The 133,202-nt window shown below is 42.7% G+C and overlaps 4 protein-coding genes and 2 pseudogenes across 11 annotated transcripts; all 6 read right to left on the bottom strand.

Moving 5' to 3' along the window:
• Positions 1 to 3,807: 3,807 nt before the first annotated feature.
• Positions 3,808 to 18,628, bottom strand: LOC139162900 (zinc finger protein 253-like). Of its 3 annotated transcripts, none has more exons than XM_070743803.1 (6): positions 18,531 to 18,628; positions 14,982 to 15,570; positions 12,165 to 12,279; positions 11,974 to 12,041; positions 9,595 to 9,724; positions 3,808 to 6,428 (listed from the first exon to the last, which is right to left on the bottom strand). In XM_070743803.1, the coding sequence occupies exons 2-6, from the start codon at positions 15,531 to 15,533 to the stop codon at positions 5,077 to 5,079; spliced, it is 2,217 nt and encodes a 738-aa protein (XP_070599904.1). In that variant the 5' UTR covers positions 15,534 to 15,570; positions 18,531 to 18,628; the 3' UTR covers positions 3,808 to 5,076. The 3 variants fall into 3 exon arrangements, with proteins under 3 accessions (XP_070599904.1, XP_070599905.1, XP_070599906.1); XM_070743804.1 differs by lacking the exon at positions 18,531 to 18,628 and adding an exon at positions 18,411 to 18,434; XM_070743805.1 differs by lacking the exon at positions 18,531 to 18,628 and adding an exon at positions 17,524 to 17,548.
• Positions 18,629 to 22,325: 3,697 nt separating this feature from the next.
• Positions 22,326 to 51,001, bottom strand: LOC139158672 (zinc finger protein 420-like; annotated as a pseudogene).
• A 4,053-nt stretch (positions 51,002 to 55,054) lies between these two features.
• On the bottom strand, positions 55,055 to 82,161 carry LOC139162999 (zinc finger protein 420-like; annotated as a pseudogene).
• LOC139163184 (zinc finger protein 202-like) lies at positions 60,628 to 67,703 on the bottom strand. Its single transcript, XM_070744145.1, has 5 exons — positions 67,626 to 67,703; positions 64,712 to 65,264; positions 61,900 to 62,014; positions 61,681 to 61,763; positions 60,628 to 60,837 (listed from the first exon to the last, which is right to left on the bottom strand). Exons 2-5 carry the CDS (start codon positions 65,162 to 65,164, stop codon positions 60,628 to 60,630), a joined length of 861 nt encoding a protein of 286 aa, XP_070600246.1. The 5' UTR covers positions 65,165 to 65,264; positions 67,626 to 67,703.
• Positions 82,162 to 87,229: 5,068 nt separating the features above from the next.
• On the bottom strand, positions 87,230 to 96,752 carry LOC139162882 (zinc finger protein 420-like). 2 transcript variants are annotated; one of them, XM_070743775.1, is made up of 6 exons: positions 96,498 to 96,752; positions 93,925 to 94,512; positions 93,574 to 93,685; positions 92,871 to 92,938; positions 91,697 to 91,826; positions 87,230 to 91,329 (listed from the first exon to the last, which is right to left on the bottom strand). In XM_070743775.1, the coding sequence occupies exons 2-6, from the start codon at positions 94,339 to 94,341 to the stop codon at positions 89,207 to 89,209; spliced, it is 2,850 nt and encodes a 949-aa protein (XP_070599876.1). In that variant the 5' UTR covers positions 94,342 to 94,512; positions 96,498 to 96,752; the 3' UTR covers positions 87,230 to 89,206. The 2 variants fall into 2 exon arrangements, with proteins under 2 accessions (XP_070599876.1, XP_070599877.1); XM_070743776.1 differs by having other exon boundaries at positions 93,925 to 94,353.
• A 2,077-nt stretch (positions 96,753 to 98,829) lies between these two features.
• LOC139162868 (zinc finger protein 721-like) lies at positions 98,830 to 132,682 on the bottom strand. 5 transcript variants are annotated; one of them, XM_070743731.1, is made up of 7 exons: positions 132,637 to 132,682; positions 125,162 to 125,229; positions 124,216 to 124,821; positions 121,831 to 121,927; positions 119,529 to 119,593; positions 118,205 to 118,334; positions 98,830 to 104,995 (listed from the first exon to the last, which is right to left on the bottom strand). In XM_070743731.1, exons 3-7 carry the CDS (start codon positions 124,621 to 124,623, stop codon positions 101,940 to 101,942), a joined length of 3,756 nt encoding a protein of 1,251 aa, XP_070599832.1. In that variant the 5' UTR covers positions 124,624 to 124,821; positions 125,162 to 125,229; positions 132,637 to 132,682; the 3' UTR covers positions 98,830 to 101,939. The 5 variants fall into 5 exon arrangements, with proteins under 5 accessions (XP_070599832.1, XP_070599830.1, XP_070599829.1 ...); XM_070743729.1 differs by having other exon boundaries at positions 121,828 to 121,927; positions 132,535 to 132,677; XM_070743728.1 differs by having other exon boundaries at positions 121,828 to 121,927; positions 132,637 to 132,677.
• Between the last annotated feature and the right edge of the window lie 520 nt (positions 132,683 to 133,202).

Here is a 133,202-nt window from a genome sequence, read left to right as displayed (position 1 = left end):
CATGGCACCGGGCCAGATTATCTCAGAGACTGCCTTCTGCCGCACGAATCCCAGCGACCAGTTAGGTCCCACAGAGTGGGTCTTCTCCGGGTCCCGTCAACTAAACAATGTCGCTTGGCGGGACCCAGGGGAAGAGCCTTCTCTGTGGCGGCCCTGGCCCTCTGGAACCAACTCCCCCCAGAGATTAGAATTGCCCCCACCCTCCTTGCCTTTCGTAAGCTACTTAAAACCCACCTCTGCCGTCAGGCATGGGGGAATTGAGATACCCTTTCCCCCTAGGCCTTTACAATTCTATGCATGGTATGTTTGTGTGTATGTTTGGTTTTTTATATTAATGGGTTTTTAAATCGTTTTTAGTATTGGATTATTATTGTATACTGTTTTATTATTGCTGTTAGCCCCCCCGAGTCTTCGGAGAGGGGCGGCATACAAATCCAATAAAATAATAAATAATAATAATAATAATAATAATAATAATGTCTATTCTGTCAAAAAGAAGGATTGTGGGGACATGATAACTGCCTTCCAGTATTTGATGGGTTGTCACAGAGAAGAAGGGGCTGACCTATTCACCATTGCACCTGCAGGCAAGACAAGAAATAATGGGTGGAAGCTCATTAAAGACAATCCAACCTAGTAAGTAGAAATTTCCTGACAGAGAGAATACTTAGTGAAACAACTTCCCTATTTCTGCAAGTCATACTGGTTGACTCAGGTCTAAGTTCTACACAGTGGATGCGAGTTGGATTATTTTTTTGTATCTTCACATAGAAACATAGAAGACTGACGGCAGAAAAAGACCTCATGGTCCATCTAGTCTGCCCTTATACTATTTCCTGTATTTTATCTTAGGATGGATCTATGTTTATCCCAGGCATGTTTAAATTCAGTTACTGCGGATTTATCTACCACATCCCACAAGTTCTTATTCTCATTGTGGGTTTGATGAGGAAGAACTGAAGTAGTTTTCTGAAGTAGCGTTCCTTAATTTTGTATTGTTTTATTTTGGTTCCCACTGATTTCCAAATTTCTTCCTTGATCATTTGCAGTGTCAGCACACTGGAGTGGTTTTCATTCTCATTTTCCTGAATATTCCTATCAGACAAAAAGGAAGGGAGGAAAGAAGGAAGGAATTCAAAGCACATAACCCCTTAACTCTTAATTAATTCAATATCAGTTTATTTATTTATTTGATTTATATGCCGCCCCTCTCTGAGGATTCGGGGTGGCTTACAACATATAAAGGAACAATATCACATCCTAAATCCAATTAGTTTAATCTAATTAATCTAAAAACCTAAAACCATTTTAAAAAACTCATTCCCATTCAATCAACTAACTTGCAGTACATTCATCAGCAAGGGGACTAGAGTCTAGTGGTCCCAAGCCTGGATTCAGACTCTTGCGGAACATGAGAAGGGTCGGGGCAGTACGAATCTCTGGGGGGAGCTGATTCCAGAAGACCAGGGCCCCCACAGAGAAGGCTCTTCCCCTGGGTCCGCCAAGCAACATTGTCTAGTTCAGTGTTTCCCAACCTTGGCAACTTGAAGAGATCTGGACTTCAACTCCCAGAATTCCCCAGCCAGCGAATGCTGGCTGGGGAATTCTAGGAGTTGAAGTCCAGATCTCTTCAAGTTGCCAAGGTTGGGAAACACTGGTCTAGTTGATGGGACCTGGAGAAGGCCAACTCTGTGGGACCTAACTGGTCGCTGGGACTCATGCAGCAGAAGGCGGTCCCGAAAGTTCTAGTCCGATGCCATGCAAGGCTTTATAGGTCATATCCAACACTTTAAATTGCGTCCGGAAACCAATTGGCAGCCAATGCAGTCCGCGGAGTGCTAGTGTAACATGGGCATTCCTAGGCAGGCCCATGCTTAGATGTAATTTGAATTCCCTTTGGATTACAGTGTTCCCTCGATTTTCACGGGTTCGAACTTTGCGGAACGTCTATACCACGGTTTTTCAAAAATATTAAGTAAAAAATACTATACGTTTTTCCCCCCCTATACCACGGTTTTTCCCGCCCGAGGATGTCATATGTCATTGCCAAACTTTCATCTGCCTTTAAAAAACTTTTTTTTTAATAAACTTTAATAAATAAACATGGTGAGTAATCATCTAAATGGTTGCTAAGGGAATGGGAAATTGTAAATTTAGGAGTTTAAAGTATTAAGGGAAGGCTTAGGATACTGTTCATAGCCAAAAATAGTGTATTTACTTCCGCATCTCTACTTCGCGGAAATTCGACTTTCGCGGGCGGTCTCGGAACACATCCTCCGCGAAAAGCGAGGGAACACTGTATAATATTGTTTCAGATCCTAGTATTATCAAATCAAATTTTGTGCATGCCTCCCCCCCCCCAAAAAAAAAAAATTGGGCCATTTTTCACCTTCAGGCTTCCCTGAAGTTTTTCCAAACTTCCGGTTTGCCCATTGAGCCGTTTCTCACATTCCGGAGGCTTCCGGGAAGCTTCCTGAAACCTAGGGAGGATGAAAATGGCCTTCCCCAAGGCCAAAAATCAGCTGGCCAGTGCACAGATACGCATCGGAGCTGACATAGGGCAAAACCTCATGTGCCCTCAGATAAGGCTCCGCGTGCCAGCCAGTTTCTGTATAGGGCTGAAGATATTTGGCTAAAAATTTGGCGAGATTTTTCAGAGGTGAGCCTATGGAGCTGACTATTGGCCTGAGAGGTATTCCTTCTTTGTGTATTTTTGGAAGGCCATAGAGTTTTGGACATATGGAAGATTTTTCTCTGGGGATGATTCTTTGTTGGATTTCTTCACTAGGTTCACCATCACAGATATAGGGTCTCCTGTTTGACCAAGGGGTTGGACTAAAAGACCTTCAGAGTTCCTTCCTATGCTAATACACCCTTCAAATACCTAAAGGGTCAATTTAGGAACAGTTCCACCTGAAGAAAATCTGTCTCTGTAGTTATAAACAATTTTTACAGACATACCTCATAATCAATAGACCTTCAAAAAAATTGGATAATAGGCTAGCATTGTCCTTTTAAAGCTTTTCTCGTTGTTTTAGGAATACTTTTCCATATATCTTCTACGTGTCTTATTATATTATTATTATTATTATTATTATTATTATTATTATTATTTATTAGATTTGTATGCCGCCCCTCTCCGTAGCTCACAACAATAATATTATCACATCTGTGTTTCCGACTCATCAAACTGATGCTTGGTGAGATATCCGTCTTCCCCTATAAGAACTTTCTCTTAATGAAACTGCTGTCAATGCCCCAAATAGCATCTGGGAAATAAATCAGATTCCAATCCAATTCTCTCCTCCAAGGTTTGATTTGGCATCCCAATACCAACTTACTTCCAGTACCCCACCCAGGTTAAGGTTCATACCCCATCCCCACACCCACAAGTTTATCACAAGGACCAGTCCGAGTGCAGGGATTTTACCGACCTCCTCCTTACATCCGTTGATGCAGAAGAAAAGATGACCTTGGACTCCAAGAAGGGAATTTGTTGTGACTAGTACCTTTCCCTCTCATGCAATTACCCCTCCCAGTTCCCATAATACTATTCTACTGTGGCAGACCAAAGTTTCTAACTCCACATGATGGCTTCAGCCTGACAACTGCTTGCTTTAACCATTCCATGTGTACTGGACACAGCTAACAACAGACTCAAAGGGATGGATATTTCCACAACACTAGGAACTATTACTAAGCTGCCTTAAGGAAGTGATTTCAACCTGGACTCCCAAACCCTCTCCAAAAGTAACCCCACAATTGTTGTTTTTAATTGAGTCCAAGGTCAATAAAATACAATACAAATGAAATCATAATGTTTTTCATTTAATCTAAGGTTACAGGTAAATGTTTTGTGGGTGTTATATTATTTTCATGTCTTTTAAATAGTTTTAAAATGTTAGACTTCTAAGCTTCTCAGGGTCATTAGGTTAAGTTAGGCAGCCATACAAATTAAAGAAAGAAAGAAAGAGAAAGAGAGAGAAAGAAAGGAAAGAAAGAAGGAAGGAAGAAAAGGAAAGAAAGAGAGAGAGAAGGAAAGAAGGAAAGAAAGAAAAGGAAATAAAGAAACAAAGAGAAAGAGAGAGAGAGAGAAGGAAGGAAAGAAAGAAAGACAATACATATTAGCTTTGGTCGCATCCTTGACATTTCACAGCAAAGCAGGCTTTGGATCGTTCACAGGGGAAAAGGTTATTCATATTCATAGGTCTTCCCACCTCCTTTAATGAGAAATGTGATCTGTATCTTCATTGATCCTCATTTCGCCCTTGGGATTTGCTACTTCTCAAAAATCACAATCAGCAATTGGGATTCCTTCTCTTCTTTCGACCAGAAAGGCAAAATGCACATGTACATGGAAGCAGAGGTATCACAGTACAGTAGTACCTCTAGATACGAGCTGCTCCACATGCGAGTATTCCAAGTTGCGAGCCACGACGGGAGGGAAATTTCTGTTCCAGACCCGAGCTCAAATTCGGGATGCGAGCCGAGCTTCCACTAGGTGGCGCAAGAATCCTTGCTTCTGGTTATCTCCGCGGGGGGGGGGGGAGAAACAAAGTCTAAAGCCATTTGTTCCAGATACGAGTTGATTCGACATACGAGCTCCGTTCTGGAACGAATTAAACTCGTATCTAGAGGTACTACTGTAGTAGGTTCTAAAAACCATTGCTACCAGCTCAGAGAACCAGGCCGGAGCAACCCACCTCTGATGTATATTTTATATGGATTATTGCCAAAGTAGATCCTTGCAAGTGACTTTAGATGACTCTTCCAATTCGGGCTCTTCTCGCATTCCCTGAATTAATATGGCTTCCCCTGTGTGGTTCGTTTTACGGCAGGCAAGATGGCTGGTCTTAGTAAAGCTTTTTGCACGTCGCATGAAATTCTTTGATTTCTGCCCGTCTAGATCTCCTATTGGGAACTCAGATATCTGCTCCGAGCAAAGATCTTTTCAAACGCCATGCATTAATAAGGCTTCTCCCCTTGCAAGCATAGATAGATCACTAACCTATCTATTACCCCCTTCACATTCCAGGCAATTATGAAAAGGGGGGGGGTGTTTTCCCCATGTGGATGTTATGTGAAGTAAGGATACTCCACTGAGCAAAGCTCATTCCATACTACGTGCATGTATGTGGCTTTTCCCATGTGGATCCTGTTATGGGCCGTAAACTCACTGTACCACCTAAAGTCCTTGCCACATTCCATGCATTTATATGGCCTTTCCCCTGTGTGGATCCTGTTATGGGAATTCAGGGTGCTGACCCGAGTGAAGGTCTTCCCACACTTGGTGCACTTGTAGGGCTTCTCCCCCGTGTGTCTCCTCTTGTGAAAAATCAGGTAACGTTTCTCCAGGAAGGACTTCCCACACTCGGAGCATTTAAAGGGCTTCTCCCCTGTGTGAATCTTCCTATGGGAAATGTAAGAACTGCGTTCGCTAAAACACTTTCCGCACTCGATACATTTATACGGCTTCTCCCCTGTGTGTTTCCTTTTATGAGAAAGAAGGTAACGGCTCTGAACAAAGGTCATTCCACACTCCGTGCATTTGTAGGGCTTCTCCCCACTGTGGATCCGTGTATGGGAAATCAGATAGCTGATCGTGCTGAAACTCTTGCCGCACACCACACAGGTATGTGCCTTGTCTCGCACGTGGGTCTTGGTATGGGAAGCCAGGGAACCGCTCTGTGCAAAGGACTTTCCACACTGTCTGCAGTTGTACGGCTTCTCCCCCGTGTGTACTCTTTTGTGGCGCGTCAGAGAGCTGCTGGTCGTGAAGCCGTTTCCGCACACCACGCACTTGTAGGGTTTTTCCCCCGTGTGGATCCGTTTGTGGCTTGTAAGGTGGCTGCTCTGAGCAAAGACCTCTCCACACTCCGTGCATTTATACGGCTTCTCCCCCGTGTGGATCCTTTTATGGGAAATAAGCTCGCGCTTTCCCCTAAAGTCCTTCCCGCATTCCATGCATTTATACGGCTTCACCCCCGTGTGGATCTTCCGGTGGCAATTCAGAAGGCCGCGTCTTCTGAAGCTCTTCCCACAGATCAAGCATTTATACGGCTTCTCTTCTGCGTGGTTCCATTTTTGCGACAGGAGGGACATGTTTTCATCAGAAAGGGTGAAAGTCAACGTTTCTCCGTTATCTCCGAACATATCGTCTTCTTCTTTGATCGGAAATTCTTCATTGACACCTAATACATCTTCGCTTAACTTCGCAGATTTCTTAATATCTTCTTTATCTATTTTCTCTTCTTGGACAAGAACGGTTTCCATCTGAGCATCGATGGAAGACGAGCTTTCCGGATTCCAATTTTCTGGCTGGTTTCTCTCATTGTCTTCTGGTTGAATTGCAGGCTCTTTAATTTCCTTTCCAGCATTGATCACTTTGAACAGTTCACAGAAATCTTGATTCTCCTGCCCGTTATTATCTTCAAAGGAAAAGAAAAAAATAAAAAAGACAGCAAGGTTAGACAAAAGTTCCAACTGGAAGATGTTGTATGAATTTCCTTCCCGCCAAATAACAATATACAGGTAGTCGGCCACTTATAACACTTCATATAACACTAAACAATGTCGTTTGGCGGGACCCAGGGGAAGAGCCTTCTCTGTGGCGGCCCCGACCCTTTGGAACCAACTCCCCCCAGATATCAGAGTTGCCCCCACCCTCCTTGCCTTTCGTAAGCTCCTTAAAACCCATCTCTGTCGTCAGGCATGGGGGAATTGAGACTTTCCCTCCCCCTAGGCTTATAAAATTTAGGCATGGTATGTTAGTATGTATGATTGGTTTCTAAATTGGGGTTTTAAATTAACTTAAACTTAAATATTAGATTTGTTTACATTGTATTATTATTGCTGTGAGCCACCCCAAGTCTGCGGAGAGGGGCGGCATTCAAATCTGATTAATAAATAATAAATAAATAAATAAATCTCCCCCAGGCTTTTTTTATATTTTATGTTTGGTATGTATGTGTTGTATGGTTTTTAAATTGTTGGGGGCTTTTAATGTAATTTTATTATTAGATTTGTTCCATTGTTATACTGTTTTTATTATTGTTGTGAGCCGCCCCGAGTCTTCGGAGAGGGGCGGCATACAAATCTAATAAATTGAATTGAATTTAAGTGAATGTTCAAAGTTACAATGGTGCTGATAAAATGGGCGTGTGACTGTTTTTTACACTTATAACCACTGCAGCATCTTCATGGTCACATGATCAATAATTCAGATGGTTCACATTTATTCATTCATTCATTCATTCATTCATTCATTCATTTATTGGATTTGTATGCCGCCCCTCTCCGCGGACTCGGGGCGGCTAACAACAGTGATAAAAACAGAATGTAAAAATCCAATACTAAAACAGCTAAAAACCCTTGTTATAAAACCAATCATACATACAAACATACCATGCATAAATTGTAGAAGCCTTGGGGGAAAGATTATCTCAGTTCCCCCATGCCTGACGGCAGAGGTGGGTTTTGAGGAGCTTATGAAAGGCAAGGAGGGTGGGGGCTATTCTAATCTCTGGGGGGAGTTGGTTCCAGAGGCCCGGGGCCACCACAGAGAAGGCTCTTCCCCTGGGTCCCGCCAAATGGCATTGTTTAGTTGACGGGACCTGGAGAAGGCCCACTCTGTGGGACCTAACTGGTTGCTGGCATTCGTGCAGCAGAAGGCGGTCCCTGAGATAGTCTGGTCCGGTGCCATGAAGGACTTTATAGGTCATAACCAACACTTTGAATTGTGACTAGAAACTGATCGGCAACCAATTTATGACCAGTTGTAGTGCCCTGGGGTCATGGGAGCATTTTTTGCAAATTTTTAACAAGCAGAGTCAAGGAAGAACCCAGATTCACTTAAAATCTATGCGACTTACTTAACAAATGCAATGACCCACTTAACAGCTGTGTCAAGAAAAGCTGTAAAATGGGGCAAACTCACTTAACAAATCTTTCACTTAGCAACATAAACCTTGGGTTCAATTGTGGTCAGAATGATTTACAGTTAAATTTAGTTAACATTCAAAACAGTTAATTTTTACATGATTATTCTCTGGTCATCATCCCCATGATCATGTGGTCAAAATTCAGATGCTTGGCAACTGGTTCTTATTGACGACCGTTGCTGTGTCCCAAGGTCATGCAATTATCTTTTGCAATCTTCTCACAAGCATTGTGAGAAGCCAGGTTCACTTAGCAACAGAGTTATCAATTTATCAGCTGCGGGGATTCACTTAACAACTGTAGCAAGGCAGGTTGTAAAATGGGGCAAAACTCACTTAACAGCAGAAAGTTTGGGCTCAACTGCGGTCATAAGTAATGTTGGGCGAACCCAACGAAGTTTGGGTTCGGCGAACTTACCCGAACATGTCGGCGGAGTTCTGGTAAGTTCGATGAACCCGAACCCGAACAGCAGCAGCACCGCTGCGGCGTCCTTTTCCGGAAAAATAAACACAGAGGTAGGGAATTCCTCACCTCCTTTTGCTTCCTTTTATTTTTACGGAAAAGGACGCCACAGCGGCGCTGCAAGCAAAAGGAGGTGGGGAATCCCACGATGGGATTCCGGGGGCGGGGCTTTGACGTCACAGAGATTCCTTCCTCCCCGTTTCAGCCAGCCAGGAAGGAGTCTCCGTGACGTCAAAGCCCCGCCCCCGGAATCCCATCGTGGGATTCCCCACCTCCTTTTGCTTGCAGTGCCGCTGCGGTGTCGTTTTCCGTCAAAATAAAAGGAAGCAAAAGGAGGTGAGGAATCCCATAATGGGATTCCCTACTCTCCTCCCGGGCGGTGGCGCTTCGCGGTGTTCAAGCGAACGCCAAACCCTGCAAAGTTCGGCACAAACCCGAACTGTGCAAGTTCGGTTCACCCAACACTAGTCATAAGTTGAGGACTACCTGTATCAATGTTTACAGTGGCAGAGTATCGAAATGATAGTTTCTATAGTCATAAGCCATAACATATTTGAAAATACCTAAACCACATTTTCTTGACAATTATCCAGATATATTCAAATGTCACCCAGAGTAAACTTTAGGAAGAATCAGAGGAAACATCCACTGAAGTATTTGGAGAAAAATTAACATCAAGCAACAAATTAATGAACACCTAGAGGCCAACAAAGTAATAAAGATAATGAGCCAGGGTGGCGCAGCAGGTAGAGTGCTGTACTGCAGGCCACTGAAGCTGATTTGTAGATCTGAAGGGCAGCGGTTCAAATCTCACCACCGGCTCAAGGTTGACTCAGCCTTCCATCCTTCCGAGGTGGGTAAAATGAGGACCCGGATTGTGGAGGCAATGGGCTGGCTCTGTTTAAAAAGTGCTATTGCTAACATATTGTAAGCCGCCCTGAGTCTAAGGAGAAGGGCGGCATAAAAAACAAACAAACAAATAAACAAACAAATAAACAAATAAATAAATAACCGAAAGTCAACATGGGTTTGTCAAAAATAGATCATGCCAGACAAATCTTACTGCATTCTTTGACAAAGTGACAAAATCAATGGAACAGGGAAATGCTGGGGGCAGCTGATTCCAGAGGACCAGAGCTGCCATAGAGAAGTCCACATCTGGTAACAAATTCTTGGGAAGTAGCAAATTCTTACCCAGAGAGGCCACATTCCTATAATTTTCCAGCATGACCTCCCAATGCAGCGCTCTTTGATCAGGATCCAGCTGAGACCACTCTTCCTTGGAGAAATACACAGCTACCTCCTTGAAGGACAGAAGACCTTCCTGCATATGGGGGAAAAGAAAGGATTTGAAAGATCTGTTCCATTGTTCACAAATGCACTAAGTTAAATGGCCATGCTTGGTCAGATTCCAAGGTTTAATAATAATAATAATAATAATAATAATAATAATAATAATAATAATAATAATAATAATAAGTCATCTATGGGATAGACCCCGAGTCTACGGAGAGGGGCAGCATACATATCTAATAAATAAATAAATAAATTTAAAAAAATAAAAATAAAATTTAATAATAATAATAATAATAATAATAATAATAATAATAATAATAGATTTGTATGCCTCCCCTCTCCGAAGACTTGGAGCAGCATACAGAGTTTAGTTGAGAATGTCTTTAACTGAAGGCATTCCTCCTTTTTTAAATTTTTATTTTAATAATAAACAAACAAAACAAAACATACAGGCACTTTTAGATATATATATTAAAAAAAACACACAAAATGAATTTGCTTAATACTTTACAATTCTGTTTCCATTGATTCCATCTTTTTCTTAAACGTTAGTTCAATTATTTTTTTTCTTTTCTATCCAGCTACCGTATATAGTTTCCCCAAAACTGTATAGTAGTCTTTATTTTGGTTATTTATTTATTTATTTCTTGGATTTGTATGCCGCCCCTCTCCAGAGACTCGGGGCGGCTAACAGCGACAATAAAACAGTGTTTTATTCTGTAATTCATTTACTAATTTTGCACAATCTAGCATTTTTCTAATCACCCTTTCTTCATTTGGTATATTTTCCTTTTTCCAAGTTTGTGCAAACCCCAACCTTGCTGATGTTAATATATGTGTTATCAAGTAGTAGTCTTCCTTACTATGCTGTCCTCTACTTATTCCCAAAAGATACATTTCCGGTTTCATTTCCAATGGATAATTTAACATTTCTTTCAACCAGTTTTGAATCCTAGATCTGCTTCCGGACATAACCACCAAATATGATGATATGTACCAATGGTAAATTTGCATTTCCAGCACCTATTATTTATGTTTGGACGAATTTTGGCTAAACGCGCTGGAGCATAATGCCACCGATAAAACATTCCTCCTTGATTCTGCAGGGGAAAGAAACCCCATTTCTGAGTGGTTACATGGATGCGGCCACGAGAGCCATCGTGGGGCTTCTTAGATTCGCCCACGTTTCTGCAACACTCCGTGGCCTGCATTGGCTGCCGTATCAGTTTCCGGTCACAATTCAAAGTGTTGATAATGACCTTTAAAGCCCTGCATGGCATTGGACCAGAATACCTCCGGAACCGCCTGCTACTGCACGAATGCCAGCGACTGATAAGGTCCCACAGAGTTGGCCTTCTCCGGGTCCTGTCGACCAAACAATGTCGTTTGGCGGGACCCAGGGGAAGAGCCTTCTCTGTGGTGGCCCCGGCCCTCTGGAATCAACTCCCCCCGGAGAAGGCGGGACAGGAGATAATCTGGCCCAGTGCCATGAAGGGCTTTATAGGTCATAACCAACACTTTGAATTGTGACCGGAAACTGATCGGCAACCAATGCAGACTGCGGAGTGTTGGTGTAACATGGGCATATTTGGGGAAGCCCATGATTGCTCTCGCAGCTGCATTCTGCACGACCTGAAGTTTCCGAACACTTTTCAAAGGTAGCCCCATGTAGAGAGCATTACAGTAGTCGAGCCTCGAGGTGATGAGGGCATGAGTGACTGTGAGCAGTGATTCCTGGTCCAGATAGGGCCGCAACTGGTGCACCAGGCGAACCTGGTATGTTTGTGTGCATGTTATGGCTTAAAAAAACATTGCTTAAACATGGTATGTTTGTGTGTATGTTTGGTTTTATAATAAGGGTTTTTAGTTGTTTTAGTATTGGATTGTTACATGCTGTTTTTATCACTGTTGTTAGCCGCCCCGAGTCTGCGGATGGGGGGGGGCATACAAATCCAATTAATAATAATAATAATAATAATAATAATAATAATAATAATAATAATTTTTTAAAAAAACAGAATCTGAAGGTGGAAATGACTAATCACTGTGTCCCAACAACAGTTTTTAGATGAAGCTAGCCTGGCTGAGAGAAACTTGAACCTCTTATTTCTCTTTCCAAATTGCTCAAAAAATTGAATGAATGAATGAATAAATAAAAACATGAAAATAACCCAAACAAGAGTGAGAAATGGAAGGAGAAAGTGCTCTACAAGTCAACTTCACTTCCTGAAGGAAAGAGAGTATACAAATGGGAATAAATGTATTTCTCTTTCTTACTTGATTTGGAGGTCCAACCACAGTTTCAGCTCCATCATAAAGGTCAGAAAAATCCATTCTATCTTTCTCTATGAGGAAAAGAAGAATATTATAATGCATAATGAACATGATCAGAGGAGACATTCTAATGAAGACTTGGAGGAGGTAAGTGATCTGGGATCTCTGCGGAAAATAGGAGGACCTTTGATTACCTTCTGAGAGGTCCTGACTTGGATCTTCCTGAGAGGTCCTCCTGAAAAACAGCTCCTGTGGGGGATTTGATGGGTTTCTTTCTCCATCAGGATCTCCGATCTCCGTTGTGAAGGACTGTGTTGCCGTAGGAGAAAAGAAACAGAATTAATGGACATCACACACAACACAAAGTGGATTGTTCTTCCCAGAATACAGCTTCGAAGGTCCCACTATCCATCAATGAAGTGAATGAGAAATGAATGGAACAATGTCCTACAAGAATTAGTGAGCGTCCATCAGTGAGGCTGGAAAGAAGAAAGTGTTCGGAAACTTCAGATTGTGCAGAATGCAGCTGCGAGAGCAATCATGGGCTTCCCTAAATATGCCCATGTTACACCAACACTCCGCAGTCTGCATTGTTTGCTGATCAGTTTCCGGTCACAATTCAAAGTGTTGGTTATGACCTATAAAGCCCTTCATGGCACCAAACCAGATTATCTCCAGGACCGCCTTCTGCCGCACGAATCCCAGCGACCGATTAGGTCCCACAGAGTGGGCCTTCTCCGGGTTCCGTCAACTAAACAATGCCGCTTGGTGGGACCCAGGGGAAGAGCCTTCTCTGTGGCGACCCCAGCCCTCCGGAACCAACTCCCCCCAGAGATTAGAATTGCCCCCACCCTCCTTGCCTTTCGTAAGCTACTTAAAACCCACCTCTGCCACCAGGCATGGGGGAACTGAGATGCTCTTTCCCCCTGGGCCTTTACAATTTTATGCATGGTATGTCTGTATGTCTGTTTGGTTTTTATTATAATGGGTTTTTAATTGTTTTTAGTATTGGATTATTATTATATGCTGTCTTATTATTGCTGTTAGCCACCCTGAGTCTCCGGAGAGGGGCGGCATACAAATCCAATAAATAATAATAAATAATAATAATAATAATAATAATAATAGCTGCCTCAAATCCAGAAGGCATAACGGAACTGTTGCAGGAGCTGGGCCTGGCTAGTCTCATGAAGAGAAGGACCAGGGGAGACGAGAGCAGCGCTCCAATATTTGATAGGTTGCCACAGAGAGGAGGGGGTTCAACCTGTTTTCCAAAGCATCTGAAGGCCAGACAAGAAATAATAAATGGAAATTGACTAAGGAGAGATTCAAACCTAGAAATAAGGAGAAATTTTCTGATAGTGAGAACAACAATTTTCTGATAGTGAGTTGCCTTCAGAAGTTGTGGGTGTTTCATCAGTGGAAGATTTCAAGAAGAGACTGGTGTCAGGAATGCTATACGGTTTCCTGCCTGGGGTGGTGGGTTGGATTAGATACCAGCAAGGTCTCTTCCAACTCTGTTATCCTATGCTCTATGTTTTAGTATGACAGCTCCATATAATAATGATGATGATAATAATAATAATAATAATAATAATAATAATAATAATAATAATAATAAATTTATTGTCATTGTCAAAACAACGAATTGTCATTGGTAACGAAAGTCGTGTGGCACCCAGAGACCAGTCCCACCATACATGAAATCAGAATAGGTAAATTTAAAAATAGAATTAAAAATAGAATTTAAAAAAATAGAATAAAATGTCCCACCCACTACAAATTCCCCACCTGGAACCACTCAACCATCTACCTGACAAACCGAGTAATATTGTCCAACAGTTCACTGACGGTGACCCTTCAGTTCGTTGTTAATTGCAAGTATAGCTCTGGGATAAAATCTATTCAGGAAACATGTGGTCTGAGTTCTAGTTGTTCTGTATCTTCTGCCAGAAGGCAACAATTCAAAAAGATTGTAAGCAGGGTGAGAAGAGTCTTTGAGAATGGTATGCACCTTCCTAAAACAGCGAGATGTGAAGATGTCATCCAGGTCGGGTAGCTGGAGCCCAATGATGTTCTGGGCAGTTTTAATAATTCTCTGTAGAGCTTTTTTGTTCGCTACAGAGCTGCTCCCATACCAAGCTAGAATGCCGTATGTCAAGACACTCTCAATGGTGCTGCAATCGTAGGGCAACAGTAGATGCTGAGATAAATTTATCTTCCTGAGCATTCTCAGGAAGTACAGCCTTTTTTGTGCCTTCTCCACAAGTATATTAACATTCATAGTCCATGAGAGGTCCTCCAAGATATAAGTGCCCAGAAATTTGAAACTACCAACCCTCTCCACCTCCTCGCCATTTATGTGCAATGGTGAATATACATCTTTCTTCCTCCTAAAGTCAATGATCAGTTCTTTAGTTTTTTGGTGTTAAGTATAATATTGTTTCCTCTGCACCATAATGTCAGCCCTTGTACTTCATTTCTATAAGCAGACTCATTGTTCTTATTAATGAGCCCCACCACTGTCGTATCGTCTGCAAATTTAATAATTGCATTGGTGTTATACAGTGGGGTGCAGTCATGTGTGTACAAAGAATAAAGGAAAGGGCTTAGCACACAACCCTGGGGGGGCTCCTGAGCTTAGTATCTGAATGGAAGAATAATGAGATCCCATCCTTACTGACTGTGGCTTATCTGTCAAAAAAAATCCTTTACCCACAAACAAATCCTCTGGTTTATACCCAAATTAGACATTTTAAAAAACATCCTGTTGGGTAGAATAGTGTTAAAAGCAGAGCTATAATCCACAAATAACAGCCTTACATAAGTTCCCTGTCGTTCCAAATGATTAAATACAGTATGGACCACAATAGACACCACATCATCAGTTGATCTATTACTCCTATATGCAAATTGGTATTACGAATGCCAGAGAAAGCTGGGAAGCAGAGTTAAGGAACCCAGACACATTCTTTATTCCCTTTTGGACAGCTTCAATGAAAGTCTCTCACCTGCAACTCGACCTGCTCCTTCTTCTCCTCCGCCTGGCTCAGGAGGAAGCCTTCCACCAGAGCCACCGCCTGGGAGCTGGTCTCTGCTCCATACTCCCGTACCCAACTCTCCATCTCTGGGGGAAGAAGTGCTAAGAACTGTTCCAGGACAACCAAGTCCAACATCTGAGCTTTGGTGTGATTTTCTCTTTTCAGCCATTGCCTAGAAAATTCCTGGAGTTGACTAAAAAGTCCTCGGGGATCCTCAGCCTCCTGGACACTCTCGAAGTCGCAGGGTTGAACTTCTGGATGGATGGGGGTTTCCTCCAACATGATCTCCTGCTCGGTGCTTTCCCAGCTGTCCCCAATAGCAGGAGGGCCTTTTCCAGTTCCCTCACTTGCTGAGAGTTGTGTTTCCATTCTCTCTCCGTCCCGTATGGCAACTCCAAATGGGTCCAAGCAATCTTGTGGATCTCCAAATCCCTTTTCATTCATAGGATCACCTCTATTCTCAAAGGAGCAGCCACAGCAATCCACTGAGTCCTCTTTGTCCAAACCATGATTTTTGTCCATTCCCGTAAATTATACCAACAGCTTCCAGTTGCTGTATCTGAGATAGAAAACAAACAAACAAACATAGAAACATAGAAGACTGACGGCAGAAAAAGACCTCATGGACCATCTAGTCTGCCCTTATACTATTTTCTGTATTTTATCTTACAATGGATATATGTTTATCCCAGGCATGTTTAAATTCAGTTACTGTGGCTTTATCTACCATGTCTGCTGGAAGTTTCTTCCAAGGATCTACTACTCTTTCAGTGAAATATTTTTCTCATGTTGCTTTTGATCTTTCCCCCAACTAACTACAGATTGTGTCCCCTTATTCTTGTGTTCACTTTCCTATTAAAAACACTTCCCTCCTGAACCTTATTTAACCCTTTAACATATTTAAATGTTTTTATCATGTCCCCCCTTTTCCTTCTGTCCTCCAGACTATACAGATTGAGTTCATGAAGTCTTTCCTGATACGTTTTAGGCTTAAGACCTTCCACCATTCTTGTAGCCCGTCTTTGGACCCGTTCAATTTTGTCAATATTTTTTTGTAGGTGAGGTCTCCAGAACTGAACACAGTACTCCAAATGTTGTCTCACCAGCGCTCTATATAGCGGGATCATAATCTCCCTCTTCCTGCTTGTTATACCTCTAGCTATGCAGCCAAGCATCCTACTTGCTTTCCCAACTGCCCGACCACACTGTTCACCCATTTTGAGACTGTCAGAAATCACGACCCCTAAATCCTTCTCTTCTGAGGTTTTTGCTAACACAGAATTGCCAATACAATACTCAGATTGAGGATTCCTTTTCCCCAAGTGCATTATTTTACATTTGGAAACAATGTAATCTTAGAATAGATCTATGTTTATCCCAGGCATGTTTAAATTCAGTTACTGTCTAATCCCGTCTAATGAATCTGTCTAATCCTGCCTTGAAGCTATCAAGGCTGACAGCTGTCAGGACCTCTTCTGGAAAGGAATTCCATAAACCATAAAAAAGAGTGCTGTACTGCAGGCCACTGAAGCTGACTGTAGATCTGAAGGTCAGCGGTTCAAATCTCATCACCGGCTCAAGGTTGACTCAGCCTTCCATCCTTCCGAGATGGGTAAAATGAGGACCCGGATTGTGGGGGCAATAGGCTGGCTCTGTTAAAAAGTGCTCTTGCTAACATGTTGTAAGCCGCCCTGAGTCTAAGGAGAAGTGTGGCATAAAAATCGAATAAATAAAATAAAATAAATAAAATAAACCAAGGACTCTCTGGGTGAAGAAATATTTCCCTTGATTTGTCCTCACTTGTTTACCTATGAGCTTTAGGGAGGGCCCCCTTGTCCTACTATTGTGTGATAGAGAAAAGAATTTTTCTCTATCCACCTTTTCTATCCCATGCATTATTTTATACACTTCGATCCAAGTCACCCCTTAAACGCCGTCTTTCAAGGCTGAAGAGACCAAGGCATTGCAACCTGGTTTCATAAGGGAGATACTCCATTCCCTTGATCACTTTTGTGGCCCTTTTTTGCACCTTTTCCAGTTCCAATTGAAAGGGACCCCTTGAAGGTGTCTAGTCCAACCCCTGCTTAGGCAGGAAATCCTACACTATAAACAAGAGGTCTTCAAAATTGGCGACTTTAAGAATTGTGGACTTCAACTCCCAGAATTCTCCAGACAGCATAGCATAGCATAACTGGCTGGAGGATTCTGGGAGTTGTAGTCCATAACTCTTAAAGTCACCAAGTTTGAGTAGCCCTGCTAGAAACGGTTAAGTAAACATAGTGAGGTTTACACCAGTGTTTCCCAACCTTGGCCACTTGAAGACATTTGGACTTCAACTCCCAGAATTCTCCAGATAGCATAGCATAGCAGGCTGGAGAATTCTGGGAGAATCCTCCTTATCTCCATGTTGAATCTCTCCTTGGTCAGCTTCCAGCCGTTGTTCCTTGTCTGGCCCTCCGGTGCCCTGAAGAATAAAGTGACCCCCTCCTCTCTGTGACATCCCCTCGTATACCTGTAGACTACTATCATGTCTGCTCTGGCCCTCCTTTTCTCTAGGTTATCCATGCCCAGTTCCCTCAGTCTCTCTTCGTAAGTCTTGGTTTCCAATCCTTTAATCATCTTGGTTGCTCTTTTTTGCACCTTCTCCAGAGTTTCAATGTCTCTTTTGAAGTATGGTGACCAAAACTGAATACAGTACTCCAGATGTGGTCAGACCAGGGCGTAGTAGAGTGGTATTAAGACTTCCCTGGTCTTGAAGTTGAAGTCCATAACTCTTAAAGTCACCAAGTTTGAGGAGCTCTGTTATAAATGGTTAAGTAAACCTAGTGAGGTTTACACCAGTGTTTCCCAACCTTGGCCATTTGAAGATATTTGGACTTCAACTCCCAGAATTCCCCAGCGGGAATTCTGGGAGTTGACGTCCAAATATCTTCAAGTGGCCAAGGTTGGGAAACACTGGCTCACACAACCGGCCTAACCCAAAACAAGTGAACAAACCATTGGGAGACCAGTTCGCATCCAAAGAAACGCCAGGAAATTATCCTGGCTGAGGATGCCCCCATTGTCTTTTTCACGGTGTCCTTTGGACTCTCTCGCGTGACATCCAAGCAGGTTCACACAACCAAACGGGTCAGCCAAGGGGGCTGTAAAGTTCCTGCCAATCGGGGCTAGGAAGGGGAAAGCTGGGGAGGCTGCCCAGTTTCTCTTCCCCCCCCCCCCAAAGATGCGGTCCCTGGTGCGAATCCTGCACCTCCACGCCCGGCTTCTCCCTCTCCCTGCTGCGTGTCTGCAAGGCCTCCCCATTCGGGCTCTTTCCCGGACACTGGGGCGGAAAGCGACCGCCGCCTCCTTCGTTCTTTTTCCTCCTACAACACAGCTCCGCTTCCCTCTCTTCCCCACCTCCCGGCTGTGGAACATGGGACCCGGGGTTGAACCCGGAGGAGGGGCCAGGCGCGGGTCTCTCCCTCCTCCGCCTCCCTTTTGCACGGGAAGAGCTCCCTCCCCCCACTCAACCCTCACCCGGGCCGCGTCTGGATCTCCAACCGCCAGCTTCTCCCGCAGCCTCCTGGATTAAGGCGAGCGAGCGCAGCGTCCTAGAGAGGACTCAGTCATGTCACTTCCTGCCCCAGCCGCCTCTGCAAAGGCACCTTCACCGTCCCTTCCGCCGCTGCTTCCCCCTTTCCCCCGCCCACGTGGCCAAATGGAGAAGTTTGCTGTATGCCTTGGTGCAACGCAGAAGGTTTAGATTTATTCTTTTTAAGAGTTGGAACTTGGAGAGGATCTTGTTGGTCATCTAGTCCAGTGTTTCCCAACCTTGGCAACCTTGAAGATATTTGGATTTCAGCTCCCAGAATTCCCCAGCCAGCAAATGCCTGGGGAATTCTGGGAGTTGAAGTCCAGATCTCTTCAAGTGGCCAAGGTTGGGAAACACTGATCTAGTCCAACACATACATACACATCCCAAGCAGGAACTGCTACACCATTTGAGACATTTCCTACAGGAGTTCCTACACCATTTGTGCAGAGAAGAGCAACAAAGATTGATTGGTTGGTTGGTTGGTTGATTGAGTTAGTTAGTTAGTTAGTTAGTTAGTTAGTTAGTTAGTTAGTTAGTTAGTTATAGAGGAGATACTCATAGTAAAATATATCTTAGAAAGAATAGAAGATATAGGAATAGAACATCAATGAAAGGATAGAAGAGATATAGCAATAGAAGAAAGGTATAGAAAATATAGGAGAGACAATAGGACAAGGGACGGAAGGCACTCTAGTGCACTTGTACTCGCCCCTTACTGACCTCTTAGGAATCTGTATAGGTCAACCGTAGATAATCTAAGGGTAAAGTGTTGTGGGTTTGGGGATGACACTATGGAGTCTGGTAATGAGTTTCACGCTTCGACAACTTGGTTACTGAAGTCATATTTTTTACAGTCAAGTTTGGAGCGGTTGATATTAAGTTTAAATCTGTTGTGTGCTCTTGTGTTGTCGTGGTTGATGACTGGGACCGAAGGCTAAAACATGAAGAAGGGTTGCAGGAACTGGGCGTGGATAGTTTAATGAAAAGAAGGACCAGGGGAGACATGATAGCAGTCTTTCAGTATCTCCGGGGTTGCCACAAAGAAGGAGTCAAACTGTTCTATTCCTATAACTTCTTTCTTAGATATATTTTACTATGAGTATCTCCTCTATAACCTTCATCATGTATTTTACTGTGTACCCACTAAAACCCTCATTGTGTATTGGACAAAATCAATTGATAAATAAAAATAAATAAATTCTCCAAAGCACCTGAGGGTATAGAACAAGAAGCAATGGGTGGAAACTAAACACGGAGAGAAGTAACTTAGAACTAAGGAGAAATTTCCTGACAGTCAGAACGGTTGATCAGTGGAACAGCATGCCTCCAGAAATTGTGAATGCCTCAATACTGGACGTTTTTAAGCAGATGTTGGATAATCATGTCTGAAGTAGTGTAGGGCTTCCTGCCTAAGCAGGGGGTTGGACTAGAAGACCTCCAAGTTTGTTGTTGTTATTGCCAGTCCAATCTCCCCTTGAAAATCTCATGTGTTGGAGCTCTCACAACTTCCGCTGGCAAGCTATTCCACTGGTTGACGCTCTCACCGTCAGAAAGTTCCTCCTTATTTCCAGGTTGAATCTCTCCTTGGTCAGATTCCATCCGTTATTTCTTGTCTGGCCTTCTGGTGTCTTGGAAAACAGCCCCTCAAGTATTGGAACATTGGCAGCCTAGATGGACCACGAGGTCTTTTTCTGCCGTCAATCTTCTATGTTTCAATCATGTCTCCCCTGGGCCTTCTCTTCGCTAGACTGCAACCTTTCTTTGTATGTTATAGTCTCCAGTCTCTCTAATCATCCTAACTGCTGCCGTTTGCACTTTCTCTAGAGCAGTGATTCTCAAACTTTCCAATGCTGTGACCCCTTAATACAGTTACTCGTGTTGTGGTGAACCCCAACCATAAGTCTAGCACCAATTCTCACAACAGAGCTTTAAGATGATTGGCAGGAAGGTCAGAAGGTCACTGTAAACGCCTGATTGGTCAGATTGTAAAAATATGTTCCAAGGCGCCAGAATAGAAGCTTTAGTTCCTAACACCCTGGAAAACTAGTCCTGTGGATCCCTCCCCTGTAACACCTCCCACCCCACCCCCAATTCTTCCAACCCTATTAATTCTGTTAACTAGTAGCTGACTAAAATAGAAACATAGAAGATTGACTGCAGAAAAAGAACTCATGGTCCATCTAGTCTGCCCTTATACTATTTCCTTTGTATTTTATCTTAGGATGGATCTATGTTTATCCCAAGCATGTTTAAATTCAGTTTACTGTGGATTTACCAACCACGTCTGCTGGAAGTTTGTTCCAAGCATCTACTACTTTCAGTAAAATATTTTCTCATGTTGCTTCTGATCTTTCTCCCAACTAACCTCAGATTGTGCCCCCTACTGTTCTTGTGTTCACTTTCCTATTAAAAACACTTCCCTCCTGAACCTTATTTAACCCTTTATTTAAATGTTTTGATCATGTCCCCCCTTTCCCTTCTGTCCTCCCCACTGGCTGGGGAATTCTGGGAGTTGAAGTCCAAATATCTTCAAGTGGCCAAGTTTGGGAAACACTGCTCCAGACTATACAGATTGAGTTCATGAAGTCTTTCCGGATACGTTTTATGCTTAAGACCTTCCACCATTCTTGTAGCCCGTCTTTGGACCCGTTCAATCAAAAATTAATTCCTTTATTTATTAATAAGCTAATTAGCCACCAGACTCTGAAACTAGTGAGGGGGTTGCAATCGTTCTAAGAATGCAGTAGGCAAATTTCCACTTTTCTTAGACCTGTATGCCAAAAGGGATCTCTAATGCTTAAAGAGGTGAGAGGGAAGATAATAGAATGACCAGCAGCAAAAATCGATGGACCAAGTTAACTTCATGACAGCTGCATCTTATTGTTGAATGATTAGGTTAGTAACAGATCCGCCTGGAGAAAACTTGTCTCTTTAGTTGCAGAGCATTGATACACTCTAGATTAGGGGTTGGCAACCCATGGCTCTGGAGCCACATGTGGCTCTTTCATCCCTCTGCTGCGGCTCCCTTGCCCCTCCCAGTCACTCCTCACCTGACCTGAGACGGTAAGGGTGACAGTGGGGGATGAAAACTCGCTCCAAGATTATGCAACAACATACCCAAGAAGGCTTCAAGAGTTGTAAACCTAATCCTACGTAGTTCCTGCTCTGGCAATCTCACACTTCTTACCAGAGCTTACAAAACTTTCGCCAGACCCATCCTCGAATACAGCTCATCTTCGTGACGCCAAAGCTCCGCCCATGGAATTCCCTATTGGGATTCCCCACCTCCTTTCTAGCCTCCAGATCGGCCGAAAACGCCATCACCGATCGCAAAAACGGCACTCCGCCAAGCAGCGCCGCCCAGCTGTAACCTTCTGAAACAGCCGGGCGCTTCTCGGCGGCCTCCCGAACCCGAACCCAAATTTCCAGGTTCGGCGTTCGAGAGAATGCCGAGAAGCCCTCCGGCTGTTTCAGAAGGTGACAGCTGGGCGGCGGCGCTTCTCGGCGGCCTCCCGAACCCAAACCCGAAAAGTTCGGGTTCGGGTGAACGCCGAGAACCCCCCCGGCTGTTTTAAAAGGTGACAGCCGGGCGGCGGCGCCCAGCGGAGCGCCATTTTGCGATCTGCGGTGGGTTCGTAAGCTGAAAAAAGTTCGTAAGAGACAAAAATATTCTGAACCCCAGGTTCATATCACGAGGGGTTCGTATCACGAGGGGTTTATATCATGAGGTACCACTGTATATGTATGTGCCTTTATATATATATATACACACATTCATATTCTAGAGTCAGCTCCTGGTTTTTGTGTGTGCTTGGTCAAAAGCAACTGTGCTAATTTTCTGAAGTACATATTTTGCTCAATTTACAACCATTTATTTAACATCTGTTCAAATTAAAGGCACTCCCCCCCCCCCACAAAAAAAATAGAATTTCCACTGCATCTCAAAATTATGACTAAAATGATGTGATCCAACATTCGGTTCCTTTGGAATGTCTAGAACGTCTTCTGTAAAGTAAGATCACCATTAGCAGCAAAGCTTTTTCAACGTGCCATGCATTTATATGGTTTCTCACCGTGTGGATTCTGTTACGGCGATGAAGTTGATGGTTTTAAAGTAAAACTCTTTTCAGACTCCATGCATTGAAATGATGTCTCCCGAGCAGAAATTCTGCTGTGGAACAAAATTCTTTCCATCCTTCATGCATATACAGTAGTACCTCTAGATACGAGCTGCTCCACATGCGAGTATTCCAAGTTACGAGCCACGACGGGAGCGAAATCTCTGTTCAACACCCGAGCTCAAATTCGGGATACGAGCCGAGCTTCCACTAGGTGGCGCAAGAATCCTTGCTTCTGGTTATCTCGGCGGGGAAAAACAACGTCTAAAGGCATTTGTTCGAGATGCGAGTTGATCGACTTGCGAGCTCGGTTCTGGAACGAATTAAACTCGTATCTAGAGGTACTACTGTAAATGGCTTCTCTCGTGTGGATTCTGCTTTGGCAACTAAGTAGATGGTTCTCAGCCAAGCTCTTTTCACCCTCCATGCATTTATACGACTTTCCCCGTGTGGGTCTGTTGTAATCATAGGTTTATAGGCACTGAACTTTAGGAATGGAATATTGCTGAAGAGTGATGTTTTAGGCTAATGGGTGCTGAATAAAACTTTATTCTTCCTCTATGAAGAGGCAGCAAGAGTCCAGGCTGAGTAAGCAAGCTGCAGAATCCAGGACCACGTGGAAAATAATTAACTTGATATATAGCATGAAGAAAACCTATAGCTAACTTCCATATAAGGAAATATATGCCTTACTCTCATTCCTTTGCTAATCACCAGTAAACACACAATCCAGGAAAAGGCAAAGAATGGGGCTTCCGTTAATTATCTATAGGGAAGTCACGAGGAGGTTGCCTTATACAGCGCATGACTGAATGGTAGTTGGGGGATGGCTTAATGTATGTGGCGTTCGCGAATTGGTTATTCTGTACCACATGTCGGGAAAAGTGAAATACAATAAAAGGAGAGATCTCAAAAACAATAGAGGTCGTCTCATTGAGAGAAAATTCTCTTCGTTGCTTCATTCTGGTGTGGCAATCATGGCATCCTGTGCCTCCCTAGAGCTCGACCCACTGGGGGAGGGCTATTTGCCTTCATGGGTCCTTTTATGTTTTATAAGCAGTGCGTTTTCACAGAAATCTATTGTCCCGTCTGTGCAATTTATATGGTTCATCTTACGGGAAGTAAGTTGACTGTTCCGAGCAAAAGTCTTCCCACACTCCTTGCATGTATATGATTTCTCTTGTGTGGATCCTTTTGTGTAAAGTAAGAGAACTATTCCGAGCAAAGTTCTTTCCACACTCCGTGCATGTATATGGCTTCTGCCCTGTGTGGATCCTGTTATGTAAAGTACGTTGGTGATTTGACCTAAAGCTCTTTCCGCACTCCACGCACGGATAGGGTTTCTCCCCTGTATGGATTAATTTATGGCAAGTAAGATAACTAATTGCCTTGAAGGTCTTGCCACACTCTCTGCATTTATACGGCTTCTCGTTCTTGTGAACGATTTCATGTGTAGTAAGTTTACTGGGATAAGCAAAGGTTTTCCCACATTCTTTGCACTTATACGGCTTCTGCCCTGTGTGGGTCCAGTTGTGTAAAGTAAGCTGTTGCCTCAACCGAAAGGCCTTTCCACACTCTATGCATTGGTAAGGTTTCTCCCCTGTGTGGATTCTTCGATGGGAAGCGAAACACCTGCTTGTCTTGAAGCTTTTGCCACAATCTCTGCATCCAAAGGGCTTCTCCTTTTTGTGAACTATTTGGTGCGTAATAAGTTTACTGGGATAAGCAAAGGTCTTCCCACACTCCATGCATTTATGGGGAGTCTGCCCTGTATGGATCCTTTTATGAGAAGATAGATTGCTGTATCTCCTGAAGCACTTGCCACACACTCTGCATTTATGTGGCTTCTCATCTGTGTGGCTCCAGTTACGGGAACTAACTTGATTGCCTTTTCTAAATGTCTGTCCTTTTCCCCAATCTTTAGATTGCTTCTCTTCCGTATGGGCCCTTTTTTCAGATGAAAGGGAACCATTTCCGTGAGAAAGAATGAATGTCCAATTGTAATCATTTCCATCGTCTCCGAATAGATCACCTTCTCCGTTAGTCTGGCCTGGATAATATTCATTTGCATCTAATTTGCCTTTGAATTGCTTCACGCTTTTGCCAATATATTCCTTTATTTCCTCTTGCTGGATCACAAAGTCTTGCACTGGGGTATCGATGGAAGATGAGCTTTCCTGATTCCAATGGTCAGACTGGTTTGTCTCATATCTTTCTACTTCCATTCCAACTGCAGGTGTCTCCATTCCCTCCCCAGCAGCTATCCTTTGTAGTAGTTCATAAGAATATTTATTCTCTTGCTCATCATCACCTTTAAAAAGATGGAAAAAGGAAAATGACATCAAGGTTAGAGAAAAGATCAAACTATAGGAAGTATCATGAATTTCCCTCTGAATTGTGGTCAAATTCCAATATATTACATGTTTGCACACTTAAGAACATAAGAAGAGTTGGTTATGACCTATAAAGCCCTTCATGGCACCGGACTAGATTATCTCCGGGACCGCCTTCTGCTGCACGAATCCCAGCGACCAGTTAGGTCCCACAGAGCGTGCCTTCTCCGGGTCCCGTCAACTAAACAATGTCATTTGGCAGGACCCAGGGGAAGAGCCTTCTCTGTGGCGGCCCCGGCCCTCTGGAACCAACTCCCCCCGGAGATTAGAACTGCCCCCACCCTCCCTGTCTTTCGTAAACTACTCAAGACTCACTTATACCGCCAGGCCTGGAGGAGTTGAGATATTCCTTCCCCCTAGGCCATTACAAGTTATGCATGGCATGTTTGTGTGTATGTTTGGTTTTATAATAAGGGTTTTTAGTTGTTTTTTATTATTGGATTGTTCATGTTGTTTTATCATTGTTGTTAGCCGCCCCGAGTCTACGGAGAGGGGCAGCATACAAATCCAATAAATTATTATTAAATTATTATTATTCCATGAAGTGTCCGGAGGGCGAAAGGGCCTTTCCCAAGGCTGAAAATCGGCTGGCCGGCACGCTTGCCGTAGGTTCGCCATCATGGTCCTAAGCAACCTGACTGCAGGGTAGCAAATTCTTACCCAGAGAGGCCACGTTCCTATGATTCTCCAGCATGACTTCCCAATACAGCGCTTTTTGGTCAGGGTCCAGCTGAGACCATTCCTCCTCAGAGAAATACACAGACACCTCCTTGAAGGACACAGGACATTCCTGAACATGGGGGAATAAAAGAATAAGACCAGAACAATTTTCAAGATCTCCTCCACAAATTTCCTAACCAAAGATATGTGAAAGATATTTCTTTGCCGGAAGAAATATTTTAGCCAGGTTGGTCAACTTCATTTATTCCTCAAGACTTTCAATGCCGGTTTTTATTTTAGTGTTACCAAATTCGTTAGTTGTTAGGTAACAATAGAATTTTTTGATTAGTTGCTCCTGTGGTCCTAGACATATTTTATCTAATAAGGTATATTTTGCTATTCCTAACGTATTTTTGTCTTTATTAAATTTCGATTGGATTTGTAAATACTCCCACCGTTCTGTTTTTTGACTTAAAGTTTCTAGTTCTGCTCTTGATTTAATTTCTCCGTTAGTATTTATTATATCTTTATATCTTATTGTATTTTATTTTTATGGAAGTTAGGGTATACATAGGCTTCTAAAGGTACATACCATAATGGGATCCCTTTATATAGCTGATTCCTAATTTTTTTCCAAGTGTGTAACAAGGATTTTCTAACAAGGTGGTTAGTGAAATATTTGTGGGATTTTAATTTTTTCCCCCCATAGATAAGAATGCCATCCTGAATGAAGGTCGTGCCCTTCTAGACTTAACAATCTGGTGTTGGTTAGAAGTATCCTCGGAATGTTGGATGGAAGGCTGAGTCAACCTTGAGCTGGTGATGAGATTTGAACTGCTGACCTACAGTCTACCTGCTGTGCCACCCTGACTCGGGGTGCCTAGGGTCCTGCAGAATGGAAACGCCATTACCTGTGTATTAGATCCATGCCCTATTGGCTGGTAACAGGTCCCACAGGAGGTGGTATATGAGTCGGTCCAACCGCTGATGGATGGGGATTTCCAACTCCCTTTAAAGAGGCCCTGCTATGCCCTCTAGTCAAGGGGTCATCTCTGGACCTTACAATGGTGGACAATTCTCATCCAATTTTCTACCTTCTCTTTATAGGAAAGGTTGTTGGGAAAGTGGTGGCATTGCAATTCCAGAGGACCTTGAAGAATGGATCATCTAAACATTATCAGTCTGGTATCTGCCTTGATTGCACTCATATATGATCTCTGGTAAGAGCAGGTTTAGTTTAGTCTCCAACTCCAGGTACAAATCAGAGGATTAGAAATTACTTTGCAGGCCAAAATGCCTCAATTTTATGCCCTTTCAGAACCATTTTAAGAACAAATTTATTCTATATTGCTCCCATCCTTGGATTTTAATTATCTGCCTTTCTTTTAATGCAATGGTTTTCTTATCAGTAATTGTACACAAGGCTTTATAACAGCAGTAAAATCCCACTGTGATTATTTCATTATTTTTTATTAACCTTTTACAATTCACACTCAAAAATTACAAAAATAACTGGTCTATGTTTAGTATTTGCTGCCGCTGTTTATTCACATTTATTGAAGGAGTTTTTCAATAATGAGTTATTATAAACTCATGGTAGTTAATAGTATTCATCAGAATGAATTATCGTCCTTTAAAAAAAACATTTCTTAAATAGAATCTCACAATGGAAATAACAATCCACTGTGCCTCAACAAGTCTTCAGAGGAAGCTAAGCTAGCGGAGAGCAATTTGATCATATTATTACCATTTCGACATTGTTTTATTGTACACAAAAATAACCCAGCCCAAATCGAAAATGGAAGTACAGAGAAGTCTCCCTGAAGGAAAAAAACAAACCTAATAAACTAATTTCCCCCCACTTACTTGATTTGGGGGTCCAACCACTCGTTCATCTCCACTACAAAGACCTGATGGGGATATAGAAGTTTAAAACGCATAATTAGCAAATTAGGAGGAAGTATTCTACAGAAGACATGGAGAATATGAGATAGCTGAGATTTCTCTGGGGAATGTGAGGAACTTTGATTACCTCCTGAGGTGTCTTGACTTGGATCTTCCTGAGAGAACCTCTGGAAAAACAGGTCTGGAAGGGAATTTCTTGGATTCCTGCATTCTTCAAGATCCCAGATCTCAACAAGAGACTAAAATATGATAGGATTTTTTTTAAAAACCAATTAATGGGTATCGTACAACATCAACTAAACTATTGTATTCTGAACACACTATTAAAACCCCAAACATCCACCAGTAACAATGGGTAAGAAAGGAGAGGTTGTTTCAAATCTACAATGAATAATGGTACAATGACATAGGGCAGCGGTCCCCAAACTACGGCCCGCGGGCCGGATGCGGCCCGCTGAGGTCATTTACCCGGCCCGCGGCAGCGTAGGAGATTTTACCATCTATAATATACGAAGTTCCCGAATCTCATCTCCACTCTGCTGCCGAGCGTCTGGCGGCGGCAAGGAAGAGGAAAGCCACGGGGGCGGGGAGGAAAGCACCCTATGGCAGAGCAGCAACAGTTCCTCTGAGAAAGAAATTGGCCAATTGCTTTCCTCTCCGCCCCCTGGCTTTCCGCCTCCTCCTCCTCCAGACGCTCAGCTGCAGATCGTCTTTGTCCCTCCAGTGCCGCTTTTTTTTTTTTTTTTTCACCGGTGAGGTTTGCGTGCGCTTGGGCATTTTTGGCGTGTGGGGGGTCTGCTGCGGAGAGGGAGAGAGAGAGAGAGAGAGAGAGAAAGAGGAAGACATAGAAAGGGAGTGTGAGAGAGAAATAACGCAAGAAAGAGAGGGAGAGAGAGAGCGGGAGAGTGCTGCTTTTTTGCTTCTTCGCTGCCCGTGGGTGACAGTCTCAAAATGGGTGAACAGTGCAGTCAGGCGGTAGGGAAAGCAAGTAGGATGCTTGGCTGCATAGCTAGAGGTATAACAAACAGGAAGAGGGAGATTATGATCCCACTATATAGAATGCTGGTGAGACCACATTTGGAATACTGTGTTCAGTTCTGGAGACCTCACCTACAAAAAGATATTGACAAAATTGAACGGGTCCAAAGACGGGCTACAAGAATGGTGGAAGGTCTTAAGCATAAAACGTAACAGGAAATACTTAATGAACTCAATCTGTATAGTCTGGAGGACAGAAGGAAAAGGGGGGACATGATCGAAACATTTAAATATATGAAAGGGTTAAATAAGGTCCAGGAGGGAAGTGTTTTTAATAGGAAAGTGAACACAAGAACAAGGGGACACAATCTGAAGTTAGTTGGGGGAAAGATCAAAAGCAACATGAGAAAATATTATTTTACTGAAAGAGTAGTAGATCCTTGGAACAAACTTCCAGCAGATGTGGTAGATAAATCCACAGTAACTGAATTTAAACATGCCTGGGATAAACATATATCCATCCTAAGATAAAATACAGAAAATAGTATAAGGGCAGACTAGATGGACCATGAGGTCTTTTTCCGCCGTCAGACTTCTATGTTTCTATGTTTCTATGAGCCTGGAAGCCCTGCAAGAGCATCTGGAGGGGGCAATAAACAAGACCGGCTCTTGGTCCCTTGAAGCTGCCGCCGCCGCCGCCCACCAAGGAGATCCCTTCGCCCGAACGGAGGAGGCGGCGGCGAGCTCAAGGAACCAAGAGCCGGTCTTTCTCGGCGCTGAATTGTTGCAGCTTCTGAGGCCGCCTCCGCCTCCGGGCGAAGGGATCTTCTCTATGGGCGGCCTCGGTTCGAAAACGACTGGCTCCTTTTCGGACCGAGGCCGCCCTCCGAGGAGATCCCTTCGCCCGGAGGCGGAGGCGTCCTCAGAAGCTGCAACAATTCAGCCCCGAGAAAGACCGGCTCTTGGTTCCTTGAGCTCGCCGCCGCCGCCTCCGTTCAGGCGAAGGAATCTCCTTGGTGGGCGGCGGCGGCGGCAGCTTCAAGGGACCAACACCCGGTCCTCGTTGAGCTGAGCTTCCTTTGGCTTCCTTCGAGGCGGCAGGTGAGCTTTGCAGCTTTTCATCGAAGAAAGCCAAAGGAAGCTTAGCTTGGGGGCGGGCCTGAAGCAGCCACCGCCGCCTACTCCACCCTGAGCTTCGGCTGCACTGGGCAGCTCTGGCGGGCGTGGGGCAGCAGGGCAAGCCGCGAAGGTGGCGCTGCCAAATGTGGGTCGAGCGGGAGGGCACTGAGCAGTAGCCGTAAGGCGGCAGTGGGGCAGTTGGCTGCAAGGCACCAGCGGCGGCGGCTTGATGTGTTGCAGGACGCCGTACATTGCTGGCGCTGCGCATGGGGCTGGCACCTCCGTCCCAGCCCAGCCAGCGGGCCAGTGCCAGCCCTGTACCCAAGCGTAGCGCCAGCAATGTACTGCGACCCGACGTCGGTGCCACTGTCTTGGAGCTTCTGCTTGCAGCCGACTGGCTCGCGGCGCATTGCAGGGCAGAAAAAAAAAGAAGAGAGGAAGGAAGAGAGGAGAAAAGGAGAGAGAGAGAAGGAAAGCATGAGAGAGAGGGAGAGAAAACAAGTGAGAGGGGGAGGGAATGTGAGAGAGAAAAAGAGAAAAATGAGAAAATGATGGAGGGAAAGAACGAGGGAGAGGGAAACAAAACAAATGAGAAAGAAGGGAAAAAAGGGAGAGGGAAGAGAAAAGTGGAAAGGAGGGAGGGAGGGAGGGAAAGAAGAAGAAATGGAGGGAACAAGGAAGGAAGGAAGGAAGAATGAAATGAATTGAGGGGTGGAGGAAGGAAGGACTTTTTGGGGGGGGGGCGGTGTAAATTTTAAAAAAAAATTCTCTCAACATACATTCAAACAATACAATGTACCATCTAATTTTCCCTGAATAAAATGCAGTATTTTGTCAGTAACTAAGATCAATCATCAAAAAAGTTGCAAAAGTTTTTTTTTCTAATGTTGTGATCCAGGTACATACTTTTCTTTTAATTAAATTCCCTCCTTAATGTTCCTTCAAAAAGTACACCAATTATATTTCTAACTTAACCATTATGCCAAAGTGCTTTCTTCTTTCTTTATATATTTTTCTATAAATATTTTTATATATTTTTCTATAAACCAAGAAAACCTTGTATAACCAATCAGATGTTAACAAAAGAAAATTAAAAACAAAACATAAACATATATGAATTTCAGACTTCTCCCCCCCCCCCCCTCTAAATAGTACGTTCCCATTTTGGTTTTTTACGTTAAAATAAGGTATGTGCAGTGTGCATAGGGATTTGTTCATAGTTTTTTTTATAGTCCGGCCCTCCAACAGTCCGAGGGACAGTGAACTGGCCCCCTGTGTAAAAAGTTTGGGGACCCCTGACATAGGGTAAGGTTTGGTAGGGAAGGTTTGCCTATTTGCCGATGACTCTAAAGTATGCAATAGGGTTGATATTCCTGGAGGCGTCTGTAAATGATTTAGCTTTACTAGATAAATGGTCAAAGCAATGGAAACTGCAGTTTAATGTTTCCAAATGTAAAATAATGCACTTGGGGAAAAGGAATCCTCAATCTGAGCATTATATTGGCAGTTCTGTGTTAGCAAAAACTTCAGAAGAAAAGGATTTAGGGGTAGTGATTTCTGACAGTCTCAAAATGGGTGAACAGTGCAGTCAGGTGGTAGGGAAAGCAAGTAGGATGCTTGGCTGCATAGCTAGAGGTACAACAATCAGGAAGAGGAAGATTATGATCCCGCTATATAGAGTGCTGGTGAGACCACATTTGGAATACTGTGTTCTGTTCTGGAGACCTCACCTACAAAAAAATATTGACAAAATTGAACGGGTCCAAAGACGGGCTACAAGAATGGTGGAAGGTCTTAAGCATAAAAAGTATCAGGAAAGACTTCATGAACTCAATCTGTATAGTCTGGAGGACAGAAGGAAAAGGGGGGACATGATCGAAACATTTAAATATGTTAAAGGGTTAGTGTTTTTAATAGGAAAGTGAACACAAGAACAAGGGGACACAATCTGAAGTTAGTTGGGGGAAAGATCAAAAGCAACCTGAGAAAATATTATTTTATTGAAAGAGTAGTAGATCCTTGGAACAAACTTCCAGCAGACATGGTAGATAAATCCACAGTAACTTAATTTAAACATGCCTAGGATAAACATATATCCATCCTAAGATAAAATACAGAAAATAGTATAAGGGCAGACTAGATGGACCATGAGGTCTTTTTCTGCCGTCAGACTTCTATGTTTCTATGTTTCTCCTGGCTCAGGGGGAAGCCTCAAATCTACAATGCATAAGGGATATAGTCTGGCATTGCCACATATTATGAGTGCCAAAATCTGAGAAGGAGGGGTAAAGAATTCAAACACATTTCTTATTCCTTTATGAGCTCCCTAGATGAAAGTGTCTCACCTGCAACTCGACCTGGTCTTTCTGCTCCTCCACCTGGCCCAAGAGGCCTTCCACCAGGGCCACCGCCTGGGAACTGGTCTCTGCTCCACACTCCCGTACCCAGCTCTCCATCTCTGGGGGCAGAAGGGCTAAGAACTGCTCCAGAACAATCAAGTCCAACATCTGTGTTTTGGTGTGATTTTCCCTTTTCAGCCATTGCCTAGAAAATTCATGGAGTTGACTAAAAAGTCCTCGAGGACCCTCAGCCTCCTGGATGCTCCTGAGATTGAAGGGCTGAACTTCTGAATGGATGGTGGTTTCCTCCTCCAAGATCTCCTGCCCGGTGCTTGCAGAGATCTCCCCACAGCTTCCATCCTGAACAGCAGGAGGGTCTTTTTCACTTGTCTCACTTGCTAATCTCCATCCTGTCACTGTCTCCATCCTGTCACTGTCTATAATGTGGTATTATAGATACAGTAGTGCATATAATGTAGTATTACAGTGTTCCCTCAATTTTCGCGGGGGATGCGTTCCGAGACTGCCCTCGAAAATCGAATTTCCGCGAAGTAGAGATGCGGAAGTAAATACACTATTTTTGGCTTTGAACAGTATCACAAGCCTTCCCTTAACACCTTAAACCCCTAAATTACAATTTCCCATTCCCTTAGCAACCATTTAGATTATTACTCACCATGTTTATTTATTAAAATTTATTTAAAAATATTTATTAAAGGTGGATGAAAGTTTGGCGATGACATATGATGTCATCGGGCGGGAAAAACAGTGGTATAGGAGAAAAAAACATGAAGTATTTTTTAATTAATATTTTTGAAAAAGCGTGGTACAGACTTTTCATGAAGTTTGAACCCGCGAAAATCGAGGGAACATTGTAATTGGATTTATATTATTGTTCTGTTTTTGTATATGTTGTGAGCCGCCCCGAGTCCTCAGAGAGGGGCGGCATACAAATCCAATTAAATAAATAAATAAATAGAGACTAACTCCAAGGAATGTTTTAGATCTCGAAATGCCTTTTCATTCGGAGGATGGTTTCTGTTACCACAGGACTGACTTCAACAAGCCATCTTTGGCTGTACGTGAAGACGTACAAATTGCATCCACTTTCTTTATCTAAGATGGCAAAGAAAACAAATTTCAAGAATTAGAAAATATGAATTTAACCACTGAACACCACTCATCCCATGAAAGGACATATTTTTCAGAGCTAATATAGGGGTTGAAGTTGCTTTGAGAAGGGATGTGTGTGTTACACTTTGGCACATTTTATATTTTTTCTTACTTACAAAAAGGGATTCCTTTAAAAAACCTAGATCTACATTTACCTCCAAGTAAGGTCCACACCATCTGCCCAAACCAAATCAGGCAAACCACTCGAAATAGAATACCCTATGAGACTAGACTTTCAATCTTGGGCCTAGAAAGTTTAGAACTAAGACGCCTTAAACAAGATCTAAGTATTGCCCACAAGATCATATGCTGCAATGTCCTGCCTGTCGGTGACTACTTCAACTTCAACCACAGCAACACAAGAGCACACAACAGATTTAAACTTAATATTAACCGCTCCAAACTTGACTGTAAAAAATATGACTTCAGTAACCGAGTTGTCGAAGCATGCAACTCATTACCAGACTCCATAGTGTCATCGCCAAACCTCCAACACGTTACCCTTAAATTATCCACGGTTGACCTCTCCAGATTCCTAAGAGGTCAGTAAGGGGCGACTACAAGTGCACCAGAGTGACTCCCTGTCCTTTTGCTCTCCTATATCTCCTATACCTTTCTTCTATTCCTATATCTCGTCTTCTATTCTTTCATTGATATGTTCTATTACTATACCTTCTTTTCTATTCTTTCTTAGATATATTTTACTATGAGTATCTCCTCTACAACCTTCATCATGTATTTTACTATGTGTTTATAGATATATACCCACTAAAACCCTCATTGTGTATTGGACAAAATAAAAAAATAAAAAAATATATATAAATAAATAAACAAATAAATAAACCAACCATGAAAGCTCAGTTCCCTTAAATAAAATGCCAGCAAATGATAACACTGGTTGAGGATGACCACTTTTCAGTCTCCTCCCTCTGACACGCAGGCAGGTTCACACAATCTTGCCTTGCCCGGCTTCTCTCATCTGCTAGGCCGACCCCTGCTCTCCTCACACTCGGACGCTTCCCCAGACACGGGGACCCCCGGATCCCCGCAGCTTTCCTGGCATCCCCGATTCTTCTACTCCGCTCCCCCCTGCATGGAAAGGGCGGCTGGGGAGCATTGGACCCGAGGTTAAGTCTGAGGAGAGCCGGGCGCGGGTCTTTCCCTCCTTCACCTCCTTTTGCACGGGAAGAGCCTCACCCGGGACACGTCCGAATCTCCCTCAGCACTCTCCCGCAGCCCCACAAAGATTAAGGTGAGCGAGTGCGGTGTCCTAGAGCGGCAAGAGTTTGTGATGCCAACGCCTCCTCTGGAATGTCTACTGTGACGTTTGTCCTCCGATCGACCAATGGGGAAAGCGCATAAGATTCCCTTCTTTGTAGAGAGCGCCCCCTGGAGGATTCTGGCCAACTTGACAGGGACCCTGGCAAGGGCGGGAAGGGAGGCTGAGGGCACGGGCGATGAGCTTCAGAGTAGCAGTAAAGAGACTTCTGATTGGTTGCCTGTCAGGAAAAAAGTGGCTGCGCTTTCTGAGGGATGGGAAATTTTCCTGTCAGGAAAACGGAGATTTCTTTAGATGTTTATTTCTTTTATTTTTAAATGCTGAGCTATGGGTGCCTAATTAATCTTAGAGGCAATTATTCTCAGACAGAGGCAATAATGCTGAAGAAAAACAAATATTGAAGGAAATCCAGTTTCAAAAAAACCCTCGAGCTGGTGATTTTTGGAGAAATTTTAATTATTAACCAAATGGAAAAAGGGAATGTTGTGATTCCGTCTGAGGCCCCTCAGGGAACGGCTGATCCTCTGCCGGCTTCCTGCTCAGAGGGGGAGGATGAGGAACAGGAGGTTCAGGCAGACGGGGAGGAGGAATCTCAGGCTGAGGGAGAGGGAGGACAGCCAGAGTCCCCCGAGAGGGAGCTCTCCCCAGCAAGCAGCCTGGATTCCTTAGATGAAAATGCACAAGCAATAATCGATCTCCGGCAGAGAAGAGCAACACAACGAAGGGGACAATTAGCCAGGTACTTTCAGCACTAAAGAGGCAACAGCTGGGTTTGGGTGTGGTGCTCTCTGGAAAGGCTGAAAAGGCAGACCCACCCTTCCTGGCTTGTGGAGTATTATCTTTGGGAGTCCTGGGACCTGGCTGTGATCTTTGGCGTCTTGGAATTCTGGTTTGTGACTTTGAATACTGAAACCTTGGGGGGGAAAGGTGTGGGTCTTATTCTCTACAGTGGTGGGTGTGCCAGCAAGAAGTCTGCTGTATTGTCTGGCCATCAGGACTCTGCTGTGAAGTCTCATAGCCTGCCTGTTGGGAAGAACAGGTTTTTCTCTGTGTTTATTTTTCAAACTATAAAGTGCTTTTGCTTTTACCAGCGTGTCTGGCTGCTTTTTCCAGTTGGTGTTGAAGTCTGGGGACACCCAGACAGAACAGGGAAAATGGCATTTTATTTTATTTTAATTTAGTCCAATACATAATACACATTGAAGAGAATAGATATGTAGTAATACAACTAAAGAAACAAATAGAAGATATAAAAGTATAGGTGAACATTCATTTCCATTTTATGAAGTCTTTTTATTGTCTGCCTTTTGCTGTTCATTGTTTGAAGTGTGTGTGCACAGACACAAATTGCTTCAATCCCTACCTTAAAACAACAGAGTGGATATTCTCCGGGTCCCATCAATTTAGCAATGTCACCTGGCGGGACTCAGGGGAAGAGCCTTCTCTGTGGCGACCCCGGCCCTCTGGAACCAACTCCCCCCAGAGATTAGAACTGCCCCCACCCTCTTTGCCTTTTGTAAGCAACTTAAAACCCACCTCTGCCGCCAGGCATGGGGGAATTGAGATCCTCTTTCCCCCTAGGCCTTTACAATTCTATGCATGGTATGTATGTATGTATGTTTGGTTTTTATATTAATGGATTTTTAATCATTTCTAATATCAGATTACTATTGTACACTGTTTTATTGTCGCTGTTAGCCGCCCCGAGTCTCCGGAGAGGGGCGGCATACAAATCCAATAAATCAATCAATAAAACAACGCTAAAGAGCCATGATAGCAAACGTATGGCACATGTGGAGCCATATCTGAAGGCACATGAGGTGTTGCCGTATGTTAGCTCCAGCATGCATATGCTGATGGCCAGCTGATTTTCAGCCTTCTGGAGAGTTGGGATCTGGGGAGACCATTTTCACCCTCCGCAGCTGAAAGATAATTTTTGGCTGTATCTGAATACATGCAGATACCTTCCAGTTTATGTATCTGAAATGGAAAATTATAGTATAGCATAGCATATGGTATATATATATATATATATAGCATATGCACTTGGGGAAAGGAATCCTCAATCTGAGTATTGTATTGGCAGTTCTGTGTTAGCAAAAACTTCAGAAGAAAAGGATTTAGGGCTAGTGATTTCTGACAGTCTCAAAATGGGTGAACAGTGCAGTCAGGCGGTAGGGAAGGCAAGTAGGATGCTTGGCTGCATAGCTAGAGGTATAACAAGCAGGAAGAGGGAGATTATGATCCCGCTATATAGAGCGCTGGTGAGACCACATTTGGAATTATACTGTGTTCAGTTCTGGAGACCTCACCTACAAAAAGATATTGACAAAACTGAACGGGTCCAAAGACGGACTACAAGAATGGTGGAAGGTCTTAAGCATAAAACGTATCAGGAAAGACTTAATGAACTCAATCTGTACAGTCTGGAGGACAGAAGGAAAAGTGGGGACATGATAGAAACATTTAAATACGTTAAAGGGTTAAATAAGGTCCAGGAGGGAAGTGTTTTTAATAGGAAAGTGAACACAAGAACAAGGGGACACAATCTGAAATTAGTTGGGGGAAAGATCAAAAGCAACATGAGAAAATATTTTACTGAAAGAGTAGTAGATCCTTGGAACAAACTTCCATCAGACGTGGTAGATAAATCCACAGTAACTGAATTTAGACATGCCTGGGATAAACATAGAACCATCCTAAGATAAAATACAGAAAATAGTATAAGGGCAGACTAGATGGACCAGGAGGTCTTTTTCTGCCGTCGGACTTCTATGTTTCTATGTTTCTATCTACCTCCTACATAGCTCTATCGGTCTGCCTATCACAATTTAGAAACTACCAATCTCCCTCACAAAGAGACTTTGGGCAGTATATAAGTAAAATGTTAAAAACATAAAAGCCGAACATAAAACTTTAAATAGAGGCAAGGATAATTAAAATTTGATATTAATGTTTGTTTAAAGGGGCTTTCAGAGCAATAGCCAGCCTCACAGCTGCTGTTGCTGCTGTACATTCTTTTGAACACCCGAAGCAAAATGGCAGAGCCAGGACTTGAGATATTTTCAAAAGCCAGAAGGCTAATGCCCATTCTCTTTCCCTGAAGATTATCTCTCTTACGGAGAAATATTTGCAGAAAAAGATTTATTTATTTATTAGATTTGTATGCCGCCCCTCTCCGAAGACTCGGGGCGGCTAACAACAATAAAAAAGACAATGTAAACAAATCTAATATTAAAAATAATCTAAAACACCCCAATTTAAAGAACCAATCATACACACAAGCATACCATGCATAAATTCTATAAGCCTAGGGGGGGAGGGGAAAATTTCAATTCCCCCATGCCTTACGACAGAGGTGGGTTTTAAGGAGCTTGCGAAAGGCAAGGAGGGTGGGGGCAACTCTGATATCTGGGGGCAGCTGGTTCCAGAGAGTCGGGGCCGCCACAGAGAAGGCTCTTCCCCTGGGTCCCGCCAGACAACATTGTTTAGTCGACAGGACCCGGAGAAGGCCCACTCTGTGGGACCTAACTGGTCGCTGGGATTCATGCTCCAGAAGGTGGTCCCGGAGATATTCTGGTCCGATGCCATGAAGGGCTTTATAGGTCATAACCAACACTTTGAATTGTGACCGGATACTGATCGGCAACCAATGCAGACTGTGGAGTGTTGGTGTGACATGGGCATATTTGGGAAAGCCCATGATTGCTCTCGCAGCTGAATTCTGCACGATCTGAAGTTTCCGAACACTTTTCAGAGGTAGCCCCATGTAGAGAGCGTTACAGTAGTCTGCATATGGATTCTCACGCAAATGTATGTTTATTGCAAAACACTTGACGTGCTCTGCAAGATTCTCAGATTTATATTTCTCTTTTGTATGAATCATTTTATCAGACGTAAGGGAACCATTATGACTGAAGCTCTGTCCACAAGCCACACGTTTAAATATATTCTCCTGTGTGTATCCTTAGATGGCAACTAAGATCGCCCTTTTGTTGTGTTTGGGCCTGGGCCAGCCGTTGCTCCCACAGATGGGAGAGACGCGGCACAAAGTGAGTGCGAAAGCCTGGCTGACAGCCAGGAAGACGGGGCAGACAGCCAGGAGGACAAGGCCACTGGTTCGCAGGATTCAGCAGACAGCCCAGGGGATTTGGCAGGCAGTCCCTCAGACAGTCTTTCGTCCTTGGATTCTTCTGCAGATCAATATATTGATCTGCGTAGCCGAAGAGTTATGCAAAGAAGGGATCGCTTTAAGGAGTATTACAAGTCATTATAGGAGCACTTGGGCTGGGTGTGGTTCTTATACTGAGGGCTGGGTGTGGTTCCCTTAATGAGGGCTAAAGATATAAAAACGAACAAAGGCACAAGGCAAACTGTGGCTGTTTATCTGTGTTATTTTGTGGTTCCTGCTCTGAAGTTTCTGTTCCGTGCCGTTGGAGTTTTCAACCCAGCTTTTCAGACAAGTTGGAGGGGAAACCTCTGGGACTTGCTGTTTGCTCCAAAGATTCAAAAGGACTCCTGAAACATCTTTGCTCATTCCCGGTTGTCTTTGTTTGTTTTTTCCTGTGTTTTTGTATGCGGCTGAAGTAAGCCTTGCACTATCATTGTTTCTTGACACTAAGGACTGTTTTGAGTAACCCTTTTTTGTTTATTTAATACAAGTTTGCTGATTAGCAGAGCACGTGTGTGTTTGATTTCTTTTCCTTGGACTGTTATGCATTGCCTGAGCTGAAGCCCTTTCCACCCTTCATGCATTCATAAGGCTTTTCTCCTGCGTGGATCCTTTTATGCAATCCATTTTCACAAAAACTCTTTCCACCCTCTACATAATTACACGGCTTCTCCCGCGTGTGGATTTTGCTATGGCGAGTAAGGTTGCTTTTAATAGCAAAGCTCCTTCCACACTCCAGGCATTTATATGGCTTCTCCCCTGTGTGGATCCTTATATGAGAAGTAAGATGACTGCTGTGGGTAAAGGTCTTTCCACAATCCGCGCATCCGTGAGGCTTCTCCCCTGTGTGGATTCTTTGATGCATCGTGAGATGACAATTCCATCGAAAGCTCTTTCCGCATTGTACACATTTAAATGCCTTCTCGATCGTTTCATGCAGTTGGCCACCATTTTTAAAATTTCCATATTCCACGCATTTATAAGGATTCTCTTCTGCACGGATGCCTTTTGGAGATGTAAGGGACCTATTCCCAGGAGAAAGCATGAAAGTGCAATTTTTCCCGTTATGTCTTATTACAGCATTTTCTCTTTTGTTTTGGACTGGATAGCGTTCATTTCCATTTAATTTAGTTTTTATTGGCTTCATACTTTCCCCAAAGTCTTTTTTCTTTGTTTTCGCTTTTAGGGCAAGAAAGTCTTGCGTTGAAGCATCAATGGAAAATGAGCATCCCTGACTCTGGTTGTTTGATGGCTTTCTCTCATAGCTTCCTGCTTCCATTTGAATTGTAGACTTCTCCATTCCTTCTCCAGGCTTGATCACTTGGAACAGTTCACCATAATCTCGACATTCCTGCCCATGATCTCCTTCAGAGGAAGAGAAAAATGAAAATTTTAAGGGGCGTACGTAAGTGCACTGGTGTGCCTTTCGTCCCCTGTCCAATTGTCTTTCCTTTCTCTCACTTATCATATATATTCTCTTCCTTTCATATAGCCTCTCCTCTAAGTTCACTTTACCCTTATATATATATATTACTACATGTCTATTTTTCTTCCTATGTATTTGTGTATTGGACAAATGAATAAATAAAATAAAATGGTAGCAGTATTAGTAAAAAAGATTACATTGTACAAAGTCATTGATATATACCATGTTTCCCCAAGAATAGGACATGTCCTGAAAAATAAGGCCAAGGCTGATTTTTGGGGTGGGTGTCAATATACACTCTCAATCTCGCGAAAATAAGTGAAAGTTTGGGTGTTCCTCACTGTTGGGTTCAGGGAAAAACATTGTAATAAAAAAATCTCACATGTTCAATTGAACTTGTGAGATCTATCTATCTATCTATCTATCTATCTATCTATCTATCTATCTATCTATCTATCTATCTCCACCTATAGATAGATCTATCTATCCCCTTGCTAATGTGGTTTATAGAAACATAGAAGACTGACAGCAGAAAAAGACCTCATGGTCCATCTAGTCTGCCCTTATACTATTTCCTGTATTTTATCTTACAATGGATATATGTTTATCCCAGGCATGTTTAAATTCAGTTACTGTGGATTTACCAACCACATCTGCTGGAAGTTTGTTCCAAGGATCTACTACTCTTTCAGTGAAATAATATTTTCTCATGTTGCTTTTGATCTTTCCCCCAACTAACTTCAGATTATGTCCCCTTGTTCTTATGTTCACTTTCCTATTAAAAACACTTCCCTCCTGAACCTTATTTAACCCTTTAACATATTTAAATGTTTCAATCATGTCCCCCCTTTTCCTTCTGTCCTCCAGACTATACAGATTGAGTTCATGAAGTCTTTCCTGATATGTTTTATGCTTAAGACCTTCCACCATTCTTGTAGCCCGTCTTTGGACCCGTTCAATTTTGTCAATATCTTTTTGTAGGTGAGGTCTCCAGAACTGAACACAGTATTCCAAATGGGATCTCACCAGCGCTCTATATAGCAGGATCACAATCTCCCTCTTCCTGCTTGTTATACCTCTAGCTATGCAGCCAAGCATCCTATTTGCTTTTCCTACCGCCCGACCACACTGCTAACCCATTTTGTGACTGTCAGAAATCACTACCCCTAAATCCTTCTCTTCTGAAGTTTTTGCTAACACAGAACTGCCAATACAATACTCAGATTGAGGATTCCTTTTCCCCAAGTGCATTATTTTACATTTGGAAACATTAAACTGCAGTTTCCATTGTTTTGACCATTTATCTAGTAAAGGTAAATCATTTACCATATTACAGACGCCTCCAGGAATATCAATCCTATTGCACACTTTAGAGTCATCGGCAAATAGGCAAACTTTCCCTACCAAACCTTCCCCTATGTCACTCACAAACATATTAAAAAGAATAGGACCCAGGACAGACCCGTGTGGCACACCGCTTGTAACCTGTCTCTGCTCAGAATACTCGCCATTAACAATAACTCTCTGATGTCTATGCTTCAGCCAGCTTGAAATCCACTGAACTATCCAGGGATTAAGTCCAATCTTCACTAATTTATCTATCAGCTCTTTATGTGAAACCGTATCAAAGGCTTTGCTGAAGTCCAGATAGGCAATATCCACGGCACCACCTTCATCCAACGCCTTTGTGACATAGTCAAAGAAATCAATGAGATTAGTCTGACATGATTTGCCTTCAGTAAAGCCATGCTGATTTGGGTCCAATAAGTTATTGTTTTTTAGGTGCTGACTTTAGCCCCTAATCCTAAATTTCAAGATAGAAATGAAAAGAAAGAAAAGCCATTAACCCAAGAGCCTGAAGACATGACAATTCTTCTTAGCACAGCTAGGGAAGCATCTGGGCTGAAAAAACTGAAATCAGTCTGAAGTTGAGTATTTCTTCAAGTCAGGAAGTTAATTTGTCACTGATAAAATTGAACGGGTCCAAAGACGGGCTACAAGAATGGTGGAAGGTCTTAAGCATAAAACGTATCAGGAAAGACTTCATGAACTCAATCTGTATAGTCTGGAGGACAGAAGGAAAAGGGGGTGACATGATCGAAACATCTAAATATGTTAAAGGGTTAAATAAGGTTCAGGAGGGAAGTGTTTTTAATAGGAAAGTGAACACAAGAACAAGGGGACACAATCTGAAGTTAGTTGGGGGAAAGATCAAAAGCAACGTGAGAAAATATTTTACTGAAAGAGTAGTAGATCCTTGGAACAAACTTCCAGCAGACGTGGTTGGTAAATCCACAGGAACTGAATTTAAACATGCCTGGGATAAACATAGATCCATTGTAAGATAAAATACAGAAAATAGTATAAGGGCAGATGAGATGGACCATGAGGTCTTTTTCTGCCGTCAGTCTTCTATGTTTCTATGTTTCTAAATAAAAATTAAAAAAAATACAGATAAAAAATGGCACAGGAAGCATCTAAGTCACGAGTGTCAAACTCGTCGTGTCATGTTGCCATCATGTGACCTTTCTCAATGTTTTCTCCTTTGCGGAACTCAGGTGGGCGTGGCCTGTGCCGCCAATTTGACACCCCTGATCTAAGTAAAGAACCACTGACTTATTTCCTACCTCAGACAAGGCCAGATATTTTCCTTCTCAACCTGAGGAGTTATGACACCTGGTTGGAGGTTCTTTTTAATAAGAAATAAGAAAATAACTGATGGCATCTAACTATAGAACGTCTTTCCATTCTGAGTGGACAGTATCAATCCTGTTGTGGTTAGCTCTGGCCCAGCTCCTGCCCCAAGGACTGTGGATGTGGGGGAGACATCCACATACTGCAGGCCTGTTTTGCCCCCGGTGGAATCTGTTGATGAAGGCTCCTCTGACCAAGAAGACATGAGTGACAGGGAGGAGAAGAGTGGGGCAGACAGTTCAGAAGGAGATCAATTCTCTAGCTCCTCCTTGGATTCAGAACAAGAGTTAATGACACAGCCACACATGCGGAGAGCGATGCATAGGCAGCAACAACTGAGAGATTATTATCAAAGAAAATGAGGCCACCTGTGGTTGGGTGGGGCTGTGGTCATTAGTGAGGCTGCTATAAATAGCAGCCTGTGGGTTTGGCCATTTTGGAGGATTATCTGATTGTTGTGTTTCGTGACTGCTTTACTGACTTTGACCTTTTGTGTGCTGATTTTTCCCCACTTTGAAACTAAACCAGAGCAAAGTGTGTTTCACTTTGTGAAAGAAGAAGGACTGTGAATTGCCTCCCAGCTGCAAGCTAAGTATCACAGAACTGATAAGGGACTTGTACAAATTACCAGTTTGTTTGGAGACGAGTGCTCTTGGCTATACCAAAAGAGGGCTTGGTTTAAGTGAATTTTCATTATAAAGAACATTGTTTTGAATTTTCAAACGTGTGTGTGTGTGTCTGAAATTTGTACCTGTGAATTTTTGGGAGGAGTCGACCAGAGAGCCCGACAGAACACAATCCTTACCCAGAGAGGCCAGGTTCCTATGGTTTTCCACCATGACTTCCCAATGCAGTGATTTTTGGTCCGGATCCAACTGGGACCACTCTGCCTTGGAAAAATTCACAGCCACCTCCTTGAACGTCACAAGCCCCACCTGAATATGGAAAAAGAAGGACAGAAAAGACCAAGGAAGATTCGCTAGATGTGTGAATTTGTGTTCACAAATTCCCAAGGAAATTTATGCACCAAGTTGAATGGCTATGCTTGGTTGGATTCCAAGGTTTAGGCGAGAAAATAAACAGAACTGAAAGAACAGAATAGAATAGAATAGAATAGAATTTTATTGGCCAAGTGTGATTGGACACACAAGGAATTTGTCTTGGTTCATATGCTCTCAGCGTACATAAAATAAAATATACATTTGTCAAGAATCATGTGGTACGACACTTAATGATTGTCATAGGGGTCAAATAAGCAATGAAGAAGCAATATTAATTAAAATCTTAGGATAGAAGCAACAAGTTACCTTTCATTGAAGCACTATTTGGGACGGTGTTATCAACTGTTATCAACCCACAAACTTGTCACCTTGCCCAGGTGGGTGGAAGTGAAGGGCTGCAAAATTTACTACTATGCTGTGGGTATGGCTTATTTTGTGGCTTGCCAGCCATGTGACCAGGTGGGAGTGGGCTTGGCAATCATGTAACCAAGGGTGGCTTAAAGGTCATGGGACTGGCTTAAAGGTAGCCAACTTGACGTCACTCACGTCAAGGGTTTGGGTTAGGTTAGAGTGCCTGGTCTCGCCTCGCCTCGCCTTGCCTCAAAGAAACACAATTTCCCCATCTATTTACTATTACTACTGAACATCCAAAATATACTATTAAATTCTATGTATATTTATTTATTTATTCATTCATTCATTCATTCGATTTTCATGCCGCCCTTCTCCTTAGATTCAGGACGGTTTACAATTTATTTATTTATTTATTTATTGGATTTGTATGCCGCCCCTCTCCGTAGACTTGGGGTGGCTAACAACAGTAATAAAAAACATCATATAAATCCAATACTAAAACAACTAAAAAACCCTTATTGTAAAACCAATCATCCCTACAAACAAACATAGCAAGCATGCATAAATTGTAAAGGCCCTGGGGGGGAAGAATATCTCAGTTCTCCCATGCCTGACGGCAGAGGTGGGTTTTAAGAAGCTTACGAAAGGCAAGGAGGGTGGGGGCAATTCTAATCTCCGGGGGGAGTTGGTTCCAGAGGGCCGGGGCCGCCACAGAGAAGGCTTTTCCCCTGGGCCCCGCCAAACGACATTGTTTTGTTGACGGGACCTGGAGAAGGCCCATTCTGTGGGACCTAACCAGTCACTGGGATTCATGCAGCAGAAGGCGGTCTCGTAGATACCCTGGTCCGGTGCCATGAAGGGCTTTATAGGTGATGACCAACACTTTGAACTGTGACCGGAAACTCATCGGCAACCGATGCAGACTGCAGAGTGTTGGTATTACATAGGCATTTTTGGGAAAGCCCATGATTGCTCTTGCAGCTGCATTCTGCAGAAGGCGGTCTCGTAGATACCCTGGTCCGGTGCCATGAAGGGCTTTATAGGTGATGACCAACACTTTGAATTGTGACCGGAAACTGATCGGCAACCGATGCAGTGTTGGTGTTACATGGGCATTTTTGGGAAAGCCCATGATTGCTCTCGCAGCTGCATTCTCCACGATCTGAAGTTTCTGAACACTTTTCAAAGGTAGCCCCATGTAGAGAGCGTTACAGTCTTACAATATGTTAGCAATAGCACTTTTTAACAGAGCCAGCATATTGCCCCCACAATCCGGGTCCTCATTTTACCCACCTCGGAAGGATGGAAGGCTGAGTCAACCTTAAGCTGGCGATATTTGAACCGCTGACCTACAGATCTACAGTCAGCTTCAGTGACCTGCAGTACAGCAATCTACCTGCTGCATCACACCAGCTCAACAAGTTACAGTCATACTAAGTGGGAGAGATGGGTGATAGGAATGATTAAAAAAACCTAGTAGTAATAGTAATGAAGCCTTAGTGAATAGTTTGACAGTGGTGAGAGAATTATTTGTTTAGCAGAGTGATGGCGTTCAGGGGAAAACTATTGTTGTGTCTAGTTGTCTTGGTGTACAGATTCATTAAACAGAAATGATAAACCTTAAAAGCAGTCTTCAGGGAAACTAACCTAGCTGAAAGCAACCTGAACCCATTATTCTCTTTTCCATGTTGCTTAAAAACACAAAATAATCTAGAATACCTCCAGGACCGCCTTCTGCCGCACGAATCCCAGTGACCGGTTAGGTCCCACAGAGTTGGCCTTCTCCGGGTCCCGTCGACTAAACAATGTCGTTTGGCGGGACCCAGGAGTGGAGCCTTCTCTGTGGCGGCCCCGACCCTCTGGAACCAGCTCCCCCCGGAGATTAGAACTGCCTCCTTGCCTTTCGTAAAGTTCTTAAGACCCATCTCTGCCATCAGGCATGGGGGAACTGAGACATCTCCCCCAGACCTATACAGTTTATACATGGTATGTTTGTGTGTATGTTTGCTTTTAATAATGGGGTTTTTAGTATTTTTTAAATTATTAGATTTGTTCTTACATTGTTCTTGTTATTGTTGTGAGCCGCCCCGAGTCTACAGAGGGGCGGCATACAAATCTAATAAATAATAATAATAATAATAATAATAATAATAATAATAATAGTAGTACAAACAAGGGAGGAAAAAACTGAAGGAGAGAGTGCTCTGCCTACTAATTTCATCTTCTAAAGGAAAGGCAAAAACAGGAGTCTTACTTGCTTACTTTCCCAATCTGCTTGATTTGGAGGTTCAACTACAGTTCCAGCTCCGTCATACAGTCCAGAAAACGTCATTCTATGTTTCCCTGTGAGGAAGACAGAATTTTAAAATGCATAATTGATAAAATAGGAAGAGGCATTCCACAAAAAAGATAGCAACGGTGAGGGCCTTGGGATCTCTATGGTTAATGGGAGAACCTTTAGTTCACAAGAAGCAATGGGTGGAAACTAAACAAGGAGAGAAGCAACTTAGAACTAAGGAGAAATTTTCTGACTGGAAAATGACTTTTTGGATTGCAAGCAAAAATATATTGTAGTCTTCGGCAGTATTATTATACTACAGTGTTCCCTCACTTTTCGCGGGGGATGCGTTCCGAGACCGCCCGCGAAAGTCGAATTTCCGCGAAGTAGAGATGCGGAAGTAAATACACTATTTTTGGCTATGAACATTATCACAAGCCTTCCGTTAACACTTTAAACCCCTAAATTGCGATTTCCCATTCCCTTAGCAACCATTTAGATTATTACTCACAATGTTTATTTATTAAAGTTTATTTAAAAAAATATTTATTGAAGGTGGACAAATGTTTGGCGATGACATATGACGTCATCGGACAGAAAAAACCGTGGTATAGGGGGGGAAACCGCGAAGTATTTTTTAATTAATATTTTTGAAAAACCGTGGCATAGACTTTTCACAAAGTTCGAACCCGCGAAAATTGAGGGAACACTGTATTGTAGTCTTCGGTAGCCAGAGAATAGTGTATGGCAAGAGATGAGAGGTGGGCATCTATGATATCACAGTTGGCTTTTTTAAAGTTCTAATTAGTTATCCCATTATTGAGGTGGTTTCCATAAGGACATAAATTGAGACAAAAGTCAATCATGCTATGGTCATTGTTGAAAAAAGGTTATTTGCAGACCGTAAATTGAGTGTAAACTGTTGCAGAAGATGAGATCAAAATAATTGCTGAGTCTAGTATTGTCTGTTACTAGTTGATCTAGCCCTAGACTGGTAATAGCATTGTAAAGAGCAAAGTCCTTCACCTAGGTAAAAAAAAACCTGGACACACATACAGCCTTGGAAAAACCCCTCTCAGCAGTAGCGATGGCGAAAGAGACCTCGGAGTCTTGGTGGATAATCGACTAAACATGAGCCAACAATAAGCAGCAGCATCCAAAAAAGCCAATACAATCCTAAACTGCATCAATAGGGGAATACACTCCAAGACCAGGGAAGTCTTAATACCACTCTACTACGCCCTGGTCAGACCACACCTGGAGTACTGTGTTCAGTTCTGGTTACCACACTTCAAAAAAGACATTGAAACTCTGGAGAAGGTGCAGAAAAGAGCAACCAAAATGATCAGGGGTCTAGAAACCAAGACTTACGAAGAGAGACTGCGGGAACTGGGCCTGGATAGCCTAGAGAAAAGGAGGGCCAGGGTGGACATGGTAGCAGTCTACAGGTATACGAGGGGTTGCCACAGAGAGGAGGGGATCACTTTATTCTTCAGGGCACCAGAGGGCCGGACGAGGAACAAAGGCTGGAAGCTGACCAAGGAGAGATTCAACCTGGAGATAAGGAAGAACTTCCTGACGGTCAGAACGATCAACCAGTGGAACAACCTACCAGCGGACATTGTGAACTCCAACACTCTGGACATTTTAAAGAGGAAATTGGACTGCCATTTGGCTGGGATGCTATAGGGTTCCTGCTTAGGCAGGGGGTTGGACTTGATGACTCGCATGGTCCCGTCCAACTCTAACAATAAATAAATAAAGGGCTGAATGTATGGGTTCAGTTTATATGAGGTAGGTTTGGGTCACCAAGAAATGTAAGAGGATGTGGAGAGGAGTCTGCCCACGTTAGTAGTGAGGTTAGCTTGTTTGCATGCGTGATGTCATAATCAGGGGCACTACAGCACAGTAGGAAGCGAAGTGTAGTATTTACGGTCAGTTCACAGATGATAATTTCTGGAAGATCGAGTTCGTGTTTAACTTGAACCTTTTTTTAGGTTCAGTGATTTCTTATAGAAGATTGCAACTCCACCTCAACTACGGGTTTATTTATTTATTTATTTATTTATTTATTTATTTATTGGATTTGTATGCCGCCCCTCTCTGTAGACTTGGGGTGGCTAACAACAATAATAAAAGCAGCATGTAAATCCAATACTACAACAACTAAAAAACCCTTATTTTAAAACCAATCATACCTACAAACAAACATACCATGCATAAATTGTAAAGGCCTAGGGGGAAAGAGTATCTCAGTTCCCCCATGCCTGACGGCAGAGGTGGGTTTTAAGGAGCTTACGAAAGGCGAGGAGGGTGGGGGCAATTCTAATCTCCGGGGGGAGTTGGTTCCAGAGGGCCGGGGCCGCCACAGAGAAGGCTCTTCCCCTGGGCCCCGCCAAGCGACATTGTTTAGTTGACGGGACCCAGAGAAGGCCCACTCTGTGGGACCTAACTGGTCGCTGGGATTCGTGCAGCAGAAGGCAGTCCCTGAGATAATCTGGTCCGGTGCCATGGAGGGCTTTATAGGTCATAACCAACACTTTGAATGGTGACCGGAAACTGATCGGCAACCAATGCAGACTGCGGAGTGTTGGTGTTATATGGGCATTTTTGGGAAAGCCCATGATTGCTCTCGCAGCTGCATTCTGCACGATCTAATCATATCAGTAAACATGATAGCCTCTTACTGTGATAATGGAGTCGGGGAGAGATGTGTTTAGCCATATATCACAGATAAATATAATGTCAAATTTAGCAGTTTTTAGTAAGAGAAGGAGCTCAGGTATTTTGTTAATGATGCTTCTTGAATTCATTAGTTTGAATTTAAGATTAGCAGAGGCTGATATTGAGGAAGTAAGGAGAAGGCATACATAGAAGACCTCCAAGGTCCCTTCCAGCTCTTCCAACATTGCTGTTGTTGTTATAACATTACCTCCCGAGATGTCCTGATTTCGATCTTCTTGAAGGATCCTCCAGAAAAACAGCTCCTGAGAAGGATTTAATCGAATCCTTTTTCCTACAGGATCTCTCATCGCCATAGGGAAAGACTTTAAATAGAAGAAAAAAGAAGAACCAACAGACATCACACAACGTAAATTGGAGAACCATCTTTCGGCTGTGGCGAGGGGGGCGTTTGCCCAGGTTCGCCTGGTGCACCAGTTGCGGCCCTATCTGGATCGGGACTCACTACTCACAGTCACTCATGCCCTCATCACCTCGAGGCTCGACTACTGTAATGCTTTCTACATGGGGTTACCTTTGAAAAGTTTGAAACTTCAGATCGTGCAGAATGCAGCTGCGAGAGCAGTCATGGGCTTTCCTAGGTATGCCCATGTTACACCAACACTCCGCAGTCTGCATTGGTTGCCGATCAATTTCCGGTCACAATTCAAAGTGTTGGTTTTGACCTATAAAGCCCTTCATGGCATCGGACCAGAATATCTCCGGGACCACCTTCTGCCGCACGAATCCCAGCGACCGATTAGGTCCCACAGAGTTGGCCTTCTCCGGGTCCCGTCGACTAAATGTCGTCTGGCAGGTCCCAGGGGAACAGCCTTCTCTGTGGAGGCCCCGACCCTCTGGAACCAGCTCCCCCCAGAATTGCCTCCAGCCTCCTTGCCTTTCGTAAACTCCTTAAAACCCACCTCTGCCGTCAGGCATGGGGGGAACTGAGATAACTTCCCCAGGCCTATATTGTTTATGTATGGTGTGTTGTGTCCATGTTTTTAAATTATGGGTTTTTAGTTTAAATTATTAGATTTGCATTACATATTGTTTTGCCACTATTGTTGTGAGCCGCCCCGAATCTATGGAGAGGGGCAGCATACAAATTTAATTAATAATAATAATAATAATAATAATAATAATAATAATAATAATTGTTGTTCTCCAAACACCACTTCAAGGCTCCCAAAATCCATCAGTGAGATGAAGTGAGAAACCAAAGGAACAACGTCCTTCAAAAGTTAGTGAAATATCTCCCCATATTTTGAACGCCAGAGAAGGCTGGCAGGGAAAGGTGAAGCATTCAAACCCATTCTTTATTCCCTGAGACGAAGGTCCCTCACCTGCAACTCAACCATCTCTTTCTTCTCCTCCGACTGGCTCAGGAAGAAGCCTTCCGCCAGCGCCACCGCCTGGGAGCTGGTCTCTGCTCCACACTCCCGCACCCAGCCCTCCATCTCTGGGGGCAGAAGGGACAGGAGCTGCTCCAGAACCACCAGGTCCAACATCTGGGCTTTGGTGTGTTTCTCTGGTCTCAGCCATCGCCTACATAAGTTGTGGAGTCGGCTGCAAAGACCTCGGGGACCCTCAGCCTCTTGGTATTGGAGGCTCCTGAAGTTGCAGGGTTGGATTTTTGAGCGCGTGGTGGTTTCCTCCATCATGCATGCGATCTGGGATTGAACCTGGGGGAGGGCTGGGCACGTCTCTCTCTCTCTCTCCCCCTCCTCAGCTTCTCTTTGCATGGGAAGAGCTCCTACCCACCTCGTCTGGATCCGTCCCTAGCAAATCTCTCCTGCAGCCCTTTCACTGCCTGCGGAGCTCCAAGGGTTAAGGAGAGCGAGTGCTGTGTGCTAGAGTGACAAGGCTCAGGGATGTCCCTCTCTTTGTAGTCTCCTTTGGAAAGCCAGCAGAGATTTTCGCCCTCTATTGGCCCAAAGATTTATTTATTTATTATTTTATTTATTCATTTGTCCAATACACAAATACATAGGAAAATAGACATGTGATAATATAAAAAGAGGGTGAAGGTGAACTTAGAGGAGAGGATCTATGAAAGGAAGAGAATATATATGATAGGTGAAAGAAAGGAAAGACAATTGGACAGGGGACGAAAGGCACACCAGTGCACTTATGTACGCCCCTTAATGGCCTCTTAGGAACCTGGAGAGGTCAATCGTGGAGAGCCTAAGGGAGAAATGTTGGGGGTTAGGGGTTGACGCAATTGAGTCCAGTAATGAGTTCCACGCTTCGATAACTCGATTGTTGAAATCATATTTTTTACAGTCAAGTTTGGAGCGGTTCGTATTAAGTTTGAATCTGTTGTGTGCTCTTGTGTTGCTGCGGTTGAAGCTGAAGTAGTCATTGACCGGTAGGACGTTGCAGCATATGATCTTGTGGGAAATACTCAAATCGTGTTTTAGGCGCTGTAGTTCTAGGCTTTCAAGGTCCAGGATTGTTAGTCTATTTTTGTAGGATATTTCTGATCTTCCTTTCTCATATTCAGGGCGCACCGTAGTGCAATTTGAATCATTTTAATCCGAATTGAGTGGGAAGATAGAAAGGCAGCTTTTTCAATGGGAGGAAGGAGCCCATCCTGTCTCCTTCCTTAATTTTTCCTTAATAAAACTACTAGATTTATCCATCCCATATTCGGAAACAGTTAGAAACAGATTCAAAGGTGCGGATGCTTCCACAACACTAGGAGCTTAAGCATAAAACGTATCAGGAAAGACTTCATGAACTCAATCTGTATAGTCTGGAGGACAGAAGGAAAAGGGGGGGCATGATCGAAACATTTAAATATGTTAAAGGGTTAAATAAGGTCCAGGAGGGAAGTGTTTTTAATAGGAAAGTGAATACAAGAACAAGGGGACACAATCTGAAGTTAGTTGGGGGAAAGATCAAAAGCAACGTGAGAAAATATTTTACTGAAAGAGTAGTAGATCCTTGGAACAAACTTCCAGCAGATGTGGTTGGTAAATCCGCAGTAACTGAATTTATTTATTTATTTATTTATTTATTTATTTATTTACTTACTTACTTACTTACTTACTTACTTACTTAACTTACTTACTTACTTATTTATTAGATTTGTATGCCTCCCCTCTCCGAAGACTCGGGGCGGCTAACAACAATGAAAAGACAATGTAAACAAATCTAATATTAAAAATAATCTAAAAAACCCCAATTTAAAGAACCAATCATACATACAAACATACCATGTATAAATTCTATAAGCCTAGGGGGAAGGGAAAATTTCAATTCCCGCATGCCTGACGACAGAGGTGGGTTTTGAGGAGCTTGCGAAAGGCAAGGAGGGTGGGGGCAACTCTGATATCTGGGGGGGAGCTGGTTCCAGAGAGTCGGGGCCGCCACAGAGAAGGCTCTTCTCCTGGGTCCCGCCAAACGACATTGGGACCCGGAGAAGGCCAAATTTAAACATGCCTGGGATAAACATATATCCATTGTAAGATAAAATACAGGAAATAGTATAAGGGCAGACTAGATGGACCATGTGGTCTTTTTCTGCCGTCAGTCTTCTATGTTTCTAACTATTGCTTTCAACCTGAAACTCTAAAACCCTCTGTCAGGCCAAAGCCATCATTTGGAGTTATATACTTTGGCCGTCCACTGTAGAATAGTATTATGGGAACTGGGAGGGGCAGTTTCATGAGAGGGAAAGTTACTAGCCACAACAAATTATTATTTTATTATTATTTATTGGATTTGTATGCCGCCCCTCTCCGCAGACTCGGGGCGGCTAACAACAGCAGTAAAACAGTACAACAAAATCCAATACTTAAAAAAGTTAAAAACCCATTATATAAAAACCAATCATACATACAAACATACCATACATAAAATTGTGAAGGCCTAGGGGGAAAGTGTATCTTAGTTCCCCCATGCCTGGCGGCAGAGGTGGGTTTTAAGCAGCTTATGAAAGACAAGGAGGGTGGGGGCAATTCTAATCTCTGGGGGGAGTTGGTTCCAGAGGGTCGGGGCCGCCACAGAGAAGGCTCTTCCTCTGGGTCCTGCCAAGCGACATTGTTTGGTTGACAGGACCCGGAGAAGACCCACTCTGTGGGACCTAACTGGTCGCTGGGATTCCTTTCTTAGAGTCCAAGGTCATCCTATGTTCTGCACCAACGGATGTAAGGAGGAAGTCAGTGAAATCCCCGCACTCAAGACTGGTCCTCGTGATTAACTTGTAGGTGTGGGGATGGGGGATGAACTTTAACCTGGGTGAGGTACTGGAAGGAAATTAGTATCGGGATGGCAACAGCGTGAGCAACATGACTCTGATAATAAATCGAACCTTGGAGGATAAGAGAATTGGACTGGAATCTGATTTATTTTTCAGATGCTATTTGGCTCTTTGACACTCTTAATTTATTTTATTTATTTATTTATTAGATTTGTATGCCGCCGCTCTCCAAAGACTCGGGGCGGCTCACAGCAACAGGACCAGGGTATCTACGAGACCGCCTTCTGCCGCACGAATCCCAACGACCAGTTAGGTCCCACAGCGTGGGCCTTCTCTGGGTCCCGTCAACAAAACAATGTCATTTGGCGGGGCCCGGGGGAAGAGCCTTCTCTGTGGTGGCCCCGGCCCTCTGGAACCAACTCCCCCCGGAGATTAGCATTGTCCCCCACCCTCCTTGCCTTTCGTAAGCTCCTTAAAACCCACCTCTGCCGTCAGGCATGGGGGAACTGAGATATTCTTTCCCCCTAGGCCTTTACAATTTATGCATGGTATGTCTGTTTGTATGTATGTTTGGTTTTACAATAAGGGTTTTTTAGCTGTTTTAGCATTGGATTTACATGCTGTTTTTTTATTACTGTTGTTAGCCGCCCCGAATCTACGGAGAGGGGCAGCATACAAATCAAATCAAATCAATTTCAAATCAAATCAATCAATAAATAAATAAATAAAACAGAAACTCTTGAGTATGGACCCTCCCAAAACAATCCCATGTTTATAATTTTCAATATACTCAAAGACCATGACAGGGGAAAAAATCATACAAACTGTATTTAATTTAATTTTAAAGATAAATGTGATACAATCCATTTTAGCTTTTGACAACCCCATGTCACACCATAGCAAAGCAGACTGGTAACACCTTCATAGAAAAGCCTTTGCACGTGTATGTATAGGATTTAAAACCACTGTGGCTCCTTTGATAAAAAGGAAACCGTCCCTTTGAAGCTCTTCCCATACAAAACACATTTATATGAGATTATTTATATATTTATTTATTGGATTTGTATGCCGCCAAACAACATTGTTTAGTTGACGGGACCCGGAGAAGGCCCACTCTGTGGGACCTAACTGGTCGCTGGGATTCGTGCAGCAGAAGGTGGTCTCTGAGATAATCTGGTCCGGTGACTGATTGGCAACCAATGCAGACTGCGGAGTGTTGGTGTTATATGGGCATTTTTGGGAAAGCCCAGGATTGCTCTCGCAGCTGCATTCTGCACGATCTGAAGTTTCCGAACACTTTTCAAAGGTAGCCCCATGTAGAGAGCATTATGGGGAGGATTCAATGTCATAAAGGCATTTCTGACTGAATAATGCTTTCTCATTCCTATTCCTGATTTCACACAGTAGAAAACAAAGTTATGACCTATAAAGCCCTTCATGGCACCGGACCAGATTATCTCCGGGACCGCCTTCTGCCGCACGAATCCCAGCGACCAGTTAGGTCCCACAGAGTGGGTCTTCTCCGGGTCCCGTCGACTAAACAATGTTGTTTGGCGGGACCCAAGGAAAGAGCCTTCTCTGTGGCGGCCCCGGCCCTCTGGAACCAACTCCCCCCAGAGATTAGAATTGCCCCCACCCTCCTCACCTTTCGTAAGTTCCTTAAAACCCACCTCTGCTGTCAGGCATGGGGGAACTGAGATATTCTTTCCTCCTAGGCCTCTATAATTTATGCATGGTATGTTTGTATGTATGTTTGGTTTTATAAATAAGGGTTTTTAGCTGTTTTAGTATTGGATTGTTACATGCTGTTTTTATCACTGTTGTTAGCCACCCTGAGTCCACGGAGAGGGGCGGCATACAAATCCAATAAATAAATAAATTGGACTTTATTATTTTCATATCCAAAATATAATTATTCCTTTGTGAATTGAGAGATGACTCCCATACATTTCTAGCATGGTTTGTGATGCCAGGACACACAGTCTTTTGCTATTTTACTTTGCAATTAAGAAAACAAAAATCACCACACAAAGTTAGGACACAAAGCCAGTGAGCTGTACGTTGAAATTCAGGCTGTATTTTCTAAATCTATGTTCATTACCGTTTTCTTTCTCAGCTATTACTTTGCGTTAAACAATGGGAAGCAAAGATAGAAAGGCAGATTGTAACAAGATTAAGTAAACTAAGAAATAGCGCCATCATAAAAAGAAATTAAAGTACAGTGGTACCTCATGATACGAACTTAATTGGTTCCAGGAGGAGGTTCGTAAAGTGAAAAGTTCGTAAGATGAAACAATGTTTCCCATAGGAATCAATGTAAAAGCAAGTAATGCGTGCAAATCCTTCAGGAAAATCCCAAACTTTAGAAGGGAGGCGAACAGAGGGCAGGGAGGAGCAGCTAAAGGGGGCGGGTGGAAGAAGCAAGGCTAGGCGCCCTCCCTTTTCTTTCTTCAAAAGACACTCTTTCAGTGCCTGCAAGCACGCTGTTCTCCTAGTTTTTAAAATGCAGTTTTCCCCCCTCCAAGCCGCCCCTCCCCTTTCTTTCTTCAAAAAAGGGGGGGGAAAGAAACCCCTTCATCCCAGCAGCAGCGGCTTGGGTTAGTAAGGTGAAAATAGTTCGGAAGAAGAGGCAAAAAAATCATATTTTGAAAAGTTCGTTAGAAGAGGCGTTCGTAAGATGAGGTACCACTGTAGTGCCACCATAAAAAGGAATCTAGTTATCTACACTATTAAAATACCATTAGTGTTGGGCGAACCCAACGAAATTCAGGTTCGGCGGGTTCGTGCGACCTTGGCGGCTGGTTCAGGCAAGTTCATGGAATCCGAACCCGCCGAACCCTTCTGGCCCCGCTAGTCTTCTGCCAAAGCAGCCCGCGGCCGCCTCACCATGCCTATCTGTCTTTGCAGCCAGCAGGAGAGCAAGTGAGCGAGCGGGTCTTCCGCACCCACTTCCCTCCCCCCCCCACTCCTCAAATCACGGTCTCCTGAAGGTAAAGGAAAAAATAATAATAAAGGAAGGGGGGAGGGAAAGCCGTCACGGTCATCGAGGAATGGGGTGGGGTTTGCGGGTGATGAGGATGAGGACGGGCACATGCCGTGTGTGTGTGGAGCATTTCTCCGTTGGGAAAGTAAGACGGTGGCAAGTTTCTCGGTGTGTTAAAGCTGCCGCCAAGGTAGTCCCTGCCGAGAAACTTACCACCGTCTTACTTTCCCAATGGAGAAACGCTCCCCACATACACAGCGCGCGGCCATCCTCCTTCCGACATCAAAGACGGTCCCGGATATCTCCAGGACCGTCTTCTGCCGCACGAATCCCAGCGACCGGTTAGGTCCCACAGAGTTGGCCTTCTCCGGGTCCCGTCGACTAAACAATGTCATTTGGCGGGACCCAGGGGAAGAGCCTTCTCTGTGGCGGCCCCGACCCTCTGGAACCAACTCCCCCCCGGATATCAGGGGTGCCCCCATCCTCCTTGCCTTTCGCAAGCTCCTTAAAACCCACCTCTGTCGTCAGGCATGGGGGAATTGAGATATTCCCTTCCCCCTAGGCTTATACAATTTATGCATGATATGTCTGTTTGCATGATTGGTCTCCTAAATTGGGGTTTTTAAAATTATTTTTTATATTAGATTTGTTATATTTGTCTTTTTTATTGCTGTTAGCCGCCCCGAGTCTGCGGAGAGGGGCGGCATACAAATTAATTAATAAATAATAAAGGGGAGCGGGGGTGGCAGGTAGAGGGGATTCCAGGGGCGGGACTTTGACGTCACGGAGACGTCACTTCCTGGCCAGCCGAGGCGATCGAACGCCGAACGCGACCCCGAACTTTGCCCGAAGTTTTAAAAAATTTCAGGGTCGGGGTCAGCATCACGAACGGCACGAACCCGAATTGTGCGAGTTCGGTTCACCCAACACTAGACGCCATCAACTCCCTTATCTCTACTTGTCTTTTGCCTTGAATCCTCCTACTCCCCTATGTGGATCCTTTTATGGCAAGTAAGAAGATTGTTCCTTCTAAAGCTCTTCCCACACTCCATACATTGATACGGCTTCTCCCCTGTGTGGATCCTTTTATGGGCAGTAAGGTAACTGTTGGTACTAAAGCCCTTCCCACATTCCACACATTTGTATGGCTTCTCCCCTATGTGTGTCCTTTTGTGGTAAGAAAGATTACTGCTCCAAGCAAAGGTCTTCCCACACTCCATGCATTTATAGGGTCTTTCTCCCCTGTGACTCCTTTGATGGCTCCTAAGAACATAATTATCAGGGAAAACCTTTCCACACTCCAAGCAGGTGTGAGATTTCTCTTCTGAATGGGTCATTTCGTGAGAGACGAGGTGATCCAATAGAGAAAAGCCCTTTCCGCAGTCCGTACACTTATAGGGTTTCTCCCCTATGTGGATCCTTCCATGTTCCGTAAGAGGTGGGTTTTCACAGAAATCCATTCCACGTTCTCTGCACTTGTTCTTTGCGTGGATCCTTTTGTGGGAAGTAAGATTACTGTTTTGACTAAACGTCTTCCCACACTCCATGCATTGATACGGTTTCTCCCCTGTGTGGATGAACTTATGAGAAGTAAGACGGCTGCTCTGAGTGAAGCTCTTCCCACACTCCATGCATTGATATGGTTTCTGCCCTGTGTGGATGAACTTATGAGAAGTGAGATGACTGCCCTGAGTAAAGCTCTTCCCGCACTCCGTACATTGATATGGTTTCTCTCCTGTGTGGATTCTTTTATGAGTAGCAAGGGCACCGCTTTGAGTAAAGGCTTTCCCGCACTGCAGACATACATAGGGCCTTTCTCCATTGTGATTCCTCTGGTGGCTTCCAAGAGAGCAATTATCGCGGAAGGCCTTTCCACACTGGATACAGACGTACGGTTTCTCTTTCGAATGCGTCATTTTGTGGCGAATGAGGTGACTGGATTTAGAAAAACTTTTCCCACATTCCAGGCATTTATAGGGTCTTTCCTCTGTATGGATCTTCCCAGGATAAGTAGATTGACTAATCGAAGAAAAGCTTTTTTTAATTCCACATTGTGATGTGTTTCTCTCGTCGTTTTTTGGTTCCAGCTGGTCGGCAAACTTCTCTTTTCCTTTTTTGGGGAGGATTGCTTGGCGTTGTTCCATGTAGTTCTTACTCTCTTTGACATTGTTTTCTTCAAAAAGAAACATGAGAAATTGCAGCAAGGTTAGAAACATGTTTAAATATCAATTCTCTCTCCTCCCCCACCCAAAATTTTAGAAACATAGAAGACTGACGGCAGAAAAAGACCTCATGGTCCATCTAGTCTGCCCTTATACTATTTTCTGTATTTTATCTTACAGTGGATATATGTTTATCCCAGGCATGTTTAAATTCAGTTGCTGTGGATTTACCAACCACGTCTACTGGAAGTTTGTTCCAAGCACCTACTACTCTTTCAGTAATATAAATATATGTTTGTTTGTTTGTTTGTTTGTTTATTTATTTATTAAAACTGGAAGGGACCTTGCAGGTCATCTAGTCCAGTGTTTCCCAACCTTGGCAACTTGAATATATTTGGACTTCAAGTCCCAGAATTCCCTAGCCGGCCGAAACGTGGCCTCCAGGAAGGATGTCTTCGTGACGTCAAAGATCCACCCATGGAATTCCCTCTTGGGATTCCCCACCTCCAGATTGGCCAAAAACGCTGCTGCTGATTATAAAACCTGCGCTCCGCCGGGCGGCAGCGCCCAGCTGTAACCTTCTGAAACAGCCGGGTGCTTCTCGGTGGCCTCCGGAACCCGAACCTGAACCCGAACTTTTGCCGAACTTCCGGGTTCGGCGTTCGGGAGAACGGCGAGAAGCCACCCGGCTGTTTCAGAAGGTGACAGGTGGGCGGTGGCGCTTCTCGGCGGCCTCCTGAACCCAAACCCGAAAAGTTCGGCAAAAGTTCGGGTTCGGGAGAACGCTGAGAAGGCGCCCGGCTGTTTTAAAAGGTGACAGCCAGGCGGCGGTGCCTGACGGAGCGCCATTTTGCGATTTTTTTTCCCCTTGCACGCATTAATCGCTTTTACATTGTTTCCTATGGGAAACATTGTTTCGTATTACGAACTTTTCACCTTACGAACCTCCTTCCGGAACCTATTAGGTTCGTAAGACGAGGTATTAATGTATTTGGGGTTTTTGTTTAGGTTCACTTTTCTTCTTTTTATTTTAAAAGGGCATTTTCTATTTATTTATTTATTTTGAACTATACATTTAAATTGAGTCGGAGGAGATATGGAGAAAATTTGAGATAATAGAGCCTTATGGATTAGAGGTGTTTAAAATTAGAAACAGCTTAAAATTTGTATTAGCTAATAGCGTTTTGATTTTATATAAGAAATCTGAGTAGCCATTTTTGTTCAGATATTAAAAGCAATGGAGGTAGTACAGTAATACCTCGTCTTATGAACTTAATTGGTTCCCGGAAGTTCGTAAGGCAAAAAGTTCGTAAGACGAAACAATGTTTCCCATAGGAAACAATGTAAAATGAATTAATGCGTGCAAGAAAAAAAACAACACAAAAAAAGCTGTCGCCCGACTGTCACCTTTTGAAATAGCCGGGGGGCTTCTCGGCGTTCTCCCAAACGCTGAGCCCGGAAGTTTGGCAAAAGTTCGGGTTCGGCATTCAGGTTCGGGAGGATGCCGAGAAGCCCCGCCGCCCAGCTGTCAGCTTTGCAAAAGAGCCGCGGAGCTGTCGGACAGTCGGGAGGCTCAAACGGAGGTGGGGAATCCCAATAGGGAATTCCATGGGTGGAGCTTTGACATCACGAAGACGTATTGTATTGTATTTGTATTTATTAGATTTGTATGCCGCCCCTCTCCGAAGACGTCCTTCCTGGAGTCCACGTTTTGGCTGGCCAGGAAGGACGTCTCCGTGACGTCAAAGCTTCTTGGGTGGGGCTTCTCGGTGGCCACCCGAACCCGAACTTTTGCAGAACTTCTGGGTTCGGCGTTCAGGCGGCAGGTTCGTAAGGCAGAAAAAGTTCGTAAGAAGAGGCAATTTTTTTTCGAACCCCGGGTTCGTATCTCGGAATGTTCGTATGGCGAGGGGTTCGTATCACGAGGTACTACTGTATTGGTTTTTCATTTGTATACCGTAAGTTTAAAAACTTATTAATTATATTGTAACTCGATGTGGATGGTATTTTAAACTACATTTGTGATTGGAGAGAAAAATAAAAAAAATTCTTTGCCTGCAAAATTATTTTAATTTTTGTCATTCACATTTAACTAATGTAACTCTTCTGTGCAAGTTGGGTGCAACAAGTAAGAGATAGAACCACAGACAGAGGTTCTTACCCACAGAAGCCAAATTCATGGAATTCTCCAGCATGACCTCCTGATGAAGAGCTTTTTGGTCAGGATCCAGCTGAGACCACTCCTCCTCAGAAAAATACACAGCCACCTCCTCAAAAGACACAAAATCCTAAACAAGGAAACAAATTTCTGCGTTAAAAAACAACAACCGCAAGAACAATTTGAGACTTCTCTCCCACCAATTCCAAGGGAGATTTGCAATTAATGAAATGATTATCTGCTGCAGAATTCAAAATAAGAATTCACAAACTTTGGCAGATGACACAACATAAACATAGAAACATAGAAGTCTGACGGCAGAAAAAGACCTCATGGTCCATCTAGTCTGCCCTTATACTATTTCCTGTATTTTTATCTTAGGATGGATCTATGTTTATCCAAGGCATGTTTCAATTCAGTTCCTGTGGATTGACCAACCACGTCTGCTGGAAGTTTGTTCCAAGGATCTACTACTCTTTCAGTAAAATAATATTTTCTCATGTTATTTTTGATCTTTCCCCCAACTAATTTCAGATTGTGTCCCCTTGTTCTTGTGTTCACTTTCGTATTAAAAACACTTCCCTCCTGGACCTTATTTAACCCTTTAACATATTTAAATGTTTCGATCATGTCCCCCCTTTTCCTTCTGTCCTCCAGACTATACAGATTGAGTTCATTAAGTCTTTCCTGATACGTTTTATGCTTAAGACCTTCCACCATTCTTGTAGCCCGTCTTTGGACCCGTTCAATTTTGTCCATATCTTTTTGTAGGTGAGGTCTCCAGAACTGAACACAGTACTCCAAATGTGGTCTCACCAGTGCTCTATATAGCGGGATCACAATCTCCCTCTTCAGGCAATCTGGTCCGAACAGGGATGACCCTATCCCAGCTCTTCCTCTCCCTCTCTGCCTTAAACTAGAACAAAATGAAACCCATCCAAGATTCATGGATCTTTTCCAATGTTCCTCCTACCTGAGGCAGAGATTCAGTCATTCTTTCAGCTACATCACAAACAAGAGGTGATTCGAAAAATACCAAGGACTGCTTTCGGTTCTCTGTGGAAGGCAGAAAAAGTATGAAAGGAAATTTGTTTTTAAAAAAAAAAAAAAGATTAATTCCACTCAAGAGGAACAAAATAATCAGTTATCTGGATGCCCAAACCCCACATCAAACAGGTGCAGCTTCCATTACCTGACATGGCATCCTGATTTTGATCTTTTTCAAAGATCTCCCCAACCAGTAGCTCTGGAGAGAGTTTGGATTCTTTCCTTCCCTTGACATACTCAGTGGCTGCTTCCAAGGATATCTGGACACGGCGTTCCAGTTGAAACAAGGAAGAGCAGAGAGAAAGAAATGAATTCTCATACTACACCCTCAAGCTGGGAGACCCCAATGTATAACACTGAAGATGGAAAATGAAGGTGGGAGATGTTAGTACATGGTTGTTTAAGGAACATAGGAGACTGACGGCAGAAAAAGACCTCATGATCCATTTAGTCTGCCCTTATACTATTTCCTGTATTTTTATCTTAGGATGGATATATGTTTATCCCAGGCATGTTTAAATTCAGTTACTGTGGATTTATCTACCACGTCTGCTGGGAGTTTGTTCCAAGGATCTACTACCCTTTCAGTCAAATAATATTTTCTCATGTTGCTTTTGATCTTTCCCCCAACTAACTTCAGAATTGCCATGTTAAACTGCCTATTGTAGTTTATTGTACAGTAGTATCTCGACATACGAGTTTAATTCGTTCCAGACCCGAGCTCGTAAGTCGATCGACTCGCATCTCGAACGAATGCCTTTAGACTTTGTTTTTCGCGCCGAGATAACCAGAAGCAAGGATTCTGCCGCCACCTAGTGGAAGCTCGGCTCGTATCCCGAATTTGAGCTCGGGTGTCGAACAGAATTTCGCTCGTGTCGTGGCTCGTAACTTGGAATACTTGCATGTGGAGCACCTTGTATCTAGAGGTACTACTGTATTTAAGTAGTAATATCACTTTAAGAGTTTTGGTACTCCTACCTACAATGATGCTGAATTGCTTATTCACTTTTGTCTTTACCTTGAGGGGGAAATGTGTATTGCTTAGTGCTTGTTATATGCAGTTTATATTGTATTGCTTAGTGCTTGCTATGTGCAGTTTATGGATTGTTTCTGTTTTATGTAGATATGTGAACACAAGGACAAGGGGACACAATCTGAAGTTAGTTGGGGGAAAGATCAAAAGCAGTAGGAGAAAATATTATTTGACTGAAAGAGTAGTAGATCCTTGGAACAAACTCCCAGCAGACGTGGTAGATAAATCCACAGTAACTGAATTTAAACATGCCTGGGATAAACATATATCCATCCTAAGATAAAATACAGAAAATAGTATAAGGGCAGACTAGATGGACCATGAGGTCTTTTTCTGCCATCAATCTTCTATGTTTCTATGTAAATAGTACTTAATCAGCATAACTTAAGTCTGTGTCAATATTGGCTATAACACACACACATCCACTCTTATTAATCTCTGCTCGGTGATTGTCGAAGGTCTCATAGCCTAGCTATACCGAGACATACCAACAGAAGCATTCCCCAAATACATCTTCTAAAAATAAGAATAAGAAACAACTAGCCTTAGCTGTTCATAATGCCACAGTCACTCACGCCCTCATCACCTCGAGGCTCGACTACTGTAACGCTCTCTACATGGGGCTACCTTTGAAAAGTGTTCGGAAACTCCAGATCGTGCAGAATGCAGCTGCGAGAGCAGTCATGGGCTTCCCCAAATATGCCCACGTCACTCCAACACTCCGCAGTCTGCATTGGTTGCCGATCGGTTTCCGGTCACAATTCAAAGTGTTGGATATGACCTATAAAGCCCTTCATGGCATCGGACCAGAATATCTCCGGGACTGCCTTCTGCCGCACGAATCCCAGCGGCCAGTTAGGTCCCACAGAGTTGGCCTTCTCCGGGTTCCGTCGACTAAACAATGTCGTTTGGCGGGACCCAGGAGAAGAGCCTTCTCTGTGGTGGCCCCGACCCTCTGGAACCAACTCCCCCCAGATATCAGAGTTTCCCCCAACCTCCTTGCCTTTCGTAAGCTCTTAAAAACCCACCTCTGTCGTCAGGCATGGGGGAATTGAAATTTTTCCCTTCCCCCTAGGCTTATAGAATTTATACATGGTATGCTTGTTTGTATGATTGGTCTCTTAAATTAGGGTTTTTTAGATTGCTTTTTAATATTGGATTTGTTACACTGTTTTCTTTATTGTTGTTAGCCGCCCCGAGTCTTCGGAGAGGGGCGGCATACAAATCTAATTAATAATAATAATAATAATAATAATAATAATAATAATAATAATAAAAATAAATAATAATAAGTAAGTAAGTAAGTAAGTAAATAAATAAATAAATATTGTATTGCTTAGTGGTTGCTATATGCAGTTTATGGATTGTTTCTGTTTTATGTATATATGTAAATAGTACTTAATCAGCATAACTAAGTCTGTGTCATTATTGGCTATAACACACACACAACCACACTCTTCTTAATCTCTGCTCGGTGTTTGTCAAAGGTCTCATAGCTTAGCTATACCGAGACATACCAACAGAAGAATTCCCCAAATACATCTTCTAAAAATAAGAAAAAGAAACAACTTTCTTCCTTCCTTCCTTCCTTCCTTATTTATTTATTTATTTGATTTTATGCCGCCCCTCTCCGTAGACTCGGGGCAGCTAACAACAGCAAAAAGACAATATGAACAAATCTAATACTAAAAATAATGTAAAAAACCCCCCAATTTAAGAAACCAATCATACAGACATACCATGCATAAATTTTATAAGCCTAGGGGGAAGGGAATATCTCAATTCCCCCATGCCTGACGACAGAGGTGGTTTTTAAGGAGCTTACGAAAGGCCTTAGCTGTTCCTAATGCCAAAAAGCTCTTATCAGAGAGACATTGACAAATTGAGAGACATCACCAGACCTGCCGTGGCTATATTCTCACACCTGTAACTCTTCTTGCAACTTCAGCTCCTCCTGGCTCAGCAGGAATCCTTCCGCCAGGGCCACAGCCTGGGAACTTGTCTCCGCTCCACACTCCCGCAGCCATTTCTCCATCTCTGCGGGTAGGACGGCCAGGAACTGTTCCAAGAGCACCAAATCCAGCATCTGAGCTTTCGTGCGTCTTTCTGGCTGCAGCCACTGAAGGCAAAGGCGGTGAAGGCGACTGCAAACATCTCGGGGTCCAGTCACCTTTTCGAACCGTACTTTCCCGAAGGGACGGCAATGGCTGGCTAAACTGTTAGTTCTTGATTCATTCTTCTCACAGCTCCAAGGCTGAGCAACAAGAGGGAGTTTTCCAGTCCCTGCATCTGCTAGGTGTTGTCTCTCCATCTTCTCTTTTTTGTCTCTAATACAGTTGCAAAATAGATCAATGGATTCACAAGACCTGGATTGCATGACAAGATCCTGGTCAAGTTTCCCAAGGACATTCGGCCCTCCACACTTACAAGATGCTTTTGTCTTCGGAGGGAGCAGGAAAGATTTCCACTTTACATATCTGAAATGGAAAATAACAGAAATCTCCAGTAATTACAGAGTGACTATTATTATTATTATTATTATTAGTAGTAGTAGTAGTAGTAGTAGTAGTAGTAGTAGTAGTAGTATGTATGTATGTTTGGTTTTTATATTAATGGGTTTTTAATCGTTTAATCGTCGGATTATTTTGTATACTGTTCTATTATTGTTGTTAGCCGCCCCGAGTCTCCGGAGAGGGGCGGCATACAAATCCAATAAATAATAATAATAATAATAATAATAATAATAATAATAATAATAATAAATATTATTATCATCATTAGTATTATTATTATTATGTCAGTACAACACAGCAAACGAGATCACTATGCTGGATTTCGTATTTCATCACCAGTCGGGCGCTTCCCAAGCACCTAGGACTGCGTGATGTAGCGGCGAATTATGTTTGCCGATCCCAGTAAAGCGGCCTTTTGCAATTGACAGATGGAGATTTTGTCAATTCCCATGGTTTTCAAATGTCCGCTGAGATCCTTTGGCACTGCGTCCAGCGTGCCAAGTACCACTGGGACCACTTTCACGGGCTTATGCCAGAGTCGTTGCAGCTCGATTTTTAGATCTTCGTATTTCACTAATTTCTCTAGCTGCTTCTCCTCAATTCTGCTGTCTGCTGGGATTGCGATGTCGATGATCCATACTTTCTTTTTCTCCACAATCAGGATGTCTGGTGTGTTACGCTTCAGAATTCGGTCAGTCTGAAGTCGGAAGTCCCACAGTAATGACTATTACTGTATTATTATTATTATTAATAATAATAATAATAATTAATAATAATAATAATATGACTAGCAGTAGTAGTAGTAGTAGTAGTAGTAGTAGTAGAAGTATTAGTATTTTATTAGTATTAGTATTAATTAGACTTGTATGCCGCCCCTCTCCAAAGATTCGGAGCGGCTCACAACTAATTTAACTATTGAGGATCCATCTCCAAAACAAACATAAAATGATGTCAAACGAATCTACTAATGTTTGGAAAGAGGAAGGAGAATCTTATTAGGCAGGTTGATTTATCTGGTGTAAATTAAGGAGAACATTTCAGTTACCACGGTTTCAAAACGCCAGAGAAATACATAAAATATGTTTTGGATTCCTATTTCTGAATTACTTATTCAACTTATTTCAATGATTGTGAATAAAGACCAGACTCTTTAAAGTGTGAGTGTCACAGGTCTCATACAGAAATTGAGAGGAGCACTACGTAAACCCATTTATTAACTAAACAAATCAATATGCGAATGTATTATAAAAACAACGTAAGCCCATCCGGCCTGAATCCTTTGAGAACTTCAGAAACCTGAATTAAGAAGCCATCATCCAATGCATATAGATCTATCTATCTATCTATCTATCTATCTATCTATCTATCTATCTATCTATCTCTATCTCTCTTTCTCTATCTATCTATCTCTCTTTCTATCTCTATCTCTCTCTCTTTCTCATCTATCTATCTTTCTCTCTCTCTATCTATCTCTATCTATATATCTCTCTCTATCTCTTTCTCTTTCTCTATCTATCTCTCTCTCTCTCGCTCTATCTATCTCTCTTTCTCTATCTATCTATCTATCTATCTATCTCTATCTATCTCTCTTTCTCTATCTATCTATTATCTATCTATCTCTCTACCTCTCTCTCTCTCTCTCTACCTCTCTCTTTCTCTCTCTACCTCTCTCTCTCTTTCTCTCTCTCTTTCTCTATCTATCTATCTATCATCTATCTATCTATCTCTATCTATCTCTATTTATCTCTGTCTGTCTCTCTCTCCCTCTCTTTCTTTCTCTCTCTCTCTCTATATATATATGTTTTCTCTATATCTATCTATCTATATCTATATCTATATCTATCTATATCTATCTATCTATCTATCTATCTATCTATCTATCTATCTATCTATCTATCTATCTATCTATCTATCTATCAGATTTGTATGCCGCCCCTCTCCGCAGACTCGGGGCGGCATACAAATCTAATAAATGTAGGGGCTCCCCCAGGAAATGTGGGGGAAACGGCCCCTTCCTTCTAGAGCAGTGTTTCCCAACCTTGGCAACTTGAAGATATTTGGACTTCAACTCCCAGAATTCCCCAGCCAGCGAATTCTGGGAGTTGAAGTCCAGATATCTTCAAGTTGCCAAGGCTGGGAAACACTACTCTAGAGAGAACCCATTTCTTTGCTTTGTTTCCCCACCCCACCCCGCCTGGCCTCTGCATGGGAAAGGGCGGCAGGGGGACATGGGACTCCGAACTCCGACCCCGAAAGAAGACTTGGCCCGTCTGCACGCACGCCTCCAATGCGGGACCCCTTTGCATGGGCAGAGCCGCAACTCACAGAACTCGGGAGTCTCGTCTGGATCCGTATCCCTCCAAGGCTTCCTAGCAGCCTATGCGTCTCCTGCAACGGCCCCTCCCGGGGTGTGGGGGGGAGGCTTAGAAGCGCCTCCAATACCTTCCAACTAGGGAATCATGTGTGTCTTGTCATAGCGGAAGAGGCCAGCGCATGCTCAGTACTGTCCCGAAGCTGCGCGCTCCCCCTGGTGGACTCTGCGCAAAGTGGCAAGATTCACCCGCAAAGGCGGGAAAGAGGAGGAAGGCAGGGATGAGGGAAAGCGCCTCTCAATGCCTCCCTGTCTGAGAAAGGGGCTTCGGCACCTCCAGACAGAGGCGGCACTTTCTCAACCTTCCGCTCCTTCCTTCTGAGGAGGTGGAGAAAAATCCCTCTGGCGGATCCAAACTCACTTGGGTCTAGAAAGCTTAGAACTAAGAGGCCTCAAACATGATCTGGGTCAGTGTTTCCCAACCTTGGCAACTTGAAGGTATCTGGACTTCAACTCCCAGAATTCCCCAGCCAGCATTTGCTGGCTGGGGAATTCTGGGAGTTGAAGTCCAAATATCTTCAAGTTGCCAAGGTTGGGAAACAGTGATCTAGGTATTGCCCACAAGAACATATGCTGCAACGTCCTGCCTGTCAAAGACTACTTCAGCTTCAACCACAACAACACAAGAGCCCACAACAGATACAAGCTTAATATTAACCGCTCCAAACTTGACTGTAAAAAATACGACTTTAGTAACCGAGTTGTCGAAGCATGGAATTCAGTACCGGACTCTGTAGTATCATCCCCTAACCCCCAACACTTTACCCTTAGACCCAGGTTTCCCAACCTTGACAACTTGAGGATATCTGGACTTCAACTCCCAGAATTCCCCAGCCAGCATTTGCCGGCTGGGGAATTCTGGGAGTTGAAGTCCAGATATCTTCAAGTTGCCAAGGTTGGGAACCACTGCCTTAGACTATCCACGGTTGACCTCACCAAGTTCCTAAGAGGTCACCAGAATGCCTTCCGTCCCGTCCTATTGTCTCTCATATATCTCCTATATCATCTCTTCTATACCTATATCTTTTCCTGCTATATTTTACTCCTTTATTTTCTCCATTATTATTATTGTTGTTGTTGTTGTTATTATTATTATTATTATTATTATTATTATGTCAGTACAACGGAACAAACGAGATCACTATGCTGGATTTTGTATTTCATCACCAGTCGCGCGCTTCCCAAGCACGAATTATTTTTGCCGATCCCAGTAAAGCGGCCTTTTGCAATTGACAGATGGAGATTTTGTCAATTCCGATGATTTTCAAATGTCCGCTGAGATCCTTTGTTACTGCACCCAGCGTGCCAAGTACCACTGGGACCACTTTCACTGGCTTATGCCAGAGTCGTTGCAGCTCGATTTTTAGATCTTCGTATTTCACTAATTTCTCTAGCTGCTTCTCCTCAATTCTGCTGTCCCCTGGGATTGCGATGTCGATGATCCATACTTTCTTTTTCTCCACAATCAGGGTGTCTGGTGTGTTATGCTTCAGAATTCGGTCAGTCGGAATTCGGAAGTCCCACAGTAGTTTTGCTTGCTCATTTATTATTCTTATTCTTATTCTTATTATTAATTAGATTTGTATGCTGCCCCTCTCCGCAGACTCGGGACAGCTCACAGCAATAACAAAAAAAAAAAGTACAACAAATCTAATACTGTATTCAAAAATATCTAAAAACCCTTATTTAAAAAACCAGACATACACACAAACATACCATGCATAAACTATATAGGCCTGGGGGAGATGACTCAATTCCCCCATGCCTGGTGGCCGAGGTGGGTTTTAAGGAGTTTGCGAAAGGCAAGGAGGGTGGGGGCAATCCTAATCTTCGGGGGGGAGCTACGCATGCGCGGCCATAGAAAAAAAGGGCACGCATGCGTAGATGGTGTTTTTACTTCCGCAACCCTACATCGCGAAAAATCGATTATCGCGAGGGGTCTTGGAACGGAACCCTCGCGATAATAGAGGGATCACTGTATATCTAAAATTGTAAATACTGTATTTAAATACTGTATCTAAAATAAATACTGTGTGGGAAGGGTTTATAAACACTTAAAACAATGAAAACTTACCAAACAATTACAATATAAATACTTAAATAAGTACTATCAGTCGATAAATTCCCCATCGCGGATTTCACCTATCGCGGCCAGGTCTGGAACTTAACACCAGCGATAGGTGAGGGACTACTGTATATAATGACAAATCTAATAAACTCTAAAATAACAATAATACATTTAAAAAGTCTAAAAAACAAGAAACCCCAATATATAAAAAACATACATACAGTCATATCATATACAGAATACTACATAGGCAGGGGGAGATGTTTCAGTTCCCCCATGCTTGACGGCAGAGGTTGGTTTTAAGGAGTTTACGAAAGGCAAGGAGGATGGGAGCATTTCTAATCTCCAGGGTGAGCTGGTTCCAGAGGGTCGGGGCCGCCACAGAGAAGGCTCTTCCCCTGGGTCCCGCCAGACGACATTGTTTAGTCGACGGGACCCGGAGAAGGCCAACTCTGTGGGACCTAACTGGTTGCTGGGATTCGTCCCCCCTTTAATACATTCTGCCTGATTATATCCTCTATAACCCTCATTAGGTATTATTGTTTATTGGACAAAACAAATAGTAAAAAAATAAAATAAAGAACAGCTGCCCTGAAGGCTGGGCAGAGATTGGAAGAGGCATCAAAAAAGGCCAGATCTTGTCAGAAATGGCCTGTCAGTCAGAAGACAAGGACCAGGTGGCTGTCTGGGAAACACAGGTATGTATTGGCTTTTATTTCTTTATTATTATTATTATTATTATTATTATTATTATTATTATTATTATTATTAATTAGATTTGTATGCCGCCCCTCTCCGTAGACTCAGAGCGGCTCACAGCAATGATAAAAACAATACAGTAGTCCCTCGCTATACTGCGGCTTCACTTCATCGCGGGTTTCTGAGGAAGTCGATCGACATATTTAAACAGCCCGCCGAACTCGATCGGCAGGTTTTTCAAAAAAAAAAATACAGTGATCCCTCGATTTTCGCGATCTCGATCTTCGCGAAACGCTATATCGCGATTTTTCCCACCCGATGACGTCACTCTCTTCCTTCCTTTCTCATCTTTCTTTCTCTCTCTCTTTCTCTATCTTGCTTCTTCCTCTCTCACTCTCTTCCTCCCTCTCTCATCTCTTTCTTTCCTTCTCTCTCTTTCTCTATCTCTCCCCCTCTTGCTGGCGGGCGGCGGGCGGGTGAGCGGGGGCATCAGCGAGGAGCCGGGGTTTCCCCTTTGCGTGGGCGGCTGGGAAACCCCGATCTTCGTCTGCTCGCTGCTGCTGCGCCGAGCAGATCAGCTGCTGGGTGGCCGAAGGAACCTTCCCTGGGTCTTCCCCCTCTTGCTGGCGGGCGGGCGAGCAGCGGGCATCAGCAAGGAGCCGGGGTTTCCCCTTTGCGTGGGCGGCCGGGAAGACCCAGGGAAGGTTCCTTCGGCCGCCCAGCAGCTGATCTGCTCGGTAGCGCAGCAGCAGCGAGGAGCCGAATCGGGTTTCCCCTTTGCGTGGGCGGCGGGGAACGCAAACTCCACCATCTACGCATGCGCGGCCATAGAAAAAAAGGGCACGCATGCGTAGATGGTGTTTTTACTTCCGCAACCCTACATCGCGAAAAATCGATTATCGCGAGGGGTCTTGGAACGGAACCCTCGCGATAATAGAGGGATCACTGTATATCTAAAATTGTAAATACTGTATTTAAATACTGTATCTAAAATAAATACTGTGTGGGAAGGGTTTATAAACACTTAAAACAATGAAAACTTACCAAACAATTACAATATAAATACTTAAATAAGTACTATCAGTCGATAAATTCCCCATCGCGGATTTCACCTATCGCGGCCAGGTCTGGAACTTAACACCAGCGATAGGTGAGGGACTACTGTATATAATGACAAATCTAATAAACTCTAAAATAACAATAATACATTTAAAAAGTCTAAAAAACAAGAAACCCCAATATATAAAAAACATACATACAGTCATATCATATACAGAATACTACATAGGCAGGGGGAGATGTTTCAGTTCCCCCATGCTTGACGGCAGAGGTTGGTTTTAAGGAGTTTACGAAAGGCAAGGAGGATGGGAGCATTTCTAATCTCCAGGGTGAGCTGGTTCCAGAGGGTCGGGGCCGCCACAGAGAAGGCTCTTCCCCTGGCATTGTTTAGTCGACGGGACCCGGAGAAGGCCAACTCTGTGGGACCTAATCGGTCGCTGGGATTCGTGTGGCAGAAGGCAGTCCCGGAGATATTTATTTATTTATTTATTAGATTTGTATGCAGCCCCTCTCCATAGATTCAGGGCGGCTCACAACAATAGAAAACAGTTCATAACAAATCTAATAATTTTAACGATTAAAAAGAAAACATTAAAATCCCCATTATTAAAGCATACATACACACAGACATACCATACTTAAATTGTATAGGCCCGGGGGAGATGACTCAATTCCCCCATGCCTGACGGCAAAGGTGGGTTTTAAGGAGTTTACGAAAGATATGATCCCGTCCACCATTAAACCATCTTTCCAAGCAGTCTCTGTTTCCAGTGTCTTTCTTCCCACTTGGACCTGAACCCAGATGGATATTTCTAACATAGAACATCTGCATGTCTGCCATAGTGAAAGGAAGACTAAAACATTTTGAAGAAGTGCCTCAAGGTGATTTTACTGCTTTTATTGCTGGAAAAATTATATCTTGTAAAACGTCTTACTCATTGATAACCTTCCCACAACGAGGATTGAGTAGAAAGAACAAACAATTTGTGCAAAATTTCCTTGCAAGACCACAATATTAACATCTTATAAAATTGCATAGTCCATAATCTGAGATAATTAAAAGAGACATTTTCTTGGAATTGACCACAATTGGAAACTAGATAGACCTAAAGGGGGAAAAAAATATTGATATAAAATAGTGTTGACCACAGTCAAATTGACAGTACAGTGTTCCCTCGATTTTCGCGGGTGATGCATTCCGAGACCGCCTGCGAAAGTCCAAATTTCCATAAAGTAGAGATGCGGAAGTAAATACACCATTTTTGGCTATGGACAGTATCACAAGCCATCCCTTAACACTTTAAACCCCTAAATTACCATTTCCCATTCCCTTAACAACCATTTACTCACCATTATTACTGGTACTCACCGTTGAATAAGACACTTAGTGATCCTGATATTTATAAACATATTTATTTATTAACAATAATTATTTTTTGTTATTTATTTGCAAAAATTATTAGTTTGGCGAGGATGTAGGACATCATCGGGCGGGAAAAACCGTGGTATAGAAAAAAACCCGTGAAGTATTTTTTAATTAATATTTTTTTTAAAACCGTGGTATAGGCTATTCGCGAAGTTCGAACCCGCAAAAATCGAGGGGACACTGTAACATCAAAAATCCACACTAGTATTAAAACAGCTGGGTCCATTTTTTGTGTTTCCATTGGTAATTTTCCAGTTGTGGGCATAGACTCAAAAAACTCCATTTCCTATACATAAAAAGGAAATGCATAGATTTCGTCAACTAAATCTGGAATTTAAATGGATTTGCACCCAAATGGATCTGTGTGTGGAAAATTAGGTCATTTCCCCACTCCACGCATTTATATGGCTTTTCCCCTGAATGGATTCTTTTATGTCTCATAAGAGATGAAATTTGACCGAATCCCTTTCCACACTCCATGCACTTGAACATCTGGTCTCCTGTGTGGACCCTTTTATGAGAATTAAGATAACTGCTTATAGTAAAGTCCTTTCCACACTCTTCACATTTGTACGGCTTCTCCCCTGTGTGGATCCTTTTATGGGAAGCAAAGGAACTCCTTTGACTAAATCCCTTCCCACACTCCGTGCATTTGTACGGCTTCTCCCCTGTGTGGATCCTTTTATGGGAAGTAAAAGAACTATTGTGACTGAAACTCTTCCCGCACTCCATGCATTGATATGGTTTTTCCCCCGTGTGTTTTCGTTTATGCGAAGTAAGTTGACTGCTTTGAATAAAGGTCTTTCCACACTCCGTGCATTTGTATGGCTTCTCCCCTGTGTGGATCATTTCATGAGCTGCAAGGGAACGGCTCTCTCGGAAACTCTTCCCACACTCCGTGCACTTGTATGGCTTCTCCTCCGTGTGGATCCTTTTATGGGAGGTAAGATGACTGCTCTTAACAAAGCCCTTTCCGCACTCGAGGCATTTATACGGCTTCTCCCCCGTGTGGCTCCAGTTATGGGAAATGAAAGAACTCCTTTGACTGAAGCCCTTTCCGCATTCCGTGCAGTTATACGGCTTCTCCCCCGTGTGGATCCATTTATGGGAGGTAAGGTGACTACTTTGAACGAAGGTCTTCCCACACTCCGTGCATTGATATGGCCTCTCTCCTGTGTGGATCCTTTTATGAGATGTAAGAGAACGGCTCTCTCTGAAACGCTTCCCACACTCCGCGCACTTGTATGGTTTTTCCTCTGTGTGGATTCGTGCATGGGAGGTAAGATGACTGCTCTTAATAAAGCCCTTTCCACACTCCGTGCATTTATAAGGCTTCTCCCCCGTGTGGATCCAGTTATGGTAAGTAAGGTGACTGCTGGTTCTGAAGGTCTTTCCACACTCCAAGCACTTGTAAGGCTTCTCCCCTGTGTGGATCCTCTTGTGAACAGTAAGAGACACGTTTTCACAGAAGCTCTTTCCACACTCCGGACATTTATAAGGCTTCTCTCCTTTGTGGATCCAGTTATGGGAAGTAAGATGGCTGCTTCTTCTGAAGTTCTTTCCGCATTCCAAACATGTATATGGCTTCTCGTCTACCTGGGTGCTTTTCTGATGTGTACTGGACCTATTTTCACAAGGAAGAGTGGAATTTTTTCCAGTGTTTCTGCATGTTTTGTGATAGTGTTCATTCACAACAAATTTGTCTTTGAATAGTTTTACACTTTTTGCCGTGTGTTTTTTCTTTATTTTTCTTTGTTGAGCAAGAAAGTCTTGCACCGGAGCTTCAATGGAAGACGGACTTTCCTGATTCCAATTATTTGACTGGTTTATCTCATGCATCTCCACTTCCATTTGATCTGCAGGCTTCTCCAGTCGGTCTTTGTGAGTAAGCACCGGGAATGGTTCTGTGGAATTTTCATTTTCCTGTCCATTATTACCTTTAAAAAAAGGAGAAATAAAAATGATTTATTTATTTATTTATTTATTTGTTTATTCAAAAAGACATTGAAACTCCGGAGAAGGTGCAGAAAAGAGCAACCAAAACGATCAGGGGTCTAGAAACCAAGACTTACGAAGAGAGACTGCGGGAACTGGGCATGGATAGCCTAGAGAAAAGGAGGGCCAGAGCGGACATGATAGCAGTCCACAGGTATACGAGGGGTTGCCACAGAGAGGAGGGGATCACTTTATTCTCCAGGGCACCGGAGGGCCAGACGAGGAACAACGGCTGGAAGCTGACCAAGGAGAGATTCAACCTGCAAATAAGGAAGAACTTCCTGATGGTCAGAACGATCAGCCAGTGGAACAACCTACCAGCAGACGTTGTGAACTCCAATACTCTGGACTTAAGAGGAAATTGGACTGCCATTTGGCTGGGATGCTATAGGGTTCCTGCTTAGGCAGGGGGTTGGACTTGATGACCCGCATGGTCCCTTCCAACTCTAACAATAAATAAGTAAATAAACATGGCGAAGATCAAATTGCAGGAAGTTTGAACATAATAAAAAAACAAGCTGTACCAATCTTCTTAGATGTAGAGTTTTGAGAATTTGGACAGTGTTGATTTAAAATTTTTGAAGACATGAACTTTAAAGAAAATTTCCTTAAATGGGTAAAATTGATTTAATCTTTGCATAAAGCACAACTAGAGTCGGGGTGGCGCAGCAGGTAGAGTGCTGTACTGCAGGCCACTGAAGCTCACTGTAGATCTGTAGGTCAGCGGTTCAAATCTCATCACCGGCTCAAAGTTGACTCAGCCTTCCATCCTTCCGAGGTGGGTCAAATGAGGACCCGGATGGTGAGGGCAATATGCTGGCTCTGTTAAAAAGCTATTGCTAACATGGGGCTACCTTTGAAAAGTGTTCGGAAACTTCAGATCATGCAGAATGCGACCGCGAGAGCTATCGTGGGGCTTCCTAGATTCGCCCACGTTTCCCCAACACTCCGTGGCCTGCACTGGCTGCCGATCAGTTTCCGGTCACAATTCAAAGTGTTGGTAATGACCTTTAAATCCCTACATGGCATTGGACCAGAATACCTCCGGAACTATTGTTGTGAGCCGCCCCGAGTCTTCGGAGAGGGGCGGCATACAAATCTAATAAATAATAATAATAATAATAATAATAATAATAATAATAATAATAATTAGTGATTGGAAATTCCTGTTGGAATTCTTGCTAAAAAAACAGAAAAATTGAACTTGTGATCTGCAAGTTTGAAGGTTACAAAGGATCCATTACTTAAAAGAGAAAATTATTGTATAACCTTAGAGAAAGATACGGTTTCCTTTTTTCCTTTTATTACAGTGATCCCTCGATTAGCATGGTCTCGATTAGTGCGAAACGCTACAACACGGTTTTTCACAAAATATTAATTAAAAAATACTCCACGGTTTTTTTGCTATACCACGGTTTTTCCCACCCGATGACGTCATACGTCATCACCAAGAGTCACTTCTCTGTCTCTTTCTCTTTCTTTCCTGTCACTATGCTTCAATCATTTTCTCATTTCTCTTTTTTTCTCCCCTTTTTTCTATCATTTCTCTCTCTCTTTCTTCCTCTCTCACACTCTCTTCCTCCCTTCTCTCTCCCCCCCTCCACTTGCCCACGAGAAGAAAAAAAGCAACCTCTGCCGGGCAGCTCCCCTTGTGCCCCCGCTTTGTGCCTGCCTCTTTTGGGGATTTTTTTTTCTTTTCTTTTTTGCGCTGGCGGCGGGAGCTGTTGGGGAGGGCTCTGCCGGGAAGGCCTCTCAGCTGCAGAGCCGAATGGGGGCGGAGGCAACAGCGGAGCCCGGCGCTGGGGCCATGCGAGGCTGTTCATCCAGGGGGGCGTGGACTGGCAAGTCGCCCTCCTTTCTCTCTCTTTCTCTCTCTTATACCACACCGGTAACAGGGAGAAAAAGAGAGAGAGCGGAGGGCACCTTGCCGGTCCACGCCCCCCTAGATGAGCGGCTCCGCATGGCCCCAGCGCCGCCCAGGCAAAGGGGAAACCCCAAGATCGCTTGCCGCTTGCCGCTTGCCGTATTGCAGCGAAGGAGGCGAAGCAAGGCTCCAAGCTGCAATACGGCAAGCGGCAAGCGATCTTGGGGTTTCCCCTTTGCCTGGGCGGCGGGAAGACCAAGGGAAGGTTCCTTCAGCCGCCCAACACCTGATCCGCTCCGCAGCGCGGCAGCAGCGAGGAGCCGAAGATGGGGTTTCCCCTTTGCCTTTACCCCATCTTCGGCTCCTCGCTGCTTCCGCGCTGCGGAGCAGATCAGCTGTTGGGCGGCTGAAGGAACCTTCCCTTGGTCTTCCCCGCCGCCCACACGCAAACTCCACCATCTGCGCATGTGCGGCCATGAAAAAAATGGCGCGCATGCGTAGATGGTGTTTTTTACTTCCGCACCACTATAACGTGGAAATCGATTAGCGCGGGAGGTCTTGGAACGTAACCCCCGCGCTAATCGAGAGATCACTGTATATATTTTTCTTATTCATTTATCATCTTACACTGCCTTCATTTCCTCTTCAAAACTTGAATTGTTTTTAATTCTGATCAAAGTGCTTTAACAAAATTATTATTAAAATGATATAGTTGATATTATTGAATTACAGAATGTCTTCCCGAATACTCTGCCTGGGAGAAGCAAACTCTTACCCAGAGAGGCCACGTTCATACGATTTTCCAACATCACTTCCCAATGCAACGCTTTCTGATGAGGATCCAGCTGTGACCACTCCTCCTCAGAGAAAGACACAGCCACCTCCTCAAAGGACACATGGCCCTCCTGAACAAAGAAAAATACAACAGAATAAAACCAGGAGAATTTACACGTCCTATTGTTTAAATCACTGCAAGCACAGATATAAACTTTCAGTGCTAAATAAAATGAACCCGTTTCCTTCTGGATCTATCCATCCATCCATCCATCCATCCCTCCCTCCCTCCCTCCCTCTCTCTCTCTCTCATCAATCTGTCTATTTTTTCTATCTATCTATCTATCTATCTATCTATCTATCATCAATCTATTTTTCTATCTATCTATCATCTATCTATTTTTTATATTTATCTATTTTTTCTATCTCTCTCTCTCTCTCTCTATCATCAATCTATCTATTTTTTCTATCTATCTATCTATCTATCTATCTATCTATCTCTCTCTCTCTCTCTCTCTCTCTCTCTCCATCCATCCATCCATCCATCCAACATCAAGACTTCCTGCATTTGGAGAGAATCAACTGGCAGACGTGCCTTAAAAACCCCATTTCTCAGTGACTCCCTCCTGTATTTGCAGAAGAAAATGAGGAATGAGATTCCTTTTAGCATAATAGATCTAGAATGTAAAAAAGAGGACTTCTATTTGATTCAACACATAATCACAGCCACGAGAATCACAATTGCACAGAATTGGAAAAAAGAGGACACGCCAACCGAAAGAGAAATTATTAAGAAAATATACGACTGTGCAGAAATGGACAGACTCACCCAAAAACTTAAAAACAAAGAAGACTCAAGATATTATGAGATTTGGGAAAAATTCTATGATTGGGTAACAAAAAGAAAAAAGAAAGAAAGAAAAGGTTTTGACACTGACCAAATATAAAACTCTGATTATCTTTATCGGATTGTTATCAACATCTTTTTCAATTCAATCGGACCTTAATTCAAGTGTAGACTAGAAAAAATATCGGAAAAACCGCAGCAACCATATGCCGCTCAATCTTTAATCTAAGAGGTTTAGAACTGTTAGAAACAGTTCACTGGGGGGGGGGGGAAGGAAGAGTTAAAAGGTAATAAGTTATTGAGACAGAACGATTTAAACTTAATCTTTAGCTTGGATATATTTGTCTTTTCTTTTTTTTCCGGTAGTGATATATATGTTGAATTGATAAAGCTTACTTAAACAGAATAATTATATGATATAAATATAACAAGACCATGTGATTATATGTCGACATAATGATGCAAAATACGATGTACCTACTCTTCCTTCTTGTGTATATTTTTGTAAATTTAATAAAAAATATTTTTAAAAAAATTTAAAAAAAATATTTAGATGTAAGGCCTTTTAAAAATGGTTATTTGTTAACGTTCCTATTTCAATTATTCTTCAGCAGCCTTGCACAATTGCATGTCAAAAAATCACTCAAAGGAAGTCAAAGGATTACTCTCTACTTAACCAATGCTAACATTGAGATATAGGTTTATTTTTTAATTACACTTCTCTTACTTCAGTTGTAGCTTCAACAATTGTTTCAGTTCCATCATAAGCAGGCGTTAGCTTCACTCTATTCTTCACTACGTGGGAGACAGAATTTTATAATTAACAAAACAGGACTAGGTATTTCTACGGAAGAGAGAAGATGAAAGAGAAAATGGATTTCTCTATAGAGTGGGAGAATCTCCAGTTACCTCCAGAGATGTCCTGACATGGACTTTCCTGAGAGATCCTCCTTCGAAACATCTCCTGAAGGGGATTTGAAGGATTCCTCCATCCCTCAAGACCTCTGATCTTCACAACAGACTTGAAATTAGGAGAAAGGAGAAAAGAAGAAGAGTTAATGAACACTCCAGAACAGAACTGGACAGATTAACACTATGGACCCACACTAATAACATGATGTTCAACATCGACAAGAGCAAAGTCCTTCACCTTCGTTAAAAAAAACCCTAGACACATATACAGCCTGGGAAAAACCCCACTTAGCAGCAGTAACTGCGAAAGAGATCTTGGAGTCTTGGTGGATAATCAACTAAACATGAGCCAGCAATGTGCAGCAGCGGCCAAAAAAGCCAATACAATCCTAAGCTGCATCAACAGAGGGATACACTCCAAGACCAGGGAAGTATTAATACCACTCTACTACGCCCTGGTCAGACCACATCTGGAGTAGTGCATCCAGTTCTGGTCACCACACTTCAAAAGAGACATTGAAACTCTGGAGAAGGTGCAGAAAAGAGCAACCAAAATGATTAGGGGACTTGAAACCAAAACTTACTAAGAGAGACTGTGGGAACTGGGCATGGATAGCCTTGAGAAAAGGAGGGCCAGAGGGGACATGATAGCTGTATACAGGTATATGAGGGGTTGCCACAGAGAGGAGTGGGTCACTCTATTCTCCAGAGCACCAGAGGGCCGGACGAGGAACAACGGTTGGAAGCTGACCAAGGAGAGATTCAACCTAGAAGTAAGGAAGAACTTCCTGATGGTCAGAGCGATCAACCAGTGGAACAACCTGCCTGCGGAGGTTGTGAACTCCCCAACTCTGGACACTTTCAAGAGGAGATTGGACTGCCACTTGGCTGGGGTGCTTTAGGATTCCTGCTCAGGCAGGGGGTTGCACTTGATGACCTGCATGGTCCCTTTCAACTCATCAATCAATCAATCAATTAATTTAGGTTGATTCTTGTTCTCTGAACACAGAAAACCCCCCAACATCCATCCGTGAGGCTAAGTGAGAAACAAACCAAACAATATCCTACAAGGATTGGGAAAAAGGTCTCCAAGTAGTTGTCTTGGAGAGAGGGGTGCAGAATTCAAACACATTCTTTGTACCCTGGCAATCTCACACTACTCACCAGAGCCTACAAAACTTTTGCCAGACCCATCCTTGAATACAGTTCATCTGTCTGGAACCCATACCACATCTCGGACATCAACACCCTTGAAAATGTCCAAAGATACTTCACCAGAAGAGCCCTTCACTCCTCCACTCGAAACAGAAGACCCTACGAAAGCAGACTATCAATCCATGGTCATGAAAGCTTAGAACTATGACGCCTAAAACACGATCCAAGTATTGCCCACAAGATCATATGCTGCAACGTTCTACCTGTCAATGACTACTTCAGCTTCAATCGCAACAACACAAGAGCACGCAACAGATTCAAAGTTAATATTAACCGCTCCAAACTTGACTGTAAAAAAATATGACTTCAGCAACTGAGTTGTCGAAGCGTGGAACTCATTACCTGACTCAGTAGTGTCAACCCCTAACCCCCAACATTTTTCCCTTAGACTATCCACGATTGACCTCTCCAGGTTCCTTAGAGGTCAGTAAGGGGTGTGCATAAGTGCACCAGTGTGCCTTCCGTCCCCTGTCCAATTGTCTCTCCTTATCTCATTTACCTTTTCTTCCTTTCAAATTTGTTCACCTATACTTTTATATCTTTTCTTCTATTCGTTTCTCCAGTTATATAACTAAATATCTATTCCCTTCAATGTGTATTATGTATTGGACTAAATAAAGCCCTTCATGGCATCGGACCAGAATATCTCCGGGACCGCCTTCTGCCGCACGAATCCCAGCGACCGGTTAGGTCCCACAGAGTTGGCCTTCTCCGGGTCCCGTCGACTAAACAATGTCGTTTGGCGGGACCCAGGAGAAGAGCCTTCTCTGTGGCGGCCCTGACCCTCTGCAACCAGCTCCCCCCGGAGATTAGGATTTCCCCCACCCTCCTTGCCTTTCGTAAAGTTCTTAAGACCCATTTCTGCCTTCAGGCATGGGGGAACTGAAACATCTCCCCCGGGCCTATACAGTTTATACATGGTATGTTTGTGTGTATGCTTGCTTTTAATAATGGGGTTTTTAGTGTTTTTTAAATTATTAGATTTGTTCTTATATTGTCTTTGTTATTGTTGTTAGCCGCCCCGAGTCTACGGAGAGGGGCGGCATACAAATCTAAATAATAATAATAATAATAATAATAATAATAATAATAATAATAAATAAATAAATAAATAAATAAATAAAATGATGGTCTCCCACCTGAAACTCAACCTGCTCCTTTCGTTCCTCCTCTTGACTCAGGACGAAGGCTTCCACCAGGGCTATGGCCTGGGAGCTGGTCTCTGCTCCACACTCCCGCACCCAACTCTCCATCTCTGGGGGCAAAAGGAACAGGAGCTGCTCCAGAACAACCAGGTCCAGCATCTGGGCTTTGGTGTGTGTTTCTGGTCTCAGCCATCGCCTACAAAGGTCATGGAGTTGGCTGCAAAGTCCTCGGGGACCCTCAGCCTCCTGGTATTGGAGGCTTCTCAAATTCCAGGGTTGAAATTCTGAATGGAGGGTTTCCTCCTCCAGGGTTTTCTTCCCAGTTCTTGCCCAGATCTCCCCACAACTGCCATGCTGAACAGCAAAGGGGCCTTTTCCATTTCTCTCACTTCTTAAAAGTTGTGTCTCCATATTGTCTTTGTCCTGTAAGGCAAATTTAAATGGGTGCAAGGAATCTTCTCAATCTCCTAATGATTTTTCGTTCATATGTCTCTTCTGGAAATTCTGTTTTTTTTCCTCCCGTCTTTAGCCAAGAAATAATTTTGTCCACACGTGAAGATGTAGAAAATTACTTCCAGTTCATCTACCTGAGATGGAAAAGAAAATAAATTCCAAGAATTAAAAAGTGAAGAATTTAAACACTGAACTAGAAGTCATCCCCATGGAAGGAATGGGTTTTTTTTTCTAAGCTGGTCAATGATCGCAATCGCATTCAGCTCATAGGATTTTCTCTTCCAGCCATTGTATATTTCTTTTGGTCACAGGAAAAAGCTTCTTTTTAAGAACCTGCCATCTGCATTTCCTTCTAAGCATTCACACAACCTGGCCAACCCAAAACTGGTGAACAAACCACGTGAAGTTTAGATCTCATCCAATGTCAGGAGATGGAACCTGGCTGAGGATTCCCACTTTCCCTTCTTCAGGGTGTCCTTGGGAGAACCCAATCTCCCTCTTGACACGCAGGCAGATTCACACAACCTGCCCGGAGACCCAAGGCAGATGGAGGTCAACACGCTTGTTTCCACCTCCGGACAAGCCGGGCAGCAGAGGACTGGGCCCTCGGGGAGCCTGGGGCGAATATTGCCTCCTCCCCAGGCTTCTCTCCTTTCCTGCTGGGCCTCCGCAAGGCCGACCGTCCTCTGCCCCCACTTGGGCTCTTACCCGGACACGGGGCGGGAAGGGATCCTCACCGCCGTCCTAGGATCCCCGATTCTTCTCCTGCTGCTGCTCTGGAGCTCCGTTTCCTTCCCTGCGTGTAGGGAGGGCAGCTGGGGAGCATGGGACCCGCGGTTGAACCCGGAGGAGGGCGCCCTCACCCCGGGCGCGTCTGCATCGCTCTCTCCCACTCTCTCGCAGCCTCTCCGCCTATTGCGGATCCCCAGGGGTTAAGGAGAGTGAGTCTAAAGAGGCAGCGCTGTGACGTCACTTCCTTCGGGGCCTCCTGTGGAAAGCACAGTGTGATCTTCGCCCTCCAGGGGCTCAATTGCTCTTCCTTTCGCTTGGCTAGAGGGCGCCACCTGGAGGAGTCTATGTGAAGTGCGGGTATTTCGTGCTCAGAGGGTAGGAAAGGGCGTGTCAGGGAATCAATTGCCAGCAGGGGTCCAAAATGAAGTCACAATTCTTACGCTAACTTGCAGCTTTATGTAAATCAGCATTAGAATTAGAATTCTTTATTGGCCAATGTCTATCTATCATCGTCTATCTGAAATATGCTTGAATATTAGTAGCTCTGGTTGGTAGATGGCCTGTTGGCTTGACCTTGGTTGCAAACGTTTCACTACCATACCAGGAGACATTGTCAATTGTGCTCGTGTTCTTTCTTTCTTTCTTTCTTTTTCTTTCTTTCTTTCTCTTTTATCTTCTCTCTCCTTCCCTCACTTCCTCCCTTGCTGTTTGTATACATGTTGTGTAAATGTTATCTTCAAGTGCTGGTATAGCTCTTTTCACTTCGATATGCAAATCTTTTTAACAACTGTATGTACCAAATTTTTTATTTTATTTTTTTATTTATTTATTCTTTGTCCAATATACAATACATACGAAAGAGAATAGACATTAAGTGATATATAAAAGATAGGAAGTAAAGAGGAAGAGAAGTAGGTGGGAAGGAAAGAATATACTGTATATGATAAACGGAAAAGGAAAGACAATTGGACAGGGGACGAAAGCCACACCAGTGCACTTATGTACACCCCTTACTGGCCTCTTAGGAACCTGGAGAGGTCAATCGTGGAGAGTCTGAGGGAGAAATGTTGGGGGTTGACACTATTGAGTCCGGTAATGAGTTCCACGCTTCGATGACTCGATTGTTAAAGTCATATTTTTTACAGTCAAGTTTGGAGCGATTAACATTGAGTTTGAAGCTGTTGCATGCTCTTGTGTTGTTGCGGTTGAAGCTGAAGTAGTCATTGACCGGAAGGACATTACAGCGAATGATTTTGTGAGCAATACTTAAATCGTGTTTTAGGCACCGCAGTTCTAAGCTTTCAAGATCCAGGATAGTTAGTCTGTTTTGGTATGGTATTCTGTAATGTTGGAAGAAAAATCTGATCTGGTTCCAAGCCAGGAAAAAGACATTGGAAATAAAATGGAGGCTGATTGGACTGTTTATTGATGAGCAAAAACAACAAACAGCATTCTGGGATAGCTGATTCCTTGGCTTAGGAATGAGTGGTTCTGAGAGTTCTGCAATGTAGTGAGTTTTGTGCCTTTTGCTATTCAAATGGTGGTGGGTTAATCCTATTATGTCCTGAAGGTCATGTCCTGTTCTTAAAATTTGAGTGGGGGATGTAAATTTGTTTATTTGTATTTGTATACAATACAAATACATAACAATGCAATAAATCCAGTTAATACAATTTTTTTAAAAAATTAAAAATCTAAAACATTCTAAAACCCAATAACTTACACTAAAAACATTCGTTGGTCAGGTAGTAGATTTAATTATCCCAGGCCTGGCGACAAAGATGATTTTTAAAAATCTTTTGGAAGGCAAGGAGTGTGACGGCAGTGCGAATCTCCAGGGGGAGCTGATTCCAGAGGGCTGGGGCCCCCACAGAGAAGGCTCTTCCCCTAGGCATAGTTCCCTCTAAGCTGAGCAGTGAGCAATTGCTCACTTAAAAATCATCATCAACTCAGAGTTTTCCAAACCTGCCCAGAAGCCGAGAGGGAAAGAGTGAGAGGGAAGGAGAGAGAGAGGAAGAGAGAGAAACAGATAGAAAAAGAAAGGAAGGAAAAGAGAAAGAAAAAGAATGGGAGTAAGGAAGAGAGAAAGAAAATCAAAATCTAGTTTGAAACTAGCTCAACTATTTAAGTGGCATTTTGATATTGATAGAGTTGCCCTATTGTGAGCTCACTGTTATAGACACACAGTACAGTATTTTATTTTGAAATTCTCTGAGGAAAAACAGGGTGGGTTTTTTATTTGTTTGTTTGTTTATTTATTTATTTATTATTTCTGTGCCGCTCAGTCCCAAAGGGACTGCCGCTCAGACACTATACTTTTCCGCCCCCCCCCCCAAAAAAATTAGAGGGAACACTGCCCCTAGGTCCCGCCAACCAGCATTGGTTGATGGGACCTCACCAGGCGCTGGGATTCGTGCAGCAGAAGGCGGTCTCGGAGATAATCTGGTCCTATGCCATGTAGGGCTTTATAGGTCATAAACACTTTGAATTGTGTCTGGAAACCAATCGGCAGCCAATGCAGTCCCATAAATCCCATCAGCTCCAACTTTCTATGTGTTTTGTTCATGAATAGATTGTCCAGTCTTTCCCAAACAAAATATCCATCTCTAAAGACTTCAGGCATGCCCGCAAGAAGAAGAGCAGCCTGTAAATCTAATAAAATAAATAAATTTAATAAAATAAATGTGCTGGAGGTTGTTGAAAAAGGGACTGGGGCTGCTTTCTGCCTTTAAGAACATGTTTCTCCATTTCTCCCTCTTGGGGAAAAATATTCTGCTCCTTTTAATATTTCCCCCAAATCTTTCAATCTCTAAGGTGGAGTGTATGTGTACGTGATTACTTCACCGAACACAATTATAATTGAACACAATTCTCAACTTCAAAAAGTCCAGGCCTGTTGCAGCCATCATTCCATTTTTCAGCTTCCACACAGTATCGGAGGAGAGGTTTGGAAGGTCAGACCAGACAATAACACCACATTGTCCCATGGGAACCATGGTCATCTCAACAGGCGCTGGCCAGAGACTGAGGACAGTTACCAGAGAAACACCAGAATGCCTAAATGGCGAATGTGACCTGTGACAATAGGGGACAGAGCAATCTATTCTTTAATTATGGTTGAAACCACCGGAACTGGAGTTCATTTTGTTTTCATAGTGTCTATACGATATAGACCATTTTTGCCTTAGAAACATAGAAGTCTGACGGCAGAAAAAGACCTCATGGTCCATCTAGTCTGCCCTTATACTATTTCCTGTATTTTATCTTAGGATGGATATATGTTTATCCCAGGCATGTTTAAATTCAGTGACTGTGGATTTATCTACCACGTCTGCTGGAAGTTTGTTCCAAGGATCTACTACTCTTTCAGTAAAATACCGGTAATATTTTCTCACGTTGCTTTTGATCTTTCCCCCAACTAACCTCAGATCCCCTTGTTCTTGTGTTCACTTTCCTATTAAAAATGCTTCCCTCCTGAACTTTATTTAACCCTTTAACAAATTTAAATGTTTCGATCATGTCCCCCCTTTTCCTTCTGTCCTCCAGACTCTACAGATTGAGTTCATGAAGTCTTTCCTGATACGTTTTATGCTTAAGACCTTCCACCATTCTTGTAGCCCGTCTTTGGACCCGTTCAATTTTGTCAATATCTTTTTGTAGGTGAAGTCTCCAGAACGGAACACAGTATTCCAAATGTGGTCTCACCAGCACTCTATATAGCGGGATCATAATCTCCCTCTTCCTGCTTGTTATACCTCTAGCTATGCAGCCAAGCATCCTACTTGCTTTCCCCACCGCCTGACTGCACTCAGCTCCTAGCAATCTGCAGGCCTCCCACCCTGTATGCACTCCATTTTTGCAAAAAAAAGGGGGGGGCATTTTTTGTAAAGACGGGAATATTTTTGCCTTCCCCCAGCCTTCAGGAGCACTCCGCAACCATCTGCACACCTCATTAAAAAAAAACCAGCCAGGTGAAAAATGGGTTGTTAAATGTCTGCCTGAGCACATCCCTCCTAGAGCTCAATACTGGGTTACATTTTTGGGTGAACCCTTTGTCCAAAATGAATACAGATAGTTGAACATTGTAAATGCAGTGGGGTTTTTTGTAGCATTAGACCAGTGCGGGCAAACCTATGGCATGGGTGCCACAGGTGGCTCACGGAGCATATTTCCTGGCATTTGAGCTGCCCTATCTCAGCTCCAACGTGCATTTGTCTGCCAGATTTTTGGCTCTCACAGAGGCTCTGAGAAGTCGTTTTGGGCTTCCAGGAAGACTTCAGGGAGAATGAGGGGTGTTCTGCCGGCATGTCCCAACCGCCCGTAATTACAGGGTAATTAGTCCAAAAAGACACACACCACACGACAGAAGGAAAACCAAAAGTCTTTATCAACAGAAAAGCAGAAAAAACTCCCTTTTAAAATGTCAATGCAATTTCTCACTCAGTAACTGGGAAATTGAGTCCAATTCCAAAAGTCCAGAAATTCCACACACAGTCTAGAACAGGGAAACAACAAACCACGATCTTGACAAACTATGAATCAGATAAACTTCCATGAGGCTAAACAAGCACGCTACTCTTTTTATCTGTAGCACTAATTACAGCAGCCCCACCCAACCACAGGTGGCCTCACTTATCTCCTGTAATAATCCTTCAGTTTTTCTCTCCTATGCATCACTCTAAGCATGCGTTGGTCCATCATAAGTTCTTGTTCAGAATCCAGTGATGATAAGGATGATTGATCTCCTCCTGGGCTGTCTGCCAAACTCCCCTCTTCCCTGCCACTCACACTTCCTTCATCAGAGGAGACTTCATCCGGAGATTCTATCGGGAGCAAAACAGGCCTGTGGCATGTGGATGTTTCCTCCACATCCACCTCCACATTCCTTGGGGCAGGAGCTGGACCAGAGCTAACCACAACAGGGGGGAGGGCATTTTTGCCTGCCCCCGGCTCCAGGGAAGCCTTTGGAGGCTGGGGAGGGCAAAACAAGAGCCTACTGGGCCCACCAGAGGTTGGGAAACAGGCCATTTCTGGCCTCCAGAGGATGGCAATACCTCCCCAGGCATTGAATTATGGGTGTGGGCACTTGTGCATGTGTGATAGCGTGCGCGCATGCTCTTTTGGCACCCAAGGAAGAAAAGGTTCGCCATCAGTGCATTAGACTATCTGATATTACACAGTCACCAGATGTTTCCTTTTTGAACGTTCTTTTAATTTAGCACAATATCCCAGGACGTTTCCCGTTTCAACCTCTTGCAATACATTATATAACTTCTAATGTCATCTATACAAAGTTTAACTGCAAAAGAGTTGCTACTCAAACTGTTCTATTCATAAGGTGTCTTCTTTGGCATCAGTTGTTCTTTGGTAATTTATATTTATTTGTAAGTCCTAGAAGTTGTTCCTGATTTATACCTTTCACATATTATTATTATTATTATTATTATTATTATTATTATTATTATTATTATTTAGATTCGTATGCCGCCCCTCTCCGTAGATATAATGCCTCGAATTATATTTTATTAGCTAAGACCTATGCTTGCTCTCTAAACTTAAACTTTTATTGGGAATTTAGGCTTTCTTTATTATGATCCAATCAAAAATACAATAAACATGAAGGAAGATGTTCTCTTATTTATGTGAAATGGCATTGCTGATCTTCAAATGACAGTAGCTAACAAAATCCACTATTCATAAGTAAATTACCACATGAGTAGCCTTTGGTTTCCATTAGGAAATTTGTTTCTCTTGACCTTCAGGTTGTGAAGATCAGACTCAAAAAAATCCTTTCCTAATTTACTAAATGTAATTAGGAAATGGACGTTTCAACAACTAAACCTAACATTTAAACAGATTCCCACCCAATTTATTCGTATTTGGAACAGTCGGCCATTCATCCTCTTGAAGTTATTTTCTTTATTTCAAAGACTTATAGGACTTCTAAATTGTCTGGGTCCATTTATACGAGTTAAGATTACTGTTAATAATAAAACCTTTTCCATACACCATACATTTATAAGGCTTGTCCCCTGTGTGGATCCTTTTATGGCTATACGACTTTGCAGAAAAACTCTTTCCTCATTCCATACATTTATACCTTTATACTCTTCTGTGTGGATCTTTTTTCTGAGTAATAAGATCACTACAGCCAGTAAAGTATTTTCCACACTCCGTGCATGTATACGGCTTCTCGCCTGTATGGATCCTACTATGGTGAATAGGTGGATAGTTCTTAATAAAGCTCTTTTCATAGTCTGTGCATGTATGCGGCTTCTCCCATGTGGATCATTTATGGAAAATAAGGTCACTGCTCTTAGGGAAGCTCTTTCCACATTCCATGCATTTATAGGGCTTCTCCCTTGTGGATCCTTTCATGGGTCTTAAGATACGTCTTTGTAGAAAACCCCTTTCCGCATTTCATGCATTTATAAGGATCCTCTGTGTGGATCCTTTCGTGGGTCTTAAGATACGTCTTCGTAGAAAAACTCTTTCCGCATTTCATGCATTTATAAGGATCCTGTGTGTGGATCCTTTCGTGGGTCTTAAGATACGTCTTCGTAGAAAAACTCTTTCCGCATTTCATGCATTTATAAGGATCCTGTGTGTGGATCCTTTCGTGGGTCTTAAGATACGTCTTCGTAGAAAAACTCTTTCCACATTTCATGCATTTATAAGGATCCTCTGTGTGGATCCTTTCGTGGGTCTTAAGATACGTCTTCGTAGAAAAAGTCTTTCCGCATTTCATGCATTTATAAGGATCCTGTGTGTGGATCCTTTCGTGGGTCTTAAGATACGTCATTGTGGAAAAACTCTTTCCACATTTCATGCATTTATAAGGATCCTCTGTATGACTCCTTTCATGGGTCTTAAGATACGTCTTCGTAGAAAAAGTCTTTCCGCATTTCATGCATTTATAAGGATCCTCTGTGTGGATCCTTTCGTGGGTCTTAAGATACGTCATTGTGGAAAAACTCTTTCCACATTTCATGCATTTATAAGGATCCTCTGTATGACTCCTTTCATGGGTCTTAAGATACGTCTTCGTAGAAAAAGTCTTTCCGCATTTCATGCATTTATAAGGATCCTGTGTGTGGATCCTTTCGTGGGTCTTAAGATACATCATTGTGGAAAAACTCTTTCCACATTTCATACATTTATAAGGATTCTCCTCTGTGTGGATCCTTTCATGGGTCTTAAGATACGTCTTTGTAGAAAAAGTCTTTCCACATTTCATGCATTTATAAGGATCCTCTGTGTGGATCCTTTCGTGGGTCTTAAGATATGTCTTCGTAGAAAAACTCTTTCCACATTCCATGCATTTATAGAGCTTTTCTCCATTGTGGATCCTTTTATGGAGAGTAAGAGAAGAACTGTGGGAAAAGCTCTTTCCACACTCTGTACACTTATATGGCTTCTCTCCCGTATGGATCAAGTAATGGGAAGAAAGAGCATTGCTATATAAAAAGCTCTCCCCACACTCCATGCATTTATAGGGCTTCTCTCCAGTGTGGATCCTTTTATGTAAATTAAGTTGACTTCTCTGAATAAAAGTCTTTCCGCACTCCATGCATTTGTAGGGCTTCTCTCTTGCGTGAATCCTTTTATGTGAACTAAGTAGACTACTCTTAGTAAAGCTATTTTCATTCTCCTTGCATTTAAAAGGCTTTCCCCCTGTGTGGATCATTTTATGGCTACTAAGAGTACCCCGTTCTCTGAAAATCTGTCCACACTCCATACATTCATAGCGTTTCTCTTCTACGTGGATCTTCTTATGACTTCTAAGTTGACACTTTGTAGTAAAACTCTTCCTACAGTCCTTGCGGTTGCACATCTTCTCCCTTGTGTGGATCCTTTTATCGATAATCAGGCCACGGGTCTTAGCTAAGGTCTTTCCACCATCCATACATTTACATGGCTTCTCCCCTATGTGGATTTTCTTATGAGAAGTAAGATCCTTGCTCCAACTAAAGATTTTTCCACACTGCAGGCATTTATAGAGCTGCCCTGCAGCATGGATCCTTTCTTGGGAAGTAAGAGAAGTATTAGAAGTGAAACTCTTTCCACCCTGCATGCATTTATATGGCTTCTTCCCTGTACGGGTCCTTTTGTGAGATATATGACATCCATTTTTATCAGGAAGAATCAAGGTCCATTTGTATTTTTCTCCATTGTCCCTACATAAGTGATCTTCTTTGGTTTGGGTTTGATAGGGTTTATTTATATCTAATTTGTTTATGAATATCTTTATATGTTTTCCTATATATTTATTTTGTATTTTTCCTTGTTGGGCCACAGAGGTTTTCGATGATGCATAAACAGCAGATGAACTTTCCCGATTGTAATTATTTGTCTGGTTTCTCTCATAGCTTTTTACTTCCATTAGAACTGAAGTATTCTTCATATTGTATTCACGACTGATCATTTGGAATAGTTCTCCAGAATCTTCATCTTTCTTCCCATTATTACCTTCACAGAAAAAGAAAAATGAAAGTTTGAAAGATAAATTTAGGATTTTATGAACATGATCCCTAAGTTTGAAGGTTACAAAGGATCCATTACATAAAAGAGGAAACTATTGTATAACCTTAGAGAAAGAAGCTTAATTTTAACATTTAATACGGTTTCTACCCTTCTGTTTCCTTTTTTCCTTTTATTATATCTTTTGCGAATTCATTTATCCCTTTACTGTTCCTTCATTTCCTCTTCAAAACTTGAATTGTTTTTATTCTGATCAAAGTGCTTTAATAAAATTATTATTAAAAAGATATAATTGATATTATTTAATTACAGAATGTCTTCCCGAATACTCTGCCTGGGAGAAGCAAACTCTTACCCAGAGAGGCCACGTTCATACGATTTTCCAGCATCACTTCCCAATGCAACGCTTGCTGATGAGGATCCAGCTGTGACCACTCCTCCTCAGAGAAATACACAGCCACCTCCTCGAAGGACACATGGCCCTCCTGAATAAGGAACAACACAACAGAATAAAACTAGGGGAATTTACATGCCCTATTGTTTAAATCACTGCAAGGACAGATAAAATTTTTCAGTGCCATTTAGTGAAAGGAACCCGTTTCATCTATCTATCTATCTATCTATCTATCTATCTATCTATCTATCTATCTATCTATCATCTATCCATCCATCCATCCATCCATCCATCCATCTATCCATCTATCATCTATCTATCCATCTATCTATCTATCTATCTATCTATCTATCATCTATCTATCTATCTATCATCTATCCATCCATCTATCAATCAATCTATCAATCTATCTATCTATCATCTATCTATCAATCTATCATCATCTAATTTATTTATCTATCTGTCTGTCTGTCTGCCTTTCTGTCTGTCTGTCTGTCTATCATCTATCTATCTATCTATCTATCTATCTATCTATCTATCCATCCATCTATCATCTATCTAATCTATCTAATCTATCTAATCTATCTATCTATCTATCTATCTATCTATCTATCTATCTGTCTATCTAGTCTGTCTGTCTATCATCTATGTATCATCTATCTATCTATCATCTATCTATCTATCATCTATAGATCCATTCATCAAGTCTTTCTGCACCTGGATAGAATCAGATGTGCCAGATGTGCCTTAAAAACCCCATTTCTCAGTGACTCCCTCCTGTGTTTGCAGAAGAAAATGAGGAATTAGATTTTTTTTATCATTTTATTAAAAAGTTAGATGTAAGGCCTTTTAAAAATGGTTATGTGCTAATGTGTTTATTTCAGTTATTATTGAGCAGTCTTGCACGATTGCATATCAAAGAATCACTCAAAGGAAGTCAAAGGATTACTCTCTACTTAACCGATGCTAACATTGTGATAGCCTTATCATTTATTTATTTATTTGTTTATTTAATTTATATGGCGCCCAACTACCAAGGGATTCTGGGCCAATTTAAAACCTGTTAATAAAATCATATATATATCTTTTGCGGCCGGATCAAGAAGATTAATCGTTTGGTCAATGCATCTCTTACTTCAGTATTAGGTTCAACAATTGTTTCAGTTCCATCATAAGCAGGCGTTAGCTTCATTCTATTCTTCACTACGTGGGAGACAGAATTTTATAATTAACAAAACAGGTCTAGGTATTCTACAGCAGTGATTTTCAACCTTTTTTAAGCCGCGGCACATTTTTTACATTTACAAAACCATGAGGGGGGGGCCCTAAAAAAAGTTTGGACAAAAAATTAGCTCTCTCTCTATTCCTCCCTTTCGCTCTATTTCTCTCTCTCTCCCTCTTTCTCTCCCTTCCTCTTTTTTTTTCTCCATCCCTCTTTCTTTCTCCCTTCCTTCCTTTTTTGCTCTTTCTCTCTCCCTCCCCACCTCCCTGTCTTTCTCTCTCCCACCTTCCCTCCCTCTCCCTCTCTCTTTCTCTCTCTTGCTCCTCTCTCTTGTTCTCCTTCTTTTTCTCTCTCGCTTTCTTTCTCTCTTTCTTTCTCTCTCTCTTGTTTTCTTTCTCTCTTACTTGCTTGCTTTCTCTCTCTTTTTCTTTCTCTCTCTCGCTCTCTTTCTTTGTTACTTTCTCTCTTGTTTTCTTTCTCTCTCTGAGCTTCGCGGCACACCTGACCATGTCTCACGGCACACTGGTTGAAAAACACTGTTCTACAGAAGAGAGAAGATAAAAGAGAAAATGAGATAGCTGGGATTTCTCTATAGAGTGGGAGAATCTCCAGTTACCTCCAGAGATGTCCTGACTTGGACTTTCCTGAGAGATCCTCCTCCAAAACATCTCCTGAAGGGGATTTGAAGGATTCCTCCATCCCTCAAGACCTCTGATCTTCATAACAGACTTGAAATTAGGAGAAAGGAGAAAAGAAGAAGAGTTAATGAACACTCCAGAACATTTAGGTTGATTCTTGTTCTCTGAACACAGAAAACCCCCAACATCCATCAGTGAGAAAGAAACCAAACAATATCCTACAAGGATTAAGAAAAAGGTCTCCAAATAGTTTGAATGCCAGAGAGCTCTTGGAGAGAGGGGTGCAGAATTCAAACACATTCTTTGTACCCTAAACGAAGGTCTCCCACCTGAAACTCAACCTGCTCCTTTCGTTCCTCCTCGTGACTCAGGATGAAGCCTTCCACCAGGGCTACGGCCTGGGAACTGGTCTCTGCTCCACACTCCCGCACCCAGCGCTCCATCCCTGGGGGCAAAAGGAACAGGAGATGCTCTAGAACAACCAGGTCCAGCATCTGGGCTTTGGTGTGTTTTTCTGGTCTCAGCCATCGCCTACAAAAGCCATGGAGTCGGCTGCAAAGTCCTCGGGGACCCTCAGCCTCCTGGTATTGGAGGCTTCTGAAGTTCCAGGGTTGGAATTCTGAATGGAAGGTTTCCTCCTCCAGGACTTTCTGCCCAGTTCTTGCCCAGATCTCCCCAGAATTGCCAGGCTGAACAGCAAAAGAGCCTTTTCCATTTCTCTCACTTCCTAAAAGTTGCGTCTCCATATTGTCTTTGTCCTGTAAGGCAAATTTAAATGGGTACAATGAATCTTCTCAATCTCCTAATGATGCTCCGTTCATATGTCTCTTCTTGAAATTCTGTTTTTCCCACACCGTCTTTAGCCAAGAAATAATTTTGTCCACATGTGAAGATGTAGACAATTACTTCCAGTCAATCTGAGATGGAAAAGAAAATAAATTCCAAGAATTAAAAAGTGAAGAATTTAAACACTGAACTAGAAGTCATCCCCATGGAAAGAATAGTGTTTTTTTTTAAGCTGGTCAATGATCGCAATCGCATTCAGCTGATAGGATTTTCTCCTCCAGCCATTTTATAGAATCATAGAAACATAGAAGATTGACGGCAGAAAAAGAGCTCATGATCCATCTAGTCTGCCCTTATACTATTTTCTGTATTTTATCTTAGGGTGGATCTATGTTTATCCCAGGCATGTTTAAATTCAGTTACTGTGGATTTATCTACCACGTCTGCTGGAAGTTTGTTCCAAGGATCTACTACTCTTTCAGTAAAATAATATTTTCTCACGTAGCTTTTGATCTTTCCCCCAACTAACTTCAGATTGTATCCCCTTGTTCTTGTGTTCACTTTCCTATTAAAAACACTTCTGAACCTTATATTTCTTTTGGTCACAGGAAAAAGCTTCCTTTTAAAAACCTGCCATCTGTATTTCCTTCTAAGCATTCACACAACCTGGCCAACCCAAAACTGGTGAACGAACCACGTTAAGTTTAGATCCCATCCAATGTCAGGAGATGGAACCTGGCTGAGGATGCCCACTTTCCCTTCTTCAGGGTGTCCTTTGGAGAACCCAGTCTCTCTCTTGACACGCAGGCAGATTCACACAACCTGCCCGGAGACCCAAGGCAGATGGAGGTCGACACGCTTGTCTCACTTCTGGAGACAAGCCAGGCAGCAGAGGACTGGGCCCTCGGGGAGCCTGGGGCAAATTTCTTTCTTTCATTCATTCATTCATTCATTCATTCATTTTTATTTATTTATTTTGTCCAATACACAATAATACACAATGAAGGTTATAGAGGATATAGTAGAGAAGAAATACAAGGTCACAATTCAAAGTGTTGGTCATAACCTTTAAAGCCCTACAAGGCATTGGACCATAGTACCTCCGGGACCGCCTGCTACCGCACGAATCCCAGCAACCGGTTAGGTCCCACAGAGTCAGCCTTCTTCGGGTCCTGTTGACTAAACAATGTTGTCTGGCGGGCCCCAGGGGAAGAGCCTTCTCTGTGGTGGCCCCGGCCCTCTGGAATCAACTCCCCCTGGAGATTAGAACTGCTCCCACCCTCCTTGTCTTCCGTAAACTACTTAAGACCCACTTATACCGCCAGGCATGGGGGATTTGAGACATCTTTCCCCCAGGCTCATTATAATTTATGTTTGGAATGTATGTGCTGTTTGGTTTTCAATTATGATAGGGTTTTTAGTTATTTTTAATATAAGATTTGTGCCATTATAATATTGTTTTTATCGTTGTTGTGAGCCGTCCCGAGTCTTCGGAGAGGGGTGGCATACAAATCTAATAAAAAAAATAAAAATAAAGATATAGGAGAGACTATAGGACAGGGGACGGAAGGCACTCTAGTGCGCTTACGTACACCCCTTACTGACCTCTTAGGAATCTGGAGAGGTCAACCATGGAGAGTCTGAGGGTAAAATGTTGGGGGTTAGGGGATGATACTACGGAGTCCAGTAATGAGTTCTACCCTTTGACAACCCGATGACTAAAGTCCTATTTTTTACAGTCAAGTTTGGAGCGGTTAATGTTAAGCTTGAATCTGTTGTGTGCTCTTGTGTTGTTGTGGTTGAAGCTGAAGTAGTCGCCGACAGGCAGGACGTTGCAACATATGATCTTGTGGGCAATACTTAGATCAGTGTTTCCCAACCTTGGCAACTTGAAGATATTTGGACTTCAACTCCCAGAATTCCCCAGCCAGCAAATGCTGGCTGGGGAATTCTGGGAGTTGAAGTCCAGATATCTCCAAGTTGCCAAGGTTGGGAAACACTGACTTAGATCATGTTTAAGGCGTCGTAGTTCTAAGCTTTCAAGACCCAGGCTTCTCTCCTTTCCTGCTGGGCCTCCGCAAGGCCGACCGTCCTCTGCCCCCACTTGGGCTCTTACCCGGACACGGGGCGGGAAGGGACCCTCACCGCCGTCCTGGAATCCCCGATTCTTCTCCTGCTGTTGCTCTGGAGCCCCGTTTCCTTCCCTGCGTGGAGGGAGGGCAGCTGGGGAGCATGGGACCCGCGGTTGAAGCCGGAGGACGCCCGGGCACGGGTCTCTCTCTCCTCCGCCTCCCTTTGCAAGGAAATATTCTCACCCCAGGCACGTCTGCATCTCTCTCCGCCAGACTCTCTCTCCGCCTCAGGGGTTAAGGAGAGCTGGTGGCTAGAGAGGCAGCTCTGTGACGTCACTTCCTTTGTGGCCTCCTCTGGAAATCAGTGATCTTCGCCCTCCAGGGGCTCAATTGGTCTTCCTTTCTCTTGGCTAGAGGGCGCCATCTAGAGGAATCAATGCGAAGTGCGGGCGTTTCAGGCTTAGAGGGTAGGAAAGGGAGAGGCAGGGAATTAATTGCTCTCCTTCCGTGTGTTTTATGAAGAGATTGTCCCAGTCTTTCTCAATGGCCACCAACTATCCATCTCTAAAGACTTCAGGCAAACTTCTTAAAACTCACCTCTGCCGTCAGGCATGGGGGAATTGAGGCATTTCCTCCTGGCTTATATATTTTATGCTTGCGTTGAATGGTTTTAAATTAATGGGTTTTTAGATACTTTTTTAATGTTAGATTTATTATATACTGTTTTATTATTGCTGTGAGTCTATGGAGAGGGGCGGCATACAAATCTAATAAATAATAATAATTATTATTATTATTAATAATAATAATAATAATAAATAATGATGATGTCCGCAAGAAGAGCAGCCTATAAATCTAATAAAATTAATGTGCTGGAGGCTATTGAGAAAGGACTGGGGCTGCTTTTGGCCTTGAAGAACATGTTTCTCCATTTCTCCACTGGGGAAATACATTCTGCCTCTTTTAATATTCCCCCTCTTGTGTTGTTGCGGTTGAAGCTGAAGTAATCATTAACAGGCAGGGTGTTGCAGCATATAATCTTGTGGGCAATACTTAGATCGTGTTTGAGGCGTTGTGGGGAAATTGAGACATCTCCCCCAGGCCTATATAGTTTATGCATGGTATGTTTGTGCGTATGTTTTGCTTTTTAAATAGGTTTTTTTTTAGAGTTTTTAAATATTAGATTTGTTATACATTGTTTTTATCATTGCTGTAAGCCGCCCTGAGTCTATGGAGACAGGTGGCATACAAATATAATAATAATAATAATTATTATTATTATTATTATTAATAATAATAATAATAACAACAACTTGTGCCGGAACTACCATTTACCAGTGGCAAAGAACTGGTGGGATCATAAGCCCGAAAAAGTGGTCGAAAATGAGCAAGCAAAACTACTGTGGGACTTCCAACTTCAGACTTACTGAATTCTGAAGCATAACACACCAGACATTGTGATCGTGGAGAAAAAGTATGGATCATCGACATCGCAATCCCAGGAGACAGCAGAATTGAGGAGAAGCAGCTAGAGAAATTAGTGAAATACGAAGATCTAAAAATCGAACTGCAACAACTCTGGCATAAGCCAGTGAAAGTGGTCCCAGTGGTACTTGGCACGCTGGACGCAGTGCCAAAGGATCTCAGCGGACATTTGAAAACCATGGGAATTGACAAAATCTCCATCTGTCAATTGCAAAAGGCCGCTTTACTGGGATCGGCAAACATAATTCGCCGCTACATCACGCAGTACTAGGTGCTTGGGAAGCGCCCGACTGCTGATGAAATACGAAATCCAGCAGTGATTTCGTTTGCTGTGTTGCAAAAAAATCTTAAACCCCGGGTTTGTATCTCGAAAAGTTTGTATGACGAGGCGTTTGTAAGACGAGGTATCACTGTATAAGAAAAACACACACACAACATATAACAAGTGCTCAGTGATTGTGCCCACCACCAGACAAACATTCGTACCCCACCACCAATCGGGGGTGTTTCTTATATAAATCGTTTTAACCCAAGAGCGAAATATTTATTTACATATTATAAAGTGATTCCAACTTGTTTCTTATAGCTTGGTCTTGGATCCTATTCTCCATATATCATCTTACCTTGTCCCATCGCCCCATCAGTTGTCGCAATTCAGTTTCATTAATCAAATCCCTCCTTTTGTCCATGTCAAATTGCATGTGGTCCACCATGTACCTATATAGAATGCCTTGAATTGTATTTTACTAGCTAAGACCTAGATGATGTTCCAATGTCAGCTGTGGATAGAGGAGGACGCCCAAGTTGCGGACCCTCTCCGAGGGTGGCAATAATTATTTTGTCTACTTTTGAATTCCTTCTTTTTATCATTAAATCAGCCAAACATTCACCCAGCTTCAATGCTTCTTGTTTATTATTTTATTTATTTAATTTGACTTCTATGTTGCCCAATCCCAAAGGACTCGGGGCGGCTCACAACAATATAAAATTACATTAACCATAAACAATAAAAAGAAGGGGGGAAAAGCAAGCAATTTCTAAATTCCTAATTAAAAAACAGTTCAACAACACACATATTAGTCACATCTTCACGTCTCTCCAGCACAAACGCTTAGAACTTGTCGCCCAGGCAAGCCATGATCTCTCTATTTCAATCTTTCCAATTGTGACCATCCCAGCTAATGGTCACCGAGTCATCTTCCACAACTGCTGGTCGAGACAGATGCCAGCTCTCTGGGGGGGTTTGCAAGCCCCCCCCAACTACTGACTGGTACCTCTCTTCTCCACGACCAAGACAGCTCTGACCAGGTTCCAGTCCGGTTCCAGGTCCCCAAATAGCTGGGATTTGGGGTTTTCCATGGAGTGCAGGACACACCTGTAACGCTGGGGTGCTGGCCACGCCCCTTCCTATCTAGCATCTTCAGTTTTAGAGAAGCGTCTTCAGATGCTGTGGAGATGTGAAATGTTTTCAAGAAAACACAAGGAAAATCCAGTTGCATTTTGAAAAACTAGCTTTGGGACAACCATGAACTGTCTGTACGAGAATCTCCATAGGATTTGTCAAGAGGGTTTCCTCTCTCTTCCCCAATCATAATAAAAACATAGAAGACTGACGGCAGAAAAAGACCTATGGTCCATCTAGTCTGCCCTTATACTATTTCCTGTATTTATCTTAGGATGGATCTATGTTTATCCTAGGCATGTTTAAATTCAGTTACTGTGGATTTACCAACCACGTCTGCTAGACGTTTGTTCCAAGGATCTACTACTCTTTCAGTCAAATAATATTTTCTCATGTTGCTTTTGATCTTTCCCCCAACTAACTTCAGATTGTGTCCCCTTGTTCTTGTGTTCACTTTCCTATTAAAAACACTTCCCCTCCTGGACCTTATTTCACCCTTTGACATATTTAAATGTTTCGATCATGTCCCCCCTTTTCCTTCTGTCTTCCAGACTATACAGATTGAGTTCATTAAGTCTTTCCTGATACGTTTTATGCTCAAGACCTTCCACCATTCTTGTAGCCCGTCTTTGGACCCGTTCAATTTTTGTCAATATCTTTTTGTAGGTGAGGTCTCCAGAACTGAACACAGTATTATTTCAAATGGGGTCTCACAGCGCTCTATACAGCGGGATCACAATCTCCCTCTTCCTGCTTGTTATACCTCTAGCTATGCACAGAAACATAGAAATATAGAAGACTGACGGCAGAAAAAGACCTCATGGTCCATCTAGTCTTCCCTTATACTATTTCCTGTATTTTATCTTACAATGGATATATATTTATCCCAGGCATGTTTAAATTCAGTTACTGTGGATTTACCAACCACATCTGCTGGAAGTTTGTTCCAAGGATCTACTACAGACTATACAAATTGAATTCATGAAGTCTTTCCTGATACGTTTTATGCTGAAGACCTTCCACCATTCTTGTAGCCCGTCTTTGGACCCGTTCAATTTTTGTCAATATCTTTTTGTAGGTGAGGTCTCCAGAACTGAACACAGTATTCCAAATGGGATCTCCCCAGCACTCGTCAATTACTGGAACCCCTTTGGAGAATTCTGTACCATGGTCGGCTGCATGAAAGGCTCTTCTCTGGGTTTTCACAACCCGAGGGTCTCATCCTTAATTGACAGTTCTCTCGGATGTCTCTTAGCCATTCTTGCGAGCTGCACAAATTGCATTTTCCCTACATTGCCAAACTTCTCCTTCTGTACAACAAACCCTCCAATGAAGAAGGGGCTGCGACTGTTGTATACAGAACCATTGATAGACATTTTCATTTACATTAAATGTAAGCGTTTTCTTAGCCCTCATCTCATCACAGAAACGCAAAGTATGGTCCTGATGCTTGGAAAGTCTTTTGCACATGCATTTCAGGGGCTTCTGGTCATTCTGGCTCCTTTTTGTGAGAGGGGAATTCTTTATCCTGAAAGATTCTTCACACTTGAAGTATTTATTTATTTATTGTTAGAGTTGGAAGGGACCATGCGGGTCATCAAGTCCAACCCCCTGCCCAAGCAGGAACCCTATAGCATCCCAGCCAAATGGCAGTCCAATTTCCTCTTAAAAATGTCCAGAGTGTTGGAGTTCACAACGTCCGCTGGTAGGTTGTTCCACTGGTTGATCCTTCTGACCATCAGGGAGTTCTTCCTTATTTCCAGGTTGAATCTCTCCTTGGTCAGCTTCCAACCGTTGTTCCTCGTCCGGCCCTCCGGTGCCCTGGAGAATAAAGTGATCCCCTCCTCTCTGTGGCAACCCCTCGTATACCTGTAGACTGCTATCATGTCCGCTCTGGCCCTCCTTTTTTCTAGGCTATCCATGCCCAGTTCCCGCTGTCTCTCTTCGTAAGTCTTGGTTTCTAGACCCCTGATCATTTTGGTTGCTCTTTTCTGCACCTTCTCCAGAGTTTCAACGTCTCTTTTGAAGTGTGGTGATCAGAACTGAACACAGTACTCCAGGTGTGGTCTGACCAGCGTGTAGTACAATGGCATTAAGACTTCCTTGGTCTTGGAGTATATTCCCCTGTTGATGCAGCTTAGGATTAATTAATAGCTATGTGATTATTCTCTAACAGCATGACAGGCGAAAAGGTTTCCGCTTCTACATCCATACTGGTTCATTAGGTCTCAGTTTTTCACAGGGGATTGGAAGACTTTACGTTGTATTTGGAAGTTCCTATTCTCATTTCTGCTACAGAGGAAGAAAGGCTTTAAAAAGTTTTATCTGGAAGAGGTGCAGCTCCTGCTTCTTGGGGAATCTAATTAAATAGCTGTTCTTAATTACAACACAACATACCCAGTGTTTAGTTTCCATTATAAATTCATTTCTCTTGGTCTTCAAGTTGTGAAGATCAGACCAAAAAACCCCACCCCTTTCCTAATTCAGTAAATGTAGTTAGGAAATGCACATAGTTCAATAACTAAACCTAACATTTTAACAGATTCTCATGCAAATTTATTTGTATATGGAAATACTGCCATTAGTCCTCTTGAAGATTCTACATTGTGTGGGTCTTTTTATGGTAGTTAAGATAACTCTTCATAATAAAACCTTTCCCACACACCATACATTTATACGGCTTCTCCCCTGTGTGGATCCTTTTATGGTGATTAAGATAACACTCCGTAGAAAAACTCTTTCCACATTCCACGCATTTATAAGGCTTCTCCCCTGTGTGGATCCTTGAATGGATCTTAAGGTAGGACTTTGTAGAAAAACTCTTTCCACACTCCATGCATTTATAAGGTTTCTCGCCCGAGTGTATTTTTTTATGGGAGATAAGGTTACCATTGAAACTGAAACATTTTCCACACTCCATACATTTATATGGCTTCTCCCCTGTGTGGACCCTGCTATGGTAAATAAGTTGGCTGTTCTTAGTAAAGTTCTTCCCACACTCCAAACATTTATGTGATTTCTGTCCTGTGTGGATCTTTTTATGGAAAGCAAGTTCAGCGCTGTTAGGGAAGCCGTTTCCACATTCCGTGCATTTACAAGTCTTCTCCCCCGCGTGGCTCCTTGCGTGGGTGTTGAGATAGGTCTTTGTAGAAAAACTCTTTCCGCAATCCGTGCATTTGTAAGGATTCTCCCCGGTGTGAATCTTTTCATGGGTCTTAAGATACGCCTTCGTTGAGAAACTCTTTCCACACCCCATGCACTTATAAGGGCTCTCCCCAGTGTGGAGCCTTTCGTGGGTGTTAAGATAGGTCTTGGTAGAAAAACTCTTTCCACATTCCATACATTTAAACGGCTTCTTCCCTGTGTGGACCCAGTAGTGGGAAGTAAGAGAGTTACGGAAAGTGAAGGTCTTTCCACACTCAGTGCATTGATAGGGTTTCTCGCCTGTATGGATGCGGGAATGGGAAGTAAGAGAATTACGGAAAGTGAAGCTCTTTCCACACTCCGTGCATTGATAGGGTTTCTCTCCTGTATGGATTCGTTTATGAAGGTTAAGAGAAGAACTCTGGGAGAAGCTCTTCCCACACTCCGCGCACTTATAGGGCTTCTCCCCTGTGTGGATCCAGTAATGGGAAGTAAGGGAATTGCTAAAAGTGAAGCTCTTCCCACACTCCATGCATTTATAGGGCTTCTCCCCTGTGTGGGTCCTTTTATGAAGGTTAAGAGAAGAACCGTGGGAGAAGCTCTTCCCACATTCCGTGCACTTATAGGGCTTCTCCCCTGTGTGGATCCTTTTATGGTGATTGAGATAACGGTCTGTAGAAAAACTCTTCCCACACTCCGTGCATTTATAAGGCTTCTCCCCCGTGTGTATCCTCGCATGGGTACTAAGGTACGACTTCGTGGAAAAGCTCTTTCCACATTCAATGCATTTGTAAGGTTTCTCCCCCGAGTGGATTTTTTTGTGGGAGATAAGGTTACCACTGACCGTAAAGCATTTTCCACACTCCATGCACTTATAGGGCTTCTCCCCAGTATGGACCCTAGTATGATAAATAAGTTGACTGTTCTTCGTAAAGCTTTTCCCACACTCCGTACATTTGTGTAGGTTCTCCACCGTGTGGATCTTTTTATGGAAAGCAAGCTCACTGCTCTTGGGGAAGCTCTTTCCACATCCCGTGCATTTATACGGCTTCTCTCCTGTATGGGTTCGTTTATGGAGAGGGCAAGAAGAAGTTTCGCAGAGGCGCTTTCCGTACTTTGCGCACTTGTGCGGCTTCTCCCTTGAATGGATACGAGAATGGTAATTAAGAGAATTGCTAAAAGTGAAGCTCTTTCCACACTCCGTGCATTGATAGGGTTTCTCCCCTGTGTGGATTCGCTTATGAAGAATAAGAGAAGAACTTTGAGAGAAGCTCTTTCCACACACTGTGCACTTATAGGGCTTCTCCCCTGTGTGGATCCTTTTATGGTGATTGAGATACGACTTCGTGGAAAAACTCTTGCCACATTCCGTGCACTTGTAAGGATTCTCCCCTGTGTGGATCCTTCCGTGGATCTTAAGATACGTCTTCGTGGAAAAACACTTTCCACATTCCGTGCATTTGTAAGGGTTCTCCCCTGTGTGGATCCTTCCGTGGATCTTAAGGTAGGCCTTTGTAGAAAAGCTCTTTCCACATTCGGTGCACTTGTAAGGATCCTCCCCCGTGTGGATCCTCCCGTGGGTCTTAAGATACGCCTTCGAGGAAAAGCTCTTTCCACACCCCATGCAGTTATAGGGTTTCTCTCCAGTGTGGATCCTTTTATGGAGATTGAGAGAAGAACTTTGAACGAAGGTCTTTCCACACTCCGTGCACTTATAGGGCTTCTCCCCTGTGTGGACCCAGTAATGGGAAGTAAGGGAGTTACGAAAAGTGAAGCTCTTTCCACACTCCGTGCATTGATAGGGTTTCTCCCCCGTGTGGATTCGGAAATGGGAAGTAAGAGAATTACTAAAAGTGAAGCTCTTTCCGCACTCCATGCATTTATAGGGCTTCACCCCTGAATGGATTCGTTTATGAAGGTTAAGAGAAGAACTCTGGGAGAAGCTCTTTCCACACTCCATGCACTTATAGGGCTTCTCTCCTGTATGGACCCAGTAATGGGAAGTAAGGGAATTACTAAAAGTGAAGCTCTTTCCACACTCCATGCATTTATAGGGTTTCTCCCCTGTGTGGATCCTTTTATGAAGATTGAGAGAAGAACTGTGGGAGAAGCTCTTCCCACACTCTGTGCATTTATAGGGCTTCTCCCCTGTGTAGATTCTTCTTTGAGATCTACGGGACCCATTTTCATGGGGGAGAGAGAGGTTCCATTTATAGTTTTTTCCATTATCTGCACATATATATTCTCCTTTGATTTGGATTTGATCGTGTTGATCTTCGTCTAATTTGTTTATGAATACTTTCATACATTTTCCAATATATTCATTTTTTATTTTTCCGTGCTGGGCCATTGATGCAAGGTCGGACGATGAACTTTCCCGATTGCCATTAGTTGAGTGGTCTCTCTCGTGGCTTTCCACTTCCATTAGAGTTGTTGGGTTCTTCACACTGTATCTATGGCTGATCATTTCGAATAGTTCTTTAGAATCTTCATCTTCCTCCCCATTATTACCTTCACAAAAAAGAAAAATGATAACAGCATTAGGGAAAAAACGGCAAAGCATCGGAAGATTGAATTTAATGAAAAATAAACTGCTTCAAACTTCTTAGATCTAGATAAGCCCTCTAATCTGGGCTTTCTTTATTAATTCAATTTTCAATTCAATTCAATTTATTAGATTTGTATGCCGCCCCTCTCCGAAGACTCGGGGCGGCTCACAACAATAATAAAAACAATATTCCAGCGAAAACAAATCTAATATTACAAAGCACATAAAACCTATCATATTTAAAAAAGCAAACAACATATACATACACAAACATAAATATAAAAAAGCCTGGGGGAAAGGTGTCTCAACTCCCCCATGCCTGGCGGTATAAATGGGCCTTGAGTAATTTACGAAAGACAAGGAGGGTGGGGGCAGTTCTAATCTCCGGGGGGAGTTGATTCCAGAGGCCAGGGCTGCAACAGAGAAGGCTCTTCCCCTGGGGCCCGCCAAACAACATTGTTTGGGCGACGGGACCTGGAGAAGGCCAACTCTGTGGGACCTTATTGGCCGCTGGGATTCATGCGGTAGCAGGCGGTTCCGGGGGTACTCTGGTCCAATGCCATGCAGGGCTTTAAAGGTCATAACCAACACTTTGAATTGTGACTGGAAACTGATCAGCAGCCAATGCAGGCCACGGAGTGTTGCAGAAACGTGGGCGAATCTAGGAAGCCCCACGATGGCTCTCGCGGCCGCATTCTGCACGATCTGAAGTTTCCAAACACTTTTCAGAGGTAGCCCCATGTAGAGAGCGTTGCAGTAATCGAACCTCGAGTTGATGAGGGCATGAGCGACTGTGAGAAGTGACTCCCTGTCCAAATAGGGCCGCAACTGGTGCACCAGGCGGAAATTTTGGGAGATACATATGACAAGAGAAAAACCATGGATTAAATATCAAATTCTCCAAATTTCTAAGAAAATGGAAAGATTTGATTTCCCAATTTGAAATTGGACTTTGTATTATGTTGTGAGGTTTGCATAAGAAGTGGGAGTTGTTCAGATACAGAATAGAATAGAATAGAATTCTTTATTGGGCAAGTGTGATTGGACACACAAGGAATTTGTCTTTGGTGCATATGCTCTCAGTGTACATAACAGAAAAAGAGACATTTGTCAAGAATCATGTGGTACAACACTTAATGATTGTCATAGGGGTCAAATAAGCAATGAAGAAACAATATTAATAAAAATCTTAGGATACAAGCAACAAGTGACAGTCACACAGTCCTAAGTGGGAGGAAAAGGACGATAGGAATGATGAGAAAAAATTAGTAGAAATAGAAGTGCAGACTTAGTAAAAAGTTGGCAGTAGCCGAGGGGCAGTGGTTGTGAGCGGGAGCTCCAGGGTGGAGGCACCAGCACCGGCAGCGCCCCTCCCAGCTGGAGCTTCCCTGGCGGCAGTGGCAGCAAGTGACCTTTGGGGCCCGGCGGGAGGACACCGGCAGTGAGAGCAGGAGGGCGCCGGTAGCAGTGAAACTGGGCAGTAGCTGGGGGGCGGTGGCTGCGAGCGGGAGCTCCAGGGTGGAGGCACTGGTAGCACCCCACCCAGCTGGAGCTTCCCTGGTGGCATCAAGTGGGGCCCAGTGGGAGGGCGCTGGCAGCAGTGGCACCAGGCAGTAGCCGGGGGGTGGCGGCTGCGAGCGGGAGCTCCAGGGCAGCGGCACCGACAGCGGCGGCTGGACATGTTGCTGGACGCGGTACATGCTGGCGCTGCGGGGCTGGTACTGGCTCGCTGGCTGGGCCGGAATAGAGGTGCCAGCCCTGCACCCATGCCCAGCACAGCGCCAGCATGTACAGCGTCCAGCAACACGTCCAGCCACCACCTTCAGGGCTCTCGCTCGCAGTCGACTGCTCTGCCGCCACTCCCGGCTACTGCCCGATGCTGCTGTTGCCGGTGTGGTGTATGAGAGAAAGAGAGAGAGAGAGAAAGAAAGAGAGAGAGAGATTTTTTTGTCCAAACTTTTTTTAGTGCCCCCACTTCGCTCAATGTGCCCCAGGATTTTGTAAATGTGAAAAATTTGCTGCGGCTCAAAAAAGGTTGAAAATCACTACTCTACACAGACTGAGGAATATAGAAATCAACAGAAAAAATATTGAAAAGGTGTATAAATGTACCTCAAACCATTATTGGAAATGTGGACAAGATAAAGGATGGTTTTGTAAGGCTTGGATGGCCTTCTAAAATAGCTAGAAAAATTTGGATTCAAAGACATTCAGTGACACCCAGAATTTAAAATTAACACCCAACTGAAATCAGAACTTTATGAGATTATTACAAACAGAAAAACTAAAAGGGCTGGACAATAATTAAAAGGGTGGAATGGTTGAAGGTGATTGACTTCTCAATGATGACTAAACTGACTCTGATCAGGGAAAAGAAAACATATACAGTGGTACCTCAAGATACGAACCCCTCGTGATACGAACAACTCGCGATACGAACCCGGGGTTCAGAAAAATTTTGCCTCTTCTTACGAACTTTTTTCGAGTCACGAACCGGCGTTCGGAGACTGCTGGGAAGCCGCGCGGCTGTTTTAAAAGGTGACAGCCTGGCGGCGGGGCTTCCCAGCAGCCTCCCGAACGCCGGTTCGTAACTCGAAAAAAGTTCGTAAGAAGAGGCAAAATTTTTCTGAACCCCGGGTTCAGTTCGGGAGGTTGCTGGGAAGCCCCCCAGCCCGGCTGTCACCTTTTAAAACAGCCGGGCGGCTTCCCAGCAGCTTCCCGAAGCCGAAAGCCAAACCCGAACTTCCACGTTCGGCGTTCGGAGGCTGCTGGGAAGCCCCGCCACCCGGCTGTCACCTTTTAAAACAGCCGCGGGGCTTCCCAGCAGTCTCCGAACGCCGGTTCGTAACTCGAAAAAAGTTCGTAAGAAGAGGCAAAATTTTTCTGAACCCCGGGTTTGGTTCGGGAGGTTGCTGGGAAGCCCCCCAGCCTGGCTGCGACCTTTTAAAACAGCCGGGCGGCTTCCCAGCGGCCGCCGAACGCCGAACGCGGAAGTTCGACTTTGGCGTTCGGCTTCGGGAGGCTGGTGGGAAGCCACCCAGCTGTTTTAAAAGGTCGCAGCTGGGCTGGGGGACTTCCCAGCAACCTCCCGAACCCCGAACTTTTGCCGAACTTCCGGGTTCGGGGTTCGGGAGGTTGCTGGGAAGCCCCCCAGCCCGGCTGTCACCTTTTAAAACAGCCGGGCGGCTTCCCAGCAGCTTCCCGAAGCCGAAAGCCAAACCCGAACTTCCACGTTCGGCGTTCGGAGGCTGCTGGGAAGCCCCGCCACCCGGCTGTCACCTTTTAAAACAGCCGCGGGGCTTCCCAGCAGTCTCCGAACGCCGGTTCGTAACTCGAAAAAAGTTCGTAAGAAGAGGCAAAATTTTTCTGAACCCCGGGTTTGGTTCGGGAGGTTGCTGGGAAGCCCCCCAGCCTGGCTGCGACCTTTTAAAACAGCCGGGCGGCTTCCCAGCGGCCGCCGAACGCCGAACGCGGAAGTTCGACTTTGGCGTTCGGCTTCGGGAGGCTGGTGGGAAGCCACCCAGCTGTTTTAAAAGGTGGCAGCTGGGCTGGGGGACTTCCCAGCAACCTCCCGAACCCCGAACTTTTGCCGAACTTCCGGGTTCGGGGTTCGGGAGGCTGCAGGGAAGCCCCCCAGCCCAGCTGCGACCTTTTAAAACAGCCGGGCGGCTTCCCACCAGCCTCCCGAAGCCGAACGCCAAAGCCGAACTTCCACATTCGGCGGCCGCTGGGAAGCCGCCCGGCTGTTTTAAAAGGTGACAGCCGGGCTGGGGGGCTTCCCAACAGCTTCCCGAACCCCGAACTTTTGCCGAACTTCCGGGTTTGGGGTTCGGGAGGCTGCAGGGAAGCCCCCCAGCCCAGCTGCGACCTTTTAAAACAGCCGGGCGGCTTCCCAGCAGCCTCCCGAACCCCAAACCCGGAAATTCGGCAAAAGTTCGGGGTTCGGGAAGCTGCTGGGAAGCCCCCCAGCCCGGCTGTCACCTTTTAAAACAGCCGGGCGGCTTCCCAGCAGCCTCCCGAAGCCGAATGCCAAACCCGAACTTCCGCGTTCGGCGTTCGGAGGCTGCTGGGAAGCCCCGCCGCCCGGCTGTCACCTTTTAAAACAGCCTGGGGGCTTCTCGGTGGCCTCCCGAACGCCGAACCCGGAAGTTCGGGTTTGGCGTTTGGCGCCCCCAGGCTGTTTTAAAAGGTGACAGCCGAGCGGCAGCGTTTTTTTGCGGTTTTTTTTTTTTTTGTTGCACGGATTAATTGACTTTACATTGTTTCCTATGGGAAATAATGTTTCATCTTACGAACCTTTCGTCTTATGAACCTCCCCCTGGAACCAATTAGGTTCGTAAGACGAGGTATGACTGTATATTTATTAGCGATTGGAAACCCCGATGGACTTTTGACCGAAAAAAAATGAACTAGTCGCCAAATTTATGTTGAAGATTAGCAAAGATAAATATGTACAGGAGGAAACAATGATGTAACCTTAGAAATGAGGGAATTATAAATATTGCCGTAGCTGAGACTTCCGGTTTCGTCGAGGACCGCAGCGGAGTCTCTTGGCAGGGCTCTGCCTTGAGACTCCCCTCACCCTCCCAGAGGTTGCCCAAACGCAATCGGATCGAGTCCGGATGGCTCGATCCTAGAACAGGGGATTTCCCTCTGTCCGAGGAGCCATCGCCGAGGCTCCGGGGGCAGGGGGTCTGTCCTGCAGCTCTGGAGCAGGGAGCACCGGTCCTCTCGTAAGAGGACGCGGCCATTGCGATCCCACCAAACCAGCGGGAAGCAAGAAACATCTGAAAAGTGAAAGCAGAGATTAAAGCAATCCTCAGTGAAAAAGGAATACACTAAAGAAGCTACAATCAAGGTAAAAAGATTTTTTTCTTCTATGTTCCATGTTAAATAAGAAGATTGAAGTAAAAGAAAGCGGAAAATAAAAAGTTTTAAAAGAAGGCGAAAGAGAAAGTTGTTGAAAAACATTGTATCCAGGCGCAAATCAACAACCGGAACTTATTTTTACTACTTTCACTTATTTTTTTGAATTTGGACTTGAACTGTTAAACGTTTGAAAACAAGGGGAATTTGAAGGATTTCAAAATGAGACATTAAAAGGTTTAATAGATATAAAATGACACTATTTGGTTGAATTTTTTTTCCCCTCTTGAAGCAATTGGTTACAAAAATATTAGAAAATGAAGTCCGGGCTCAGATTTTTTCAGCGGAAGGATTAAGACTGCTTACTATCTAGTCACAAAACTTGAATAAATATATAAAAAAATATTTTCCTCCTATTTGGAATTTTTTGTATTCCAAATAGGAATTGTATTTGGATTATCTGATTGACCCTATTTGGATTACTTCGTTGGATTATTTCGTTTGGATTAACGGCGGTTCTGTCAGATACGTAGCGGAGAGGCTTTACAATTTCCCTTAAGCTGCGAGAGACGGATCGACTTCATTTTAACATTGGATAATTAAATTGCAATCGTTTGGAAAACTGAGATTTCATAAATTTTGAGAAGATTAAACTTTACTGTTTCTATTTTTTAAATCAACGGGACCTTCTTTTAACCTACGCCAAAGTGTTTTCTACAACAGATTAGACCTTCAATCAACAAAGTATTCTATTACGACTGGAATATTAATAATTGGTTTTTTGCTTCTTCCTTTTTACAATTTTAAGTTTTGAATTTTAAACCCATATTACATTATAATTATCTTGGTTTTGTATATGCACTGTTAAAAACCCTTGGTATCCTGCTCCTCCTTAATTGAATAATATTCTTTCTTTTCTTCCAGATTGCCCTCTTCTTTTTACTCTCTCTTCCTTTTTTCCCCTTTATTTCCTTTCTTCCTCCTTCTCCTTTGGTTTTCCTTCTATTTTCTTTCCCCCTGCTGTGCCAAACCAATTTCTTTTCTTTTTATATAAACTCTGGACTTAGAGTAATAAGAATTTACGAGTTATATCCTGAACACTGAATTCTAATCGCACTTGTATCTGAACTGTATTCCAAATTTTAGTTTTTATTGTGGTTTGCCTAGGGTAATTAATTGTGTAGGTTTGGAATTTATAGTAATTTTCTACATATTGCTAACATAAAATAATATTAATTTCAAATTTTAAAATGTCAAGTACTTCTACCTACACCAAAACAATTAAGAAGCAGACATCTGTTGCATCGTCTCCCCAAGGCTCGCCTCTTCCATCCCCCGCACAGCTGGTCTTATCAGCAACTATGTTTACCAAGGAGAAGGACAAAGAGAAACCACAACAACCTTCGCTGGCCTCAATCCAAGAGACACTAACTGCACTAAATGATTTTATGCTTCAATCTCAACGCGATGCAACCCAACAGAGAGACGAAATAAAAGCAGAGATGGCTGATATGAAAGTAGACACAGGAGAGATGAAAGACCAGATGAAGGAGATCAAACAAGCCTTGAAAGACAGTGAAGACCGAATGAAAGTAGCTGAAGAAAAGGCGGAGAAAATGGAGAAAAGAATTGATCACCTTGAGGACAGAGCGGATTCACGTTACAGAAGATATGATGAATCAATCACACATCTGGAAATGCAACGTGCGTCATATGGGCTACGATTTCAAAATATAATAGAAGAAAAGGATGAAGATTTAAAGGCCATTATGGCTGACATTATTGGGAAAATCCTCAAGATGGACCCACTTGAAATAATAAAAGAAATCGATGAAGCTTTTAGAACTTCGAACAGCTACATACGCCGTTTTAATCTTCCACGAGAGATTCACATCAAATTTGTAAGAAAAACCTTGAGAGATGACATATTGCACTGGTCAAGAACTGGTCAATTACAACACAAAGGCAAAGAAATAAAAATATTAAAACAAATTCCAAGACGTGTTCGAGAGACGAGAAGAGACTACCACTTTTTGACCAAACTCTTGATCAAAGAGAACATAACTTTTCGCTGGCTTATTCCACAAGGACTGTCATTGACATGGAAATCAACAAGATATAAGTTGGAGAATCTGGATCAAGCAAGAGACTTTTATGAAAATAGTGGAATAAGCGAAATGGAACAGTTAACAAGAGAACTGGAAGCAATGCAGGCGGAAGCCATGGGGGCATCTGCACAAGTGGAGGAGCAGGACCACGGAGCCAGAAGAAAGCAACCCCAGCAGGAAACCAAGAAGTACAATAAATGACCACATTGAGAGACTTAAAAATTTTCTCTGTAAATGTCAATGGATTAAATGAACCAAAAAAAATAAAACAAATATTTTCTAAAATTAAGAACCAAAAGGCTCAAATTGTTATACTTCAAGAAGTACATATAAAAAAAAGTAATCGGAACTTATTGTTAAATAATAAAATTGGAAATATGTATGCTGCATTAGCAGATCAAAGGAAAAGAGGAGTAGCAATGTATGTTGAAAGTTCTATAAATTCCAAACAATTATTTAGTGACAATGAAGGTAGAATTTTGATTGTCCAGGTTAATATTGAACCTAGACCTCTTGCTATTGTCTCTATATATGCCCCAAACGATGATCAAATTGCATTTTATAAAAAACTACACCAAAAAATTATAGAGTTAAATTTGGAAAATATGTTAATTATTGGAGATTTTAATGCCATAACAAACAGGCAACTAGACCACTCGGGGGAGAAGAAAAATAATAAAAAGAAAAAAAAGAATTTACTACCCTCCACTTTTCAAAAAATGAAAGCAGAACTGTTATTGAATGATATTTGGAGGGAAAGACATCCTCAAAGAAGGCAATATACTTTTTACTCAAACCCGCACAAAATTTGGACTAGAATAGATATGGTGTGGGCTCCTAAATCAACAGCAGAGTATATACAAGAGGTGGAAATAGATGTTAATACTTGGGCGGACCATAATCCAGTTATAGTCTACATGAGAAATAGTAAAAAGCATTATAACTGGCAAATGAATAGAAATATTTTGAAAGAGAAAGAATATAAAGAATGGATTGAAAAGGAATTAAAGATATTTTTTGAAATTAATAAAAATACAGATACTACTCCCCAAAATTTATGGGATGCAACTAAAGCATACATAAGAGGATTAACAATATCCTACACAGCAAAATATAATAAAGATAAGAAAAGAAAATATGAACAACTAACAAATGAATTAAAACAATTAGAATTTATATCACAACAAAATATGAAAAATAAGGATTTGGAAAAAAAAATAAATTTAATTAAACATAAAATTAGACTGGAAGAACAAAATCAGACACTGGAAAAAATAAAAAGAGCTAAGCAACAATATTTTGAACATGCCAACAAACCAGGTAGATGGTTAGCATATAAACTGAGAAAACAGAGACAATCTAAGGTAATTAAATATTTAGAAGATAAAGACGGAACAATAAAATATGACACAGAGGGAAAAGCAAACATAGTACAATTTTTTTTTAAAGAATTGTACAAAGATGATAATATTGAGGAAGATGAAGTATTTAAATACTTAGAAAGTTCAGAGTTACCACAATTAACAGAAGAACAACAGGAGAGGATGGAGAGTCCCATAACAATGGAAGAACTCCTTATAACTACAATATTAAGAAACAAAAAAACAACAAAGCCACAGGGCCAGATGCTATCCCAGCAGAGTGGTATAAAATAGAAAATGAAACATTAAGAAATAATATGCTGCAAATCTTTAATGAATGCAGGTTAGATGGTAAAATTCCCAAATCATGGTCTGAATCTTTGATAACCTTAATTCACAAATCAGATACAGCAAAGGAAAAAATTAAAAATTATAGACCAATATCATTATTAAATGTAGATTATAAAATATTTATTGCAATATATGCAGACAGGTTGAAAACGGTAAAAAATAGTAAAATCCACTCAGACCAAAATGGTTTCCTGCCAGGTAGACAAATTAAGAATAATCTTAGAACAATTATTAATGTATTAGAATATTATGAGCAACATTCAGATAAAACATTATCATTAATGTTCTTAGATGCTCAAAAAGCTTTTGATAACGTTAATTGGACATTTATAAAGATGCAACTAAATAAAATGAGATTTGGCCCCAAATTTGTTAATTTAATAGACGCTATTTATTCAGAACAAACAACAAAAATCATATTAAATAACGAGCAATTGGAAGTGTTTAAAATAAATAAAGGAGTTCAGCAAGGATGTCCTATTTCACCCCTCCTGTTCATTATGACTTTAGAAACACTATTAATAAAAATAAGAGCAGACTCAAAGATAAAAGGATTAACAGTTGGAAAAGAGATATATAAAGTCCAGGCTTTTGCAGATGATCTGACCTTTATAATGGAATATCCGATAGTCACAGCACCAAGATTAATCCAGACAATAGAACAATATGGTAAGGTAGCAGGTTTGAAAATAAATATAAATAAAACAAAATTTATAACCAAAAACATGAATAAATCACAAGAAAGTAATTTAGAATGCATTACTGGAATACAAATAGTTAAAAAAGTAAAGTATCTGGGAATATGGCTAACAGCCAAAACAATAACATTAAAGAATGATAATTATATAAAATTAATTAATGAAATTAAAAAGGATTTAGAAATATGGAATAATTTAAAAATATCCTTTCTGGGAAGAATTGCTACAATTAAGATGAATATCTTACCTAAGGTATTATTTTTATTTCAAGTGATCCCAATAAATCCAGGGGCAAATTTTTTCAAAAATCTAACAAATGTGGTTAGAAAATTTTTATGGCAAGGAAAAAAGGCAAGAATTAAGATAAATATGTTAGAAGATATAAAAGAGAGGGGGGGTTTTCCCCTCCCAAATTGGTAATTATATTACCAAGCAGCCGCCTTAACATGGATTAAAAATTGGATAACCCTAGAGGACACGAGAACATTAAAATTAGAAGGACATGATCTTATGCTTGGCTGGCATGCCTTCGTTTGGTATGATAAAGACAAAAATCATTCTTATTTTAAAAGACATACATTAAGAAAATACTTATTTGATGTATGGAAAGATATTAAGAAAAATCACTTCTTAACAATTCCGGATTGGGTTGCCCCATTAGACGCAATAATACATCCAAATTCCATCAAGGATACAAGAAAAATAAGATATAAAGATTTGTTAGATGATCAAATGAAACTAAAAACTAGAATTAAATTACAAGACGAAGGGATACAAATCGATTGGTGGCACTATGCACAGATTAGATCTAGATACCAGAAAGACAATATACTTTATATATTCAATAAAAACAAAAATTTGTTAAGTGATTTAATTACTAAAAATCAAAACAGGGTAATTGGAAAAATATATAAATATCTGATTGCTCACAAGAATATTGATTTAACATTAAAAGATAGTATGATACTGTGGTGCAGAAATATAGGCAAAGAAATAGATTTAGACACATGGGAGAAAGTTTGGATGTGCAATTGGAAGATGACAAAATCAGTTTCTTTGAAAGAGAATCAAATTAAAATGTTTTATAGATGGCATCTCCCACCGAGTAGAATAGCAAAAATGTTCCCTAAGACATCACCTTTGTGTTGGAACTGTAAGAAAGAAATAGGATCCTACTACCATCAATGGTGAACATGTAATAAAGCTAAAATGTATTGGAAAATGATAGAGAAAATGACAAAAGAGATTACAAAGCAAAAAATAGAAATTACCCCGGAGTTCTGTTTACTAGGAATTACTAACCAAAATTACAAAAAAGAAATCTTGTACTTAATCATACATATTTTTACAGCGGCAAGGATTATCTACGCGCGAAATTGGAAAGGGGAAAATATCCCCAAAGAAGAGGGAGTTATTACAAAAATATTAGACTGCGCGGAGATGGACATGATGACAAGACGCTTGAATGATCAAGAAGAAACAAAATTTTATGAAACATGGAACAATGTTTATGAATGGATAGATAAGAAAAAAAAACTAATAATAGAAGATTAATAATAGGCATAGATTCTTTGGTTTAAATCTTTCTTTTCTTTTTATTGAGATTAATATTAGATTTAGTTTATATACATAGAATTGACAAGATTGTTTGACTTTATACTAGTTATAACTATTTTTCTTTTTTTACAATATCATTTTTTCCTTACTAGATATTTTTGTATTAGTAGTATTGAATTACGCATTTAATCATGTATTCCTTTTTCTGTATCTGCATTTATACTTTTAAGAAAAGCGGGGATGATACATCCCCACATTCTATGTTAAATGTTTGTAAGTCTGTATGTTATTTTAAGAAAATTAATAAAAATATTGGAAATAAATAAATAAATAAATATTGCCGTAGCTTCTCTTTTATCCTTTTTTAATGTTATCATCCTTTTAGAAACATAGAAACATAGAAGACTGTCGGCAGAAAAACACCACATGGTCCATCTAGTCTGCCCTTATACTATTTCCTGTATTTTTATCTTAGGATGGATATATGTTTATCCCAGGCATGTTTAAATTCAGTTACTGTGGATTTATCTACCACGTCTGCTGGAAGTTTGTTCCAAGGATCTACTACTCTTTCAGTCAAATAATATTTTCTCAGGTTGCCTTTGACCTTTCCCCCAACTAACTTCAGATTGTATCCCCTTGTACTTGTGTTCACTTTCCTGTTAAAAACACTTCCCTCCTGAACCTTATTTAACCCTTTAACATGTTTAAATGTTTCGATCAGGTCCCCCCTTTTCCTTCTGTCCTCCAGACCAGTGTTTCCCAACCTTTTTTGAGCCACGGCACATTATTCACATTTACAAAATCCTGGGGAACATTGAGCCGGTGTGGGGACTAAAAAAGTTTGGACCAAAATATCCTCTCTTCCTCCCTTTCGCCCTATTTCTCTCTCCCTCCCTCTTTCTTTCCCTCTCTCTCTCCATCCCTCTTTCTATCTTCCTTCCTCTCTCTTTTGCTTTCTCTCTCCCTCCTTCCCTCCCTCTTTTTCTCTTTCTTGCTTTCTCTCTCCTTGCATTCTTTCTCTCTCCCTTTCTCTCTTTCTCTGTCTCTCTTGCTATCTCTTTTATTCTTTCTTTCTCTCTCCTTTGCTTTCTCTCTTTCTCTCTCTTGCTTTCCTTCTCTCTTTCTGTTTCTCTCTTGCTTGCTTTCTCTCTTTCTCTCTCTCTTCCTCTATTTCTAGCTTTCTCTCTCTTGCTTTCTCTCTCACACACTCTTTCTCTCTTCCTTGCTTTCTCTCTCTCTCTCTTGCTTTTTCTCTCTCTCTTTCTCTCTTGCTTTCTCTCTCTCCTCCTTTTTCTCTCTCTCTTTCTCTCTCGTGCACCATGCCGGCAACAGAGAGAGAGAGAGCGGAGAGAGAGTGGAGAGAGAGTGGAGGGCGGCTTGCAGTTCCGCTGCCCCCTGGATCAACGGCCACGCATAGCCCCAGCGCGGACTCCGCCGTCGTCTTCGCCTCTGCCTAAGAGGCAGCAGCCACATTCACTCCTTCGCCCTCCCAGGTGTCCATGGCGCTCAGCACCCGCCTACGCGCCGCCTCCACCTCCCAGTACCCTGCCCGACTTCTTCTTGCAGGAATGGGTGGTGGGGCGCAACGAAGGGCGGCGCTTGAAGGCCACCACGGCGCCGTTATTGTCATCACGGCTCAAAGCCATGCAGTCCCAGATCGCTCGCTTCTCAGGCCAGCAAGCCGGCTGCCTGGGAAAGCGGCACGCTTTTTAAATGCGTGCTTTTCAAATGCGGCGCTTTCCTGGGCAGCCGACTTTGCTGGCCGGAGAAGGGAGCAATTCAGGACTGCATGGCTTTGCGCCACTTCAAAAATTTCTGCGGGGGGGTGGTTTCCTAATGACTGTGCGGGCGCACGCCCACGCAGCTTAGAAGCAACGGTGGCCGGCGCCCTCCCACCAGGCTCCAAAAGCTCACTTGCCGTCACCGCCAGGGAAGCTCCAGCCAGGCCGGGCTCGCGGCACACCTGACTAGGTCCCGCGGCACACTGGTTGGGAAACACTGCTCCAGACTATACAGATTGAGTTTATGAAGTCTTTCCTGATACGTTTTATGCTTAAGACCTTCCCCCATTTTTGTAGCCCATCAATTTTGTCACTATCTTTTTGTAGGCGAGGTCTCCAGAACTGACCACAGTATTCAACACTTTTATTCATTAATCCCCTTACACTTTATTTTCTTTCCAAAATTTGCAGTTTTTATTCTGGTAAAAACAATGTGTATGCTCTCACCGAAAGAGGCCACGTTCCTATGGTTTTTCAGCATGACTTCCCGATACAGCGCTTTCTGGTCCGCGTCCAACCGTGACCACTCCTCTTGGGAGAAATACACGGCCACTTCCTTAAAGGACACAACACCATCCTGAATAAGGAAAGAAGAAAAATCAGCAGTGAAAGAAAGTAATTCCGCTTTTTCCGGAGTCTCTCTATCTGCCCACCTGTCTATCCCCATGCATCAAGACTTTTAGCACCTGGAGAGAATCAGCTAGTCTACACCATGGAATTCCCACCTATCACTCACTCCAATCCACCCAGTGTTGGCAGAAGAAAGTGTGTGAGGAAACTCCAGATCGTGCAGAATGCAGCTGCGAGAGCAATCATGGGCTTTCCCAAATATGCCCATGTCACACCAACACTCCGCAGTCTGCATTGGATGCCAATCAGTTTCCGGTCACAATTCAAAGTGTTGCTTATGACCTATAAAGCCCTTCATGGCACCGGACCAGAATATCTCCGGGACACCCTTCTGCCGCACAAATCCCAGCGACCAGTTAGGTCCCACAGAGTTGGCCTTCTCCGGGTCCTGCCGAATAAACAATGACACCTGGCGGGACCCAGGGGAAGAGCCTTCTCTGTGGCGGCCCCGGCCCTCTGGAAGCAGCTTTCCCCCCAGAGATTAGGACTGCCCTCACCCTCCTTGCCTTTCGTAAACTTCTTAAAACCCACCTCTGCCGCCAGGCATGGGGGGAGCTGAGACATCTCCCTTTGCCTATGTAGTTTTATGTATGGTATGTTTGTCTGTATGCTTTTTATATAATGCGGGTTTTTTTAGCTGTTTAATGTGAATTGTTATTTTAGACTTCGATATTAGATTTGTTATGGTATATTGCTTTATCACTGCTGTGAGCTGCCCCGAGTCTACGGAGAGGGGCGGCATACAAAACTAATAGATAGATAGATAGATAGATAGATAGATAGATAGATAGATAGATAGATAGATAGATAGATAGATAGATAGATAGATAGATTAGATAGATTAGATAGATAGATAGATAGATAGATAGATAGATAGATAGATAGATAGATTAGATAGATAGATAGATAAATAGATAGATAAATAGATAGATAAATAGATAGATAGATAGATAGATACATAAATACATAAATACATAAATAAATAAATAAATAAATAAATTTTAGAAACTGTAAATGAGCCGATATGATTCTTTCCTTTTTTATTGAGTAGCTTGGACATGTCAAAGAATTATTAATAGTATCGCTATTTATGAAAACACTCACATTGTGTACATTTTATTTGTTATTATCCCTCTCTTACTTTTGGAGATTCAACCAGAACTTCAGCACCACCACAAACTGGACTCAAATTCGTTCTGTTCTTCCCTGTGAGGGAGACAAACATTTTTAAATGGATAATTAATAAAACAGCAGGAAGCATTCTACCCAAGAGAAGAGATACAGACGGTAAGACGACTGGAATCTCTCTTGGGAATGGGTGGACTTTTTTCCCGGTATAAAATTTTTATTTTTCTCCACCATGACATAAAACAATATATGGTTATAAACACAACAACGCTTAAAATCAATCATGTACAAACTTTTCTTTTCTCATCACTCGCTCCACGGAGGGTCTTATCTCTCTTCCCGTATAAAATTTTCTATATATTATTAGCTATTCTTACAATTCTAAATTAATTTTTTTCCCTCACCGTCTTACTATTAAAGGTTACAACAATGTAAAGAATAATAAAATCTCTTTTATCTAAATTTAATCTTATATCGTTGATTAAAAATTCCTCCTTGGAATTATTGATCAAAAAATAGATAAAAATAAATACAGTGATACCTGGTCTTACAAATTTAATTGGTTCCGGGATGAGGTTCTTAAAGTGAAAAGTTAGTAAGATGAAACAATGTTTCCCATAGGAATCAATGGAAAAGCGATTAATGCGTGCAAGCCCAAAATTCACCCCTTTTGCCAGCCGAAGTGCCCGTTTTTGCACTGCTGGGATTCCCCTGAGGCTCCCCTCCATGGGAAACCTCACCTCCAGGATTCCGTTGCCAGCGAAGCGCCCGTTTTTGCGCTGCAGGGATTCCCCTGCAGCATCACAAAAACACGGAAGTCCAAAGGTGGGGTTTCCCATGGAGGGGAGCCTCAGGGGAATCCCAGCAGTGCAAAAACGGGTGCTTCGCTGGCAACAGAAGTCTGGAGGCAGGACATCCCAGCGGTGGCGGTGGGTTTGTAAGGTGAAAATAGTTTGTAAGAAGAGGCAAAAAAATCTTAAACCCCGGGTTTGTATCTTGAAAAGTTTGTATGACGAGGCGTTTGTAAGATGAGGTATCACTGTATTACTTAATAGTACATATATTGACCGCAACTAGAATGGCAATAGCCCAATGTTGGAAGCAACCCAATCCTCCTGAAGATGCATTAATATTTTTAAAAATTCTGGACTGTGCAGAATCTGATGCTTTAACTCTCAAATTAAAAAAATAAGGAAGACTCCGATTACTATAAAACGTGGAAATATTTTTATGATTGGTTTTAAAGAAGAAACAAAAGTTCAAATTAAAATACAACAATAGCAATATCTTTTTTTCCTTTTTTGATATAATAGATTAAATATGATATAGTGGTTGTTAAAATAAAATTTGTATGAAAGTAAATTAATCAGGTAGGAGTGTATGAAAGCGGCTAAGAAAATAACAACAATAAAAAAAGACATTGATAACCAAAAGAAATAACAGGATATACCGATTGCAATTTTCACCAGAAAATAATTTGATATCAGAAAAGACTTTTTAATTTTTCCTCCTCACAAGAGAATACAAATGATATATATGTTATTTGTTTATTGTCATAGTTAACATCATTTATTGTATTTAAATAATTAATCAACTATTATTATTATTGTTATAATTATTATTATTTATGTCTGTATGTGTGTTGTTTTGTTTTTCTTTGTTACGTTTTGTAAATGTGTACATGTATATATATTTTGAATCAATAAAAAAATTATCAGGAGGAAAAACTAAAAAAAAAAATTTCTCCGAGACCGCCTTCTGCCGCACGAATCCCAGCGACCGGTTAGGTCCCACAGAGTTGGCCTTCTCTGGGTCCCGTCGACTAAACAATGTCGTTTGGCGGGACCCAGGGGAAGAGCCTTCTCTGTGGCGGCCCCGACCCTCTGGAACCAGCTCCCCACGATTAGAACTGCCCCCACTCTCCTTGCCTTTCGTAAAGTTCTTAAGACCCATCTCTGCCGTCAGGCATGGGGGAACTGAGACATCTCCCCCGGGCCTATACAGTTTATACATGGAATGTTTGTGTGTATGTTTGCTTTTAATAATGGGGTTTTTAGTATTTTTTAAATTATTAGATTTGTTCTTACATTGTTCTTGTTATTGTTGTGAGCCGCCCCGAGTCTACGGAGAGGGGCGGCATACAAATCTAATAAATAATAATAATAATTTTAAAAAATAATCATTTCTCATCTTTTCCATCTGGCTTGCAAAGCTTGAATCAAATTCACTTGTTTCTATTTTTCCAAAATTAACCCATTACTAATACATACATAATTTAATTTTCTATCCAATCATAATGGACTTTTGATTACCACCTGAGAAGTCCTGACTTGCGGAATCATGATAGACTTTCACTGAACACAGCTCCCCGGGAGAATTTGATGGATTCCTCTTTCTCATAGGTTCTCTGGTCTGCAGAGTGAAAGACATGAAATAGGAGGCAGGGGGAAAATTACATCATACAACATGAACTGGTTTCTTGTTCTCAAGAAACTTCAATGTCCCAATATCTATAATGAGCCTAGAATGTTCAAGGAAGAAGAATACGAGAATGAATAGAAACATAGAAGACTGATGGCAGAAAAAGACCTCACGGTCCATCTAGTCTGCCCTTATACTATTTCCTGTATTTTATCTTAGGATGGATATATGTTTATCCCAGGCATGTTTAAATTCAGTGACTGTGGATTTACCAACCACGTCTGCTGAAAGTTTGTTCCAAGGATCTACTACTCTTTCAGTGAAATAATATTTCCTCACGTTGAACGGGTCCAAAGACGGGCTACAAGAATGGTGGAAGGTCTTAAGTATAAAACGTATCAGGAAAGACTTCATGAACTCAATCTGTATAGTCTGGAAGACAGAAGGAAAAGGGGGGACATGATCGAAACATTTAAATATGTAAAAGGGTTAAATAGGGTTCAGGAGGGAAGTGTTTTTAACAGGAAAGTGAACACAAGAACAAGGGGACACAATCTGAAGTTAGTTGGGGGAAAGATCAAAGGCAACATGAGAAAATATTATTTTACTGAAAGAGTAGTAGATCCTTGGAACAAACTTCCAGCAGATGTGGTTGGTAAATCCACAGTAACCGAATTTAAACATGCCTGGGATAAACATATATCCATTGTAAGATAAAATACAGGAAATAGTAAAAGGGCAGACTAGATGGACCATGGGGTCTTTTTCTGCCGTCAGTCTTCTATGCTTCTATGCTTCTATCTTTCCCCCAACTAACTTCAGATTGTGTCCCCTTGTTCTTGTGTTCACTTTCCTATTAAAAACACTTCCCTCCTGGACCTTATTTAAACCTTTGACATATTTAAATGTTTCGATCATGTCCCCCCTTTTCCTTCTGTCCTCCAGACTATACAGGTTGAGTTCATGAAGTCTTTCCTGATACGTTTTATGCTTAAGACCTTCCACCATTCTTGTAGCCCGTCTTTGGACCCCTTCAATTTTGTCAATCTCTTTTTGTAGGTGAGGTCTCCAGAACTGAACACAGTATTCCAAATGGGGTCTCACCAGCGCTCTATATAGTGGGATCACAATCTCCCTCTTCCTGCTTGTTATACCTCTAGCTATGCATAGAAACATAGAAGACTGACGGCAGAAAAAGACCTCATGGTCCATCTAGTCTGCCCTTATACTATTTCCTGTACTTTATCTTACAATGGATATATGTCTATCCCAGGCATGTTTAAATTCAGTTACTGTGGATTTACCAACCACGTCTGCTGGAAGTTTGTTCCAAGGATCTACCACTCTTTCAGTAAAATAATATTTTCTCATGTTGCTTTTGATCTTTCCCCCAACTAACTTCAGCCAAGCATCCTACTTGTTTTCCCTACCGCCTGACTGCACTGAATGGAACAATGCACCGAAAGAACTAGTGGAGCATCTCCACGTATTACCCTGTTTCCCCGATAGTAAGACACCCCCGATTGTAAGACGTATCGGGGGTTTCAGGGCGGTTGGCTAATATAAGCCGTACCCCGAAAGTAAGACATATGTCTTACTTTCGGGGAAACACGGGGGTATTGCCGGGGGGGAGCCCGATGACGTCGCTTCCAAGCTCCCCGCGCGCCCCTCGCCTTCGCCTCGCCTCGGCGCCACCGCCTCTTCCCCGGCTTGGCAAAGCGAAGGACGGCGCTGGTCTGAAGCGAGCCGAGCGGGCGGCGGCTTGCAGCGAAGGCGCTCGTCCCAGCAACCGAGTCCTGCCGAGGCTCGGCTGCAAGCGGCCAGCGAGGCCGGCCGGCTCCGAGGCGAGCGGCCAGAGCTGCGCCCTCCTTCGCCCGCCTCCTTTCCGGCAGGCAGGTGGGGCTGCCCAACTGCGCAGAGCGGCTCCTCCCCTCCAGACACACACTTCCCCGACACGTGTCTGCGGCTCCACGCGTGCACACCGCTTGGAGCCCTGAGGTTGAACTTGGAAAAGGGCTAACGAGGCTCCTGTCCCGCGGCTGCCCTTCTGGACTCTGGGGAGATGCCTTCGGGAACGCGACCCTTTCAATTTTTTTTCAATGTAAGACACACCCCGAAAGTAAGGCGTAGTGGGGCTTTTGGGGGTAAAAAGAAAGTAAGACACTGTCTTACTTTCGAGGAAACACGGTATGAAGACCAGACAAATATGAAAGGGAGGGACGACATATTCAAACACATTCTTTATTCTCCTCTGGAGGTCCAAGGTGAAGGTCTCTCACCTGCAATTCAACTAGCTCCTCCTGCTTCCCGGCCTGGCTCAGGAGAAGGCCTTCCGCCAGGGCCACCGCCTGGGAGCTGGTCTCTGCTCCACACTCCCGCACCCAGCTTCCCATCTCTGGGGGCAGGAGGGACAGCAGCTGCTCCAGAACAACCAGGTCCAGCATCTGGGCTTTGGTGTGCTCTTCTGGTCTCAGCCATCGCCTACAAAAGTCGTGGAGTCGGCTGCAAAGCCCTCTGGGACCTTCCGCCTCCTGGTATTGGATGTTCCTAAAGTTGCAGGGCTCAATCTCTGAAGGGAGGATGGTTTCTTTCTCCAGGATCTTCTGCCCAGATCTTGCCCAGGTCTTCCCACAGCTGCCAGGCTGAACAGCTGAGAGGCCTTTTCCCGTTCTCTCACTTGCTAACATTTCTTTCTTCGTCCTTTCTCTGTCCTGTAAGGACGACCGAAATAGATCTCAGGAATCTTGTTGATCTCCAAACAGCTTTCAATCCATTAGGACTATTCCCATAGCTGCCGGACTGACCACAAAGACTATCCAGGCCTCTTCTCCCAAGAGTTCACTTTTTGTTGCTAGGAAGTTTGTCGAGATGATTCTAGTTTCTGACTTTGAGATGGAATAGAAAATAAATTAGAATTGCCCCCACCCTCCTCGCCTTTCGTCTGTATGTATGTTTGGTTTTTATAATAAAGGTTTTTTAGTTATTTTAGTATTGGACTGGATTGTTACATGCTGTTTTTATCATTGTTGTTAGCTGCCCCGAGTCTACGGAGAGGGGCGGCATGCAAATCAAATCAATCAATCAATCAATCAATCAATAAAATAAATAAAATAAATAAAATAAATAAAATAAAATAAATAAAATAAATAAATTCGAAGAATGGGAAGGTCACTGAAGGAAGATAACAAAGAGCTACTCTTTTATAATAGTATTTAGTATACTTACAAGCTTTCTGTCTGGTTTGGTTCTGCCAACCCAACAGGACCGACACAGACTTCAGAGGAGAATCAGAACTGCAGTGGGAAAAAAAAATTGCTGCTAACCTGCCTTCCATTGAGGACCTGTATACTGCACGAGTCAAAAAGAGGGCGGGGAAAATATTTACTGACCCCCTCGCATCCTGGACAGAAACTGTTTCAACTCCTACCCTCAAAACGTCGTTAAAGAGCACTGCACACCAAGACAACTAGACACAAGAACAAATTTTCCCAAATGCCATCACTCTGCTAAACAAATAATTCCCTCAATACTGTCAAACTAAGTGTGAACTACCATTACTACTAGTTTTTTCCCATCATTCCGATCACCTATTTCCTCCCACATGTCTGTATCTTGTTGCTTGTATCCTTAAGATTTTTATTAATATTGATTGTTTCCTGATTGCTTATTTGACTCCTATGACAATCATTATGTGTTGTACCTCATGATTCTTGACAAATGTATCTTTTTCTTTTATGTACACTGAGAGTATATGCACCAAAGACAAATTCCTTGTGTGTGCAATCACGCTTGGCCAATAAAGAATTCTATTCTATTCTTTATATAAAATAGACATAAGTTAGTGAGTGAGTGAGTGAGTGAGTGAGTGGGTGAGTGAGTGAAGGAAGGAAGGAAGGAAGGAAGGAAGGGGTGGGCAATTAATTTATAATTATAATTATAATATATAATTATATAAATATAATATAATATATAATTATAATTATAACATAATTAATTCAGATCAACCCAAAAATATACAGTATTGGGTAGAATTGAGTTACGGTAATTATATTAATCTGGCCCTCTAAAACCATCCCAATTTCTCATGCTGCCCCATGGCAAAATTAATTGCCCACCCCTGCTCTTAATTGTGGAGGATTTGACCTTAGTTTATTCTTCGTCTTCATAGAAAGCATGAACGATTTGCAGGTTACATATCCAAAATGGAAAACCCCAAAAAAGTACCAGGAAAACAAGGCGACTAAGTTAACCAGGGAGAATGCATCGCCAAAGAAAAAAATAACCATTAGAAAAATGTTATAAAACCATTGGAAGAAAGTGGAGAATCTTATTAGCTCATTTGACTTTTGTGCAGCTGGGGCGTTTTCTGACAAAGTCTTCTTGATCAACTTCTATCAAAGAATCAAAATACTGGACAAAAACATTTTAAAATATGATTTGGATTTCTAGTAACCAATTACTGATACTAATATTTTTGTGTGTGCCTGAGTGTGTGTGAAAGGAAGGGAATGAACAAGCCACCATCCAATCCAATACATACAGCCACCATATAATCCATCCAGTCCTCGGAGAGGGGCGGCATACAAATCTAAATAATAAATAATAAATAAAAATAAATACATACAGCCAGCAATCGAGAAAAGGATGAACAAGTCACCATCCAATCCAATACATACAGCCAGCAATTGAGAAAAGGAAGAACAAGCAACCATCCAATCCAATACATACAGCCAGCAATTGAGAAAAGGATGAACAAGCCACCATCCAATCCAATACATACAGCCAGCAATTGAGAAAAGGATGAACAAGCCACCATCCAATCCAATACATACAGCCAGCAATTGAGAAAAGGATGAACAAGCCACCATCCAATCCAATACATATAGCCAGCAATTGAGAAAAGGCTGAACAAGCCACCATCCAATCCAATATATATAGCCAGCAATTGAGAAAAGGCTGAACAAGCCATCATCCAATCCAATACATACAGCCAGCAATTGAGAAAAGGATGAACAAGCCACCATCCAATCCAATACAGCCAGCAATTGAGAAAAGGATGAACAAGCCATCATCCAATCCAATATATATAGCCAGCAATTGAGAAAAGAATGGACTGAACAAGCCACCATCCAATCCAATACATATAGCCAGCAATTGAGAAAAGGATGAACAAGCCACCATCCAATCCAATACATATAGCCAGCAATTGAGAAAAGGATGAACAAGCCACCATCCAATCCAATACAGCCAGCAATTGAGAAAAGGATGAACAAGCCACCATCCAATCCAATACAGCCAGCAATTGAGAAAAGCATGAACAAGCCACCATCCAATCCAATACATATAGCCAGCAATTGAGAAAAGGATGAACAAGCCACCATCCAATCCAATACATATAGCCAGCAATTGAGAAAAGGATGAACAAGCCACCATCCAATCCCATACAGCCAGCAATTGAGAAAAGTATGAACAAGCCATCATCCAATCCAATATATATAGCCAGCAATTGAGAAAAGAATGGACTGAACAAGCCACCATCCAATCCAATATATATAGCCAGCAATTGAGAAAAGTATGAACAAGCCATCATCCAATCCAATATATATAGCCAGCAATTGAGAAAAGAATGGACTGAACAAGCCACCATCCAATCCAATATATATAGCCAGCAATTGAGAAAAGGATGAACAAGCCACCATCCAATCCAATACAGCCAGCAATTGAGAAAAGGATGAACAAGCCACCATCCAATCCAATATAGCCAGCAATTGAGAAAAGGATGAACAAGCCACCATCCAATCCAATACATATAGCCAGGAATTGAGAAAAGGCTGAACAAGCCACCATCCAATCCAATACATATAGCCAGCAACTGAGAAAAGGATGAACAAGCCACCATCCAATCCAATACATACAGCCAGTAACTGAGAAAAGGATGAACAAGCCATCATCCAATCCAATATACAGCCAGCAATTGAGAAAAGGATGAACAAGCCACCATCCAATCCAATACATACAGCCAGCAATTGAGAAAAGGATGAACAAGCCACCATCCAATCCAATACAGCCAGCAATTGAGAAAAGGATGAACAAGCCACCATCCAATCCAATACATATAGCCAGCAATTGAGAAAAGGATGAACAAGCCACCATCCAATCCAATACATACAGCCAGCAATTGAGAAAAGGATGAACAAGCCACCATCCAATCCAATACAGCCAGCAATTGAGAAAAAGATGAACAAGCCACCATCCAATCCAATACATACAGCCAGCAATTGAGAAAAGTATGAACAAGCCATCATCCAATCCAATATATATAGCCAGCAATTGAGAAAAGGCTGAACAAGCTACCATCCAATCCAATACATATAGCCAGCAATTGAGAAAAGGCTGAACAAGCCACCATCCAATCCAATACATATAGCCAGGAATTGAGAAAAGGCTGAACAAGCTACCATCCAATCCAATACATATAGCCAGCAACTGAGAAAAGGATGAACAAGCCACCATCCAATCCAATACATATAGCCAGTAACTGAGAAAAGGATGAACAAGCCATCATCCAATCCAATACATACAGCCAGCAATTGAGAAAAGGATGAACAAGCCACCATCCAATCCAATACATACAGCCAGCAATTGAGAAAAGGCTGAACAAGCCATCATCCAATCTAATACATACAGCCAACAATTGAGAAAAGGATGAACAAGCCATCATCCAATCCAATATATATAGCCAGCAATTGAGAAAAGAATGGACTGAACAAGCCACCATCCAATCCAATACATAGCCAGGAATTGAGAAAAGGCTGAACAAGCCACCATCCAATCCAATACATATAGCCAACAATTGAGAAAAGGATGAACAAGCCACCATCCAATCCAATATAGCCAGCAATTGAGAAAAGAATGAACAAGCCACCATCCAATCCAATACATATAGCCAGCAATTGAGAAAAGGATGAACAAGCCGCCATCCAATCCAATACATATAGCCAGCGATTGAGAAAAGGATGAACAAGCCACCATCCAATCCCATACAGCCAGCAATTGAGAAAAGTATGAACAAGCCATCATCCAATCCAATATATATAGCCAGCAATTGAGAAAAGAATGGACTGAACAAGCCACCATCCAATCCAATACATATAGCCAGCAATTGAGAAAAGGATGAACAAGCCACCATCCAATCCAATAAAGCCAGCAATTGAGAAAAGGATGAACAAGCCACCATCCAATCCAATAAAGCCAGCAATTGAGAAAAGGATGAACAAGCCACCATCCAATCCAATATAGCCAGCAATTGAGAAAAGTATGAACAAGCCATCATCCAATCCAATATATATAGCCAGCAATTGAGAAAAGAATGGACTGAACAAGCCACCATCCAAACCAATACATACAGCCAGGAATTGAGAAAAGGCTGAACAAGCTACCATCCAATCCAATACATATAGCCAGGAATTGAGAAAAGGCTGAACAAGCCACCATCCAATCCAATACATATAGCCAGGAATTGAGAAAAGGCTGAACAAGCCACCATCCAATCCAATACATATAGCCAGTAACTGAGAAAAGGATGAACAAGCCATCATCCAATCCAATACACACAGCCAGCAATTGAGAAAAGGATGAACAAGCCACCATCCAATCCAATACATACAGCCAGCAATTGAGAAAAGGCTGAACAAGCCATCATCCAATCTAATACATACAGCCAACAATTGAGAAAAGGATGAACAAGCCATCATCCAATCCAATATATATAGCCAGCAATTGAGAAAAGAATGGACTGAACAAGCCACCATCCAATCCAATACATAGCCAGGAATTGAGAAAAGGCTGAACAAGCCACCATCCAATCCAATACATATAGCCAACAATTGAGAAAAGGATGAACAAGCCACCATCCAATCCAATATAGCCAGCAATTGAGAAAAGAATGAACAAGCCACCATCCAATCCAATACATATAGCCAGCAATTGAGAAAAGGATGAACAAGCCGCCATCCAATCCAATACATATAGCCAGCAATTGAGAAAAGGATGAACAAGCCACCATCCAATCCCATACAGCCAGCAATTGAGAAAAGTATGAACAAGCCATCATCCAATCCAATATATATAGCCAGCAATTGAGAAAAGAATGGACTGAACAAGCCACCATCCAATCCAATACATATAGCCAGCAATTGAGAAAAGGATGAACAAGCCACCATCCAATCCAATAAAGCCAGCAATTGAGAAAAGGATGAACAAGCCACCATCCAATCCAATATAGCCAGCAATTGAGAAAAGTATGAACAAGCCATCATCCAATCCAATATATATAGCCAGCAATTGAGAAAAGAATGGACTGAACAAGCCACCATCCAAACTAATACATACAGCCAGGAATTGAGAAAAGGCTGAACAAGCTACCATCCAATCCAATACATATAGCCAGGAATTGAGAAAAGGCTGAACAAGCCACCATCCAATCCAATACATATAGCCAGGAATTGAGAAAAGGCTGAACAAGCCACCATCCAATCCAATACATATAGCCAGCAACTGAGAAAAGGATGAACAAGCCACCATCCAATCCAATACATATAGCCAGTAACTGAGAAAAGGATGAACAAGCCATCATCCAATCCAATACATACAGCCAGCAATTGAGAAAAGGATGAACAAGCCACCATCCAATCCAATACAGCCAGCAATTGAGAAAAGGCTGAACAAGCCACCATCCAATCCAATACATACAGCCAGCAATTGAGAAAAGGATGAACAAGCCACCATCCAATCCAATACAGGCAGCAATTGAGAAAAGGATGAACAAGCCACCATCCAATTCAATACATATAGCCAGCAATTGAGAAAAGGGTGAACAAGCCACCATCCAATCCCATACAGCCAGCAATTGAGAAAAGTATGAACAAGCCATCATCCAATCCAATATATATAGCCAGCAATTGAGAAAAGAATGGACTGAACAAGCCACCATCCAAACCAATACATACAGCCAGGAATTGAGAAAAGGCTGAACAAGCTACCATCCAATCCAATACATATAGCCAGCAATTGAGAAAAGGCTGAACAAGCCACCATCCAATCCAATACATATAGCCAGGAATTGAGAAAAGGCTGAACAAGCCACCATCCAATCCAATACATATAGCCAGCAACTGAGAAAAGGATGAACAAGCCACCATCCAATCCAATACATATAGCCAGTAACTGAGAAAAGGATGAACAAGCCATCATCCAATCCAATACATACAGCCAGCAATTGAGAAAAGGATGAACAAGCCACCATCCAATCCAATACATACAGCCAGCAATTGAGAAAAGGCTGAACAAGCCATCATCCAATCTAATACATACAGCCAGCAATTGAGAAAAGGATGAACAAGCCACCATCCAATCCAATACAGCCAGCAATTGAGAAAAGGATGAACAAGCCACCATCCAATCCAATACATACAGCCAGCAATTGAGAAAAGGATGAACAAGCCACCATCCAATCCAATACATACAGCCAGCAATTGAGAAAAGGATGAACAAGCCACCATCCAATCCAATACAGTCAGCAATTGAGAAAAGGATGAACAAGCCACCATCCAAACCAATATATATAGCCAGCAATTGAGAAAAGAATGGACTGAACAAGCCACCATCCAATCCAATACATATAGCCAGCAATTGAGAAAAGGCTGAACAAGCCACCATCCAATCCAATACATATAGCCAGAAATTGAGAAAAGGCTGAACAAGCCACCATCCAATCCAATACATACAGCCAGCAATTGAGAAAAGGATGAACAAGCCACCATCCAATCCAATACAGCCAGCAATTGAGAAAAGGATGAACAAGCCACCACCCAATCCAATACATATAGCAAGCAATTGAGAAAAGGATGAACAAGCCACCATCCAATCCAATACATACAGCCAGCAATTGAGAAAAGGATGAACAAGCCACCATCCAATCCAATCCAGCCAGCAATTGAGAAAAGGATGAACAAGCCATCATCCAATCCAACACCCGAATGAATAAACTATTTTACAGGGGAACATGATTTCCTGATGGACACAACTCCTTCAAGAACCTCTCTCCCTTCTTAGCTTAAGCCAGTGTTTCCCAACCATGGCAACTTGAAGATATCTGGACTTCAACTCCCAGAATTCCCCAGCCAGCGAATGCTGGGAGTTGAAGTCCAAATACCTTCAAGTTGCCATGGTTGGGAAACACTGGCCTTAAGCCACTTTTCCAAACACAGGCAAATTAAAACGTGTGGATTTTTAACTCCCAGACTTTAAAGATGTTTGAGAAACACCGGCCTCACCGGGCACACGGTGCGGATGCTGCACATCAACACTTTTGCACCTCCGTCCCTGCAACCTTTCCCTTCTTTGTCTGCGGGCAAAGCCCCTTCTGTGGCCGTGGGGAAAGACTGGGATGCAGCGTCCCAGTCCTTGCACATGCGCCCTTGCACCCAGAGCCAGCAGGAAGACTACGAGGCTGCCCCCACTGCTCCCCCCCCCCAATAAACGGGGATAAACGGCACCTCCCTTACTGCCCCGCCCCCCCCCCCATTTTTCTTCTTTACCCCACGCCTGGCTCCCGCAGGGGAACATGGGACTCCAGGGGAAGATTTGGCCCGCATCCCTCCAGCGCGGGACCCCCTCGCACGGGCAGAGCCGCCACTCACGCAATCTCGTCAGGATCCGCGTCTCCCCCAACCCCCACCCCACACCAAAGCCTTCCCGGCAGTCTCTGCGCCTCCCCCCATAAGCCCCGCCCCCCACTCACAGCGTAGAGGGACGGTGGGGGAGACGGGTCTGAATCCCTCTCCCAACGAACTCCGCGGGAAACACGGGCCTTGCGCTGGCGAGCCGGAAAACCCGGAGGGGGCTATTCCCTCCTGAATCTTGTGGACTCTGGGATTACCCAGAAAGGGCGTGTTTGGATCTGGACAATATACAGTAGTACATCTGGAAATCTGGACAATAAAGGATCGTTTTGTCATGCTTTGGTGGCCTTGTTAAAAAAAAAAGCTAGAAAATTTTTGATTCGAAGATATTCAGTGATACAGAGAACTTTAAAGATTCTATTCCTACCGGTATACAGTATCTCTTCTATTCTTTCATTGATATGTTCTATTACTATACCTTCTTTTCTATTCTTTCTTAGATATATTTTACTATGAGCATCTCCTCTAACCTTCATCATGTTTTTTACTATGTATATATATAGATATATACCCACTAAAACCCT

This window comes from Erythrolamprus reginae, chromosome 2 (genome assembly GCF_031021105.1).
Source record: "Erythrolamprus reginae isolate rEryReg1 chromosome 2, rEryReg1.hap1, whole genome shotgun sequence".
NCBI classification, from domain to species: Eukaryota; Metazoa; Chordata; class Lepidosauria; order Squamata; family Dipsadidae; genus Erythrolamprus; species Erythrolamprus reginae.
Note: the sequence above shows the minus strand (reverse complement) of the source record. Positions and strands in the feature narration are given on the sequence as shown.

What these genes read in the sequence shown, in the direction of transcription:
- LOC139162900 (XM_070743803.1), bottom strand. Translation starts at nt 15,533, where the DNA reads ATGGACAAAAATCATGGTTTGGACAAAGAGGACTCAGTGGATTGCTGT. An exon ending in AGGAGCAGGTCGAGTTGCAG is followed by an intron (nt 12,280 to 14,981) that starts GTGAGAGACTTT and finishes ACGGCAACACAG; the next exon opens with TCCTTCACAACGGAGATCGG. An exon ending in AAGTCAGGACCTCTCAGAAG is followed by an intron (nt 12,042 to 12,164) that starts GTAATCAAAGGT and finishes TTTTCCTCATAG; the next exon opens with AGAAAGATAGAATGGATTTT.
- LOC139163184 (XM_070744145.1), bottom strand. Translation starts at nt 65,164, where the DNA reads ATGCAATCCAGGTCTTGTGAATCCATTGATCTATTTTGCAACTGTATT. An exon ending in AGTTGCAAGAAGAGTTACAG is followed by an intron (nt 62,015 to 64,711) that starts GTGTGAGAATAT and finishes CGCCGTGTCCAG; the next exon opens with ATATCCTTGGAAGCAGCCAC. An exon ending in AAATCAGGATGCCATGTCAG is followed by an intron (nt 61,764 to 61,899) that starts GTAATGGAAGCT and finishes TGCCTTCCACAG; the next exon opens with AGAACCGAAAGCAGTCCTTG.
- LOC139162882 (XM_070743775.1), bottom strand. Translation starts at nt 94,341, where the DNA reads ATGGAGACGCAACTTTTAGGAAGTGAGAGAAATGGAAAAGGCTCTTTT. An exon ending in AGGAGCAGGTTGAGTTTCAG is followed by an intron (nt 93,686 to 93,924) that starts GTGGGAGACCTT and finishes CCTAATTTCAAG; the next exon opens with TCTGTTATGAAGATCAGAGG. An exon ending in AAGTCAGGACATCTCTGGAG is followed by an intron (nt 92,939 to 93,573) that starts GTAACTGGAGAT and finishes TCTCCCACGTAG; the next exon opens with TGAAGAATAGAATGAAGCTA.
- LOC139162868 (XM_070743729.1), bottom strand. Translation starts at nt 124,623, where the DNA reads ATGTTAGCAAGTGAGAGAACGGGAAAAGGCCTCTCAGCTGTTCAGCCT. An exon ending in AGGAGCTAGTTGAATTGCAG is followed by an intron (nt 121,928 to 124,215) that starts GTGAGAGACCTT and finishes TTCACTCTGCAG; the next exon opens with ACCAGAGAACCTATGAGAAA. An exon ending in AAGTCAGGACTTCTCAGGTG is followed by an intron (nt 119,594 to 121,827) that starts GTAATCAAAAGT and finishes TCTCCCTCACAG; the next exon opens with GGAAGAACAGAACGAATTTG.